The following is a 144,179-nucleotide window of genomic DNA, read 5'->3' on the forward strand; positions in this document are numbered from 1 at the left end:
CATATGTTTCACTCATCTAACCCCCCTCTTTCCCACACACGCCTTCTCACTCTCTCTGAGGACAAGACATTAGCTCACCCCACACATGCCAATGCCAATGAAAGGTGTAAAAGACGTGCTTTCGTACCTATGTAATGTTTTATTAAGTCTATCTGGTACCTTGTGCTTATGCTCCACAAAGACTTTGCCTACATTTAACAGGCCCAAATCTGACATTTTTCCTGCATACCCACCCAAAATTCACTTTTTGACATAATATGAATCTGGCAGTTGATTTTTACATTTACATTTATGGCATTTAGCTGACGCTCTTATCCAGAGCAACTTACAAGGTTACTCGTATTACAAAGGTGGGCCAATGTAGTATTAGGAGTGTTGCCCAAAGACTCTTATTGGTGTAGTGCAGCATAGTGACCATAGTGATTTAGCATAAAATCTTTTTTACATCTATTTCTTACTGGCTGCCATGTTGAGCCTTATTAAGAAAGAAGTCAGGGCTTAAACACTCCTTATATTTTCCATTTTAACTGGTCAAGCTAAGCTTCTGAGGGGGATTTTGTCCTGGTTACATTTTCTTTGTAAATGTCACTGAATCACCTGAATTACATTTGATTTCACAGTGATGTTCTTATTATTTTGATATGTAACAAACATCTAACAAATCCGATTCCTCCGAAATCCGCTATTTTTTATAGTGTCCCAAACTGCTGTTGTAGAATATGAAACACATGGACGGACGTTTGGTTCAAATGTCAGGGGAGCTGTGTCATTACTCTAGTTCATATTTAGAAGAATAATAAGAGCTTACTGATCCAAGCGGTGCTCTGAAACATTCTCTCAGACAGAATCCACACTCATTCGCAGTTATCCTGCTGTGTGTGTTATGTAGAGCTAGAAAACACAGCACTGCTTCAAGTCCACAGATTCATCATGTTGGTCCAATGCTGACAAAGCACTTCATCCATGGCTAACGTAGATGTGAGTGTGATGCAAGCTTGTGGAAGATTTAGGCACATGACTTCCTTTTACGCTTCGGCCTGGTACCGCATCTGTTGGGTGCAGTGGGTCAACTGCTGCTACGCGTTTAAGAGACATCTTAACACTGGTCAACATCTTAACTGGCCAACTCTGGATCCAGTAACATTTATGGAGGGGAGGTTGGGTGTAAGACAAGACAAAAACTTTTAGGTTTGGAAAGTTCATGTTCCAGCATAGACGAGAGCAGTGATTTTCAAAAACGCCACCTTAAGTTTGTTACTTGTCACAAACTACAACTACACACACCAGTAAAGGGGTCTATGGTAGTTAATGAGGTAGCAGTGGGACAAACGCACATACTACCATACTAAACTGTATATGTCAAAAGTAGTACACCATCATTAGCGTATTCATTAATGTAGTTTGTGGTTTTGGACACGAACTACAGCTGCTTTCCATTCCCAGGCCCCCTAAGCTGTACCCTTATATTCCCTACACACTGAGCACAGTGCGTGGGTGAAGGGAACAGCACTGGATTGAATACCTTCATATGGTCAACACATGATCTTCAATAGACATGCAATGACTGATGGGTATACTTTTTAGGAACTTCCCACGCTGTGACACACCACTGTTTTCTACAGTGTGAAGTTCCCTTCTAACAGAACCTTCTCACTCCCTGTGATCTGGATCCTGGAGGTAGCTAACCTGATGCCTCGCTGCCCACGCTGTCTCACAGGTCACTGTTTCAGAAGACAGCGCAGTGATCAAGGTCTCTTTAATGTGTCCTGACGTCGCCAAAGTCTCACCAGCTCACTGCTAGATGTGAGCATTTAGCTGTGTTGTCATTAACCATCAGGATCATTTTTATCATCATTTTCAGCCAGAAGCTAGATTGCTCAACTTTGTTTCAGACTTTGAGTCCAGTCTGAGTAGGCAGGACTTTTACTAGAGGGTTTGGAAAGTATGTACCTTAAGAGTCAAGCTCAACAACTCTTATTGGTGCTGTATATTAAAGAAAAAGAGTGTGATCCTAATGAAGACCTGGAAACGGTTTAATACCTGGAGTGGACGAAGAGAGGTTATTATTATTATTAATTTTTTTTTTTGGGGGGGGGGGGGGGGGTGACTATTGACTTCTAGCATTTGTTAGCAACATTAGCTTCATAGCAACAGCGCTCAAGTAAAGAAGCAAAATCAAGACTTTTATTATTTATATTATAAATACAATTTATATTTTTATACTATTTATTTTTACTATTTTTATATTATTTATACTATTTATATTTTTTATTTAACTTTTGGTTTAAATTTTATATATATATATATATATATGAATGTAAAATTATATTTTAACTGATTTTCTCTCAATTATTCGCCTGTTTGTCTACAAAGCCTTCATTTTGACCGAACTCCACTTAGCACAGCTCAAGTAAGGGAACTGCGATGGGCTACTCCTCCTTAAAACGTGGCCTCGCCTGAGCAGAATAGCGGTTTCTGGCTCCGAATGAGAGAGGAAACCCTCCCAGCTCACTCTGCCGTTATTCTGAAGACATGGCCGCACACCAACAGCACAAAAAATAAAATGCTACCGGACAGCCCAAAACACCAGCACTCCCCGAGAAAACCCACAGCTTATCTTTAAAAAGGAAAAGGAAAGGAAAAGCCCCGGTGTGTATGTGGCCGGCGTGCTGCGGCTAGCATCCTGCCCCACTCCCCCCTTCCCTCAGCTCCAGCTCAGCATCCATGTTTTTCGCATCCGTGTGTGTGAGCGAGCGTATGACTGTGTGTGTGTGTGTGTGTGTGTGTGTGTGCAGGGAGTGGCAGCGGCTGAGGAGCTACACTGCATGCCGGCAGAGCCCGTCGGAACTGCTCTCAAAGGAAAGCACGGAGTTGTGTCCCCGGCGTCTTGTAAGGGATCTAGCTAACACACGGCGGACTTTCTGAGGTAATGGCGGTGTTTTCTGTTTTTGTCAGACTGTGTTTGTTGTATCTGACAGGGCCAGAGTTAACCACGCAGCGCCGGAGCCCCAAGAGCCAAAACAATAGAGCGACATTACGGTGCTGAAAACGCTCGTCTGTGCTGGAGGTTAGAGCCCACACTGACACACATGCTGAGACTGCAGTGGCTTTAGGTTGAATTTCGTCTCCGGTATTAAACCAACAAACCAAAAAAAAAAAAGCCTGTCCTTTAAAATCGGTCGCTAACGGTAGTTGACAGCATGCTCAGTCTGGCGACCTCTTTTCATATGAAAGACTCTAGCTCTGTTTACCTGAGGTCAGTGTAAAAACCATCACACAGGGCCTTGATCGATGTCTTTTCTATGAAAAAAACACACAACCAGCACCGCCAACAGTGGAGGACATCTTCTGGGAGAAGCCTGGGAGACTGGACCTTCTTATTGTTGGACACTATGTTGCCAGTCCACCCCCTCTCGGTCCATTCAGTGCTGTGTAGCTTTATTGTTCACACGTTTTTCAGAGGATATGTAGAAATGCTGAACCGTTTAGACCCCAAAACACGGTGTGAGCTGAGGCTTTAGCCTGCTTTCTGCTGGTAGCCGAGCCAGGCCATTCAGAGAACCCACCAAAGGTTGGGTTTATTCAGTGACGATGCTGTTTCACTGTTTTACTATATCACTATTTTCACTGTTTTCACTATATCTGACACATTGTAGGCTGTGGTGGGGATAAAGACATGCTCTCTTCGGTTTTAATGGCAGTGTGGAGAAGGAACAGCATAATGCTAACTTGGCCCAAACAAATGGCCCTCAGAGTGGTTCAACTCCAGCAATGGCTAAATTATTACTAACCACCTAATGAATTTTGTTAGAGCATCTTAAAGGTGCACTGGGTGGTTTTAGAGCTGCTCATGTATGCTTGAGCCAGGTAAGGGTTTATAAAGATAAAGGATGGAGGCCCTCGAGTAACTTCAGTGTGGCCCTCATATAGATTCTTTGTTTTCAAGGATCAGTAGGCAGGACGCACTGCCTGAAGCTTTGGTTTCTATAATCCACCCAAAAAACCTTTACCCATCGTGAGCCGAGACAGTTGAGGCAACTGGAAGGAGTCGTCTTGAAGAATTCAAATGTGGAATCTTAAATAAATCTTAATGACACATCTCCAAAACATCAGGCAGGCCTTGTGGGGTGTTCATGGTACGCAGTGGTCAGTAGCCACCAAAAGTGGTCCAAGAAAGAACAACCGGTGAACCGGCAACAGTGTTATGGGTACGATTAGTGTTGTTATTAATGCGATCCTTGGAGGCTACACCTCACAACACCTGTCCTTTAAAATCGGTCGCTAACGGTAGTTGACAGCATGCTCAGTCTGGCGACCTCTTTTCATATAAAAGACTCTAGCTCTCTTTACCTGAGGTCAGTGTGAAAACCATCACACAGGGCCTTGATCGATGTCTTTTCTATGAAAAAAACACACAACCAGCACCGCCAACAGTGGAGGACATCTTCTGGGAGAAGCCTGGGAGACTGGACCTTCTTATTGTTGGACACTATGTTGCCAGTCCACCCCCTCTCGGTCCATTCAGTGCTGTGTAGCTTTATTGTTCACACGTTTTTCAGAGGATATGTAGAAATGCTGAACAGGTTAGACCCCAAAACCTTGGACAAAACATGATTCAAACATGTCCAGAACTTAAAAGATCTACTGCTAAAGCCTTGGTGCTAGATGCAATCGGACTGCTTCAGAGGTTTTGTGGAGTCCATGCCTCGAATGGTCAGATCTACTGTGGCGAGGCACAAAAAAAGACCTGCGGTTGAATATCAGATACGTAGGTTTGTTTGATGCACATGGTTCATTCATGACTTTATTGACTTGAACGTGTGCATGCATACTCATATGACTCTGTTTATTATTCAGTTATTACTGTTAACACTTTTAATTACATGGGATTATTAGGTAGTATAAAGCTAATACACTAAGGGTTAGCATCTTTAGCATACCTTAAATCCTGTGAGAACCTAAATCTGAGTTAAGAACCTTTCTGATTAAGTGATTCTGACCCTTCAGGGTCCCCAGTGTAAGTATGTCTAATGAATATCTTTCCAAAGTCTTCCCCTAAATGTCTACTGTATTCAACACTATTGCTCTCCTCTCCTTGTAGAATGTGCCATCCTAAAAGTGGGTCCGGCTTACGTCAGCATAACCCTGACCAAATACAAGGCTTACATGGCTCCGCCCTGAGACTGGGCAACCTGGCGAGCTAAATCTAACTTAGTAAGCATTTTGTAAGCTAGCTAGCTATCCAGCTGTCTGCGTGTTTGGTACGTCAGAGGTTCAGTCACACAGTAATGCCAGCATTACATGTGTACATTGCCTGGATGCCCATCCAACAGGAAAGTGGATAAAGGCCTGACCTTCTTTAAAGCATCATCACAAACACTTATGTTATATATAGGTTTTTTAGTTAGTCATGGACACTGTGGCGTTGTCTACAATTTGACCAGTATATTTAGTGAACATTTCACTGAGGACAGCTTTAGTACCTTCTCTCAGAAGGCAAGTTGTGCAGATTTAGCGCTTCCTGGGGTCTCAAAATGTAAACAGAATTTTGTTGGCCAGGGATAGATGGCTCTCATTCATGCAAGCAGCTTATTAGAGTATTAAGACTACACCCAGCTCATTGGAGGGCAGTGGTGGCTCAGCGGTTAGACCTCCAGGCTATTGATTACAGGGTTGTGGGTTCGATACCTGGGCTCGGCAAGCTGCCACTGTTGGGTCCTTGAGCAAGCCCTTTACCCTCTCTGCTCCCTGGGCGCCACAGCAAAGGCTGCCCACCGCTCCGGGGCAAGTGTGCTCACTGTCCACTGTGTGTGTGTATGTATGTGTGTGTGTGTTTACTGCACGGATGGAAGCCAAATTTCATCTGTGTCACAAATGGTGAATATGGTTGTCTTGTCTCGTCTCATTCTTAGAGAGGTCTGACGAGTGCATTTTGGTGATTTTTGAGGAGTGTTTTATCATATTTCTAGTTTGTGTTTTCTATTTAAACTTTGCTTAGCACTTTACGTCACAAGTGTTTTGTATTATACTAAAAAAATCTGCATATCTAAAACAAATTCTCCTCTTCAGTCCCACAGGTGAAATGGAGTGGGAGACCCACAGTCTTGACCTCTAGTGCCTCGTGGAATAACCCCCCCCCCCCCCCCTGTGGACACCATGAACATGTTGAAGTCGAGCGGCCTGAAGATCCCTGGCAGGGGTCCAAAGCATTCCAGCCCAGTGGGACGAACAGCCACTGGGCCGTCCTCCTGTCCAACAGCCCAGAAAGATAGTAAGTCAGCTTCCTCTTCCATCCCTCACACTACTCTCAGACCGCCCCAGGAAGAAATGATATCCCTTCCCTGTACTATCAGCCATGATTCAGCTAATTCAGCAGAGGAAGAGGCTAGAGCAGCACTGACCATCATAGTTTAAAGCAATATTCTGCCTATAAGTATGGACCTTAGTATGCCGCCACAGGTTTTTAAGCTATATAACTTAAACTATGAATGATATTTTCTTCTGTTTGCTGTATGTCTTCATCTGTCATTCCACATCATTTCCTCATAGCCTACTGGAAACGTATCTACATATCTCAAAGTATTATCTGTATACACTAACTGTCAAAAGTTTGGGGACATCTAGCTTTTCAAAATCTTTCCTGCATAGTTTCTTTTGATGGTTTGCAATAATTTTAACTAGGCTTGTTTTGAGAAAAATACATCGCATCAGTGTAAACATTGTGACAATACTTGCTACATTGAAAATAATAACAGTCCTCACACAGTTATGCCCTTGCTGTGAAGTCATCAGTCATTAGCATTTTATTAAAGTGTAAATTGTACAGCCTCTCTTTTACCTCTAGAATCAAATCACGGTTGATGTTTTTGTTACTGTGGCTTTAAGACTTATCAAAAATGTTGTATTTCCAAAATGACAACTTTATGGAACTGAATGTTCTGTCAGAAAGTAAAGATCAGCTATTTTCTGTTTGTTTTTTTAATGTGACAACAACAGATGACCTTTGTTGTGACTGGTTGCCTTGTATTGAGCCTCATTCAAAAAGCAATCCAGCTTTAAACCTTGCTTATAAGTTCGACATGAAAGAGCAGGGCTAAACTGCTGTAGGCCGAATAGGTGTAAATGTGTTGGTCTTCTTGACATCACATAAACAGTGAACTCATAACAAGGTGCTTTTGCAGCTAAGTGTCCATATATGGACTGCATGGAAAATAATAAAAAAAGATGATTAATTAAAAGACCTCAAATTAAATGGACCTCAGGAGTACAACAGTGTATTACGTAAGAAATGGTGAGCCAACTTTGTCTGACGTTACCCCACATCCAGTGAGCAGCTACTAGTCTTGTTATTTGCATTAGTCTGCATGTCACCCAGAGGGGTGTCAGGGTTCAGCTGGACTGTGGAATGCTTTGAGCAGGAAAACGCAGGAACACAGGAAGTGGAGTCTCGCTAAGCGAAAACCAGGAATATTAGCTGGGTTCTCCAGTTGCTAAGGAGTGTTTTCTGCAATTATGCAATGCATGGCCAGGTGGCTGATTTTTTGCACGACTTATCATCCTACCTATTTGTCTTTAACAATTTAATAAGTTTTCTCACAGTTATAGTAGAAAACTTGTACTTGTCAGTGCTCCTTTAGCAGTTTTTCTCTTACTGTGTCACGCTCCACCATTAGCAGACCACTATTATCAGATCTGTTAGAAAGAAAATGTGGGGTATTATTAATCATATCCCCTCTGGCTGTTCTCAGAGACAGTGTGGCTCATGCCCAGTGTGGGTTTAAAACAAAGCATGATATTTAAGTCTCTGCCAAGGTTGAATAACTTCTGTTTCTAGTAACTACACAAAAGAAATGCCCGATAGGTGGCAAGGGGGACATTCCTTGTTTTTTGTCTGAGGTGTATTCTGTAAATATATTGTCACTATCAATATTGATGGGCATATTATTATTTGGATGATTAATCAAGTTAGCAGTGTTAAAACAACAGGCCAATAAAACAACAAAAATAGGCTTCATAGGGCTCAGAGTGGCTCAGCAGTCTAATGCGCTACCACTGTAGACCGGGGGTTGCAAGTACGCATCCCGTGCCATGCAAGAGACGTGGGTAGATGGAGCTTTCTCCAACCATCACATCTTAAGTAATGCTACGAAGTAAGGCGACTGTTAGCTGGTTTGTCAGTGCTGAATCAGTGGCAGCGGACGTGTAGGTTAACTGGCAGTTCCAATTTCAGACTTTCACTTACTGTATAGAGAGCAGTAGGATGCCAGATATTCACTGCTTATTCATAGACAATGTACATGTTAACTGCTTTACATTCATAGTTTTGGCAATTGGCTGATGCTCCGAGTGACTTACAGTTTGAGTCATGTTACATAGGTGGGCGAATGTAGAGTTAGGAGTCTTGCCCAAGGACTGTTGTTGGTGTAGTGTGGTGGGCTTGCCCAGCCAGGAATTTGAAGCCGGTCATTACAAGAGATGAATACAAAATACAGTTTTGTATTTCAAAACAAAGCTCAAAACTCTAACAGATATTTTCTAACATTTTAAATAGAAACCCAGGGTACACACTTTCAGGCAATGGATAAAAGAGGCTTTTGAAGAGGGCCTTCATATTTTTCAGCTGCATCTCAATGACCATAGCGATTTGGTGAGGCAGATCAGAATATTTCAAATAAATCTTTTCTGTTGCACTTGTACATGCTCTTATGGCTCTGGCACCTTCTATCTTAAAAGCATCTTGATCTGAGACACAAGTCTCCATCATATACACACTAAAGATGCAGTGCAACAGTTCCTATCCAAGTTCCTAGGCTTTTCAAGAGATGATTCAGGAAATTAGTTGAGTCATGCTATCAAGAGGGTGTCCTAGGGTATGCTTCCTGGACTTTCCAGCCCTCTTCTAGCTTCACCCACTCATCAGTAGATATTTATGTTATGGTGCATTTGGGCAGTTCTCATAAAGTCACAAATTTCCAGGTTTATTACAAAGAGATTGCGCTCTAACATAACGATTCTACAAAGGGTTCTTTGAGTGATGCCGTGGTAGAACTATATTTAGATTCATAAAGAACCATCTTTTTCAAAGAGGTGTGGAGCTGAAGAACCGTTAAATTGGTAAAGAAGCTTCACTTTGACTTCTTGAAACATTTAATCTATTATTACCATTGTTTCAGTCGTACTGGGATGCTGCATCTTGGGTGAATGGGTGTGTACTAGACAGACACAGACCCTAAATCTGACACATCAGACACGTCGTAATTTTGAAATTCAGTTCTCATTTTGAGAAAACATCAACGTTTTTAACATTTTTTTATTTAGGCAGAGGATGGTGGTGAAATCTAGGCTTTGCCCCCTGGCTTTCTCTCTTAAATCCTTATGTTCTTTAAGCCCATGCATTTGCAATATCTGGAGTACATTCAATAATTTTGCACTGTTATCAAAATTAATGTTTCCCATTTTGTTTTGTCTGAGGTTTGTCTGCTTAGTTCCATGAAAAACAGAAACCTAAGAGAAAGAAGCTATCTTGTGCTTGTTTGCACAACTTCAAGCTTGAAATCCAATCCAGGGGTTTCTCTAGTTTGGCGTAGCTTCCAACTGTGAATACAGCTGCTGGGAACCCGTCAGCAACTTTCAGGCACTATTTCAGTAAAGACCTATACGACCTCTCTCTAAGTGTAGTCTGTACTTTTTAAATGTTTGTCTGGTTTCTGTGGTTTCCTGGTTTTCTTCTTTCTTCTATTTTGTTGTACCTTTTTGATTTTTGATCTTAGACTGACCTGCCTGTTTGAACCATCACTTTTGGAAAAGCCCAAATTAGCTGTCCCATACTTTAATTTTGAGCCTCTTACAGAGGAAACATTTACAGAGAGAAACCAATTATGTCCAGCTATACTGATATATTTGATCCGTGTATGTAACTCAGACATCTAGTAAGCCGTAATAGACTAGACTGCTTGGATAGCTTTGAGGCCATGTGCATTTTGACATCATAACTAATTACGTACATATTAGAATTCCCTAAAATGAACACAACCCAAACTTCAGTTCTTATTGTTTTAAGGGTTAAAACTGACACTTTTCATTTTGGTTACTGAGATTATTAGTTAATGTTGGGTTTACAGGTCAAAATGAATGAAAAAAGAAAAGAATGATTAACTCATAGGCTGTAAACACATTTTACTAGTTTGACTCAAAACATCCATTGTTTCAACCTGAATCAGTTGGTCTGGTTCAGCTTCCCCCCAGATGAAATTATTGTCTGAATTACTGAATTCTGAAATTTCATTTGTTTGACTGCTTTCCAAGAATTGATACCCCTAGAAACATTTTGCGTGTTTACATCGCAATCGACAATGCTTTTGTCACTGGATTGCTTCTACATTAAGCATATAAATGATTATAATACATATTTAATCATACATGGTTGCGAAGAAGGCAATATATATAATTTAGTTCTGTAAAATGTAAATTTGTGTATTACATAAGATAAGAGACATATGTGTGACCCTGTGCCCTGACAAGGTATAAAAACAACATGTGTCTGTGTTGGCTGTCGGGGGAGGGGGCGTTGAGAGGCTGTGTTGGGGTCATTGTGCCATCCTGCACTGCTGAATGGTGGGATTCAGCTGGTGGGAGGAGGCAAGCAAGGCACAATAGTTTTCTTCTCTTCCTCCAGCCTCTCCCTCTATCTCTTGGTTGTTTGTGTGTGTGTGTGTGTGTGTGTGTGTGTGTGTGTGTGTGTGTGTGTGTGTGAATGTGTATGTGTGTCCTCCCCAATCCACCGTTACCCTGGCAACTCGACCACTTCGGCAAGCAATGCGGCAGGCCTGCAGCTCCCCCTCAATGCAGACCCGGGACTTTCTGAGCCTATTCCAGTGGCCCACTGCCAGTGATACACTGGCTGATATAGGTCACACATAAACCCCAAACATCTATAGGTGCAATGAAACGTGTATGAATTCTCATGACATTATGATGAGTCTCATGATGATTGAGAAATGTAGTTGCAGTTGCTCTTTTTGTTTGTTATTATTAAGATTATTAAGCTTTATATTATTAAGTTGGCAAAATTCTTCCAGATGAAATTTATTCTGTATGTGTATGAAAGGCAACACTGTCATCGCTTAAATGTGTCAAATATTCAATGTATTTTTTTTGTGTGTGTGTGTGTAATCGAGTGTAAACTTTTACATGGTGAAAAGTTCACCTTTTGTTGTAGTTTTACAGCATTGACAGTGTAAACAGTGAGTCATGTTACATAGGTGTTACAGCATTTTAACCACACTGGACAAGCATGCTGCAAAATCTATGACAAAACTAGAGATGGGCTCTTGTGGATCTCCTGAGAGTGGTCTCTGGTTAGTGGTGTTAAAATCTTTACTCTGCTTCCTCCATCAGGCAGAGTTAGTTTTACGCATTCTACATTCTATATGTGAGTTTGAGTCAGATGCAGTAAAAACACACTCGGAGGATTGTAATTAATGGGGTTCTGCAGCCGTGAGTGAGGTCCGTAATGCCATCTAGTGGAACTGCAGAAAATTCAAGGAACTGTAGTGTCCTTTGACCTTGCGCAGAGCTGCGGCAATTTGCTAAAATATGAGTTATATGGTCTGACCAGCTCTTAAGATCGTAGATCGTTGATTGCATATTTAGGCTGAAAATCAGCCGATACTGGTACATAGCTAATCTCTAGAAAGTAATTTATATTACGTCTATTATAAAGCTTTTTCTTACAAGTACTTTGCTTTAGGGAACATGGAGGATTTGTTAGTCACACCTATTTGGTAAACAAGCTGCCAAAGTTAGCTAGTTAACTAGCATAATCTATCCCCCCCCCCAACTGTAAAAAAAATGACACTTTTTGCAACCTTCATTTCAAACGGGTGCAGGTATCTCATAGCCTAATTAAGAACTACTAAAAAAGATTCATTTAAAAAAAGAAAATACTATGTAAAGAAATACTACAAGATTTGATTTCTAGTAATAATTTAAATAGATTTGGTGCAATTGATAATATATATTATGTCACGGTTATATAGAGGTTCAGTACAAGGTAGGAAATTCATTACGGAGGCTCTTTTGCTGACCTCTTGGGCACATTATTTTATTTATTGGCCAATGAGAAAGAGAGAAATGAGTGGTGCAGGCCCCTCTGTTCATTTTCTTTCTGTTTGGCAGAGAGTCAGCATTTGAGTCGTCCTGTGTGACATTTGCTGTATAAGCAATTGTGATCTCCCACAAAGCCACTAGCTGTGGTTCTCCCACCGTAGGAGTCGTGTTTCGATGACATCTGCTACTTTTGTGCCCCTTCCCTACCTGCTATTCTCGCTGTGTCCTTTTCTCCTGGCAGTTTCTCTGTGGATGCTCGGGTTTTCACATCTGCCGCAGCGCACTGTAAACTATTGACCTCAATAACGGCATGAAAGCAGTCCAAAGCTCGCAGCATGACCCGTCTGTCGGCTAATGGTGAAAAGCAGGCCAGTGTACTGCCAGCTACCTTAGCTTTTAGCACTTATGATGGCAAAATGTTGATAGGTCAGTATTATTAAGGGAGTAGAAACAAACTACTATTAGGAACTACTAGAAAAATGTATCAGAAACTATTAGAAAATGTATTCGAAAAAATATTCACAACTACATGCTTGTGTTTGACAAACGTAATATAGGAAAATATATATAATAGTGTACAAGAGGGCTTTTCATAGGCTACATAAAGACATATGTTATTGGGAAAGTTGTTATGGAGAGCTAGATGAAAAAAAATAAAGGTAGGAATGAAGCGATATTACAAAAATGACATGATGAAGACTTATTATATTTGTATTTGTGTTGTGGCACCTTTCTCCCCTAACCTTCTTTAAACATCTCTGTGACTTGAGCTACAGTAGCCCCTCTGTCAGTTTAGTCCCTATGGGATAGCCTTTGTTGCCCTCACACACTTATGAGGCTCCTGGGGTGCAGAACTCCCTGATGCTGATTTGTGGTTTGTCCCTGCTCAGACCTACAACAGGGTGCTGACCAGGAGCACCATGCAAGCCTTTTTATTTTGGAAATTCTCCAACCCAGTCATCTGGCCATAATGATTTGGCCTTGTCAGAGTTGCTCACGTCTTCCTGCCTGCCCATTTCTTCTGCATAATGTAGACAACATGTTGTCGACAGGACTCAACTGTTCAGTTAATGACTAATGTATTCCAGACCTTAACATGTGCTGTTACGAGATAATAAATGTTGTTAACTTCATCTTATAATGTTTTGGCTGATACTGGTTGTTCATAGCCCCTCTATAGGTAGTCTGTGTCTTAATGATGCATGTAATTGTTCAGTATTTTAGAAGTGCTGACTATATCCATGTTTTTATAATGTAATTTATCTCAATGCCAACATACCATATTACATATCAGTACTGAGATTATGGCACCTGGAATCGAGTATTTAGAGATTACCTCTGATTACCTGTGTACACCCCAACCTTGATTTCTGATTGATTGTCTTTTGAGAGAGAGCGAGAGAGAGAGAAAGGATGGATAAAGAAATCCATTATATTTGCTTACATCCGATTCCAACAACTGTGTCTGTCAGTCTAGGAACATATGGGAGCAATTGGGACACAAAAGCAGTTATTATTCCCCTCCCCCAACCAGGGAACATCCTGGCACCAACACTGCAACACACACACATCTCCGTGGCCCAGCAGACCACATGCTAATTAGTCTGTCTTGCTCCCATATCACGGTTACATCCAGCGGTACAGAATCAGCCATAGTACACAGCTGCACGCGTCAAAGGCTGCAGAGGAGAGGCACTGAGGTTGATAATCTGTGTGTTACGGCAAAATCCCACTGACCCAGATTCAGAAAAATTAGGGTGTTGCTCAGCCTGGCATGACGTCTAACCATGATATGGTGCAAATGGTGCAAGCCAACACTTTGGTGCAGTGCAGTGAATGAGCTGTGTTAGAAGTGAGTTTGGCAGGAGGATCTGTGTGAAAATCTTAAATCTGAAATCGTAATCGACTCTTCCCTATGTGTATTATACACTCACCACGCCCCAATATTTATTGGCATTGATTGATCTAGAAAAGAAAACATGCTTATTAGCTTCACACATTGTATTACACACAGTTTAATTTATTAGTTTATTTAAACTTTAAAAATGCACAAATCCCTTTCAGTCAGCAGAATCAATCAGAAGAGGCAAAGAAACAACACAGCTTTTATTCCTAAAATCACCATTTTAATCATTGTGAAAGGTGAAGAAACAATAAAAAAACAAATAAACAAATGTTAATGTTGTGGTTGAGGCTTCATAATTAGTCCAGATGATGTTGGCATAATCATTGAGAGATCATAGGTTGGATCCCCAGTGAAGCTGCTGCTATCCAGGGCCAGGAGTCCCAAAGAACACAGTTGGCCTCACTCTTTCTGGTTGGGTAGGATGGCTCACCCTCTTTCCCATTACTCAGCGCAGGGCTAGTCAGTGTGGTTGTCTATTACCTAGAGGAAAAGAACTGGCAGCCAGGTGTTCTCCTCCAAGTGTGCTGTCCTGTGGTGTTACTTTAGCAACAGTTTGAAAAGATGCCTTGCCTTATGTGACTCAGAAAGAGATAGAGGTTTTCACCCTCCCAGCACTGGTTTCAACGTGTGATTGAGAGTATTCTAACTAATGGAAATAGATATAATAAATATTAGGGTAAAAAAAAAAATCTTGACTTTTTGGATTGTGCACACTAGCCTGCATTCTCTGCTATTTGCATTATGTTTTAATGAAGTATAGTAACATTAGATGGGAAGTGTAGGCATAGCAACGATTTTTATTGATTTATTGTTACCTGTTTAATCAAGTTGTTGTTGCTGTCAAAAGTTGCACTTACTTACTTTATCAATGTGAATTCTTTTACAGATGCCCCACACAAACAGACAACCCCAACCCCCAGCAGCAACGCCTCAGACAAATCCAGCTCTAAAGCATCGGAGGTGGGCGACGAGGTGGTGGGTGACTTTGTGGTGGGCGAGCGCGTGTGGGTGAACGGCGTGAAGCCTGGCTGCATAGCCTACCTGGGAGAGACCCAGTTTGCTCCAGGTCAGTGGGCCGGCGTGGTCCTCAATGAGCTAGTGGGCAAGAATGATGGCTCGGTGGGCGGCGTGCGCTATTTTGAGTGCCAGCCACTGCAGGGCATCTTCACCCGGCCCTCCAAGCTAACCCGCCAGCCTGTGGGCGATGGAACCGACGGTCAGTCGGGTGATTCGAGCGCTACTCAGAACTCCCAGACGCAGGCGGGTGGTGCCAGTACAGGGGCGACTGGTCAGCGTGTGGTCATGCCCCTTCGAGAGGGTGTGCTGAACAGTGCTGTGAAGACTGGCAACGAGTCCGGGTCCAACATGTCTGACAGCGGATCAGTCAAGAAAGGAGGAGAGAAGGACCTGAGAGTGGGGGACCGTGTGCTGGTGAGTTGTGGTGTTTTCAGTCATGTCTGGGGAGTGTTTAATGGCTAATCAGTTTTTGATCTTCGAGCACAGGGTTACTGGACACAATATAACTATCAAAGCCTCAGAATTGTTGTCGCTTCACACTAATACTAATACTAAATGAACTATCGTGGACAAAGAACACACATTCATCTGAAGCAATCTGTGACATAGCATGCCTGACAGGAATGAAGGCAAGAAGGGTCTACTACGAGCCAAACTGGAGCTAAAGAAATTGCACAGAAAGTGGGTAATAGCAAAGCACTTTTGTAAGTTGCTCTGGATAAGAGCGTCTGCTAAATGCCATAAATGCAAATGTAAATGTAAGTGAAGCCAAAATGGAAAAACCATGTGTGAAGAACTAAGTACAGCCCATGAATCAGCAGCTTGTAGAAGCACATTTAGCAGCAATAAATAAAGTAAAAAGATTTTCTGTATCACAGTTTGTTCTTGAGGAATTTTGACCCACTCTTCTTTGTATCATTTCATTGGGGTTTGTAGGCATTCATTAATGCACAGCTCTCTAAAGGTCCCGCCACAGCATTTTAATTGGGTTGAGGTCTGGGTATTTTTTTTATGTTTATGTGATATTATATATATGATACTTTAATGTGTGCCTTTGCAACACCTTGATTCTTTCTTTACAGTCATTCTGGTATAGATTTGCTGGTGTGCTATGGGATCATTGTTCTGTTGCATTATGCAGTTTTGGGCAAGCTTTAGCTGTGGGATTGATGGCCTCACTTTTGACTCAGAGTAGTTTAATATACAGAGGAGTTCATGGTTGAGTCAATTACTGCAAGGTGCCCAGGTCCTGTGGTTCCAAAACATGGCTAAATCATCACCCCTCCACCATCGTGCCTGATAGTTGGTGTGAGGTGTTTGTGCTGATATGCTGTTTGTATTTGTTTTGCTAATACAGTATTACAGGCTGATGTAGCTAGCAAGTAATGGAATAACTCACTAAGTAGCATCATAGAATAGAACATATATATTATATATTTATTTAAATATGGCCTGATAGTGCCCCGTTTATAAGAGCTATCTATCTGTGTCATGACTGACTTCATACAGTACTTGCCATCGATCTGCCTAATCTCTGTCTAGATGGAAAGTTCTACATGTCAGCTTTTCCCTGTTAGGTAATAGACAGCATGCAGTAGCTGCCTGTTGGACTGTGTTCTCCTGATTGGCTTTGGGTCAAATTGCCTTCCATTTAGCATAGCACTGGCTAAAAGCTTTCTAAGCAGTCAATAGCGTTAATCAAATGGGATTACTAAGGGGCCCCCACCCAATGATCAGTCATTGATCTGCAGCTCTAGCTGCCAGACTGCATGTTTTTGCCCTGGCTGACACTGGCTTCATTTCTTTTTTCCATCAATAACAGCTTCACATACACATACACCAGTCAGCACCAGCCCACTGTCTGTCAGGATAGAATTACACAATAGGATGCCTGTCTGTAATGTGTAACTACATAGTGTATATTGGAGACCAGTTTAGGGTTTAGGTGTCAGTTTATTGCTGGAGGTTGCTGTGTATGGATGCATTATGATTGCTAGTGATCAATAACTTTAGCATTAGTGTTGGGCATTTTGAGTAATTTTGTGGTTCAGCACGCTAACGTGACCTCTCAAGATGGATTTTCGCTTTAGTAATTTCTTTGCTGGTGTGGCCAGGAAAGGTGACAGTGGGCAGTCCTGGTGTGACTATTTCAGACACTGGTTTGTGCTTTTAAGGTTTGCAAATCTGCAGGGTCAGCTACATGAACTTGGCACAGGGTGAATTTAGCTAATGCTCCCATGTCCTTTTCCATTCAAGTGAATTGTGTTTTTGCCAGGTAAAACATATTTCTTTTTAGTCTGACTGTGGCTTAAAACTAATAATAATAAAAAACTGTCCATTACTACAAAACTAAAGAAGACGCACTGATTTGATGGATATTTTAGTAGTAGTTTTAGTGTCACAGACTGAAGATGACCTCTTATCATTGGAGATGATTACAAAATGCTGTGTAGTCCCAAACTAAGCTTACTTTCTGGCCAGGGAACTGACCTAGAGGTTGCATGAATATTCTGGTATTTATTAAAAAATATTATTATTATTATTATTATTATTATCTTAAAATAACTTCAGCCCACCTTGTGATGCAAATAACAGTAGTATCCAATTTAAAATATCTAGATACCTAACAATGATAATTTCACTAAAAATATATATTTTTATGAAAAGGCCAGTGCATTGCTAAAGATTGCTACAATACTGACATGGAAACAGATAGCAGTAGTTGCTAGGCAGGAAGTGGGTGTCCTAAAAAATAAAGCAGGGGTTGAGATCATTCTGTCAAACAACAGTCACATGGTTATTTAGCACAGTTAGTGTTCTAAATTATTAGCCGGTAAAACTTCTTTTAATCAGGTCCTCAAAAAGAGCAATATGGACATCAAGGGCCCAGGTGCTAATGTCATAGATCAGAGTGCTGAAGTCACAGATCAAAGGACAATACAACTATTACTCACCCCTTTTTCAAGTTTTCAAGATTCTCTGATAAAACTGATGAAGATCAATGCACACACACACTAGTGAACTAGGGGCGGTGAGCACACACACACCCGCAGCGGTGGGCAGGCAACTCCAGTGCTCGGGGAGCAGAGTGGGTGTAGGGCCTTGCTCAAGGGCCCAAAAGTGGCAGCTCGAACCCACAACCCTATCTCTAAATGATTTCATATTGGCTCTGTTATTTTTTTCCTGCATTTAGTCATGAATATGTCCGGCTACTTTGTATCATAATATGTTCACTCATATAACTTAGAACTCTCATAGAGAAATATTCTGAAATGTGAGGGACGTGTCAGTGGGTTGATCGTAATTGTATTGTCCTTCTGTGGTTTCATTCTCTTGTTCCTAGGTGTTTAGGTACTGTGTGGCTGTAATTGAAATTAGATCTGCTGCTGAGAGGAAAGCCATTCATTCACATTCTTTGTTTAGATTTGTGTACAGATCTGTGCTATGCCGCAGGCGGATTCATTGCCGTGTTGGCCCAGTTCATGACTAATTCCCTCATTTCACACCCGGCACGTCTGTGATGCATAGTGGTAAATGATTAGGGTGTTGACATCTAATATGGGTGTTAGTCATGATAAATGCATGTATGTAATGTAGTGTACGGTATATTTAACGCCACAGGGAACCTAAGCCCTTGTTCGTAATTAGTTTTAATGTTGTTCACACAATGTACTCACACTTTTTGTTCTGGTTCTATGCACTTTCTGGACAAAAGTATTGGGACATCTGCTCATTCATTGTTTCTTCTGAATTCAAGGGTAGTAAAAGAAGTTTACCCTGCTTTTGCTGGATAAACTGTCTCTACTGTTCAGGGAAGACTTTGTACTAGATTTTGGAGCAAAGCAGTGAAGCTTTTATTGTATTCATGACACATGCATTAGTGAGGTCAATATGTTGGATAATCACCACCCCACCCATCCCCAACTCAACCCAGAAGTACTGGATGGAGCACCATCATTCCAGAGAACACAGTTCTACTGCTCCACAGCTCAATGCTTAGGCTGGGCCCTCTAGCCCAGGCCTGGCATGGCATTAAGCAGCATGGTGCCAATAGGTTCATGTGTATCCAGAGAGTCCTATTCTATTGCCAGTACTTCTTTACAGGGACTAGACATTTGGGCATATAGTGTAAAATAGAAATGGTAGCAGCCGAAAGCCAAAAACAATTAAGCCAAAAACGTTCTAATAATAAACCATTAATGTAAGTTAATGTAAACAGATTTTATTTTGAATAACATTCCCTGGTCCATTCATCATAAATGTTAAAGGCAGCTAACTATAAAATGAAAATGGTACACAAACGGTAATAGTACACAAAAGTCACGGTTTGGTTCACACTGCATTTTGAATCTCACAATTCAATACAACAGAAAAAGCAACAGAATCTCCTATTTTTTTTTCATTCGTTTTGAACAGTCATGCAAGATACAGTCTGTTCCACCTAGTGTTGCGTAGTCTCTCCTGTGGTAGTCGGTATAGCCTGCAGTGCGTTACTTAAGTAGTAAATTGTAAATGTTGTTGTAAATGTTTTTTATGCACCAACCCCACAACTGCCCAACAACGCCAGCACACTGTCCTCATCTGATCCACTACTGTTTCATTCATTTGAAATAAAGATGGAAAAGGGCCGTAATATCAGTGATATATATTATTTTCAGTTGTTTCACTGGAAAGCAGAACATCGAGTGATAATGACAATTGAGTGTATGTTCTCTCTATGTGTGGCAGCGTGAGGGAGAGTGGGAGAAGAGGAGAGGGTGCGGGAGCCAGCTTAAGATTGCTGGTTTGCACTTGTGAAATTTGGTACCTCATGACATTCATTAATCTTTGTCCATCATGTGAACCCTTCACCCATAGTTTACGCCTACTGTGCATTTTCTATATTTGTTGTTTTATTATTTAGTATGGTTATTTAAAGACTGTATTCCAGTGCAGGCTGCAGTAGAATTCCAGGAGAAGGATTCCTTACTGCACTGTATTCCCTGTTGTTTATCCCCCTAAAGCCGTATTGTATTACCATGACTGCGTTATTGCATATGAAGGACTCCTCAATGTCATTTTACTCAGTAGAGTCTGCACCCGGACAGCTTGCTTCTTCTTTCATCTGCTTTTTTAACTCCAGCCTCTCTTGGGGGTCCGGGGGTGTATAGAACAGCAAAGCAGTGATTTGTCAATGCCATGCAAACTCTGAGAGCTTGGGGCATCATTAGGTTGTTGCACACTTAACTTTGCGCGAGCAGCATTTTCAGAGCAGATGCCGTGGAGGTGTAATGGTGCACACAGTGAATGACTTCGGTATACAGTGCAATACATGGTTCTGTACGAGTTCGGTTTAAACTTTACCTTTTAATGGCTTTCAGCTCAAGGTTTCCAGGTGGAACTTGGTTCTACATTACATTCATTAATCTTAGTCCAAAACCATGTCCAGTCCCGTACCAAACCATGATGTCTGTATTGTGACAGTTCCACTAGTGCAGTTCCTAATATGCAAGAAGGTTCATGCACAGCAGTACAAGCAGTTGTGTACTATACTAAAACAAAGGACTATTTTAATACAGTGAGTTATACAGACCTTTAAACTTTATCTTTTTCATACAGGGATTATTTTAACTTCTGGCAGTGCCAGCTCTGCCCTTTCATTTAGAAGTACAATTTCCATGAAAGAAAACTCAATGTTTCCCTTACCCAAAATGTCATCATCAGAGCTACAGTTGTGGTCAGAGTGTTCATATACACTCATTACTGACATGATGATGACTTCTGATTATTTCTATGAACTTTGTTTTTTTTCTAAAATTAACAAAATTATTGGTCAAAATTATACATACAGCCTCAAAAATATACATGGTTAAATATACGTGGTTAAATGTCCCTTACATCTTGACCAGATGCTTTTTGTCTGGCAGAATTCTGGTTGGATTTTTGACCATTCTTATTGGCAGAATCGCGTTGTAGAAACACCCCACCATTCTTCAGAAGTGTACCATCTTGGCGAGAAACTGTTGGTTACAGGATGCAAAACGGAACTGACGTACGTGTTGATGTGCAGGAAAGTTAAATCTCATTGGTCAGTCTGGGAATGCGCATAAGGGTGCTTTAACACCTACCTTTTGGTTCAGACTTTACAAATTTTTAGTTTGATCCCAACCAAATTAATAGATAACATGAACCACGGTTCAAATTTTGGTCAGACAAAAAGAGGTGGTCTCGGTTTCGAACGACTGAACCATGGTCCAGTTCATTTGCAGTGTGAAAACACTTTTTTTGGATGGTTCGGACTTTAGTACCAATTACCAGAATAGTGGACCTGCCAAGACTTGCAGGATTGCTTGCCGTCTTTTTTCTCATTATCTGTCGGTTACAATATAATTGCTGCAGAACAAGCACGTTCGTTTGGCGAATTTAAACTAGTTTCAAATACTGTGCCTGAAATCGGTGCTGCTGGTATAAATACCACAATATTAGCAAGAAACTCACAATTCAATGAATCTGTTTGTTCATTGTATCTGTAAAAGCTACCTTTTGAATTGACAACATATCGACATATCCGAAGCACATCCTTCTACAAACCAATCAGTGTATAGGAAGATCCTGCCCACAAAGGTCATAACGCCAGGACGCAGGCATAAGATGCAAAGTTATTAAGTGCACTTTCAAAAATGCAGTGTGAAACCAAAACTAACTAGACCAAATATATACAATGCTACAAAGGGACGAATCTTGGTTCTGACCTTGGTCTGGACTTTCAGGTGTGAAAATGCACTTTAGTGAAAGGTGTAAACAAATTGCAGCCAAAATATAATGCAAGACAAACAACCTCACTGTATGTTGGTGTAGACTCTAAACATAGGGCCCTTGGTTTTTGTGGTCAGTTGATGTGAAATATGTGAGTTCTTTTCTCTCCACGCTGCTGCTCTCTGAACTGAACGTACTGTTTAGTGCCGGTTGAAAACCTGAAGAGGCAGTAAGTGTTTCTGTCACGGTTTCGTTTTCTCCAAAGCCGTGACTCAGGAGTGAAAGTCGTCCCAATGGTTTTGATGAAAACTGCAGTTTCCTATTTAATCACTATGTGATCACAAATGTTTTATTTTCTGCTCCAAAGTCTGCTCTAGCAGGAGTAGTTATACTTAAAAAAAAAACATCTTCAGAGTTGTTTTCTTATTCCTAGCCACTGCTTTAGTGCCAAATCTTCTGCTCAGACACTTTAGACAGGTAGTCTGAGGAGCAGGATCGTGGATTAAGGCAGCACAGAGCTGAGGCTTATGCAGATCATCTGCCTGATGTCAATTCTGCAGTATACTGAAAAGAGGGTGCTGAGGCTCTGTGTGTATGCTTGTGTTTGTTTTTGTACAATTCAGGACGAATAAATGTTGAACACATGCTGAAAACAGGTTTAAATGACCCAGACTTTTATTTGGTAAAATATATATATTTTAAATTAGGTTGCAGATTAGAAAGTTAAATATTAAACATGAGATATTGTTACAAATGAAAAATCTTGGACACTCCTATTTAGAAGGCATATTTTGATGATTTTGGTGAACATATGTTAAAGCAACAATATGTAACAGTGTTAAAATAACAGGTTCAAAATGTTTTACTAACTTGTAATAGGAACGCTGCTAACTGTGCTTTATAACTCTGGTGAAGCAGGCAGGACAATGCTCACGAGTGGGCGTGTCCTGATCCGACTCAATTTCTCATTATATAAAATGTCTTACCTAAGTTGTGGGACTGTGTTATTTATAGAAACACAAAGATCGGGTTGGATTGGTATTGGCAAACAGGCAGCATTAAGGTACTCGGATCGGATCGGGGGGCAAAAAACATCCCTACTCACGGGAGCTGTGTATCCCAAGTCATATTTGTGTAAAATCCTGTACTGTTACAATACCACGTTAATCCACATGATTCTTTCACTTCAGGTTTTGTATCTTTCAGCATGTTATATGCAAATGTGCCGCAGGCAGGGGGAGAGTCATTTGTCTTCATTGCAGTAAGCCCATGAGAGAAAATACAAATTCTCGCAAAATACTGCTTTAAAATAGGATAATTAATAGTAATTGTGCCCCCAAATGTTTGCATTAGCCTGTATGCATAAGACATATGGGACACACACACACATATATATATATATATATATATATATGATCTCATGTCCTGACATGGTACAAAAGCTTCCTCTGCTCTCAGTTTGGTCCTCTAGGTTCAAACAGTACTCCCACTAGGAGACAAAGGAATGCTGCTTTCCCCACATCCTTGGGTCACGCAGTTTTGTCAGATGTTGTGTTACATTTGTTTTTTTTCCTCATCAGTGAGTCATTTATACTTAGACTTTGGGGCTGACTAAGCAGTATTTACACGATAATGACCAGTTTAGACGGGACGTTAAAGTAAACATCTCCAGAGGACGTAGGATGGTAAGAACAGGAGTGAAGGAATGACCTTATCTGTGCTGGAGCTGTTCCTGTCTAAACTGCCACGTCAGTTAGGCACATGGGCCACACTCACACACACACACACACACACACACACACACACACACACACACACACACACAGACTGTGCTTACAGGATCTGATGTGTCAGTCTGGATTTTTTTTTTCGCCAGTCTCCTGTCGTTGCCTCCAGATTTCCAGACAGAAATACTCTATAATAGGAGCAAGATGATGATAAGCGTCTTTGGGTTTATCTTAGGTATTATCAGTACTTCTACAACTCTGAACAACTGAGCATACACTGCATGTCCAAACGTATCCAGACCCCTTTTCTAATTAGTGAATGCAGCGACTTAAACCTTTTCACTTTCACATTTTTTATAATCATAGAAAAGCACTGGCAATTGATTTGGGATGCTCTGGAGCGGCTGCACATGAGCCTGAGGTCACCATGATGCCTAGAGCCAGCTAGAGGGGTGTAAGGCTCCTAAGCACAGTATATTTGGGATGAGCTGGAGCTAATTATTCAACATCAGCACCTCTGATTGATTCTGTAGTGGCTAAAAGCAATAAAATCCTCTTTGCAAATTTCCAACATCTAGTGTAAATACTTCCCAGAAAAATAGAGTCTGTTGCTGTAGCTACCTGATAATGCCATTGTTTTTAAAAGGAATGTGAAATGATCAGGTGAATAGAAACATAAAATATATTTAAACAAAAAAATAGTAGTAGTAAGAGCATTTATAGAGAGCAACATCAGCAATCCGTGTATAGTGCAGAAACTGCATAAACTATACAGTAACAAGCAGATGCCTGGATATCAGCTCGTAACGTAGTTATCTTATTTTATTTATTTAACCCTTTAGCAAGAACGGTCTTAGCAGTGGGATTTGCTTTACCTGGTCCCTGGTTAGTTTGGTCCCACCTGTGGGGTTGAAATGTTGGGTGTAGAACCTTCAGTCCACTAGTTCATCTAACCAGCTTCTCCCGGCTCACAGCCTGAGTTGATTAGAACGAATTTGCCAGTCATACCAATCGCATGCTTGCTCATTTTACGCTCCATGTGCTCGTTTAATTGACCAAGAAGTGTATCTAAGATGCTAGTTAATCGTGTGCTCGTTTGACCTTTGCACTCAATATTACACTCAAGTGATGTGTTGCCCCTTATGATATGCAAAAACAGCATGGAAATGTTTGCTTTGCTTTTGGTAATGTAACCACCTTGTTACCTAACCTCAGTAGAACATTTCAGACATTAAATTCAGAGCAGATTTATGACACTGTAAACAAACACGGCTGTCTTCACAAGGCTGGGGTTGTTCTTTAGTTTCTTACTTACATTTTCCAGCATTTCCAGTTCCAAAACCTACTTTATCTAATCAGTCCTTCATTCATGTAAATTGGTGAACCTGGTGAACAAATCCATAGTGACTGGAGTTCACAGTGAATTCAGCAACCAAATGTGTAACCAACATGTGTCACTCTGATGTTACACATTGTGTCTACTGAATACTGATTGGATGTTTATTTGCATTTAGAAGGCATATTTTGATGATTTTGGTGAACATATGTTAAAGCAACAATATGTAACAGTGTTAAAATAACAGGTTCAAAATGTTGATGCTTCACTGACTTGTAATAGGAAGCACAGCGTCTCTGTTGTTGGCACTCCGGGGTCAGCACGCTGCTTACTGTGCTTTATAACTCTGGTGAAGCAGGCAGGACAATGCTTACGAGTGGGCATGTCCTGACCCAACTCAATTTCTCATTATATAAAATGTCTTACCTAAGTTGTGGGACTGTGTTATTTATAGAAACACAAAGATCGGGTTGGATTGGTATTGTAATTATTCTAATGTCATGTAATGTTTATGCAGGCAGAAACCTAATTACTGCCGAGAAACACATTTTCAGGGCTGCCTGTGGCTTTTGGACAGAACTTTATTTGCACCAAGGAAAAAGGAATTTTCTCTTGAATTAATTGAATCATTATGCTGATAGTTTGTCATGTACAGTACATTTTTAAAATGTGCTCTAGCATCCAGCCTATTCACAAAATGATATTTTGCAATATGTACCATGTATCATTAAAATGCCTTGAACTGATGTTTTTCCATATCTCTCAGCCTTGTTTCTACCTGAAATGGAAAGAGACTTTATTTTTAACGTTCGTCTAAACAGTGTAACCATACTGCCACATGTGGAATGAGGCTGTCTCATCTGCTTCCTGTCTCATAGAAAAATGAGGAGTTGCACAAACTCGCAGAAGCCTAATCCTTTTTCCACCATTTTTTTTAGTTGAAACTCAGGGGCCTTAGAAAGAGGAGGAAAGATAGATATACGGTATATAAATAGAGTTCAGAGCACTTCAGTGTCACATACTGTGTGAAGTTATCTGTTCACACAAAAGCTCTTCTGTCTGAGCCTTTGGCTGGAGGATATGACACTGAAAGCTGTGGAACAGTGGCCCAAGTCCCACTCAGTGCAGACCGGACAAAATGTCTTTGTTTCCCGGGCAAGGCCGTTGCACTGATTCACCACTTTTAAAAAGTAACACATTATCTATTGGCATGCAAGCGTATATCGGATAAACCAGGTTTGTTTTAGAGCAGTGCTTCTAAAGTGTGGAGAATGGGTTTTGTTTGGATTTCACACTCCCATAGCGGTTTTGAGCATTTACCCATGACCACAATTTACAAAAAATAAATAAATACTAAAATTCCTCTAAATACTTTTTTTTTACTTTTTATTCCAAAACAATTCAAAACAGCGTTCGTTTTAATATTTCATGAAAAAATACTTCTGACCTGTTCTAGTTTTTACACTGGAGGGGTGGGATGGATGACTTCATGCTTCAGTTCTCTGGAATCTGTAATTAGCTATTATTCCTGGTTTGCCGGCTGGATGTCTGAGTCTTGGAAGGTGGCAATCAGTCTCTGAAGAGGGTTTTAAAAGTTTATCTTTCTTAAAGGTTTGATAATGCAGTGTTCTTAGAGCTTTGTGATCAGAGGAATATGCATTGCCAGTGAGGATTCGCCCCGTATGTTTGAAAGACCTTTTCAAATTTCTGTGTTGGGCCGTGTTAAACGCACCGGTGTGAGGTGGTCACCCCGGCTCTTGTCAGTCTTTTCAGAAAGTGTAATTTGATGTTGCTTTTTTTTAACAGCCACATCTTTATGGTGCTCCAACTGTAAATCTGATTGTAAACAAAATTCCATGCACCCAAATAGCTAATGGACAAGTAAAGAGGCATGTGAGGGGGTGGGTTTTATCATAAATGTTGCAGTCATACTGTTGTGTTTAGTTGGATTTAGTGCCATTTAACACTAAGAACTTTCCAGGGCTACACAGGAGTAGGAATTGGGTCATCCTGGGTCATCACAGTGGGCACACCAGTTATAAAGGCAAGGACAATAAGAAGCCCCAGAATTGTACTTTGAGTCACTTCCCCAGTTAGCTTGTGCCAAATAGAGAAACTGACCTGGTAGCGAACTCGCTGCCTGTGGCAAGATGCAAACATGGCATGAGGTCAGGTCTGACACCTTGCTTCACAACAACGGACAAATGATCTTTGTCAATGCTTGTCATGAAAGTGCTGATAGTAGATAGATTGTGGGGAGCCTTACATAGGCAATGAAGAATACTCACTAAGGCTTTCAGGCTGGGTAGTAAACTGAGCAGTGCCAGATTTAGAGTTATTTGATTTGCTACAAACTCTTGTGCTATTTTGCTGAACTGAGGGAGCAGATTGTGGTATCAAAAAAGAACTGTAGGGGGCAGAGAGGTATTAAGAGCAATAACATTTGTTTCTTTCTGCTGTTCTTAGAAGAATGTATTTAAGATATCACAAAAGGGACCTGCTGAGTTCACAAGCAAAATTTCTAAGCACTCTCTGAGGTATCCTATCTGGGCCATGGACTCTTTTTTATTTTGATTACTCTCAGTTTAGTTTACACCTCCCATGGGTTGATCAAGGGTAACATTTACAGAGTAGACTAAAATGCCAGCAAGGCTGACACATCAAGCAAGACCAGTGAATGATGGTTTCTTTGCTTTTCGCGCTTTATTTTCCTCACCACAAAGGTGTAATACATTTCAACAATTAATTGACTCCCAAAGAATGACAAGCTTGAATTGGTTTCCATGTAGTTACTGGACCAGTTTTAATAAGTTTTCATGTAGTTGGGATGTAATAAGCTTGAGAATTTAATGGGTTAAGCAGATCAAAAAGGGTTTCAAGTGAATAACCATGTCAAACCTGAAAATATGTAGCACACATTGGTTCATGGAGGCTACAACCTGCACACCTCCAAAATCTTAGCTGCATGTAAATATGTTTGCAGTTTCGTCCAGCCATGAGTGCAGTGCTGGCCAGGGTTGAGCAGTAGATCAAGAATGAATGAAATCAGCATTCATAACCTCTAATCAAAGCAATCTTGCCTATGTAAATTAGTTTAATTAAAAACAAATGTTATACTTTTTTTCTGTGTATAATTGTATACAAAAACACTACTGCGTATGTAGTCACATGACTCCACCTTGTCCAGTCGAGGTAATTGAGGTAAAATGTTTAATTTATTGTGATATTGATTTAATATATCTAATATCGCCAAGCATTAGTGCTAAATAATGCTGGTGTTCACTGATTTTGAAAGCAAGCTTATACACAGGTTGCTTCAGAAGAGGTCACTGTGGCTCTCTTGAATTGTTATCCAGTGCACATTCCCGGGTTTGATGCAATGCATAATTTAGCAGTGAAGCCATTCATGTGATCTACTTGGAACTAGAGCCGTCAAACTGCTTCAAGGTGGCCTTTGTGTGTGTGTGTATGTGTGTGTGTGTGTGTGTGTGTATGTGTGTGATTGAGAGAGCATATCCTAGGCTGAGCTGAATCTGTGAATCTAGTGTGTGACCTGTTTTTCTCTGCGAATGGTGGGTGGATATAGGACAGATCGGGCACTCTAGTCATGCCCAATTAGGCCTCAGCTGTGAGCCTGTGCCAACTCACAGGCTTTCCTCAGACACACTGATGCCACTCTGAATTCCGTCTCTGAGTTTGAAGCGTGCTTACGTTCTCTCTCAGGAGAGGGGCTGCTGCTAGGCCGTCTGTGAATCATTACTCATTGTGCACTTGAATCCACTTGTTCTCATGTCCTTGAAATACTGAATAGAGAAGTAAAATGAGTGGTTCTGCATTTGATTTCTTTATGAATGTGTAATAATTTTGCAGATCTTTCAACTTTTATGGTTCAGAAATGCACAAATAATAATAAATAAAGAGACCTGTATTATTCAGAGATTTTGAAAATCAAGCTGTATAGAGTAAAATATTATACATAAAAAAAATACCTATTAGGTATGGAAGGATCGTTTAATCAATATATAGAATACATTGTTGTGAACTTAAGATAGTCCTTTATTAACTGCTGCAACAGGCTGCCACCTCCGCGGCGCCATCTTGAATGGAATTTATTAATACTTATTGTTAATATTTATTATTAATATTTATTATTATGTTTATTATTTATTATATTATATAATATTAATATGATGCTATGCAGGCCTACTATAGAATATGATTAGTATTGTCTATAATAGTCTATAATAGTATTGTATCTAATGGTATGTTGTAATGTATAGTGCATATACTATTTTAAACATTGAAGGAATGTCTTAATTTTTTATATATACTATTTATTATGTGTTCTATACATTTATGTATTTATATATGTAAATGTATAGAGTATACATTTACATTTAAGGCATTTAGCAGACGCTCTTATCCAGAGTGACTTACGAAAGTGCTTCACTGTTTACTCAAGAATAACCTCAGCTAGTTTGAATAGACAGAAAATTTAAAGAAACCTCTAAGGTTAGACACTACTAAACACAAGTCAATACCCAACACTACACTTCACCCAAGTACTCTCAGAAAAGGTGGGTCTTTAGTCTGCGCTTGAAGACAGCGAGCGACTCTGCTGTTCGGACACCCAGAGGAAGTTCATTCCACCACTTTGGCGAAATGTCTATACATGTATTTTCACTTAGCAAAGTATGAATATAGCATAATGGGGGCAAATAATAATAGGGGCAAGATGTAGGGTTATGACAAATTGTGAAATGTCAATGCATTATTCTGGATATCATGGAGTATCATCAGTGCTTGTAAGGCGAATAAACAATTGCAAAATCGCTAAAACATTTACAATTATAGAGAGCCTGTAAACAAGACTCAGTACATAAACTGCATAATAACAAGTGTGATTAATAATTTGTCATTTTGAATACACCATGTTATATATTGTGGTGCCTTTTTGACTTTTTCGTTATATCACCCACCATTCTAGTTCAATATAGTAGATATTATATTACATATACACATACACACATCTATACATGCATTCTTTTGCTACTTGTTAAAGAGTCTTTTCCTCATACAGTCCCTGACCTTCCATCCTGCTTTGTTCTCTTTTCAGGTGGGCGGCACTAAGACAGGTGTGGTGCGCTATGTAGGCGAGACTGACTTTGCCAAGGGCGAGTGGTGCGGTGTGGAGCTGGACGAACCGCTGGGGAAGAACGATGGAGCTGTGGCCGGAACCAGGTCTTTCACTAACTGCTCTTTCTTTTCACATCCTACACTGCACCACTGCTGCCTCCAGACAGGAGGGGTCTGGTTTAGGAATGTCACTATGATGTCGACTTAACTGAACAATAGCTGACCATATGTGCTGTTTTAAGGATTCAGAGGAAAAATATAAATTACCATGCTTTAAAAAGGACTTTTGTGTATATGCTAATAACTGGGTCTTTCTTACTAAGCAGTAGGAAAATTATTATTAATATGCATTATTTTTTATTCAGATTTCCAACTAATCACTGCTGATTCATCACGATTTGGTTATTGGAGTAATCGTGACAGCCCTAGTATGCATGGTCATTAAAATATACAGATATTTGATCAATAATAAATTGGATAAATATACAAATAAATGAGCACATTTTTCAATTCACTCTGTCGCGGTGAAATTCCAAAATGTTAGATAAAATTGCTTGGGTACCATGACACAACTGTACTTCAGTTTCTGCTTACACATATTTTCTTGAAGAATTCTCAGATACATAGCAGAATGTTTAGTCCCCTTAATGAAAGCAAGGCGTCCAGGTCCTGATGCAGCAAAGCATCCCTAAACCATCACACTCTCACCACCACATTTCACAGTTGTCATGAAATTCCTTCTTTAAAAAGCAAAGTTCTGTTTTCATAAAAACATAATAGGGCCCATGTGGCAAGAAAGTAGGTTTGTCTGCTCATAACACATTGTTCCAAGTCAGGAGGATCAGGCTGTTTATTGGCAAACTTGATATGAGCATTTATATTTTTCCTAGTTGTTATTGGTTTTCTCTGTAGTTTGGTATGAAATGACTTTGGGGAGTTTTCAAGACAGATAGGTGCCCACAACCCTTTTTCTGAGGTCTCTTCTATAATAGTTTATATATATATAGATCTAATTACAACACAATTAAGTGGAGTAGTGAGTTTTCATGCTTATATGAAGTAGTGAAGTAGTCATTATATCAAAAGGGCAGGAAAATGTATAATTATTTTTATAATTATCATTTTATCATATCATATTTTCGCTACTTGTAACACTACAGCATTTTGTAGATTTACAGACACTGCTTGTAGCCCATCTGTTGATACACAGTTTATCAGCCTCTCTCCACCCTATTCATCAGTGTGAAGTTTGTTATTTTATTTATTTATTTATTTAATGTAATTAATTATATGTGTTATTTTATAGGTATATTTTATATTTTATATGAAGATAAATGATTGAATTACATGCTGTGTATGTTTGGTCTCTGATTGAGCTGATACTCAAATGTGTTCATTGTAGTTTGTGCTGTAGCAATAAAATTCAAATCATCATTATTAGCTTGAATTACAAGCCTTCTTACATGTGATTTGGATTCCGTCTCTCCTCAGGTATTTCCAGTGCCCACCTAAGTTCGGCCTGTTTGCCCCCATCCACAAAGTGATTCGCATCGGCTTTCCATCCACCAGCCCTGCCAAGGCCAAGAAGAGCAAGCGCATGGCCATGGGTGTATCTTCACTGGCCCATAGCCCCAGCAGCTCTTCCATCAGTTCAGTCAGCTCCGTGGCCTCCAGTGTTGGGGGCAGACCCAGCCGCACCGGCCTGGTGAGGGGAGAGGGGAGGAAGTTTTCCTACTGATAGGCTGATACTGATTCAATGTTTATGTTTTCATAGTTAATACAGCTATGCAGTTAAACTTAAGTTACCTGTGGAAACTGCGCTTCACTGATGCAGTTGTAAAATGTATCTTTGGATCAGATCAGGACACCCACAAACACCAGCAGTATTATTATCAGGAGGACATTTTCTATTTTCTGACACATATTCAGTATGCAGCTTTCCAGTGTCTTGTCATTGACATTTTTTTCTCTGATCTACACATCTATACACCTCAATAATAATAAATGTTATGATAATAATCTTGCAACTAATATTATGATAAAAATCTACCCCATTCCCTAAAATTAGAAAGTCACCCCTCTAAATATGCTCCAGTTGTGAAGGGAATATAGCGAATATTCTTACAAGTATCAAATTGCTTTGTGCATTAAAAAAACAATATTTTAATTTGGACAGAGGCACCATTTATCATTCTGATAAATTATTTCAGGATGTGATTCAAGGCTTTCCACCTCTTCATAACAAGAATGGCCCTTTGTTTTGTGCAGTTGACCGAGACGTCGTCGCGATACGCACGGAAGATTTCGGGGACCACAGCCCTGCAGGAGGCGCTAAAGGAGAAACAGCAGCACATCGAGCAGCTCCTGGCCGAAAGAGACCTGGAGCGCGCTGAGGTCGCCAAGGCAACCAGCCACATCTGCGAGGTGGAGAAAGAGCTGAATGCACTGAAGGCTCAGCACCTGCAGGTCTGTCTCTGACACACACATACACACAAACAGAGGAGTCTCTGTCCTGCATACCAGTACTGTCTGTTGTCATGTTACATCATAGCCACCATATGCACATGGGGCTTTTAAGCAATGGTACACGTAATTCTACACAGTTGCCTAGCAGCAGCGCTTTTTTTTGCAGTATTCTGGGCTTTATTTGTCTCTTTCACATCTGTTGATGTGCATGATGGCATTTATAACGAAATGAGAACTAAATCCACTTGGATTAGCAGTATAGAGAAATCATTTTTATTCTGTAGGGTTATAACTAAAATAAAAGGAATACGATGTTTAGCAGACTAGCCCAGCATCACCTAAACATTCTTACATTGGTGTGCAACAGAACGTCATGGAATAAAGGTTTGAAATATCGGTCAAATCTTATCTAATCTTTCTGATCATATGATTCATGATATCATAGTGCACCCCAACAAGTTGCAGGTTTTTTATTCTCTTAGAGATAAAGTTAATTTACTATGTGAACCTCAAAAGTTTGTGTCTGTCCTCGTTAGGTAGGTAAATGTGCTCTACTTAGTAAAAGATTGGTCAGTACAGCAGTTTATATGTGAACATCAATGACCATATTCTCAGGACATTTTTGATGTTTCATATATTAATAAAACAGCTTGTAGGACTGTGGCAGTGTGTATATGTTGGGGTGGAAATACCTTTCAAATCATGCAACAACAATATGTTAATGTACATTAATACAAAATCATCATTTACATCAGTTTTATGTACAACATACTTATGCCTACTTCAAAAACCTCATCAACAACATCCTAACTACGATGGATACCTGTGTGCCCCCAGTGTCCTCAAAAATGTGGTCATCCTAGCATTTGGATCAAGTGTTATTAAGATGATGATCAGCACACATTGAACCAGATGTATCCAGACTTTAGACTGGTACTGTATATGTTGTGATAAATACCTCAGTAACAAAAATAGATCAGAAACCTTTCTACCGCCCTATAAATGGTCTTGTATAAAATCAGTCAGGAGGACATGCCCCTAAAATTACAGCAGTGGTGTCAGAATTTAAAGATATCAAGGATTTACAGCTAGTATAAAATGGCAAAATGAAGAACATCACAGAAACCCTGTCTATGTGCAGACTTTTGACTGGTAGTGTATATACAATATATGTGTATTTTGACATATGTATATAGACAAACACTGACTAAAGGTTTTCAGGTATCCAGGACATTGAACTTTCTTTTTCTGCTTTTTCAAAGCTGCTTCAAAATGACTTTTTCTGCATTTTCTAATGATCTGAAAGGGGTTACAGTTCAACAATAGTAGAAAAATTAACAAAACTGAACAGCAGTGCAAGACTTCCTTACAAATGCCCTCTTTCCCCATCTTATTAGTATGCAACAGAGACGGAGAGCAACCTGCAACAAGTTCGAACCTTATTGGCCAATGCACAGAGAGACAAGGTGGAACTGGCCAATCAGCTTGAGGAAGAGAAAAGGTACAGCTAAACCAAATCAGCTGCATTCACAGTCACTATTGCTGTTATTGGGTTGATGTTGCTTTGTTCTCAACTTGAGATGGTTTTTCTGACTCCTAGTGGTTGCTTTGTGTCATGGCAGGAAAGTGGAAGACCTTCAGTTCAGAGTGGAGGAGGAGTCCATCACCAAAGGAGACTTGGAGGTACTTAACTTCAGAACTAATAAGAAAAGCATACAGGTCATTGTTCACTGAAGGATGCTATGGAAACACCTCTGTCATACTAAATTATACTAAATGTACTACTGTACTAATATAACATGTCTGTTTTTCAATAACTAGACGGTGAATCCGAATGAGTTTGTTATTTCACCTCATCAAAGCTGTGCCTACTGAGAAAGTTCCAAGATGGCAAAGTGAACAACAAAAGAGAAGCAATCAGATTTACCAAGAAATTTAGTCCATTAGCCAAGACATGTTTAGAGTCTGAAGGTTGTTTCTTTTAGTTTTGCACTGGAGCTACAAGACTGTAGCAATGTAGTAATGGAAGCTTATTGCCACCAGTCAACATGCTTCACATTCACCACTTGCCTGATTTACTCAATCATGTTGAGTTATTCAGTTTTATATATAACAGTAAATCAAACAGTATCAGAAACCTCATAAAGTACTTACTTAACCACTTTGTTTGTGGCTCAGTGGAGTCAATTCCTGGTTTTGAAGGTCTAGCACCCAACAGTGTTTAGCTCATACCCTAATCTCACACATTCAGGGGCATCTGAAAATAAGAGTCAAACAAAAAACAAATTGATTCCTATCAAGGTTGTAATAATTTTTTGCATGGAACTGTGTATGCACACACATGTGGAGAGTCAATCTGAATGCAACTAGAGAAATGGCAGGGCCAGCTTAAAGGGGTAGTTTGGCGATCTAATTAATAGGATTTTATATGATTGATCACTTACTTCAGATGCAGTCAGTCAGCCAAAACATGTTTGGCATCTGAAGTTTACTGCTTTAGTTTACAGCAGTAACATTCTAGGCTTATGTTGCTAGCAAATGCTGGATCTCCACATGGGCAAGTCTGTAAAAAATAGCACTTTTCCCTCAACACAGTTCACTATGTGCACTTTAAAAGTGAAATAGTACTCCAAAGTGGGGTGGATGATAATCTAGTCTGTTAATGTTTTAATTAGGAACCTTTCAATAGATGTTTGCAGCCAACAAATGAAGATTTAGGGGGAATGTATTTACTGAGATAAGATTGGTGACAGTCTAAATCCAGTGTTTGTTAGCAACCATAGCAGCCTTGCCAAAAATATGAGGTGCACACTTCAGATATCAAACATGTCTGATTAATTGCATCTGGGGTCAGCAAGAAATCATGTTTTGCCAGACTGTCCCTTTAATGTACAATAAATATCCAGATGGAGCTAAGACTAGTGGCCTATAATCCTCCACTTCTTATTATCTTTGCTTCTTATCTAACCTCCAGATAGCTCCAGTGCAAATCTAAAGAGAAAAACATCCATGTCGTCACATTAAAAAAATCGTGTACATTTTTCAACAGACTTCTCAACTACACCTTTTATTCTTTTCTTCCTCTTGGTTTCTTCTCCTTTGAGCTTTGTAAACTTTGAAAACCTATTTTTCCATAGAATTGAAGCGGTATGTGCTTGTATGTGTTTTGCTTTCTATCTATCTTTCTTTCTTTCTTTCTTTCCTGTTTTCTGTCTTTCCTAATTTCCTTTCTCCGTCTTTCTATCTCTGTTTTATCTCCCGTGATCTTTACTTCCTCTTTCTTCTCTTTGTCCCCCTTTCTTTCTCTTTCTCTGTAGACTCAGACAAAGCTGGAGCATGCCCGTATTCGGCAGCTCGAGCGGAATCTGCGTTTGGAAAAGTCCAAAGCAGAGAAGCTTCAGAAAGAGTTAGAGGAGAAGCTGGTAAACGTGTAGTGAGAGTAGACATCCTTTTGCCTGTAGCCATATTTACAACCACCTACCTTACTTCTTTTCTGTGTCTTTGCTTTTTTTCCCCCTATTCTTTTGCTCTCTGTGTCTCTGGGACTGTCTGTCCCGTGCTGTGATGCACCAGCCTTGCTTGAGCTTTCTTCACACTGAGCACGTTAAGGTCTCCATCATTCAATTTCTGACCAGAAGTGTCTGTCTGATGTGTTTATTTGGTACAGGGGTTTCAGTTTCTGACTGCAGTGGTGGAATACTAAACACAGTTAAAATTGCACCTGAAAAAAATACCCCAGTACATTCCCTGAACTTAATATAATTTAAAACACAATGATAAAAGAAGCCAGTGTTGCTAGATTTTTCAGAGATGGGATGACATTTCCAGAGGGGATTTGAAGAATTTGTGGTACTACGTTACCAGTGTACTGATGGGTTCACTGCACCAGTGTGCAGTAAACCCAAAGCTAAAGGCTTCTTTATAGTACTGAAAAATGTTTGTAACAATGATAACTCATAATATGTGGAATAAAAGTTGAACCCCTTTAGGGATATATAGAACTATTTGAAATGGTTCATATAAAACAGTCTACAAAATATTTTGAAGAAACATTTAACTAAAAAAGCCTTTAACCTCTTGAACTCTAGGCACAGTATTGATGTTAATATTAAAATATGATAACAAAGATTAAATCAACAAGTACAAGTGCCTTCTTTGTCGTGGATCTATCTAGAGTCATTGTCTTTAGTAAAGAGACATTTTTTAAAAGAGTTTAAGACCATGATTTAAGACTTGGTGGTTTTTACCATGCAATTATAAACAAAGCATTCAGCAGTTCTGAGTACAGGCAAATGCATTAAAATTGTCTGTGGTAACAGATGTTATGAAACACATGCAGCAGACAGAGATTAGGCTGAAAAATGCTGGAATATTCCTTTAAATTAATCGCCTCTAAATTTAAGCCTGACTTCCTGCCAGTATAAGGCGCTTCTGCTTAAGGCTGTTGAGCTTCTCCAGGCCCCACAAGTCTATTAAATGTGTGAAGATATTAAGTAGCACAAGCCCTGTTTCCAACCTGCAGCAGTAACCTAATTTGGCATTTGAGTCGAGGCATAATTAGATTCTTGCACAGCTGTGCTCAATAATAGCATCAGTTGCAAAGACATGAGTGTTGGAGACCCTTGACCCTTGGCTAACCGTGTCCATTGCAAGGTTCATTGCTGCCTTTCAGGGTTTACTGTCACCCCCTCATTCACTACATGTATTTTTTCTCTTCTTAACTCTTCCTTCTTTCTGAGTGAGGTGAGGCTCTTATGGGGATTTTGGGGAGCATTTGATCCATCATCATGTTTACCATGAGAATCATCGTTTAATTAAACACCAGGTTATTGGTTTCTTAATGGTTCTTAATTTTAACACACTAGTGTTTTCTCACACAGTTTTCAGCCAAGTATTTTTTGTCCTTTTACCACAAGAGTCATTCAGAATAAATCATATTCCCCACTGTGGGACTAATAAAGGATAATTTTATCTTATATACCTTTTAGATTTCTTTATAAATTAACCTTTAAGATTTAAAGCCTTAAGATGGGTTTATTGTGAAATGTGTAATGGTAGACAGACATAGTGACTCGATTTGTTCACATGAAGATACCTCTGAACGTTACCTCACTGAACATAATAAAGGGAATGGTTAAATAATAATGAATTAAGGCAGGCAGACAGGTAGGAAGGCTTTGGCCTAAAACTGTTAGATAGAAAATTTCCTGACACATGTTGAATATTCATGCATAGCAAAGGCATACTTGTATGGTACTGTTGTTGTGAAGTTTTACCATAATCAGCATTATACATAAGTACAGGATTGACAACCGCTGGTTCCGATCATTGCCACTGTAAAGTTAATACATTTCTTTACAGTGCACCATTACACACACACACACACACACACACACACACACACACACACATATATATATATTAGTAAAATGATACTGTTTTAGAAGGCAGAAGAATACTGATGTAAAAGAGACTAGAAGGCCATCAATGACAATACTGATTGCACTGATACTGACTGAACTACTTTATTACTCCTATGCCTTGTCCTGTATGCAGCAGTACAGTTACTGTAAAGTGTTCACGTGAATTGTTTTCCCCCAACTGTTACAGTTACCCAATTAATTATTTCCCTTTGTCACACTCACACATTTCTTTGCAAGTGTAAAAGTTAGTTTAACTGACATATTTCAAGAGCTGTTGTAAAGCTAGGGCAGTGTCAGGTGCTTTGACCCAAATTTCCCATTTAAGCTTTGCTATTTATTAACAGGGCAGAAGGCCACGTCAGCCAACACCCATGAGGTTGGGTAAGAGTATCAAGGTGAAATAAAAACGGAGTCGTCTGCTAATTCTGTGTGTATTCTTTAGTAGTCTGAGCTTTCAAAACATCTTCCTAAATCAACAGTGAACACTAAAAAGAGTGGTGTGATCTCTCTCTTTCTCTCTGTATTTCCTCTTCTGGTTTGGGATTGCATCTGTGAATGCCTCTAGTGCTGTTTAACGACAGCACATAAGGCCGGTGATTTCCTGAGAAATGCAAACGAAGAAATATTATACATCAATGACTTGCTCTTGTGACTAAAACTAACACGTACTTAAAACTTCCTCTGTCAGAACTGGCATCCTTAAATTAACCTATTTATGACCCGCCCACAGATTTGTACTTTTATAGGTGCTGTTGCTAGTTAGAAGAGTCTTTACAGATCCATAGACATCCCATTTGTAACGGAATGCCAAATATCTTCAACCTAATGAGACAAATTAATGTGGATTTTAATTTCAAGTGATATGTATGTTGTATGCACCGTGTAGAATAGGTGTATGTATGTTTTGTTTTGTATAAATCAAGGTATGTAGGGATAAATGCAATTTATAGGCTAAATAAAAAGCAAATTCAGCTGTTAACATTACAAGTTTGCTACGTAAATGAAGTTAAAGCCTACAGTAGAATTTTTTTTTACTGGAAAACAGGTCTGTCGAAAGGTGGCCTGTGATCAGAATATAGAGATTAAATAAGTAACTATTTTACATTATTTTTATAACTATTTTTAGAAATTAAAGTTTTAAGATTTTATTTGTTGTGTTTATATATAGAAAATAGCACATTTCACTATGGACCACCTGTAGCTTGACAACATGACAGTAACAGGCTGCTGACTATCATTCCTAAACATTTAACCTTTACGCAATTACAGAATACAATCAGATGTAGAAATTCAGACAGAAACTTTAGGCTGAATTAGATTTTTGTCAACAATCTGTGAAGCCTATTTAGCTTAGCAACAGTCACTATGAAAAAATGCATTCACGGGTGGGACGTGGATAGGTCAATTGGTTCTTCTTTAACAGTTTGTAGATTCTAATAACCACTGTGTGTTTGTGTGTGTACCTTGACTTTTCCATGGTCTTCTGTCATCTTGCATTTGCTTGGCTGCTTCTATGAACACATTGCAGAGAATGGCTTGCTTGGGTTCATCTCCTTTCCCTCTCATAGGTTTGGCACTTTTTAATGGTAATTGATATAAGGAGCTTGCTTTTGACCCTCGGATAGGGCCAAATAAGCTTTAACTTGGCTGAAAAGTATCGGCAGTCGGGCATCGCACATGCCATTTAATGCAAGGCCCATTGCTCTCTAAAGCATTAGAGATAGCCAGAGGTTCTCCTGCTTTAGTAGGCTACTCTGTAGAACATTTCACATTGTCGATCGATAATAAGCCTATGTAAAACATTTAATCTCACACTGAATGATGGGTGCTATTAGTGATGCCATAAAACTGAATAGGTCATTAAAAAAAAAACACTTTGGGAATTATTCGAGGTCCAGTCTTTTGAAATGGTGTCTAAAAACGTAGTAGGGATTATTAATTGTGCAATGCATGACAATAGAAATTACTTACTTAATTCAAAATTGTTTTATTGTTTCCTCTGATTTGTCATGTGAAAACTCATCATTTGGACAATCTGTATAGACACAACACAGTGTTAAATATCGGTTGTCATAATTAATACAGAAATTACATTTACATTCTGGTGCACCCCTAGTCTTAAATTAAAAATGTTCAGCTTCACTGAATGTAGCCCCTTAAGGAGCAGGAGAACTAAAGGCTTGGGCACATATACTCCAGAGGTTTTTGTACAGGTTTTCAGTTTAAGTAAAAAAAAAAAATCTTTTCTATCTGCCAGCAAACCACAGTGGAGGAGAAGAGCCGGGTGATGCAGCTGGAGGAGGAGCTGACCCTGCGCAAGGCGGAGGTGGAGGAGCTGCAGGCCCGGCTGCAGAGAACCTCATCCTCTGGGCCCGAGGGCGCAGAGACCCTGAGCTCAGAAGCTCTTGCCCTGAGAGAGCAGCTTCTGTCAGCCAGCCGCGAGCACCGTGAGGAGAGCAGCCAGCTGCGGGAGAGGTATGAGGCCATGTTGAGCGCCAGCCGTCAGGAAGCGGAGCGCCTCAGGGCCACCCATGAGCGGCAGACCCAGGAGATATCGGACCTGCGGCAGAGACTCCAGCAGGCCACACGTGAAAACATGGAGATGATGGACAGCTGGAAGACGAAGCTGGATGCTCTGGTGGGAGATCACCAGCGTGCTCTGGAGGAGCTCAAAGCCTCGCTGACCAGTGACCGTGGAGCTTCAGAAGGCGACAAGGGAGAAGTGCCTGAGGTGAGGGGTCGCCATGGAGTATATTCGGTATATTAAAAAGTCATGCACAAATGAAAAAGTTACAGTTTCTTATATATACTTTCCAGAAGCGCAGTTATAAAAACTCACACTAATAACGTTTATCTAAACCTTCAGATACCTTGGCAGAGCTTGAGGATGGAGCGGCAGCTGGAGGTAGAAAACCTGAAGGCCAAGCATGAGATTGAGGTGGCAGTGGTGACCAAGGAACGAGAAGATCTACGGACCAAGCTCCAGGAGCTGCGGGAGCAGCTGGAGGAGAGTGAGGAGAATGCCAGGATCCAGGCAGAGACCAGAAGTGCCCAGCACGCCCTGGAGGTCAAGGATGCTGCCGACAAGCTGCAGAAGGCCGAGCTGAGGGCGGCAGAGCTGGAGCGAGCTCAGGTGGAGCAGGGGAGGGGCACACAGCGTCTCAGAGAGCAGCTGGAACTGGCAGAGAAGAAAATGGCAGACTATGAGGCCCTACAGAGCGCAGAGGCTCAGAGCAGGGTTGAGATCCTCACGCTGAAGGAGAAGCTAAGGGTCAGCGAGAACCGCCTGCAGGCCATAGAGGCTGACCACACCACCCAGGATGCTAACGTGAGTCATAAGTAATTTTCAGTTATGATGTTCATAGTTCATATGCTTTGACAGTGCAGATGAAAAACTGAAAAACCACTGCAATTTATTTTCAGGTAATAGAAAATAATGACAACTCTGAAGAGAAGATTACGTTAAAGCAGAATATGGAAGGTGAGTCAGTAAAATAATGTTTGATTTTATACCGTTAATAAATAATAAGAATGAGAAATGATAAACTGACACATTTTTTAGTTTTAAGTAAAATGTTATAAGGGAGCTTTGTGCTTTTAAATCATTACAGAAACCTTGGAGAAACTAACAAAAAGGGAAAAAGAAGTGACCACTCTTACAACACAAGTAGACGACCTCAAAACACAGATAACAGGTAGTGAAGGATCCTTCATCATGTCATCTTTACAATAAAAGTGCCCGTGATAGACTCATTTCTGCCTTATACTTTTTAAACAATGTACAAAATATTAAATATATGTATTAGTCATCCCATGATGCACAATCCACCTGTCGTGACTGTTTTTCCTGTAGCCTTGGAGGGGAAGGTGCGCTCAGGGGAGAAGAAAGCGGATGCACTCCTCAGGGAAAAGGCGCGTCTGGAGGTGGAGCTGGAGACCATGACCAAAAAATCGCATGATGCATCGGGCCAGCTGGTGCTCATTAGCCAGGAGCTCCTGAAAAAAGAGAGGTATCGGCCAGAGTAAATCTCTCACCTCACAATTTAGTTTTATCATTCAGTGGTTAATGAAATGTCATTGATTCAAATATTGTGATACAATTCAGAATTACTTAAATACACTGAATCCATGCTTATTTCATTCCAGTCCAACTGTTTTTTCAATAGAAAGTGTCTTAGTCAAAATTGTCTCAATTAAACAAATGTGCAGTTGAAATGGTCACAAAGCAACTATGCAGGGATTGGATTAGATCTAGAGTTCAGATGACTTGAAAAAACTATTTACACTATAGTGTAATATACAGTGGCATCCAGAAGTTCTGAGATTACTAGTAAAAGTACTCTCTAGTTTTAAAAAAACCTAATTTAATATAATTTAATACAAAGAACACCAGCAGACCAATTTGAGCCAAAATTACAATAGTTGAAATCTTTACATGAATTTTAGAAAATGTTAGTACTTGGTGGTGTGCCGCCTTTTTGCTTTAATGAGAGTATGCATGTGTGTTGAATATGATTATAAATTATTATAATCAATCCTAACATCCTAAAACTGATGCACTTACATCACCACCTTCAGATTAATTCATAATTATGCAGCCTCTTTGCATGGAGCATAGCATGTACGGCACAGCGGAAGTAATTTACCTTATTTCTGCCTAAAACCTAAATTTAACAGTAAATACCAACACACATATTATAAATAATCACTGATTTTACATAGTGGAAACTTTTGTCATGAAATGGCTTCTCCAACATCTTGTGAAAATTCTTCCCTGTGCACACAGTTCTATCCAAATAATAAACCATGTGCATGCTGCTGTGCGTGTTATACCAATAGCAGTTTCATGATGATCTACAAAGCAACTGGATGGCCAATGGCTATCATTCGGATAGACATTAGAACCACCTGCAAATTTTTTTTACAGTCTTTGTTGAATCTCGCAGCTGTGTTGCTGAATCACTGGACTTGGATTGGTCCAGAGGTCTGACATGCTGGCTACTGTTCAAAATGAAAGTTCCTGCTGTCTGCTTAACTTATTATATATATTTAAAGAGTGAATACTTTTAATACTTAGAAAACTTTTGACTTTTGAAGAGCCCAGATTATTTACCATAGAACACAGCAAATTCACAGCAAATCTCTAAACCAAAGCAAATCAAAGCTATTAAGCAATATAAAAGACATGTTTTTTCTGACTACATAGTGCACTTCCTGTCTGCATTTCAACATTCAAGCTGAAGAGGGCAACATGAACCATCTGGAAGTTGATTTAAGTTGCTTGTTTGTGCTCATTTTATGAAGTACAACTCAGAACAAAGCCCATTGCTTCATTATATTTACACACACTTTCACAGCCGTCCCAATGGGCTGCCCTTTGCTTCATCCCAGTCAACGGAAATATGCTAGGCGTTGCCTCCCTTTTCCCGTAGTACAGACATGAATGGTCTACTTTGTTTAATTCACTTAAAAGCCATTCGAGTTAATGAGGACAATCAGTCTGATTAAAACTCCGCCTTAAGTGTTATTTAACCTCTCAGATCAATGCCATGTCCTGACTCCGAATGCCATCCACACTCTTAGTGATTACTCATGTTGGGAAGATGCATCAAGTTGTTGTGGGTCTTGCTAGCTGCTAAATTCTTCTATCGACTTGCTGGGAAACCTTGATATTGACCTGAAATGAGTGAAGCAAAACAATTCACTATGCAATATTAATGTAATTTCCATGTGTGTGTGTGTGTGTTAGGAGCCTGAATGAGCTGCGGGTTTTGCTGCTGGAGTCACCACGTCACTCTCCAGGCGTCGACCGGGACCTGAGCCGCGAGGTGCATAAGGCTGAGTGGAAGATGAAAGAGCAGAAGCTGCAGGATGACATTAAGACCCTAAGGGAGAAACTGCTGCTGCTGGTAAGTCAGATGGCTTCGACTTCAGTTAGCCTCGGCTGGCAATGAGCTCCCTTACTCCATCACTCCTTCTCGACTGTCTTAACCACTAATCTTACACACTAGCTTCATAGGATTTAAAGGAATAAATATAGTAACTGAATTAAACTGAAAGTCTTAAGAGTAATAACTTAATAATAAACATATAGTTTAAGGGGCTGAAAGAGGCTGAAAGATTTTTAGTCTGTCACCATTCCTCTAAATATGTTTGCTGTTTATTCACATCTGCAGGTTAGGACTCCCTCTGTCACATGAAGGGACACTTTCAATTCGTCTGAGTCTGGAGGGCCGTAGTGTTAATGGGGTTCAAACTTATGATCTCCAGTCTCTGGACAAACAGGCAGTTAGACAGCTATGCCACTCTAGAGCTCAACAGTCTAACTGGCTGCTCATCAAGTGTGAGGATCATAAGTTCAAATACCAACACAGTCTTATTTAGCATTCCTTTGTTAGCTGGCTCCTAGTCTGGGGGCATCATGAGATAGAGGGAGTTTGAACCTGTAAAGGAGGATAAACAGTAAAGAAATTGACAAGGAGGAAAGAGGATAAACACCTTACAAAATAATTAGGCAATTTCAGCCACATACCATTTTCTGATGTTTTTAAGTCGGATCAACGTTAAATGTATTGTTGACCAAACTGAAATGCTTAGGAGTTATGATTTCTGATTAAACTAAATTGAGTTAACTCGAAAAGTGTTCCTTAATCAGTTATTATTATCAATTTAAATTTGCATTTTCTAATGGTTGCGCATCTGGTTTGAAAATGCACTCATCGCTCTGAAAATGATCTTATTACACAATGCTTAGTTTCCTCTGTCCTTTCCGGTCCTCAGGGGCGTGAGAAGTCATCTCCAGACCACCGCCGCTACTCCATGATGGAGCCATCAACCACTGACACTGAGGTTACACGCCTTCGCCAGCGTCTTTTGAGCACTGAGGAGGCCCTGAGGACCGCGCTGGAACACAACCAGCAGGTCGACCAGCTGGTGCAGGCTATGCGCATGCGTCCAGATAAGAGCCAGGTAAAGCCCCATACACCTCAGTAATCCTACTCCTCCATTTGCTGTTTGATATGATTTGACCATTAGATGTCTAGGGGTACACTACAATGTAACAACATTCCATCATTTACATAAATTACATATTTTATTACATGAATACATTTTGACTTAAATTTTCATTTCCATTTTATATTAACACGTTTAAGTTTGTACTTCCAACATTTTCACATTTGTTTGGGTGTCAAGAAATTACTAAAATATGGCAAGAAAAATCCCTAAAACAAGAATAATAGTTTTTATTCTATTTAAATCACAACAAAATAGCTCTTCTTCTACTTACAAACACATTTTTAAGTAGGGGAAATAGGCATCATTTAGAATCTGCATTTCTGGCAAATTCTCATTTCATAGAGAGACGTAATTAGATGTAAAATACCATGAAAGCTTTTGTTTTTGCTGTTATGCTGCTACATTTGCTAAATTATTATCCTACACTTTTACGTAGTACCTTGCTCAGATCCAGACTGATAAGTTGTCTGAATTTTTAATCATTTTAAATAGCTTGTATAGTATACTTTATAAATGGTACACTTTCATTCACTTCATTTTGCTTTTGGCCCTGCAGGCACACAGCGGTGCAAACTCTGCGAATGGAATCCACCAAGACGCTACCTTCACGGAAGAGGTTGATAGTACTAATAAAACTATTCATTCTGTGTCTGTTTATTTCATTGTGGGTGTCTACCATTTAATATTTTCTCTTCAGCATTTTACTTCTGAATATGAACCTGAATATGAGAGACATACATAACTTATGTATTAGTTTCAAAGTAGCTACTAAATAATATATGCTAGTGAATAATTAATATTAAGATTAATAACTGAAAGATACGCCTGAAGTTTATATGTTAAAATGCCTTTACAAGTTTTAACTGGTGCTTTAAGTGGGAGTTGTTATTTGTGCATACTTTAGACCAGATTCACAAATGCTAAATGTGCAGCAAGGTGAAGTCACGGTAGTCCTAAAAGCTAAAAGTTGCAGTGGTGGTTTTCAGCACGCCACTCTCTCTTTACTGGCTTTTCTTTTTTTTTTGGACGTGACCTCAGTAACTGCCAGTCAAACAACATGTAAATGAGCTCATGTATAGTAATGTCCAGTGCCGTTCCCTGAATCAGAGCCACCAGTAAAATAGTAGATAGTAAAATAGAACACAGAACACAAAAATGGTAATAAAATGTAGTGAAATGTAACAATAACTTCCAAGCGTAGTAGGTCTTGCATGTGTGACTATATGTTTATATAAAACATTATATATAAACATTTTAGTTTTTTACCAAGAAATTGAATTGAGTTTCAGATCATTTAAGTGTTTTTTTAGTTGTAGTGTTGAATTATGAATCAGTAATGGCATATGCAAAATGAGTAGCAGCCGGATGTCCCATATATGTTTGAGTATTTTAACTGCCTGTTCATAAGACATCTTCTGTACATAACACCTCTTCGTGACATCTTCTTTTCTAGGAACAGCACTGATGATGGTGGACGCCGAGGCAATGCTTTGATCATTTAGGAAAAACAGGAGGTACGCGGCAAAAAGGAGAAGCCAGATTGATGCTTAGATCTCGGACTAATGCCTCACTGGACATCATTGCTTTCTTTTCACAGTTAACACCAAAACAAACAACTCGATCTCAATAAAAAAGGAAATCAAAAAACAAACAAACAGAACAAAAACACTTAGCAAAGTATATGTACAATGATGCAAGATGTTATTTAAAACAAATAAAGAGATATGACTGAAGCGGTACATTACAATTATGGTTGTAGGCTCGGACCACTGACCCATCCTGTAGACTACCTCCCACATGGACAATATGACATCTGACCCGAGGGAAGTGAGAAAGCTTTGGTCCGAATGCTCAACTCAAGCTAAGGTTGGGGAATGGAAGGGGTGAAATGATCGGTTGAATGTAGCTGATCACAGTTAAACATTGGCCTCGATTTGTACTTGTTTAATTTATTTGCCTTTTATGCTGTTGGGAATAGACTGACCTATCCTTGATTCATGCCTTCAGAGCCTTGGGCTTGATGCTTTTCCCTTAAGACTCTGTGTGGAATTTCAGAGTAAAGGATATGTGATGTTGGATTCTGCTGGGGCTTATTTTTTCCTTATTCCTTTTTACGTACTGTCCACATGCCACAGTGTTCAACCACCTACCAGTATGTCATCCTCGTTAAACCAGTGAAAATGCACCATAACTTTAGGGATGCCAAAATGAATGGAAGTGTTGACTGACTGGTTCTCACCACTCGCTGAAGTGGTTCAGACCTCAGAAAGCTCATGTAGAGGATACAGACATCAAAGCAGAAATCTGAACTCCAGTAGTAGCGTCTTATTATTGCTGAATATTCATCAATTATCAAGTGACAGTACACTGCAACTATTCTCTGCCCAAGTGTGATGTCAGTTTAGCCTTCGAACTTCAAGCTTCATCTAATTCAACAACAACAGCTATAAAACCCAACTAAAGTCTCAGTCCACACTTCTGACCATGTCACATACAAACAAGACACTTCAAGCCCTTGTCGATACATTTGCCGTCTTCCGAATGTCAGCAGCTCAATTTGAATCTGCTCAAAAGATAGATTGAAACCGTACGGTGCCCCGTTACAATTAGGAAATTGTGTCTCTTAAGCAGACTTTCTATCAGTGTGAGAACTATGAAAACCTGAGGAATTTCTTATCAGTGAGAAAAAGATAGGGCTGGCCCCAAGTTTTGCAAATGAAGCTTCAAGTTGTTGTTGGACTCAGATGGTCTTTTATCCGTTAGGAAGCGGTTTACTTTCTTGACTCTAGCTGTAATGGTTCCTGAGACTCAATCATTAAACATGAATAAAACAAAGATCTGCTTGTGCTGTGTTATTTTCCACAGTTTCTACAGTACACCTTTATTTCTGAATGGAGATTTAAATATGCTTGATTCAGATGCTCAGATTCAGATGCCATTTTCAAATAAACTATTATCAACACAATCAGTGACAAAAGCAAATGAAGTAAAAAACCTAAATTAGGGTAAATGTACTGTTTTGTTTTGTTCATTGTAATGCAGTACTTTTTTCAGTACACATTCACATACAGATGCCAGTTCGGGAGAATGGGAGCTATTCAGAAGAAATACTGCACATGTTCAACCATTGCCACTGACATTGTTCACGAACTGTAAGTCTAATTCAGTTATATTTCAGCATGTTAGTTCCATTCCACATTACCTGTGACCTAAGGTAAGTCACAGGGTTGGCAAAAGAAAGTTTTCACCAAGGTTTTTGGTCAATTCTCCACACCACGTTCTCTAATAGAGAACATCTGGCAGCGGCGATACTCATACAGGACAACAGGGGGCGATCTCGCCGCACATTTAGATTTCCCATAATGGAAATAAATCATATAAAGTAATAATGTATATATAAATAGAGGGCACTGTTAAAGTTGACACATACATATGCAATTAGTGGAAGTCCTAAGAGCAGTAACGTTGTGCACAAATGTATATACCCTGTCTATACAGACTGATCATTAACAAAATAGAGTATGCCATATTAAAGTGGGCTAAATGTATATGCATAGGTTCATCATATATATATATATATATATATATATATATATATATATATATATATATATATATATATATATATATAATTATTATTATTATTATTTTTTATGCTGAATGTGAATGTCAAAACTTAATATGAGGTTCTTAAATAGGTAAAAAAAAAAAAAAAAAAAAAAAGAAAGCTCTGGCAACAACAGATGTGTTTACTTTAAATACTCGTGTTGGAGCTTTTGGGAAAGTGGGTTTGCACGGTTTGCGTTAACAAACTACCAGATACTGGGAGTTAAACTGGAGTCCAGTGGGAGACGGTCTAACCGCGACTGTCAACAGTGTTTTTTTTGTTTAAAAAAAAAACCCAAACAAAACAATTTGCTAAATCAGTGCCGGTGTCTCTTCCTCAGCAAGTTTTTTCCCCCAACCTCTGTTCCCCAAAACGCTCCTTTAATCCTGTATGTAAATCCCAGCCAATGGATGCTGTTGTTGAGTTGGGCTGGGATTAGCGGAGGCGAATGAGTTTCAATTTTACTGGATTACAGAACAAAGAAAGGGGAAAGGGGACACTCTGCTCCGTTAAAGAAAAACAGAAAGAAAAAAGGACGCCAAAACAGCAAGACTAAATAATCTCGCCGAAAATATCCCCCTCAAAAAAACGAGCGAGCGAGGAAAGGACCATGGTGCAGATTATGAGATTTCGTAAACTCGCTGTGCTTTTTCTTTAGATGGGAAATTCCGCCCTGCACTATTGGATTAAACGGAGAATAAACCTATTCCGGGATTGACAGCATAAGGTAATTAAAACGGAGATATTTGGTAAGAAACTCGCCCGCTTTCGGCTTTTATTTACTTATAACTAAATAATAGCGTTTATCTTTTTCGAGCACGTGACTTTTTATGGATATTCAAAGGGTGAAATTACAGATTATAATTCTGGGGGGGAGGAGAGGATGGCTAGCTAGCGAGTGTTTGCTGGGTTAGCCAAAGTAGCTAGATAGCTACCGAGCTAGCTAACGTTTTTCCATCAGAATGGACGGCATCCCGTGTAATGTTTTCATCCTCGCAGGGCTATCATTTGAGCCAGACGCGTCTGATGAGCTGTATATTTGGCTGTGAAGTCTTATCTCGGGGTGTTATTGCTGAATGTATCCTCTGTTCCTGCCATGTTTTCCTTGTGGAAAACGCAGCGCGGGTTCACCGCTAGCAAGTTGCAGAAACTGAGCACTTCCATTGTTGCTTTTACTGTGAGCTGGACGCCAGAAACGGCCGAGCTGGCTCACATTTCAGCGGGTTCACAGCTAAGAAATGGTCAGAGTCTTCCGCCGTGCTGAATATAAGCGATTTTAGCTAAACGGACTCGCTGGTCGATGTGAGAAGGTCGTTGTTGACAATGTCAAACCCACAGATATCACTGCTGGCTAATCGGCCACTGTCTCAGTCTCGCAGGCTAGCTAGTAATTGTTGTAAATTAAGCGGAGCTGGACAGGTCACACTAAAACCGAGGACCTTTAGCTACATCTTTACCCTGTTCAGGGACTTTCCTCCTGGTTCATTTTTTTTTAAAGGAGAGAAACTACAATGTGCTGCCCAGCTGTGTCCCGTGTGTATGTCCAGCATTTCTAGCTATCGCTACTTTCCTTGGCTGAGAGTCAGTCCAACAAAGATCTCAACAGCAGAAATGCTGAAGATCCTCGTTTTTTCACAGGACTGTGAATCGCAGACACTAAATAAACAAAAAAACTTTTTTTTTTATTTATTTTTTTGGTGTTTAGGCTAAAAACCTTAGTGTTGTAAGAAAGGACAGTTTGTACTGTCGCTGTATTTGTATCTATGTTTTCTTTACGTACCTGTAGCTCATTAACACTGCCTCTGTGTGCTAACGTGTGGACGCCTTACAAATAAGTTCCTCCACAGAAACACCCTTCTCCTCATCTGAATACACACCTAGATATGTCGTGTTGCATGATTTAACATATTAGGAGAAGAAATAAATCATAAAATGTGGCACCCACAAAGGTTATGGCATGCCAGGACCTAAGTGTCATTTTTAGTGGGGGTACTCTGTAGAGGATTAGTGAAAATCTATCATGGACTCTTAACTATTATTATTACCACCATCAATACTCTCTTTACTCTTACCATCTCTACTATGATTATATTAAGTTATGCTATATTATGATTATTATGATATTATTACATTATTATGATATTATTACATTATTATGATATTATTTTGGATCTTGATTAATAATTTCTAAATAGTTCCAATAGGCCAGGGGAGGATGGGTCCCCCTTGTGAGTCTTGGTTCCTCCCAGGGTTTCTTCCTCCAGCTCCAGCCACTGTCGCCTTCAGCTTGCTCACTAGGAGTCTTAGGTTTTCATGTCTTGTTGGTCTCGTGTCCTCTTGCTGATTACTGATTCTGTAAAGCTGCTGTGTGACAACACCAGTTCTAATAGAGCGCTATAATAATATAATTATACAAATACACTTTATTTGGTTTGAATCTGTTTCCTCTTAGAAAATGAACAAGACGTCATTTAAACAGTGGAGTCCAAACCTTTGCATACAGCCGTTACATGAGGATTTACCTCGTGTACGATTTTTCGTATAGACAAGCCCTTTTCCAGTCGTACCTTCAGGCAAACACGTGTTTTTCCCATTACCTAAAAATATTTACTTGAATGAGTTGATTGATTAAAAAAGAAGAGCTGTAGTTCTGGCCGGCGTTAGGTGATGTGTCTTTTTGCCAGCTTTTCAGTCATAAAGGGCTGGAAGTGTGCTTTGGAAGCGATTACAGGAGAAACAGTTGTAAATTGTGTGTACAGTACTGTGCAAGCATCTTGACGGGAAGTGTTTGGGACTATTCACCTCAGCAGTGAATGTATGGGTGCCTATAAACACAGCGTACAGCAGTAGAATAAACACAAATAAACATAAATCCAGTGGTCAGAATGGGTTGTTGGTCAGTAAAGTGATTGATAGAGACAGAGAGGTCAAAAGAAGCCATGCTAACTTTGGTTGCTGGCTTGAGTTCCACCAGCAGCTCACCTGATTTCTGTTAATAAAGGATTGATTAGATAAACTAGCTGTTGAAAGAAAGCTGGAAATGCTGGCCTTCCTTGAGGAGAGCTTTGGAAATATTTGAAATGGTTAAGGTAACTCTCACCCACATCAAATCACAGTTTGTAACTGTATTTGTATGTGGATTCATGTAATTGTTGTTTAATTAAACATTAACTGTAATCAATAATGAATCAATAAACATTGACTGCCCCAGATATGCAGATATCTAGATTGGGGGAGACTCTAGAGCCATGCAGTGTGATAATATTGTATAATATCGTGATACATTTTGTTATCCCTGTAAGAGGTCTGTGAATCTTGCCCATCCAACTTTATGTTATTCAGTGGTATTACAGAATCAGAAATGTAATCATTAACAGAGTGTTATTAAAGTTTATATATATATGCAGGAATCATAATGTACCAGTACATGATAGATTAAATGTTTCATTTGCCTTGGAATTATCTTTATGGTGTCTTTTGCCAGAATAATTTGAGCCAAAACAAGTTCGGCTCCAAGATGTCTGTATATCACACCCACATTTTTATATGTTCACTATTTCACGCTTTTCATCTCAAAGTACTTTTTTTTCCTTCAATGTATGTTCCATGTTTCCATGTAGGGGGTAAAAGCTGAGTGTGTGGTGGCGAATGCTGATGGGGCCATTTCAGATACGTTAGGGTGTTATAAGTTCCTGGGTTGGAAAACAGGTTAGTTCGGGCCGGAGGAAGGTCGGGATGTGCAGACTTGGAGAGATAAGCTTGGGGAGTTGGGAGTAAGAGCAAAGCTGGGACACTCAGTTTTTACTGGGGTTCTTTATGTCATTTTTCTTATATTTAGCATTATTTCTTGTCTTGATTTATATATTTTTTTTATCACTATCATAAAAATGGTTTGTCCAGCGGTTGCATCCAATAAACTGGCAAAACTACCTTGGGACTCAGCCTCGATTGTTTCCATATAAAACAATTTTCCATTGTTTCAATATCTTCCATTGCATTGCATAATACGCTTTTTTAAGCTTATCGAGGATATAGTCAGTGCTTAAAGAACACAGATCAGCAGCACGTTTCATTACAAACAGTGTAACTAGCCTAATCTAAGCACATTTTGAATAAAGATCACTGTACTGAATATGGGAGAGTATTTGGGTGGTAGTTGTCTGCGATTACGTCTAGCGTGATGCGTATTGTGTATTGTAAAAATGTTTGATATAATATTTTTACAATATTGCCCCGCCCTCGGAGACTGTCATCATTAATGACATTTGACTGGTGCTTTTATACAGAGCGAATTACATTTAAAGTCACATTACACAGATAGGCGATCGTAGTTTTAGTCATACTGGTGTAGTCTGGTGGGCTTGTCCGGACAGGGAATCAAACCCCAGTTTGCCCCTGGGGAAGGCAGTGTTGTTGTCCGCTACGCTACACCAGCCACGGACATGCGTTGTGCGTCTCTGCTGTGCTTATCATTTTCTCAGATTCAAACTTTTGCACAGTACTATGTGTATGTAATAATGTACACATACTGTACAGTGAATGTGTGTGTGTTCATGTAAAAGTCTCAGTTGTTGAGTACCAAGTTTGTAAAGTGGATGTGCATCCACCTAGACTCCCCCATTTCCTGTCTGACTGAAAGACTCGCCCAGTGTTTGCACAATTTTTGGGCCAATGGCAAGTGTGTGCAGCATTAAGGCCAATTAATAGCCGATGATCGGCACTGAGCTGATTGATTTAGATGCAGTTGTATTATTCACGGGATCTGCAACTGGAAGCAGTCGTTAAGGGCATTAGCAAAAGTATTGTGTACCGACGGTGGGGGGGCTGCAAGCCTCTTAGGGCAAACCCACTCAGAAGTCTGCGATATACCCTCTTTGAGGTCGTGATAATATCTCTAAGCACCATACGGGCAGTGATTCAACAAGGAAAGGATCAGCTCCAGTATGTCTCCGCCAGGGCAGAGAGGCTTGAATAGCGTGAATAAAATAGCAGCGCCAGGGCAGAGAGGCTCCTAATGAAACGGAAGTCATTAATCTGAGCGTTTAAGCGTGGCCGTCTGGCTCACTCTCGCAGTGTTTGGAAATGTTCATAAAAGCTGATATTGTTCTTCGTGAGGGATTTGATGTCTTCGATAAAACCAAACACCAAAAAAAGGACACAAGCCGTTTCGACACGTTAAAAAGCGCAGACAGGTGACTAGTGTTGTTTTTTCACATGAAATGGACAAGCAAACGCTGAACACGATAGTTTGGCCCTGAATGATTCTCCCCCCTTGACCCCAGATGTAGTCAATCAGAGAATACATGGTTGGTGTTTGAAGTTTGCTTCTGAAAAGAAAGCTTGTACCTCACCACATCAGCATCAACCAAACTGCTTGCCTGAATCATCACACACATTAAGTAACCTCAAATACACTTTTTACTATGGTTTCTGTTGAACATACTGTCGGGCATACCAAAAAAATAAATAAAAGTATCTTGGATTGCTATTAGCAGTAGCAACAGTCGTCCAGAAGCCTCAGCTTTTGTCAGGTATGTCAGGTATGGTCATCTAGACTTTTCTTTTGGTGCTAATTGGTGTACACATGCTTCCATTTCTTATTAGCTACATTAGCCTTGTAGCGTCCGATGCAAAGCTGAAAAAGGCACAATTCAGACATCAGATTTGTCATAACTGATCTACTACATTTTGGTTAGAGGGAGGGGAGTCCACATAGTTTAATGGTTAAACTGTTCAGAAGGGTTTGGTGTAAAACACACTCACCAAGTGCTCACAGTGCTGGCAAAAGGAGCCAAACGAGTTTAATGCTGCTACATGATACATCACAGACTATCGCTACAGTATTTATAAATATGTTCGCTGATACTTGTAACACTGCTAGTTTTGCTAGTACCGCTGGTCTTTGGTTGTGGGCATCCGGTAACCGCTACTGGAAAGAAATCTGCGTTAGTAAGTTTCTCTAGAATGGCACATTTTACACCAAACCACTCTTAATGACTTTATTTGCACCTTGCTGATTGAATTGTGCGGAAATTTTGACAATTTGGTCGACTTTCCCTCTGACCGACCCCTCAGAAATGAGCTTTTCCGTGTCCACAGTGATCCTGTGGGCAAAGACAAAGTGACAGCAGGCCTCTACCCCGTGCCTGATTGTGTGAACGCACGCAAAGCAGAAAGAAAACTCGCTGGCCTTCGCTTCCTCACGTGCGAATCACGGATTGCGCCTCGAGCGGCGGCAGTCAGACAGAGCGCTCCATCTGCGAGCTGTAATGGGTTTCAGAGGGGGCTCCTCACTCCAGAGAAACCAGCAGTAATAGCAGGAATCGGGCCTGGCTGGGTAGCTAGCATGCCGTTTTTTTGGCTTTTGCCTGGAGGCTAGGATAATGGCTCCCAGTGTCTGGAGAGATTAAAGGCCACAGCCGCATTGTTCACATGCCTCGAGATTAGTTTCCAAGGAGACGGATTGCCGTTGCCATGAGAACGCAGGGCCCGGAATTAGGATTGCGTTTTTTTTTTCACCCCCTACCCCCTCCCAGTCTCTTTTATCTTTATGTGTTCATAGATTTGCATTTTCTGAAAGTGTGTTTGTTGGTTCCAGTCAAGTCCTCATTAGGTATGAATTGGGCTAATGCAGCGAACAAAGGCTGTGGTAAATGTTACTTGCCTTTCTCCCTTTGAAAAGGCAGTGAACGAAGCCCACTCCCCCGAACAACAACAGGACGTTGGGATTGAGGCGTGGGGGGCGTTCCCGCTCCAGTTCAGTTCCTAGGCCTGATGTTCCCAGCCCCTGTGTCGCTTCCAAGGAGAACAAATTAAGGATGAAGGGTTTTAAGGCCATAATCTGAGCCAGCTTTAATTGGTTGACAAAGGCTTATCGTAATTAGCTACTTTCACATGTGTGTGACGGATTTCGGTGCATTAGCATGGAAGAGGGTATTACCATCACTTTTTTTTTTTTTAAAGCTTCTTATGGGGTGTTTATAGCCTCGGACGCATTTCTCAAACACGGAGATGTTTTACAAGAGTTGGTGCGGAAGTCCAAGCAGCCAGATCTTTTCACAAAAACCAAACAGAAACAGGTATGGGAACTTCATGTGCTTTAGCACACTGAGGGGAATTCAGTTACAGGGCAGTTGCCAGCATTGGATTCGATTTGACAGGATAGTGAAATTGTACGTTTCCCCAGTCAGCTCCTGCACTGATAAGAACTAGTTTACACATGGGCTTAACCTGGCTTTGCGAAGACATTCCACAAGCTTTGTATCTCCAAGGAAACCCTCAGACGTGTTGTTTCCTGTGTCTTTGTCATTATTTAGTAACATAATTGTAATTACATTCATATTGTTGCTGTCCTGCAGAAACCTTGTATCTCCATTTTTTGCTCTTTTTTTCACTTCGTGACCTAATTTGAATCTGGCAGTTGCTCTTCACTGTGCCAGAATTTCATGATGAATGGATCAATAGAAATGCTCCAATATGACCTGGAATCAACTTTTACATGTTGACTTCAGTTGAAAGTAAAGGTTTCTTTCTTTCTCCTGTAAAGTTGCCATTAAGCAACGATATACAGTTGACATGCTTGTCTGCACTTCCTAACTTTTTTGCTGTTGCTATGTTCCTATAAATGACAGTACATGTTCTGCAAATCAAAATATTTAATCAAATTCAAATCAAAATGAACTATGAATAAGAAAGACAGTATAAAACGACACCAGTCGTAACATTTCTCTATGTTTTCTTTTCTGTATGTAATTTCCAAACCCTGTTTTCTGACCCTTTAGAGGAATGGCCCAGCTGCGGAAGCTCGGCTGTGACGGGCTGAGGGTGAACTCTCGGGGTGAGCTTCGAGGGCCACAGGTCTCAGCCAGGCAGGAGATCCTCACCAGTTTGGTCTCTGCACTGGACTCTGTGGTATGGCCCACTTACTCTCAGTCACAAGGAGGCTAACTGACATCCAGTTTTTGACATAGTTTATTCACATACACATATACTATAATTTTATATACTTTTATACTTTAGATACTACACTATTGAATGCACTTCTAATGGTGGGGCAGAATTGTGGATTGTGTGGATTACTTAACGCATGGTTGTTGTTTCACTGAAATGTAGTCCACCGGGCAAGACATGTTTAAGTTGCTTCTTTAGGTTTGTACTGGAGCTGCAAGGCTAATATTGCTAACAACTGATCGAAGCTTATTTACACTAATTAGCATTGTCCTAATTTAGTACACACAGCTTTCAGAACTGCAGTTATTAAGTAATGCAGATAGACTTGCTTATGTGGAATCTGACACTGGATGAAATACTGGTACCATGGACAACATAGACAAAAATACTGACACAATAAAGGCCTAGTTAGTGCTGTTGGACTCATCCAGTACACTATTGTCTCTTTTTATGCACATTTGCCCAGTGCTAATATTAGGTTTATACATTTCCATTACTTGTGAGCTAGATTACCAACCAGGCATGTCTTGGTTGATCAACTACATTTGTGAAAGAGTTGCAAAACAATGCATAGGATGCACACTCAGTACCTGCTGTATGATCTTTGCTTTTTCTGCAGTGCTCTGCTATGTCTAAGCTGAACGCCGAGGTGGCATGTGTCACTGTGCACGAGGATAGCGTGATCGCTGTGGGAACAGAAAAGGGAAGAATTTTCCTCAATTCCAGGAAGGAAATACAGACAGACTTTCACAAATTCTGCAGTGAGTACTGACTTTTGATCGTTTGCTGTTCTTTATCTCATTTGCCAGTAAAGGAATAATTTGAAGAAAAATGCCAACATTGCAGATAATGAATGAAAATCAGCTGCTACTAATTAACTTCACCCTAATAAGATCAGCTAGACCTCTGGTTGTCAGTCATTATTAGCCATGTTGTGAGATTTTTGTAGTGAGCGAGAGCTCGCTCCTTTAGCAAGCAAAGACCCTGCAGAGCATGATATGAAAAGTAGTGTTTGGCAGTGGCGTCAAACTGTTTTTCTCTGTATGTTTTTGATTGATGTTCCACAGGGGTGTCCTGTCTGCAAGCATTAAATTCAGTCAACTCCCACGCCAAAGCTCCTGATGCAGAATGCAGCCGGACTGGCAAAGACACTGGACAGCCGGGGAAGCAGCGAGCCTTAACAGACACTCACTCCAATATCTTTGTTCTGAGGAAGATGGTGGAGGAAGTCTTTAGTGTGCTTTATAGTAAGAACACAACAGAATTCTAAAAATCTTTCTTCTATCCACAGCAGAACTCTCCGTTTTACTATCATAATTCCACAATAAATACATTCCTCTGTGCATTTTGAAAATGCTAGCTCCAAGGCTGTCAAGGCACAATAAAAGGCTTAAAATCAGTCACTAGACCTCCAGTTAATATACAGTGTAAACTAGAGTAGTTTATAATAATAAACTAATAATAGAAATTATCACTGGGGGTGGAAGAAAGTATTGATGTATCAAAAAAATTGTGATATTATGTTGTGCAGTGCTGTAACGATCCTCAAAAACACAGTATTGATGTTTAATTGATAGTTTATATGTGGTGGCTGGCAGTGATTTTTGTGTTGTGTTGAAACCTTGACCTCTAGATCACAATATTGTACTCTTGTCTTCGATTCAGACTCCACTGTTTTGATGCATAAAGTACATTTTTCCTTTTCTAATTGTATGCACAAGGGTGTGTTTTTTACTATGACAGTTTTCCTATAATTTGTTTTAAAGTGTATCACATTGCTTACAGTATCGCAATATTCACAGTTTCATTTAATGGAAAACAATGTGAAAATCGCAGTATATTGAATTGTAACATTGGCTAAGTTGCTAATGCCAATTGTATGCTGCACTGTCCCATTTTTTTTTACCTCACTCACTGCTTCTAACTAACTTCCATCATCATCTTGCCATATTTGCATTTTTGAGCAGTATAATGTGTTTTCAGGTGAGGCTGTTGGGAAGAGCAGCCTGGTTCCTGTGCCTTATGAGTGGATTCAGAAGGAGCCTGGTGCTGTGGTTATCCACGGCCTGCCCGACGGGGTGACCTTGAGGAAGCCAGCAGAGTACGACACCAAGACCTTAATGAAGATCCTGGAGCAGAGCAACCGCATCCGCTTCATCGTCAAACGGTGAGTGAAGAACTGGAGTAAGGTACACACACACATAGTGCTAGCATACACAGTCATGATAGCTGCTGTATGTAGTGTTTACTGTATAACATTGTCCGTAAAATGCATACTCTAGTGGCACAATTCATTTACAGTACTACCCTTTACCCAAACGTAGTCAGTCAAGGTTGGGTCTTCAGCAACTAGTACTACTAATAAGTAAAGGTCTGCTGCAGATTTTAGTCCCGCTACCATAGAGTCACGTAGAGGCTAACTGATATCCACTTATTTACATTATATTCTACTGGAGAATTTTGGAATAATAACTATGTATTCCCAATAAACACAAAGCAAGATCACAGAACGTGTATTTCTGGTAGGCTATGCAAAGCTGGTGGTGTGACCTTCTGTCTACCACCTCTGTATCATATGGCTGGCTCTCTAACCACATACTTCTATACTTTAATACTAAATGAAGGAATGAATGCACTTCTAATGGTGGTGGTATTTCTTACACACTTTGTAGTGTAAGGGTGTGTGGTTTGGGATGTGGCTAACGAGAGCACAATTTATTAATTTGTGGGATTTTTCTACACAGATGTATTGTCCCGCTTTCACTCTGAGCTGGTTAACCCAGACCATTAGCCCCACACCACAAGATATTGCCGCAATACAGGCTTCTACTAACAAGCAGTGTAGACCCCCAGTAGACTTACAAGTGTGGTTTTTGACACTGTGTGCTACTCACTACATGAACTAAGTTGCTTGAGGTAAGTGTGTGTGTTGATTTAGTCTTGTACAACGTGCAGGGCTAATTGGGGGGTATTCCCGTCTATTACTTGTTAGCTACATTACCCTTATGGGTCATTAAAAAGCCACTACAAATGACTGTTTATTTATTATGTGTAAGGTAAAATGTTGTTTGATCTGATCTAGTTCTGCTCCTAAACCCAGGTCACCAGACGAACCCCTGCGTGATAGCAAATCCTGTCCGGAAGCCAACCACCACTCCTCATTAGCCGCCAAGGCCGCCAGCAACCATGCTCCCGTCAAACCCCCTGCACAGGAAGTGCCTGCCAGCAGCTCCATGCTCTCGAGCTTCCTGTATGGCATGCCCATGTCCTCCCAGCCCCATCCGGACGGCAAGCTGGAGCTGAAGCCCTCGGCTTTGCACAGCCTGGGCAAGGAGCGAATTCCCATGTGGCCGCCGGGTGACGAGAAGGGGGCGGCAGCCAAAGATGGCTCCGACAGTGGTGAGAGGTTTTCCTATTTCAGCCACAGGGAAAGCCCTGGAACTGGAAAGCTTGTACATGTTTAAACCATCTACTGAGCATGTGCTCTGTGTATGTAACTGCGCTATTACAATGTCATTAGATTCAGCAGGTAAACTAAAGATGCCAGTTCAGACAGGCACAATTCAGGCTGTCGCTACAGCTGTGTCATATACATTTGTCCATTTCTATAGAAAACAGCATGTCAAGCAGTGTTGAAACGTTGAAAATTTTTGACAGATTTTCCTTGTATTCTACATTTTGTTTGCTCTTAATTTCTTTTTTAAGGTTTATGTAGTAAGTATGTGGTAATCCCTGTGGCTTTATGTTCCAAAAGCTGTCATAAATCCAGTTAGTTCTGATTTAGCATATTCGTTTTCTCTAAAGGGATCATCATGTGGTCTGGGGAGTAAATTGTCCATTTCTGATTGTTAAGAATGTGCACATACAGCGACAGGCTGCATCTAGTAACATGAAAATGGACTGTTTAAAGTCTAAAGAACATGTACATTTCCCCTTTCCTGAATACAGCTGAAAGCATTGCAGGTTTTGTATATATATGTATGTATATGTAGTTGGTCATATCTGAGTTTATGGTCCTGTGTGGGTCTGTTGTAGGTGAGCGGATAGCACTGGCAGGAGATCTCACCCAGAGCCCTCCCAGCATCCACGTCTCCAAGCGCCTTCTGTTTTCCATAGTCCATGAAAAATCAGGTGCGCAGCAGACTGCAAACACACACACACACACACACACACACACACACACACACACACACACACACACACACACACACACACTGTCTGACCAAGAAGACTGAAGCCTTCTTTTACTACTGTGCTTAATTTAGGTGGCCATATTAAGGTCCCTGGTGTGCACTAAAACAAGGGCAAAATGCAACGTGTCCTTTGTCTCAGACCTAGACTAAAGCTTTTCGAAGTATTTGCATATATTTTGCATGTGTAATGTAGTGTTTTGTGGTATGGCCATGAATATAGTCTGTTTTAAATGTAAAATCATTAACAGTACACTGTCCAGGGACAAACACTGTGAAATTTATCAGCTATGAATCAGTTCTTAAAAACAAACCTACAGAAAACTGGCCATCTGTGTTACACTGGTTACCATAGCTATCATAGGAGATGTAGCTCAGCCTTTGTAACTGTGACTAGTGGTGGACATATTTTAAAAAAAAAACACTGAGTGGGTGAGTGGAAGGAGACTAAAGCTGGGAGTTTAGCCAGGACACCCGGGCCTTTGACTTCTGTTCACCTCAAAAGAGCGACAGGAGCCCCTCAGACACTGCCGGGAGTCAGGACCTGCGTTAATTGTCTCCTCTGACTAGCACAAACAAACCCAGAAGACAAAACAAACCTCTGGCGCTCGCCAGATCACTGTTACTGGGTTTAGTACTAGCATGTTTTGATCTGTGTAATTCTGTTGGAGACCTAAATTCTTGTGTTCTTCTCTTGTACAGAAAAATGGGATGCGTTCATCAGGGAAACAGAGGACATTAACACACTTCGAGAATGCGTACAGATCCTCTTTAACAGCCGCTATGGTGAGCCAGGGCGCTGTCGACTATATAAGTAACTCACGCAAGCAATAGCTACTTCCAGTAGTATACCTCTGTTTGTTCTCATGTTTACGTGTTTTGCTAAGGCTTTCAAAGTTTCTAAAGCAAAGATGCCACATGTGGTAGTTCCAGGTTGAAGCTGATGTATGTTGTTATTCTAGAATTTGAAATTATAGCCCTCTCATTCACAGATGTGACTTCTAAGGATTGAAGGATGCTATTATTTTCAGTCGTAGCTGCTGTGTTGAGTTTACTGTCTTTAAGTCAATGATCCAGTTATTATTATAAGTCATAATTATAAATATTTGTTGTTATAGTAACTTCTATAGTTATAAATAGCTCTCCAGTGTAAGTAACCCATGTGTTTTTGCTTATCAGCTGAAGCTTTGGGCTTGGATCATATGGTTCCTGTGCCGTACCGTAAGATTGCCTGTGATCCTGAAGCGGTGGAAATCATTGGAATTCCAGACAAGATTCCCTTCAAGAGGCCGTGCACCTACGGAGTGCCTAAACTCAAGCGAATCTTGGAGGAGCGACACAGTGTTCGCTTTGTAGTCAGGAGGTGAGGAACTCTATTGTGACCATGTTTCCTTTAAAAAAATTCTCCACTGATGCACAAACCTGAAAGCACAGTTAATAGTGTGTGAAGTGCCCTACTCTCTCTAATGCAGTTTGAGGGTGGTCTGTACAAAATATAGGAGGATTGTGCAGAAAATGGGTGGAGAGATCAGAAGTGTGACTGATATATTTGCCACTTTATTTACAGGCATCTGGTTTTGCATGGACAAACATGTTTATTTAAATAAAACATGACTTAAACGTCCCAATAAATGCTTTAAATGATTATTTAAAGTTGTTTTTTTTTTTTTAATAAAAAAGAACCAACCTATTAACAACCCTGTTATCTCGCCACACAATAAAACAACTTCATGGTAGGGATGTGGGGCCAACATGAGCTCTGCTTTTATTGGTTGGTTTAGGTCATGTAACTGATCACAGAAGACACACAGCATAGTTTTCAACATAGTAACCCAAATAATATAGTTGTAATTACATTTTGGAATATTTTTGGATAGTTATTGTTGTCCTCTTGGCACAGTGTGCAGTTAGTTAGCTGAAGAAACTATAGCCGTGTTAGCTTTTAGCCTTGCCTCCACTTGCTTTCCCAAGTTTGTGTTTTCTTTTATAGGTAAAAAAGATTAAGCCGGTGTTTTTATTTCTGGGATGAGTTTAACTCCAGGTCAGTTGAAGCGATCCAGTGTGTTTTTGAGGGAGCGGACGGTGGAGAGAAGAAATTATCAATTGAATTTGGCTATTGTTTAATCATGTAAAGAGTCTGATGAGTTTGATGAAGCCATGGTGACGAGGTCTGGTTCACTAGCTGAATCTGGAGGTGCTGTGCTACTCCATACTCTGTGTTCCAAGTCTAAACAACTCAATTTTCTCTTCACATTTTATTGCATCGCTAGCTTTGACTAGGGCTTTCAGTAGGGCACTGAGTGTATGTCAGATTTTACACACCTGAAGAACATACATGAAGGAGGACACGTCAGTGTTTTGGGTTCATAATATATCACTACCACGTACCAAACTCTCATTATTCAGCTGTGCTGAGGTTAATTCAGTTTTCGATTCTTGGAAAAGCCAGATTTTATTATAATAAACATTGGAACTGTTTCTAGGATTCCTCTTAGTGAGCTTTATGAAAAGCAAGCCTCTTTTTGAGAAAAAAAAAGATAAAGATGTTGCTGTTGTATTTTTGTCACATCGCTCATCCTTACAGTGCAGTGATTCAGTTCCAGCTGGTTTTTGCTGTTAATTCGTTTAGCAGTCAGTGACTGAATATGAACATTCAGCCATTTGTGGTGACCACACTAAATTCTGAAATTCGACTTGTGAAGAAGGCACCGGGACTCTTTGTGCCATCTGGCAGACCGGTACTGGCCAGCCAAGGCACTACACCCCGCTGGGTGTGGTAACCACTGCCATCCACAAGCCAGCATGCACCCGACGATTTGGCTTAATGAAGAAATCTCCCGCTGCTAGTCACCAGCCCTGTGCATGCAGATTAAGCAGCTCAATATGTTTGGGCACAAGCCCTCTTTTTCGCTGTGTTTATTGACAAACTTTTTTTTTTTCATTTCCTTTCAGAATGTTTGACGAGCGGATCTTCACAGGTCAGTGAGAGCTTTTGTTGAATCTCTTCTCACACTACCCATCTTGTTTACTTGGATTTCTACTGTTTTGTTGCTCAAGGTTTTAATGACTTCAGTCCTGGAGCCCCCCCTGGAGCTCCACAACCCCCCCCCCCAAACTACACCTTTCAGGGTTGTAATTGTGTGTGACAGCTCTGTATAGGTGTAAAAATACTGCTTTCAGGCTGTGTTCACACAGTGATTTAGTATAGACAATAAGTGCTACAATAGCTTTTCTATGGGATCAGACCAGACTTGGATTATCCTTGCCCCCAGTGCATCAACGATTCTTGGGCGTGCAATGACCATGAACCAGTTGTCCTTCCTTGGACCACTTTTGGCAGGGAATACATAACAGGAACAATCCACAAGACCTGCCGTGTTAGAGATGCTCTGATTCCTGATGAATCATCTAGATGTCACAATTTGGCCCTTATCAGAGTCTCTCAGCTTGTTGACTAATATGTCCCACCTCTTGATTGAACCAGATTTTAATTATTTCACCTTTTAGTTACTTTCATGTTAAAAACCATAACATTTTTACCACTTAAGGTCTAATACTGAGGTCCCACAACAGATCTGAACATTTGATTAGCTGCAGATCAAGTCCTGCAAGTTGTGGGAGGTGGGACTGTTATTATGGTATGGTATCTGCATTGTGATTAGTTCTGTTGTTCTTTTTTTAGCTGCTGGGAAACTTGCTAAGGAGGAGGGCAAGCAGGACGGTTCCGCCCTCGAAGACGGTTTCCCAGAAGGCCTTAGGGTACCAAGCTCGACGCTGGAACTGGTCAGCAACCCCCACAGCAGCAGGTACGCATCCGTCCCCCTGGCGTCAAGACTGGCAGCCAGGCTAATTGGTTTTAAACATGCCCGAGTTTGTGTGCTCAGCCAAAGTAAACAGCCAATTGTTGATGCACGTATGAGAAACTCCAGTCCGGTGGCGCTGTCTAATTGGATTTACAGAGGCTGAAACCTTTCACTAATGCTAACCGCTTTAGGAAATCTCTCATAGAAATATTTCCCTGCCAGTCAGGGTTAGCAGTGTTTACCCAGCTCTTTTGCACAAATTGCTCTAGCTCATCTTTTTCTTTTTCTTTTTTTATGCTCTGTTTGGATGTCTCTCTGTCTCAAAGATCCACCAGCTCCTGTGTTAGTCCCTTGGCAGAGTGTGAGGCAGGTGAGGCTCTATTATCGCACGCTCTGGTAATCTTCAGAATGGTTTAACAATTTTATAATATGCACTGTAAGTAACGGCCCACAGTATTTTTGTACCTTTGTCTTTTTCCTGTGTGACACGTTTTGCTTTGCAAAAACAGAAAATATGCAGGATTTCTTTTCTTTTTTTCAGGGCCTTCGGGAGACTGTGTACCTTTGAAAAAGATCAAAACAGAACCACCAGACGGTGAAATTATTCAGGTGACTGTGCCAGGTATGCGCTTCCTTTCCCCCATGCTGGGTAATACCAGTGGTGACAGATGTGACCTCTTAGTTAAATAAGTCAATAAGCAGGATTTCTGTAGGTTTGCTGTACATAGTGTGTACATGTTGTGTTTTAACCATAACGTTGATGTATTTCCATAATATTTTATATAATATAGAAAGTATACTATTTGTTTCTATTTAAATAAATTGCACGTTTTTATAGATGAATAATTAGTTACATTTACATTCTTAATCTGTATGTACCTGTGCATCTCAGAAAATGAGAATATTGTGAAAAAGTTCATTCATTATCATAATTTCTATGTGATATTTTACATTCATTCATAAAAGAAGTGACCTATTTCAAGCTTTTGTGTTTTAGTTTTAAAATAAATGTTTGTACAATATTGTAATTTTTTAAGATGCACTGCAATTTTATTTTCCTTGTGTTTGTCAGAGAATCACAAAAAATGTGATTTTCTTAATGCTGAACAAAGTGCACAGACAACAATATTGTACATTAAAATCGTTGCAAAATATAATTCAGGTTATGATACTCTTCTACTTACGAACATGAATAAGGGGTTGAATTCTCAATTTCTACAGAATTCAGTCATCTATCAGCGATCTCTGGAAACCACTGTAACGTCTGTGAGTTAAATCAGTCTCTCCTTCTCACTCTTTCAGAGTCCACTGCATCTTCAGAGGAGCCAAGTGAACCTCCAGCTGATCTAGTGACCCCTGACCTCCGCCGCCCCCTGGAGCCACTTGCAGGTAACTGCAGCCTCACCTCCTCCCAGCAGGAGCTTGGACACAGCACCCTCTGGCTTCGGAACTCTCTCACCATCAGTTAGGGAGGTAGATTACCCCAAACCAACAAAAAACACATATGAAACCTTTCCTAGAGAATTACCTCCAAACTTCTCTACCCAATTAGTAGCACTGTGTTCCCTTCTTCTCACCTACCTAGACCATGTTGGCCCTCAACCAGGTTTTTCACTCCCTGTTTCATGGCACTAATCTAACAAATAGCTCATTAAATAGTTTCATATAGATAATCCTTAGTACAGTTTATAAATAATGTCTGATTTGTATCTGATCTAGCTTGATCTAGCGCCCTATTGATGTTTATGTAATAGGGGTGTACTTCTCCAAACAGTTACAATATGACAAGTTACACCTGCTAGTTTGGTCTTTTTTCTATCACTCATTATAAATGATTCTAACCTTCCAAAGTCAAAGCAGTTGAATCACAACCATCAGATTGATAATTCAGTGCATTTTTACACCCCTATTATTAAATGCTAGAATGCAGACATAGAAATAGAGGGGAAGGCCTGGTAAAAGCCATAACTTGGCCATTATGAAAAGGCAGTATCCAGAAACAGTCCATGGCAAGAAGACAATTGAAATCTTGGAATACTTCAGTCTAAGGGGGATTTGTGACACTACTACTATCTTTTTCATGTGGTTTGGTTTTGTTTCATACTGCACATGATACAAGTGCTCTATCACTTTCACTTTTTGTATTTCAATGTTCACAGAACTCATGATAGTAGAAAATCCAGAGCTTTCCATCACATACATTATATCCTTGATTAAAAGTGTAATTCTACACTGTGTTTTGTGAAAATAAAGACAGTTGTCTACATGTGTCACAATCATAGTAGGAAAAATAATCCACCAGCAGTGAATTAAACCAGGGTTTGGGTGATTCCCTGGGATGGGTGAAGTGTTCGTACTTGTCAAAACTAACCCAAGTAAAGAAAAAGTAAGTAGGTGTGAAAGCGCTCTTATCTGTATTATCCTAAGATGGTAACATTGTGTCTCGAATTAAGAATTGTGCTGGCTGTAGTCCAGCGGAATAAGGTTAGAATCCCAGTCATGCTGCAGCCGAGGCCCAGAGAGAGCACAGTTGGCCTTGCTCTCTCCAGGGTGGGTAGGTGGCACTTTCTCCCCACATCACTGCAGTGCAATACTGGCCAGCACTGGTGTCTGCAGGCCCCTGGCGTTGCATCGGCGGCAGTTCAGAAAAAAGAGGCGTGTGTCAGTCTTTACCCTCCTAGTGTCGAGAGCATTGTGATAGATTGGGTAATTGTCAGTGCAAATTGTGGAGGAAATGGGTAACAATCTAAAAAAAGAACTGTTCTGGACAGCTTGCCTTTTCAAAACCTCATGCTCAGAAATTAGCCTGTGTATAATGTTTGTTGTCTACAATAACATAATTACCAAAACAACGGGAGCAAAATGAGCAACCCGTTTACCACACAAATATTATCCTCAGTCGTTCTCCAGTACTCTAGTAGACTGTCCCTCATTGTGTGGTCTTTTTTCCCCTTAAAGTTGTAGATTCCCAATTCAGCATCCCAAACCTAACAGTAGAACTTTCCTACCTTAGCTGCCCCCTCCTGGACCCCAATACACAGAACTGCAATGCGAGCTAATAAGACTACTCAACTCAGTCATGTTGTGCATTCTTTAAAGATTTTTAAAATAGCTGTATACGTAGCAAAGCTCATGATAATAATAGATAATAAGAATAATATTATACAGTACAAGAATAAGTAATCTGAGACCGCACACCTGCAGTTGAAGTGTTCATATTAACTCGCAAATCATTTAATTTCTTTGATTCATTTAATTCAATATGTTATTTTGAAGTCTGCTTTACACACATGGTCATTGGAGTGAGCAACAGGTGAGTGGAAACCATCAAACGCTAAAGTCTGTTAGATTGTTGAGAATAGCACTGTATTTGTTCAAGTCATCCACATGCTGAATTACCAGTTTGCATAACTAATATAATCTTTGTCTTTTAGCTGAAGCGTTGGCACAAAAGTCTACACCCCAGGGGCTCAAGAGAGTTGTTGAAGGTAAGCCACATTTTGAAAAGTCCATTTGGACCCTTGTCTCAAATGTCGCAGCCAGTCCGTGTGATTGTCTCTCCTTCCTTCTAGAAGACATTGGAGAGATGATTCTTCAGCTGCGAAAGCAAGTAGAAAGTCTCTTCAGCACGAAATATGGTGAGGAACCATTGACCATGGTGCTCAAGAACATCTTTTCTCTCCAATTTAGTAGTTTAGTTATTTCCAATTCCCACACACTAGCTTGAACTTTTCTATCACACTATGCTACAAGCACTGGGAGACTCAAAGGGTAGCGTGTGCTTCCACCGATTCACATGAAGCCAGTCAACCACATTTTTTGTACTGCCATTAAAGCAATGCCAGCTAACCACGCTTGGAAGGGAAAACACTAACTGCCAAGTCTGTTATGTTAGCTACCTAAAGCCCCTGTGGCATTAGAGGGAACTCAAGATGTAAGACTGTCCCCTGGCTGAACCATTGTGAAACTGCATGTTGATTTAATGGTAGAAATGTGTATGTTCAGATATCTATTTGAAATAAAATGTCAACGGAAGTCACAAGCTGACAGAAACAGAGCAAATGTGTGTAATATTACAGATTGACTACTATTACAAATCTACAGCTTAGGCGACTAAATTGCATTATTATCTTTAGTAATTATTCATAATATGTCCTTCTCTAGCTGAGGCTCTTGGCCTGCCTGAGCCAGTTAAAGTGCCCTACTCCAAGTTCCAGATGTATCCAGAGGACTTATACATCACAGGACTACCGGAAGGGATTACATTTCGGAGGCCAAACTGCTTCGGGGCAGCCAAACTTCGGAAGATACTTAGTGCCAGTAGCCAGATCCAGTTTGTTATCAAAAGGTGGGCAAAAGACCATCAAACATAGTGACATAGTACAGCTTTAATTAAAGAGAGAATTACATTTTTGAGTGTGTGTGTATTGCAGGCCAGACTTGTTAACAGACACCCAACTGAAGCATGAGCTTCCCCCTCAACCTGCTTGTGACACAGGTACATGTAGAACAGTATCATACTTGCTGATGTTTTTGCTCAAACCAAGCTAATTGAGCATTGATAATTTTTATTCTTAATTTCAGTAGAGTCAGACTCCAAAGACAACCTGGCAGAAGACCCTGGACCTGCGTCCAAAAGGCCTGGATTTTCAGGTAGCTAATGCAATGCACAATATGAACAAACTGCTAATATTGCCTCCTATTGTAATTGCAATATGCATTGATATTTGTATTGCAGTGTGGTTACAGTCTGCATTATTATGGTACAGAATAATTCACTTTTGTTGGATTACATAAGCAACGTGATTCATCAAAACATCCATAGGAACACCCATCTGGAGCTGCAATTAGACAATATGTTCATAGACACACAGTAAAAACATTGACGTACATATTGTAGCTTCTGTGAAATCAGTATGGCAAAGGCCAATATCGCAATAAACATAAACAAATAAGATATTACGCAGAAATGAAGAGTAATCTGTCTGCTGTTGTTCTGTCCACAGATAGCTTAGAAGCTAAGCTTTCTCGAATCGACTTGGCAAACACCTTGAGAGAGCAGGTCCAGGATCTGTTCAACAGGAAGTATGGTGAGGCACTGGGCATTAAGTATCCTGTGCAAGTGCCTTACAAGAGGATCAAGAGTAACCCTGGCTCAGTGATAATCGAGGGCTTACCCCCTGGCATTCCCTTTCGGAAACCCTGTACTTTTGGCTCACAGAACCTAGAGAGGATACTGGCAGTGGCTGATAAAATCTCCTTCACCATAACGAGGTAAAGCACTGGGCAAAGCTGTATACATGTGACAAGAAGAAATTAAGAAAATTAAGAAAACAGGTATATTATATAGTCTTTTTAACCTACATTATCCTGATTTTCCAATGCTGTTGTCACATTTCTTTTTTGATCATTTTGAGCAAGACAAAAATGCAAAGTATTATTCCTTATAAATAATGTGGCTTTTATTGTTGTTTCTATGCTAAATACATCTATAAAAGCATTTTGAAAGAACACTTCATTCTGATTGTATGCTTACACCCACTCAGAAACTTGGCACAGTGCAGCCAACAGTAAAGGCAGGCTGGAGCTTCTTTTATGTAGTTTATATGATGATAGGAAGTATGGTAACATGCAGAAAGCTCCGCTTCCAAATGCTGATCCATTGTACTAGAGCCATCATGGACATGCATGCTGTCCAGCTACTCTGGGGGCAGTTTTTATACGTTAATGTAGATATAATTATTCTAATGTTTCCCAGTTATTGGGCAGAGTCTTGCTTTATGCAAGAGCTAAGACACATTCTTCTCAAAGACATTGGAGAGATAGTTTTTCTGCTACAAAAGCAAGTAGAGAGTGTCTTCAGCATAAAATACGTGACCATATTAAAGTTGTGGCATAACCAGCTCAAACAACTCTTAATGTCGCACATTAAAAATCTTGACCAAGATATGATGAACATCACCTGCTGAGGCAATTGTGTACAAACACACAGAATCAGTATAGCTTCATTGCCTTTTTTGTCTTCACAGGCCTTTCCAAGGACTTATCCCCAAACCAGGTATGTGCCCTGTGATCTCTTTTCCATCCATGTGTTGAAACGGCTCACAGTTAAGAATATTCTGCATATGACTTCATATATTTTTTCTCTTTGCTAGCACCACGAAGAATCACCTTACTAAAGAAGGCATATGCCTCGATAACTGGTGAGATTTTAATCCTTTCCCTAATTAATTCTGTTTTCATGCTGTGTAGAAATAATTGTGCTCAGCATTGTGAAAGCCAAATTTGTGAGAAATTACATTTAGCAATAGTATTGACAACAGTTTTGTTCCAACAGATGATGAAGAGGTCAGCCGTATGGGAGAAAAAGTCATCTTGCGGGAACAAGTAAAAGAATTGTTTAATAAAAAATATGGTGAGTGGGGATGCCATTTTTCTTGCATTCTATTGCTTTGTTGTAGGGGTGGGAAATTTGATACATTATTGTTATCATGTTGGAATGGGGTAGGAATTCCTTGCATTCATTTTTCACCAGTGTTGTTGCGGTGTGACACTGCTGTTTTCCTGGTGGAATTTCTTGCAGAGAGTATTGTGAAGTTGTATCTTTCACACATTTAACCACTACTTTGTTCTTCAACATTTTATATGTAGGAGAAGCTCTAGGCCTGGATCGATCTGTTGTTGTCCCATACAAGTTGATTCGGGCCAGCCCGGACTCGTTGGAGGTTTGTGGACTTCCAGATGATATCCCCTTCAGGAACCCTAACACGTATGACATAGTTCGATTAGAGAAGATCCTTCAGGCTCGAGATGACATCGCCATCAATATCAAAACCCCGTTACAGTAAGTATTGCTTCAGTAAGAGGACCCTTTTAGCACTCAGTACAGGGGTGGCCAATAGCAAAATTATATCACAGTACATTTTCACGATGCACAAATTATTTTTGTTTAAAATCTGCTGCATTATATCCAGTAAAACAGAACTTATGATATTTGTAACGAAGCATGCAGTTTTTTTGTTTGTTTTTCATAAAGTGTTGGTGTCCACTATACACCTTGAAAAGCATATTGTTTATCACAATGACAAACAATAATTTATCATGATATAAATATCATGTTATGCATCTGTTTGCCTTGGTCAGATAGATTATTATTATTTTTATTTTTAGTGAGTCATTTGTCATAAGAAAAAATGTAAACGTTTTCACTTTTGTCAACAAGGTTTTATTATTATTCATATTTATGAATTGTATTTATTAAAAAAGGTCCAAGAATCCTTTTTTGGGTCTAAATTGGAATATCTTTGGACGCATGAGAGTAATATATTTGATTTAGTGTATTTAAACAAAATAATTTTTTCTGTTTAGGCCTTTTGTACAGCTTTGTCCTCAGACCTGTAATACAGGTAGGTTCATCTAAATTCAATTTCAATAATAATGACCCCTTCATATACAGGTTTGGATGCACCTGGCAAATGACATGTAATTCTTGACTTTCTAAAAACTAGTAACTAACATATCCTCTACAAAGAGCACATTTCTCCCACAGTTTAAAACACAGTTACTGAAACAGTTACAGAAACCTGTAGCATGTACTAAATTCATGACATGTTTAAAAACATTAATATGACCATTTTCACAAATAAAGGAAAGCTGTGTTCTAAACCGTGCATAGTGTCAAAGTCTGTTTTTACTTACAAAGTTTGGTTTCAGTCAACAAAACATGTCAGTTCACCTGTGGTGCCCAAACCTTTGCACAAGACATTAAATTATACAATGTGATTTTTTTTTCCTATTTGCTTGCAGAAGGGAAGGAAGTTTCAGTCAATAGGCGCAAGCGCAAAAGGGTCCTGGACAGCAGTCAAGCGACCGCTCCCTCAGGAGCTGACCCTGCTGCTTCGGCCAACCAGATTCCAGTGATGGTATGGAAAACGGACATGAAACAGTTGCACTGTTCAGTTCCTCAGGGCGCCACACAGGATTATTACATTCAATTAAAACTGAAATGATACCACAAAAATCAACAGTACATTACTTGTGCATTGAAACTTTTCACTTGGAATAGGCTAGCTCTGTACAGCTTATTGACGTCATGTCTTGCTTGCAAGAAACTCCCTTGTGGTTAATGGATAAGGAGGAGCTGATTGGCAAAGTGGGAACTGAATGCCACTAGTCACAGATTTGTTTTTAAAGAGAACCACAAACCATCTTGAGCTTAAACTGAAGCTCGCACACAGAATGTTTGTTGCCGCTTCAGTATGTAGGCATTAAGTGAGATGGCATTAAAGCTGACTAGTCCACCTCGTTCCTCCAAAGAGATATCACACACACCATAGCACAAAGCTCCAGTCAAGGTGAACATCATGACCCACAAAGTGCCATTCATTATTATTACTGTAGTGTTGCAGGTTTTTGTCCCACACAATCTGTTACATACCTTTTGTAAGCTACATCCAAGGAAGCAACATTTACAGCTACTTCTGTATTAGCTAGAGATACCTAATAGGCCTGACTGGAGCATGATGGAACAGGTAACATTAATGTGCTAGCTAGTTTTTTGCTTAGCACCTAGTTGATTCACTAGATTCCTAGATTCACTAGTAAGTCCAATGTAATTGTAATTTATTCATCATTTCTGTAAAAAGTAGAGACAAAAAGATTTAGACATTATAGCAGAACATCAGTAATAACAAGATTTGAGATTCATTTTTCAAGGTATTCTGATATTCAAGGTGATATTTTGCTCATTCTCATCCTATAGCAATGGCCCATGTACATGGTGGACTACAGCGGAGTGAATGTCCAAGTTCCAGGGAAGGTAAAATACTAGTGGACCACCTGACACCACCTCTGAGGAGGAAGAGCAATCTTGTGGGAGGACGTGGTCCGACTGATATCCGTTTTAAAATCTGCTGTTTTTGGAGTGCCGTGGTTGACTTTGCGGTATAACAGGAGACCTGTGTGGATGCTGGCAATCACAAACTCCTCGAGCGTGACGACAAGCAGAACAAGGAGTTTCTCATCACAGTATCAGGACGGTGCTGAGTGCTGAGACGTGAATTTGCTGTGCAGTAACTTGGACCGTTACTTCTCAGTTTGTCAGTGCTTTATTTTTTCTGGTAAGGCTGTTTGTAAAAGGAGTGTTTTTCTTTTTTTTCCTTTTTTTATGTTTTTATTTTTGGTGAGTAATGCAATTGCTTTGCATTATACACTGGCACTCAAAAACAAATGCTCAGATACTAGAGCTTGAAAATACTAGAGCTTGTCACGACAAACGTTTTGTCAAATTTAATATATGAAACAAAATGTGACAGGATAAAAACAATTCTACATATTGGGGGAGGGGGGGGGGGGTGTTTTAACACTTGGATGGGTTGCTGACAGGGAGCTGCCAAAACATATTAGCTAATAAATCTTTCCATTGTATGTGCTACATATGGATGGAAAAATGTTTTACTTGGACATTTTTTTACATATATATTTTATTAGGACACCCAGCTAATTCATACTGTCTCCTTAATTAATCAACCTTAATGAAGCCCCAGACGATGTTTGAGTGGGTTAAGAGAAATGTATGAGCGTGTATTTACAGAAAAGATTTGGGTGACTGTTGATCTCCGTTTGTTGATGCCGTCTGTTTGCAATCTTAGCATCGTAGTTCCACTTCCAACAAAAAAAAAAAAGCATAATATGGCCACCAAACATGTCTTGGTTTATTGACTATATTTGGGTTAAGATTAAATTAGTGTATAGTACATTTTTTAAATTAACCCTTCAAATAAGCAGTGAAGATCCTCTGAAAATCTCAAAAACAGTTAACTAGTGCATCTGAGCAATTCTTTATGACTGTCAGTGTAAATGTGCTCTCGTTTTATAGGCCTTGAAAACAATCATGGTTGACTAACACCCTCATTGAGGACATGGAGAGATGGATTCCGTTGGGATGCATTTATTCCCAGATTCATTATCCATAGGATGCAAAACCTTGACTGGTGCTGAGGACGTACACATGTGTACTGCGTACTACTCCTGTAGTAACTGGGTCTTACGCCTAGCTAAATGTTTGTATTATTATTTATTTATTTATTTAAATAAAAGTAAAGAAACATGTATATGCAGGGAATGTAAACAATTCGGCACAAAGCATCGAGTGCTGAACGCCATGACTGATAACACTAAAACAGTTAGCTACTGATATATTCAGAGAGGGTTTTTTTTTCCTTCTTTTTTGTTTTTCGCTTCAGGGGTTTATGGTCCTACAGTGGAGCATCCTAACACAATAGCACTAACTTATATTCCAATGAAAGACTTTATTATCATTATTGTAGCGTTGTACGTCGCTCTAACGTTCATAGAATGTGGAGGACAAGTAAGATAAAAATTGATGGAGAAAACATCATGAATGTATTGTATGTAAAGGAAAGAATGGTATAATGTTATTCTGTAAGGACTGTCTCTGGAACTACCAGTATTTATATGCTGTACCTTAATGCCATTTAGGCCTTTCAAATAAAATGTGTTGCCTTGCGTTCATTGCTTTTAAGTGTTGCTGTGCTTGATTGGTTTCATACAGGCAATTTTTTAGTAAATAGATTTTCCCTCTTAATACTTAGCTAACATATTTAAATTCATTTTAGGTCATTTTAGGATTAGTGTAAGCTGCAGACACACTGATGCATTTTCACCCAGTGCATTAAAACCATTAGTCTGTCTACATCTCCACCTGCTGGTCCAACTATAGAAACACATGGCCGAACAGTCTGTAAGCAGAACTGACATTTAGAAAAAACAAAAACACTTTGCACCTTTTCCTTTACTTCGTCTTTTTAAGGAAATAGATTTAAAGAGCAAACACTCAATTCTGCCTTACCTCTGATCTAAACATAAAGTGTATATACATACATTATATATATATATATTTTTTTTTTAATGTGTAGTTAATAGAAGGTTTAGAACTAGATATTTGTTTTGGATAATAAATTGGTTTACTCAGCTATTTTAAATAAAATAAATATTTAAACATTTGGAAATTTGTTTTCGAAGTTAACTAGCACTACGAAACTGATGAAACACTTTACAAAATAAAAGTCCCAAGACTTGCTTTGAGAAGCAGAACATGTAAAATCGTAAAGTGCACTTATTGCTTAACAGTTATTTTTAATTATTTTGTAGGTCGTATCATCTTATGATTTATCTTATGATTTATTTAACAGTAATGCGAGGGGTGTTATGGACATATGTGCCCTTAAATGAACATATTACGTCAAGCTGTCTCTGACTACGACAGATCTGCAGTAACGCAATAACGTTAACTACTGTGCTTCAGTTGTTAAAAATAAACAAATGGTAACTTGTTTGGTCCATATAGCGCTAACAGTATTTACTGTAGGTTCAACTGAATTAATGAGGTTAAATCAAAAAGGTTTGGACCTTTTTCTTCGCCTTCGAGTTGTAGAGGGGACCCTGCGCTTGGCTGGTGGTTTCGGTTTCCGTCGGTTTGTTGTGTTTGTTCACTGAAGTCCACTCAGAAGCGACAGGGCGAGCAGCCGGATGGATGAGAGGGGTGTTTAGTGGAATAATTAAGACATTTTATAGAAATAGATCTTCGCAAAAACGTAATTTATCTTTATGCGTCCCGACAACGTTTGATTTGAACCGTTTATTAGCTGTTCGGCCTCCTGGAGCTTACAAAATAGCCTCCTCCGCCGCTCGCCGTAGTAACGAGACGTAAGCTAGTGCTAGCTAACTGGCTAACTGGCTAGCTACCTGCTCATCTATCAGCTGGCGGGCGGCGGAGGAGGAAGAAGAAGAAGATGCAGACTCGCTGCTTCGGCCTGACGACCAGTTTCTGTCTACATAGGTAACTGGACAAAACTGTAGCACACTTATCTTACCCCAGCTGTCTGTTTTAGTCAGCAGCCGAACGAACAAGCTCGGTTTTTAGCCGTTCAGTTCGTCGAACTTGCTGCCCAGTCAGCCCCATGGAGAGCGAATGAGTCTGGTGGACGAGTGTTAGCTAGCGCTAGCTAACCTAGCAGCTCCCATAGCAGCAGTTAATGTAGCTAGCTTGCTCCCGCTGGGATAAGCAACTGACACCGATCTGTGCGTTTTAAATACGTTGAGATACCGGCAGGATGGCCACAGCTTCTGGCTTTTCCTCTGGCGTGAACGGCTCCAGGAACGGACCGTCCTTCTCCTCTTCATCCACGTCCTCTGGTATACCCGGCCAGGCGCAGCCCATGGTGGTGGTGTGGGAATGGCAGGACGACCTGGGCTACTGGCGGCCTTACAGCGGTCAGGTGAGCTGCTACATCGAGCAATGCCTTCAGCAGCAGCGGGGAGCCAGAGCAGGTGGGCCCGCTGCCACTAGCATCTCCCTGGGTCAGTCTGACCCCAGCCTGGCCGCCTACATCATCGACATCCCCAGCTTGAAGCAGTTTCGACAAGACACTGGTAAGCCAAAAGTAAAGACAGGTTGAATATGTAGACTAATATTGTCATGTTTATTTAAACAGTACCTTTCAAACCTAGTACTGGAGACCCAATACTCCTAAACCTAAAGCATGATCCGAAGGCACCCTTAAATCATTGACTAACATTTACTTGGATTGGTATCATCCATCGCAGCGGAGTGTGAAGACTGATCTCAGGTAGGGTTAAAGGGTTTAATACACACCGACATTTAGAGCTCCAGGGTCTGGTTTAGCTCATTACTTAGCTACTTCTTTATTTTCTGCTACCCAGTGTGAGAGGACAGTTGTCAGCAGTCTTTCAAACAAGTTTGGCACTTGGGTGACCACACCGGAGAAAACTGCTCGACAAGTTGCATTCATTATAAGAAGACTGAGACTGAAACTGTCAGGTTTTATAGAGCTTTTCCCATGACCAGCAGAGATTTGCTGACTAACCCTGTTTACATATCTCTATTAGCTCTTTTCGTTTCCTGTGTGCTGTTGGCTTTCCAACTAAGATCAGTCATTTCACAAGAATGCACTTCATAAGACTCTTAAGATGGCAAGAGTGAGTTGCAAGTTTGTATTGTTTTGGGCACAGGCAGTATTAAGGCCGTAGGTGTAATTTAAATTGCTGATAAAAGTGGGCCCCCATGAACACTGAGGCTTTTTGCATTTGTGATAGACCTCTGACTACAGCTGGGTAATATGGCAGCAAATTTAATCACAATATGATCAAATATTATCATGATAACAGTATACTTTTCTAAGCATATTGAGGGTAGTGTTAGTGCTTAATGAACACTGATCAGCTACAGGTTTCATTACTAACAGTGTAATTAGACTGGTTTAATTAGATAAAGAGCAGCAGATGTTGAATAAAGATCACTGTGTTCAGTACAGGAGAGTATCTGAATAGTAGTTTTTAAGAATCTGTTGCTACTGATGTTTTTGGTCTGTGATCACATGTATCTTTAAGTATTTTTATCATATCGCCCAGCTCTACTTCTACTACAATTTCATATCATCTAGAGCCTTTATTTATAGATATGGTAGCCAACACATTCACAAAGGTACATTTAGTGGTATGTTCCTGAGATTCCTAACAATAATTAAAGAATTGTGATTGTTAACCAACATCACAGTAAGCTTTATTTACTTCATTAACCAAAATTTTTTAGTCTTTATTGAATTCAAGAATGTTAATTAATGCATTTTGTAATGTTAAACATTTAATGCACTAATAACAAAAAAAAAACTATTACCTGGCTGGTTTGCTGGTCACCTGATAAAATAACACTTCATACTTCAAAATAACAAATCATTGTACATGATCAGCCTCAACATCTGTCACGAAACTGAATATCATTACTAACCTATCACCAAGGCATTATTCGACTTTAGCTGTGACCTGACCTCTCTGCCTGCCTTACTTCTGTCTGAGCTACTACATGGGGGTTGTTTCGGTCACCTGACAAAATAACACACTGATGCTTTCAAATGAACAGTGAATGAAAACATATATGGCTTTGTTGAGTATTATTATTATTATTATTATTACTATAATTGTTGACTCTACACATTAGCAAGACTAAGATTTTCTTCATTGACTTACACTTTGTTTTGTTGTAAAGTAGCTCCTAATGCCCACCTTTATTTCTGGCTATCATCCTGACCGAGCACATCACCAAATTAGACTATTTGCCACACACACACACACACACACACACACACACACAATTTGTCACTAGTTCTGTATAATAGCTTATGAAATCATTCCTTGTCTCTTACTGAATCAGTTTGAGATGGGATTTTTGAGCACAGAGCTGTTGGATGGTGTATCTCACTCAGCCAACGTGCATATCTGGTTGATTGCTTTGGTGCGTCTTTCAACCACAGTCTCTCGCATGTTAGCTAAAACGGCAAAGCCAATCCTGTTAGAAATGTGGGTTAGGGAGGCTGGATGAGATCTGTTAACCGTTTGTCTACCAAATATGTTGCCTAAACACAGACAGACCGCTGTATTTTAGCTAACTTCGTACCTTTTTCAGTATTTTCAAATGATGCCTTTACTTCTACTCAGTTAAGCAAAGATTTGCAAAGAAACTGATCTGCGTTTAGTCAGATATTCAGTTTAGGTATTTACATGTAGTTACTACTCCTTTTAATATGTTAGTTACCCAGTCATCGGGATTGAATAGACCTTGTCAGTTTCCTTTCCGTTAAATGGGTGGGACTGGTTATTTAGTGCACCAGTGCAGTTCTCGTTTTACAGTTGTGTTTTTAGGGGGATTTGACACCTGCACACTCTGCAGACTAAACATGATAAGAGAGAGGAAAAATAATACCAGGAAATAGGTTTCAGATTCAGACAGGAAGTCTAGTGTATGTAGCAGATGTCATACATACTGTCATCTTTATCTAAGCAAACAAAAGGTTGGGTCACAAGTTTTAGTCTCTAGTCCGATCCTGGATTCCCACTGTTCTGCATACATGAATGTATGTAACACTCACATTCAATGTTATTTTAGCAGCCACATAGTTCAATTATCGATCTATCTTTCTGTCTAGTTCTTTGTGTAATGTTATTTGTTTTTGTTTGTACTGTGCGGGTCGACCTAGGGCAGATGGGTCCCTCGGACTGAGTCTTGGTTTCTCCCAAGGTTTCTTCCTCTTAGTAGGAGGAAGTTTTTCCTTGCCACTGTCGCTACCACCTCCATTGTGGTGCTTGCACATAAAAGGTGTGGACCTAGATCTCTGTAAAGAGCTTTGTGACATTTGTTGTGAAAGGTACTATTGATCAATAGTTGATTGATTTTTTTTTATTGAATTGAATTTGAATTGAATGTAGAAATCCTAAACTGATCAATACTACAAACATCAAATGTTTCATCTTTTTCTTTTTTGCCGGCTCAATAAGGTCAAGCATTAGATCACTGCGTAACAAATTTTAAACTTTATTTCGACAGGAAAGATACGCTCAGTGCGCCGAAGCCTATTCCCCCAGTCCTCGGCTCTGGGCAGTGGCGTCTTCTGGGAGTGGGCTAATGATGAGGGCAGCTGGACAGCTTACGAGACACGCACCTCCATCCTGCTGGAGCATAGCTACCAGGCTGGACAGGCCACAGCTGACTTGGGCCCGCACGGCTACAACTACATTGTGGACCTCACGGCCCTAGAGCAGGTCAACAAGACCTCCAGCTTCCGCCGGCACGTCCGCAGACAGGGCGGTGCCCCCTATCCACTTGCCTCGGGCTCGGTCATCCATACGGGTCCGGCCTGCACCTGTCAGCAGTGTCTAAGCCACAGTAGTACGGCCGGCCCCATGCCCAGCCGCTCCCGACACTCTTTCTCTGCCGGCCAGGTCAGCCGGCCCAGCCTTCAGACCCAGCATGGCAGAGCAGTTGGAGCCAGCCCATCCTCCGTATACTCACCCTATCCCAGGAGGCCTTTATCCATGGGGAACATGTCATGGGGAGGTCCCTGGAGCCCAGCTGCTACGTCCATGGCACAGCCGCCAGGACCACCACCATCCTTCTCATCTGCTGCAAATGGCTTGAGGTGAGGATTTAGTCAACTCTGACACTACGTCAGTTACTGTGTACATTCTGTGTTTCCACAGTGGCATTGGTCCGGACAGATAATGGTTTGAACATTATCTATGATGTTTAGATTTGACTGATATTTCAAACTGATATTTGGTTATATGTTTATTGCACTTCAGGCAGAAAAAAACTTTTTATTAACATCTTGGACCTAGTCTATTATGATAATAGTCAAACCCCAAAAAGGGGAACTCCTGCCAAGCAGAAGTACATGTGATCAGTTGTTTGAATGCTGACCAATTGATTAAACAAGTAGAATAAGGCGTCCTGATGGTTGTTTAGAATAAAAAAAAAATACATCTAAACCACCCCTTTACGGAAATGGTTTGACACCCTTGGACTATATGAAACCTTTTTTATTATTTTATTTATTTTTTATTCCAATCTGGACATGACCTAGTCCATGCTACTCTCAGCCTAGACTTCAAAGAGCTCTTTTTTAGTACATTTCTCAGTGACCAGTGCTTATTTGTGTTGTTTTGTATTTTTAAACAGGTAATTGGCATTCTACAGCATTTTAATTGTCTGGCCGAGGTGTGATTGGAGCTGGAACAGAATAAAAATGAGCAGTGGCTGAGGACTGGATTAAAAAGTCTTACTTTAGCCAGGCTATTCTTTTGTTCTCTTCCAGCTTCCAGCACTTGAACCAGGTACTTCAGTTATTTATGACATGGGTTTAGTTATGCTGGAGTGCTGGAATTGATCTAAAGTATGGGAAACACTAACATGTAGTATTCAGTAATGTAGAAAGCTTATTGACTGCACAGGGCAGTATCATTTGCTTTGGTTTTGGTCTGGAAAGCCTACACTTCTTGTTGTTTCAGATCAGTTGGATTTGAGTCCATGTGACAATGACGTTTGATGTGCTGAATTCTCTTTGTTCAACTTCTTGCTTTTAACTTGTTTGTCAGAGGACATGTGTCCGTGGATTTTTGTTGCTCCTAAGTGTAATTGTGGAAGTTCCCCTGTGGAGAACAGTTAAAATGCACATGATGAGGAAACTAGCTTTTTGTGACTGACATGTCCATGCTTTTAGGTTTTAGCACATCCTGCATTCATTTCCTCTTGTTTTACCCCACTGAAATGTGTTTGAGTTGTAATTTTGTAGTAATCATATCTAGTTGTAAGAGAAAAAAGGAGAAAAAGGGGAAATTGCACTGTGCCTTGCAACAGTGTAATCCATCATTGATGAAATGAAAGCAAAATGAACTAATGTGTGGTATTACAAAGGATAAATAAGAAATCCCGTACTCTGGCATTGTATAGACTCATGCCCATGCTCTAACAGGAGTAAATCAATGAAACTGGTTCTTTGCTTCCTCCCACTGTTACAGTTATCCACTTCGTTCTCCACCAGACCATGTGATATGTGTAGTAGAGCTGATGATTTCTGTTCAGTTCCTGCCAGTAACAGAGGTCTGGAACAGAGGCCAGGTTCAGGAAACGTGGAGGAAAGCAGGGCAGCATCCATTGTTTTGGTGGGGAAAGGGAAACCCCTGATTTGCGCAGCCATTGTTTGTCTTCCTTGAAGCAGGTTAAGCTGATAACCAGGGAGAATCTGTTTTTAGAACTAGCTATTTCAGACCATCACAAAATCATCACTCAGCCTAGAGGAAGCCCCCTTGTCTTTTAGAGGCTCACAAACTAAAAACATCAAGCTTTCAAAATACAGACACAAATAAACACTGGGCTGTCACATTTTTCTTAAGGGTCTAGATCAGACAAAAGACACACACCCTGAGTTTTAGTACTGAGTTTTATCATGCACTTGTCCACTTACCCTCTCCATTTGCCCTCTGAGCAGTGTCCAACATGAGCTTACTTTAATTCTATTGTTGAAGAGAGGTTAAAGTGGTATAAACACTTGTGCCGTAGCTCAGCAGTTACTCTGCAGTGGCTGGGCTGGGCTGGGCTGTCTGATACTTGGTGGAGCTGTGGCTGAGCTAGCAGCAAAGACTAGCTTAACAAGTGGGCTACAGATCCAAAATCATTGAGAAGCTTTCATTTCAGCTTTCTGTGTATTCAACAGGTCGCTCTGCTAACAAAGCTAATTCTTCTAAAAAAAAAAACAACTACTCGTGGTTTAACATTTACAGTTGTTGTCATTTGATTTAACATTTTTATTGAAGGAAATTGTGCTTGTCAACTTAGTGTTTCACCCTGTGAGCAAACTGAACTTTGTATTTGATTATTTTTCTGTTTTATTATAACAGGTTGAGGTGATACAGAAGGCACGTAAATGTAGAACCAATTGCGCTACTTGTGCAACTTACAGCACCCTCCACCCCCTGTAATACTGTGTACCACGGAAATATTTTGAGATGGTATTACAGTATGAAAAAAGTGAATACTGCCCTTCTTGAAGGACAGCTTTTTCTTCTAGCTTTATACTTTTTCGTAGACAATAGTATGTTGGGTTGTCAGAAGCCACATAAACAGTGCTTATATAACATAAGATGTGTTTATATAACATCTTAATAATCTTATAATCCTAATAATAAGATGTTAATTGAACAGTTCCCTTACTTGTTTGCTACATTTATCTTAAATACATAACTAGGCAAATGTCAGACGCCATGTGTCTTGCTTGTTTGTCTGCATTTGGGATAAGGTGTACATTGTACAACTTGCATTTTTTGCTTCGCCATTCTTTAAAAAAAAATGACGATGACTATAGATGACGGACGTCTCGTGCTAGATCTGAAAGATGGTGCTGTTGGTATAAGTGTGTTGCCTACTCTTTATTCACCTCCCTCTGTAACATGATTAAATTATGATTACCCTATGGTTAACAGAGCATCTGCCAAGAGGCTTACATGTAAATTCATCCGAGACTCAAATAGCATTAAAACCTTTTGAAGAATTTCCATAGATATACCTGGACATAGTCTAACTTAGTTTTGTTGATATGAATTTAACACTGGCTTATGTTGACCTATGATTTTTCTTTTCACAGCATTCCAGCTATTCCGTTACAGTTGAACGGCTCCAGCAGCGTCAGCACAGCTTTGGCAGGTACGATACACCCACCGTTTCAAAACAGCTTTTCCGTGAATGCCTTTGATTTTAGATCCTCTATCTGTGTACTTTGATGTATCATTTAAAAATGTATCAACCTCTAGCAGTGGAAAGGTTTCTTGTGAGTGTCAGTCAGTCAGTGAACCAGGCTAACCAGAATGATAGTACATTGTTCTGTGTACTAGGTTTGTTTCAGATATTGTGATTAAAAAGAAAAGAAAAGTCAATTGAGTTCCCTTCATCTTGAATGGCTGTTACACTACATAATCATAAATTCTCAACCCATATCTTTTAACTCATATGTAGCATGTGTCTTTGGGTTCTAGGTAACATTGTGATGACATACTAAGACAGTAGTGTGGCTGTCCTCATCATCTGAGCCTTTTACTGTGTATGTACAGGTGATTTCAGATACATGTGTACATAGCTGTGTGTATGTTTTGGCCAGTGTGATTTCACCACCAGGTTGATTCTAATATCAACGGTCTTGACAAAGCGGTTGTGGGATGGAGCCTATGGGATGTTAAGATATCTGCAGCTCATCTAGCAGAAAGCTGAAGCTGCATCTTCACCAGGAAGGCAGGAGTGCGGTGATAGACAGATTTAGGACAATGAGCCATTTGCAACGCTCTGTGACAAACTAGGAGGGAGACTTAGACTCTTCAGTTGAGAACTCAAAAAGTGAAGTCAGGCTTGCTAAAGCGTCTTTCACACATGCATTTTTAGCCTTTAGTTGAGTGCGAAAAGGGTTGAGTGTGAATGCAGCTTAGAGATTAAATTAGAGATGAACGTGACACAAATTTACAGTACCTTCATGAGGCCTAGTACAATTTTTGGGAAATTACAGGGAGGATGTTACAGCTTTTGTTCTCACAGTTTTATTTGTCTTTGTTTTTGTGCATTATTTGGTCAAAATCTGTCCTGCGTACATGTATGGCTGCTTCTGGGCAAAGGCAGCAGTAGCAACGCATAAATATTCTGCAATATTGGCATGTAGGAACATGTGAATCCCGGTAAAGTACCCTTAACGCAAAGTACCCAGCAATGAAAGGGGCTTACGTGTCATCAGTGAGGGTGAAGTTTGGTTAATTATGGAGATTATGCAATAATGTTAATGTGGATTTTTCTGGTCAAGGATTTGTGCACTTTACTGAAAATATTTTTGCAAGATTCTTGCAGACCGATTGCAGTGCACTAACAATGCCAAATTCTGGGGAAAATATGGATTCTGTTTTTGTTGCACCATAAAAGGAGAAATTACTTGTTGCACAGAAGACGGCAAGACCCAAAATATATGGGGGTTTCTCATCTAGAAGTAGCAAAATGCAGCATAATAAGAGATGTATTTCAACATAAATATCATTTCAACTCATGGTGATAGTGGGCAATGGAGCAAGTCCAAATATGGAAACTAACCTGCAATAGCATTCCCTTTTGAATTCACATCCAGACACATGTATTTACTTGTTGTTTTTCAACAAAAGCTGCCACTTTTAAAAACCACTACAGTCTTAGAATGATTCTACCCCTTCATGAGAAGCGTCTTTAGTACTTAATACCTTTTTGCTGTTATGACCTGACACCAGCTTCTGGCAGCGGTCCTGAGGAATCTTAGCCAATTCCTCATGGACAGTGGCCTCCAGTTAAATAATACTCATGGATTTGTGAGCTGGAATGCCACCTTCAATCCCACCAAAGATTTTCCACTGTGGTTGAGTGTGACGACCACTCAAGAATCCTCCAGGACGACTTCTGAAACCTAACCTTGGTGAACATTGGGGTATGCTTGGGATCATTGACCTGTTGGAAAGTTAAATGATTCTCAAGCTTCAGGTTCCTCACAGAAGGCCTGACTTAGGACCTAGGATTCACTGATCTTTGATTGAATCCATTTTGCTCTGCACACACTGCAGGTTTCCAGTGCCAGAGGAAGCTAATCAGTGCCACAGCATCACCGAGCCACCACCATGCTTCACTGTAGACAGGATGTTCTTTTCAGTGTATGCTTCATTTTTCCTCCTCCAGACATACTGCTAACAGTAGGCCTGAAAAGGTCCCGTTTTGTTTTAACGCTTCACAGAACAGAATCCCAACTTCTGTGGCTTATTTATATGTTTATATTGGTGCAGATTGGACCAATTGACTGTTCTTCAACTTTTGGGTCAGTAGAGGTGTATGGGCATGGGTACCTTCAGCACTAAATACTTTGAAAATTTTACTTTGAACTTTCAAACTATGCTTCCAGCTGTATCCATAGGATAATTCACTGCCTGTGCTCTCATTTTGTATCCATTTCCTTGTTTGTTCAAGGCAGTCATCACCTCTCTGAACTTTTTGGACAACATAATTTTGTGATGCATAGCCAGATACTAGCTTATGGCAGCGTTCCTAGAGAATTATAGCACAATTCTCATGGACAGTGGACGCCAGTGCAATAATATTCAAGGGGTTGCATGCTGGAATGCCTTTTTCAATCCCACCAAAGATTTTCTTTTGGGTTCGAGTGTGACGACCACTCCAGAATACTTCAGGACTTCTTCTGAAAACAAGCCTCGGTTGACTTTGAGTTATGCTTGGGATTATTGTCCTTTTGGAAACTCCAGTGACACCCAGGCTTCTGCTTCCTCACAGAAGGCCTGACGTGTCCTTCTAGGATTCTACTGAACAGCCTGTTTAATTCTGTAAGGTACAAAGAGGCCTTGTGAGAGGTTTGGAAAGTGGTTTTGTAAAAAAAATATTTTGGTTTATTTTGGTCAATAAACCCCCACAAATATTTAGTGGATCTCAAATAAAGGGAAAACAATACCTCATATAACAGTATCATGTTGCTAGCATTTGCAATACTGAGATATGTAATAACACTGGCTAACCTGTAACCAAACCAAGGGCAATCAAATGTGTTTTAATATATCACAATCAGGGTGTGCTTTTAACTAGCAACCAACTAGTTGTAAGAAACACGAGGACAAGTCTTCTGAGACTGGCACTAGATTGAAGCCCCGCCTCCAACTCGCGCTTTCATCAGAGCATGCCCCCCTCACTTGTGGTTGGCACTTTTTTGGCTCATCACTCTTCCTCTCCTCCACTCCTCCTCTTCCTCCCCTCCCTTCCCTTTACCTTCCCTCCTTCCCCGCATGTCGTCTGCCTGGGCCTCCGGGGCTGGCTGTCCAGGCATGGCTTCCATTTTGATGTCAGCAGCAGGACTGGGAGTTCGCTTCATGACCGCCCCTTCCTCTCCCCAACGCGCCTCCGGCAGGCCCAGCAAAGCCCAAGCCAGCTCCGTTAGGAGGGCAAAGAGACAGCCCAGGACAGGTAGCTAAAGCCGTGCCAAAACCCAACTCAAACCCACTCCCCCCACGCCAACTGTCCCTGCTGCCCTCCCCTCTCCCTCCCTCCTCAAAACAATTCTGCTACTTGCTCTAAATGCTGCTTTCGTTTTTTGCACATTTCAGAGTTTATTGGTTGCAGGATTTGTGCAAGTTTTATTTACCTTCAAATTTGCAACTTTTTTTTATGTGCTATTTTGTTTTGTTTGTGCGTTGGGTTGCTGGCTTGTACCATCACGATCACTTCACTTCAGTTTCATTGCACATTATGCTTGCATCATCGCTGTTACCCCATCCTTTGCTTGCGTCATTGTGAATTCTTGTCTGTCTGTGCTTTCCACGCGTGGTCACACGTATGTCGCTTAAATGTCTTATTTGTGGGACTAAACATGTTGGAATGTGCCTTCGTTTTTATTTATAAACGCTATTCTAGCACACTTGACTTATTGACTAAAGCCGTTTAGCAAAGGGGCCGAGCTGATGAGGTTCAGACAAGACTGACACTTACAAGCAATCCTAACCTGCTACTTTTAATGTAAGCTAACCCAAATAATCTGTCAAACACATTTCAGTCTCTTAACACAGTCTCTGTGGTGGTTGTTGACAGTATTCCAACTGACCCCAGAAATTGTGTTGGCGATAGTGAAGCCGATTAGGGCCCCAAGGGTCCTGAATCAGAGCTTATTATGTATCAAGTCCTTGCTATAGCTTGACTAATACTCTGGGAAAGTGATACCAGACAATTGTCAGTAGTAATCACATTTTCTTTGGAGCCAGTTATGTGTGCAGAAACCAGAGCTGGCGCAATTAGAAACCCAGCAACAATTGGCAGTGAGCAGGCGAAGCACTTTCCCAGCGTACAGCTTGCTGAACTGCTTTACTGTCTCCACTAATTTTGCCTAGTCAGTGGCATAGCTCTGTTTTTTACACAGGGAACTAGTGCTGTTCATGCACGATAAGGTTTTTGTTTTTCTTTACTTTTTAGCTCTCTTGTATAAACGTTATTGCTTACTTCCGTATTCTTGTTTTGTCTTAACATCTCAAAGGAATAATGATTAGATATAAAGATGACCTGACCCAGATATAGGGCAGTGTCTTGAGAGTATTCTTTGGCCTGGTGTGGGCATATTTGGGTTTTGGTGGAGGCCTCAAGATATTTTCGTTGTGTCCTCAGCCGCCGTGCAGAAACCTGAAGAGGTCATTAAGAAATACATGGAGGAAGTGCCTGTTGTCCCCGATGAGGTATGCAATACGGCCCTTATCTGACTAATGACCATTTCATTTACACTCACGTTTTATAGCATCTGGTCAAGTATTAATAGAAAAGTTTTCTCTGCCAGCAAGATTGACTTTTCCCCATCACTGTTATTGTGCAGTTCTTTGATTTCTCTAAAATTATCGCGTGAACTTGATCTTCCTGTCAAGCGCTTGTATAAGGAAAAATATGACAAAACCTATCCTAAACTGTCATTTCAGGACTGCATCATTTGTATGGAGCGCCTGTCGTGTCCCTCTGGCTATGACAGCCCAGCAGAGGGCAGCCAGTCCCTGCAGCCCAGCACAGTGGGCAAGTTCACCAAATGTGGACACACGTTGCACATGCTCTGCATGCTCGCCATGTACAACAACGGCAACAAGGTACTGTCCTTTTAGGGCAAAATCTGGGATTGTGCCTCTACAATCTCTTTTGTAGTGTTAGCAGGACATTTAGGAAGACTGATGTGTTTTAATGTCATTTATAAATATAAATTACAATAAGTCAGATTTTTTTTGGATATGTTTGTCATTGTTTTAGAAGTACAGCACCTTTTCTGTCTGGATCACCCCTCTTAAGTGACAAGTATTCACACAGTTGGCAGAATTGTGGCCGTAACGTGATTGTTGCTGCCTGGTTTGAGCATTTCAGTAACTGCTGATCATCTGGAATTTTCAGAATGACAGTATCTAGAGTTTACTCAGAAATAAATAAAAAGCGCCCAGTGAGTGGCAGTTCTGTGGACAGAAACACCTTGTTGATGAGAGAGGTCGATAGAGAATAGCCAGACTAGTTCAAGCTGAAAGAAAAGTTATGGTAACTCATAACCATGCTGTACAATTGTGGTGAGCGAAAAAAACCAAAACAGCTTAGAATGCACAAACGTCAAACCTTGAGGTAGATGTACTACGGTGCCTTGTAAAAGTATGCACATGTATGGATTTTTTCCCTATTTTGTTGCATTACAACCTGGAATTAAAATGGATTTTTATTTTAGAAAAATATCCCAAAATCCATTTTAATTCAGGGTTGTAAAGGCATGGAAAGAATGACACTTTTGCAAGGCACTGCACAACAGCAGAAGACCACTACAGGTTTCTCTTTGTCAGCCAAGAACAAAATTTGAATATTGTGGTTGAACGTTCGCTCGTTCGTGTCCACAATTTACTCTTCTTCTAGCAACTACTTCCAGCATGATAATGCACCATGTCACAAAGCAATAGTCATCTCAAACTGGTTTCATAAACATTAAAAATTAGTTCAGTATTCTTCAGTAGTATTCTTAAGTGTCCTTCCCATTTACCGGATATGATGCCAATAGAACACCTCTGGGATGTGGTAGAGCGAACAGTTGAAGTAAAAACTGTCTGTGGTGCCTAGAAATCACGCAACAAGTACTTGGAAGGGCTCACGAGTAATAAGAGCAAATCCCAGTTTAATAAATGTTCCTATATGTTTGTCAGTTGTTCTAAAGCTTATGAATTCTCAGTGAAGTGTGTTATTATGGTATGTCAAGATATTAATTAATTCCACATGCCATCTCTTGCATCTTTCAAATCAAAGGACGGCAGCCTTCAGTGCCCCTCTTGCAAGACAATCTACGGAGAAAAGACTGGAACGCAACCAAAGGGCAAGATGGAAATCTATAGCATCCCCCAGTCCCTCCCTGGCCACCCTGACTGTGGCACCATACAGATCATCTACAGTATCCCACCTGGAATACAGGTTTGAAGATAATCTAATAACTGTTTGTTCAGTTGATTAGGTTGTCTGCAGTATGGCAGTACAGTACATTGTAGATGTGATGCTGCCATTGGAACTATACGGCTAATTTCCTGAGAGACCCATCACTGACAGACATTTTATAGGTTGCTTATTTTTTCATTTATTGATTGATTGATTGGTTAATTGACATTATGGAATTAAGCATTGTCCATAAATCTTTTTCTTTCTTTTTTTTTTCTTCCGTATCTTCCATATCCGTATATGACTCATCCATGTAGTGAAAATCATGGCCTCAGATAGAGCGTATGTTCAAAAATGTCTGGTTTCTTTGTTCTCTTCTCAGGGTCCCGAGCACCCGAACCCTGGCCAGCCATACACCTGTCGAGGCTTTCCTCGCTTTGGCTTCCTACCTGACAACGACAAGGGCAGAAAGGTATGAGCTAGAGGAAAGATACTGTTAAAGTTTATTCCCTTTTGTGGGCCTACACTTCAGCTTTTCACGGTCATAACTATAAGACCATAACTATGAGGCACTGATTGAAATGCTGGATCAGAACAGTGTATTAGATTAAGCTTTTATTTGCTCAGGTCCAGTCAGCTAAAAGATGTGAATAAAGCTATATCTTCCACTCAAATCAAGACTCTCCTCCAAGGTCTACTGAGTTAATTAGCTAATCAGTTTCTTTCTTTAGCAAATTGCATTTGGAATTACAATGATTACAGGGGTGCAAGTTACCAGTACAGCGCAGCCTTTGAGAAATGATATAACGGACCAAAACCTTAGGCTAACGAAGATCCCCACTCTCTGTACATTCTTGCTGTTGTGAGAATTCGTGAGAGAAACTTGTATTTCTAAATCAGAACCGTACAGGAGAAGAAATAAACATTTGTAACCAAGTCATTCTAGACCATTTCTGTTGTTTCATTCATTATGAAATGTTTTTTGCACAGTGTGTTTTACAAAAAATGTCATAAGACAGCAGGGAGACCGTATTGTGCTGCTGTTTGTGCATTTGCTCTAGATTGTGCTCCTGGCTTGCCAATAAGGCGAGCGGGCACTGACCGTTTCCATGGTTACCGTCTGCAGGTGCTGGAGCTGCTGAAGGTGGCGTGGACGCGGCGGCTGATCTTCACTGTGGGCACGTCCAGCACCACGGGGGAGCCGGACACAGTGGTGTGGAATGAGATCCACCACAAGACGGAGATGATGTCCAATGTGTCAGGCCATGGTTACCCTGACCCCAACTACCTGGACAATGTGCTCTCCGAGCTAGCTGCACAAGGCGTGACCGAGGACTGCCTGAGGCGAGATACTGCAAGCCAGGCACCACCTGGTTCGGCCATGTGAGCTGGTCTAAGTGGCTGGACAATGCGGCAACAACCGTGAAATCTACGCAATCATTAACCAGACTTGACTTTAAAGTTATACTATGTAAGGCTAGAATAAGATTTTGAGCACTCAGAATGAGATTCTCTCTGACAGAACTGTATCTGTACTATCTGTGCAATGATTTAACATCAGTTTCTATAGAGTTTAGAAGTGTCTGTGTAGGTTGGATGTGTATAATATACAGAAACAGGGTTGTCATAGTGGTGCTCTTTCGTCAGTTGATGTGTAGAGTTCTTTTGGCAAAATGTGCATTATTGAATTAAGGTATTAAATCATTTTGTTTGAAATGTCCAATTAGAGAGGATAGATCATAGTCTTTGTTGTGTAATAGCACAAATGTTAGCATGCTGGAAATGTCATTGTTTTTCCCCAACCTACCAAGGTTACTGAATGGGATCTGACGTGCGTCTGTAGTTCATGCGCTTCATAGAACAGGAGATGCTATGCCAAAAATATGCCAAACTTTCGCTTAACCAGCTTAAAACACATACAAATCCTCGTTTGGCTGAGACAAATCAGAGTAGTTTAGAACACAGTATAACTTGCTTTATAAAAACTGACACTTTGCATAGCTGATTGATGGGAGCACCCATTTTGAGTAACCAGAACTACAATATATGGTATCATTCATTCAACTTTGCAAGAATTTCAATGAAAGAATGCATTTGTAAGCAGAGCATAGACAAACCAACTACCCTCCATTTATTCTGGTAACCTGAACATTTCTAAGTGCTCAAAATCTTAACTATGTCTTACTTGGTACATCTCTTTAGGGTGACAAAAAAAGGACCTTTCCTAATGTGGTATACAGTACGAAGTTGTAGTCTTTGTGAAAGTGTGAGTGTGGGTGATGTGCTGAAGGGGGGAATTTATCCAACTTCCATCCAACTTCCACGTTTTTTCCAACTCCAATACGGAAGAGATCTCCTTTTGGGAAAGGATGTGTTGCATTCCTCGTATCATTTACTGTTGTGAGAGGCAGCTATGGTTTGGGCTTCGACCATGCAATTTTTCGGTAGCACTTTAGCATTTGCGGTTCAGTTAATCGAAAAAGGGATTTTTGGATGTCACGTTCACCGGCAGAAATGGGACAAGAAGTATTTGGTCAGCAAAGTTGCCTCAATGAAGGATAGAATGACCTCTCTCTCTCTGTCCAATCCAGGCATGGCATGCGTTTTAATACACAAGTTACAATACATTCTGAAATTACTGCTTCCAATTCAAGTTAAGGATCTCTCTGCAATGGATCTTTCCAACGTGGCACCGATGTCAAGTGCCAACCTCCAGTACTAGGATTAATGATTCCTTCTAGAAGCCACATGGCATCACGAGAAAAAGATAATACAGTATACTCTGTAATTATTGCACATCAATGCAAATAGTTTTTACTAGGACTATATGAATTGTATTACAAATTAAAGGCACTGTTAAAAAATTGCAGCTATTTTAATTTATGAATTCTAAACTGCTTTTTACAGTTTATTATTTCTAGTGGTTTTCAGGTCGGTTTTTACTTGCTGCTAAAAAGTATTATAATTAAAAGCACAAGGGAAAGGTTTCTTTTGTTAGAACATCTGTGATATTTTATATTGCTCAACTGGTAGCTGTTTTTTTTGTTGTTGTTGTTTTGTTTTGTTTGATTTGTTTTGCCCTGGCAAAAGACTTAGAAAATCCATCAATACTCAATTGCGTATTGGTAAAGTGCAAACGTGTAATTCTTATCTATACAGAGCCTTCCATTTAAGCTGTACTGGAAAGTTTGAGACTCTTCGTCGGTCTTAAAATGTCATGTCGCTGCTGTCCAACAAGGTGCCACAGTGACAATCAGCATTGCTGGAGAGTCACAGCACATGCAGTCATACACAATTCTCACCTTGGCTTTCAATTCATCCATCTTACTGTCCATCTGTGACGTTTGGTTGGGTAATCAAATGTGTGTCTGTGTGTGTGTGTGTCTGTGTGTGTTTGTGTGTATGTACATATATATATGTACATACACACATACATAACATATCAGCAATAAACATGAAGTCCTGCAATATAAGGTAATCTGTTTTTGCTGTAGCTATACAGTGCCTACCTAACGAAGACTTGCTGTGCTCTCTTGGAGGGTTTTTGAAGGTCTGGATCAGGAAAGGCCCATTTGGTTTTTTTTATAGCCACCCCCTGGACACCAGCAGTAAAGAAAGTTGATAAGAGCTGCTCCAGCAAATGGGATGAGACGATGGTTTTGAGTGGTAAGTTGGCACACACACTGAATCCCCTGTGGGAAAGAAGGGCTGACTAAATGGATTAAAAAATGCCGTAAGATATACATACGATGTACAACTCAATCCACACCTCTGCAATTTGCCGTGCCTATTTTTTTCCTAATCATTCTGAATACATAATATTTTCTAATTCCTGATGATGTCTTATAGTTTGCATCTAATAAGTAAACAATAACCAGACCATTAAGCACTGTTACTGTGGAGGGCTAGTTCCTTTAATCCAGTAATATGGAGCCAGGTGGAACAGGCACTACGTCATTCGGTGTGTAGACACTGTAGCCCTAAAACGAATGTGGTGGCATCTTGTAGCACATGTCTTGTGGTTCATAAGATGTTTGTGTCTTTGCAGAGCATGTCTACCCACTCTGAACTCCAGCTGAGCGTTCTCACTGTGACTGCGGTGGGTTTTGGCTGCTTCAGTACAGGCAGTACAGGCACTTTTGTGTTTTAAGGGTGAGCTGCTTTCTCTAGTTCAGTGGTCCTCGTCTCCAGGCCTGGAACCACATCTCTGCAAAGCTTCAAAGATCCCCTGCTCCAACACTCCTAATTTAGCTTTTAAAGAGCTAGAGCTCATTTGCAGATGAGATAGTCAAAGAGTGTAGAACCATGTCTCTACAGCTGTGTTTCCCAGCCCAGTCTTCAGGGTCCCCCGGATGATCTATGTATTTGCTGTTGCTCAGCTTCCAGCACACCAGAGTTAGATGTGCTGGAAGCTGAGACAGAGGAAAGCTCTGGAGTGTTTGGAGGTTCCCCAGGGGGTTGGGTTGGGAAAATCTTGTTCTAGAGATTGCATCTTGTCCAGTAGCTTTCAGTCCTAGATGTGCAAACCCCCAGACACTCCTCAGACATCAGTCATGAGATAGGTTAGATGTGTTAGAGTAGAAAACCACTACAGTGAGGACCATTTCTAGCTAAGCGGTATAGGTAGTCACTTGGGAGCAAGAGGTCTATTTTAGTAATAAATCAAAAAAGTGTATATATATATATATATCCTTATGAATACAGTGAGCCAGACAAATCTAGAATATGGATTTAAAAAAAAAAAAGAATTGAAACATGCTTTGTAGTTTTATTTTTATTATTATTTTATATTTTATTATTATTGTTTTTATTTGTGTTTTAAATATTGTATTAAAAGATAAATTAACTCTTTCCATTCTCTCTTATAAAATAAGATTGAGATGGGTGGAGGCCACCAATTAGAATGCTGCTTAGGTCTCCAAATTACTCGGCCCAAGGTTTTGGGTTTGTTTTTAAAAACATTTCAGTAAAGAGGAGCTGCTTGGAGTAATTTTTGTGACCACTTTCACCATAAATATAGGAAGAATCTGGTCTTAGATCTGTCCTATTACTCCAAGCTGGTTTGTGTAAGCCAGTGCATAGCCCTATGTTACAGATGTGCTTAGTGTTAGAAGAAAGAAAAACACTCTCAAACACACTCTCAATTTCTTTATACATACAGACATAAAGGAGTCAGGTCCATTGGTGCTGCTTTTTCACTTGAGAATAGGATGCAGTTTGCTATCTCCTATCAAATACTCATTTGTCAGTTTCCACCATCTTCCTGCAGAGGGCAGTGGTGTCCTGCAAAATTTGCACTGGAAATTGTGGAGGAAACACTCTGAAATGGTATTGTAGAATGTAATTTTTTTTTCTCTTTCTCTCCAGGTGAGAAAACGCATGTTTTCTCAGCTGTAAACGCTGTCACAATCGTGATGATGTCTTGCAGCTAGTCGTTGCACTTACCTGTCTACATAAGCAGCATCCATGACAATTACAGAAAACGAGTGCACTTCATTTGCTTAGGCCTGTGTAATGATGTTTTACTCATGGAAGGATGTTTCTTTGGAGACACATGGTCTATCCTGCAGGAGCTGCACACCTTACAGTCTAGTTAGGTTTTCATTACAGGACAGTGAGGTCAAAGGCGTGTGAGCCATGTGTACTTTGGTCGTGATCATCCTCTGTTATTTAAAATAATAATAATAAAAAAATCAGACGTGGCCACTTTTGTTAGGTTCTAGAGCACATAGGGGTGCATAGCCTTCATAAGCACCTGCCCACCTGTTTTATGAGATATGGGTCCTGCTTTTCTATGAACAGGTTGGTGGGGAAACTATTGTTCAGATCTGTATAAGATGAATAACATTAACCATTAAATTGACTTGCAAGTTCTACATTTTAGTTGAGTTCTGTTTACAGGCCCCTTGTGTGGAAGTGATTTTTGGTATCTAGTCTGCAATGTGAGTCATTTTTACAGACTGCATCAGAAAAGATTCCAGTGTAAATGTAAGCTGTTGGCAAGGCCTGGTCAAAGTTGAAATGAAACCCTTTGGAAATGTTGTGGCAGGACCTGAAATGTGCAGTTCGTGTTTGAAGGCCTGCACATGTCACTGAGCATGGAGGAGTGGACAAAAAAAGTCCTCTACAATGTTGAGACTTTAATTAACTACAAAAAAGAGTTTTGTTGCTGTTAGTGCTGCTAAGGGACTGAATGAAAGGCGGGTGCAATCTATTTCTACACAGGAGGATTGGGTAATAAATATACCTTCTTGAAAAACGCATAAAATGTCTATGTGCAGGGTCCCTTATTACTGTAGGTTTTGGTGACCGATGAAATGACATTCAGTGTTTGGAACAAACACAAATAGGAACTTTTTCACAGCTCTGTATTTCCTGAGAGTGCAGAGAACAAAAGGGGCTTGGGCTAAACTCCATATCCTACACACAATGCAAACTGATTGTGGGATGTACTTAAAGCATTTGTTTATTAGGAACTCTACGCTAATACTAGACAAAACCTTCCTTTGCTTGTAAAGCAGACTTGATTCTTCTTTGCAAGATATATTTCTGAAAGATTCTGATCTATACTGACATGATTGCATCACAATTCCTGCAGATATGTTTTAGTAGCACTTGCTGAGAATCATGCTGAGAATCTTGAGAGGTTTCCTTTTGTAGTCAGATTTATTGACCAGGAATGCCAATGTAAAGTACCGAATTCCTTGTCATGTTCATGAAACCAGTCAAGACGATTTTTGCTAATAGTAACAATTCCCTACACCATTGCACCACTTTCGCCAGCCTGGACTGTTGATACAAGGCAGAGGCCAGGTCCATGGATTCATGTTGTTCCAAATTCTGACCCCACCATCTGTGTTCCTCAGCAGAAATCAAGGTCATGAGTCTGTGCCCACTGCAGCCTCAGCTTTCTGTTCTTGGCTGAAAAGTGGAACCCGATGTGGTCTTCTGCTGTTTTTGCGCATCCACCTGAATGCATTATTCTTCAGAGGTGCTCTTCTGCTCACCACAGTTGTACAGAGTGGTTAGTGAGTTACTGTAGCCATTCTTTCAGCTTGAACCAGTCTGGCAATTCTCTGTTGACCTCTCATCAACAAGATGTTCCGTTCTGAAAATCTCAGGAGATCACAAATGTTCAGCCTGTCTTGGATAAACAATCATACTATGCTCAAGATCACACTTCAACACGTTTGGATGTTTCGTATGGGCAGAACCTTATGCTGCTGGCTTGTATCTGCATGATTTTTTTGCATTGCACTTGTTAGATTGGCTGATTAGATAATTGCATGATTGTGTGTACAGGCCTTCCTATTAAAGTGCTCAGCCGGTGTATATCATAATAAATAACATACAGATTATTCAACAGATTATGACAGAACGTTTACCAACGTTAACCCGTAATTATTTCTGTGATTTGTAGTAGGTAAAAGCCACTGAAATGTTTTCTGTTTGAGAGCATGCAGGCAGTAAAAACTACTGACCTGGTGGGCATGGAACGGGACCAAAAACGTCTCTGGTAATAATTACATAACTAATCCCATCTGAGTAATGCTTTAGTCTGACAAAACTTTCCAAATAAATAAATAAATTCTGTGCTGGACAGCTGGCTGCAAAACACGAGCATAAGAGTGACCTTGTGATTATATTGCTCATTGATAACATGCCAACAGTGATTCTCTGAGTATCTGACAACAATTAAGTAGGAATGTTGTGATGAACTGAAGAGAGTCAGGATGAAGGCCATCCAGTAATCAATTTTCGTCACGTCGCCTAAAACAGTTTAGCCTTACAGAAAATGAAGCCAGGTCAGCTTTTTGAGCCAGACACTCAATACATGCAAAAATAATCCTGTCAAATCCCATCACCACTAAAATGGATATATGCCTATACTTTTGAAGCAATGTGTGGATGGGATGACATGGAATGTTAAAGAAAAAAGCTTCCATTTACCCTTATGATTTGGGGTCCTGTAGACAAAAGAAAAAAAAAGACTGTTGTTTTACCAACTTAATATTGAGTGAACTTTCCACATTTTCTTGGTGGCATGTCTCAGAGGTTCTCTACAGAAAATTGTACACATGTTCTGTATAGGGTCTTGATGACCCCAGCCGTAAAACACAGTGTAACGTGTTTCCATATGTTCCTTGAAGGGTGTTGAGGGCTCAGAACTACAACTCCCAAAAATGATCTGTTTACAACTGCCCATGTAAACATACCAGGTTTTGCACAGTTGTATGCAAAGGTAGGGGTACCCCTAATCTCTGTGATTTCAGTAATAGCATGGCTGTTGCTATCAGACTGTGTGGATTGAGTATTTCTACAACAGCAAATTTCCTGGGATTTTCTGCATCCCAGTTTTCAGAGTTTGCTCACCTCTGTTGTTTCAGATTACACATTTTGTTGAGGTTGTAAGTGAAACCATGAATGGATGCTAAAATAATATTTATTCTAATGTTTGGGTTACGGTTGTTTACAAATTGACCTTTTCTTGAATGGATAATGCCAATTTTGATGCAAACAATGAGACTTCAGTGATGTTGAAGTTCCAATATTCTCTCTTCATTTTTTAAAAAACTGTGCAGCTCATTGAAACAACCGATCAAAACTGGATATTGTAAACTGTCAATTAGTGTTCAGGAGTAGAAGAGGTGTTAAGAGAAGAATTTGATTAGTTTAGTTTAATGAAGGCAAATTGCGTAGGTGTGTTTATGTTGTGAAGTCATTTTTTTCACGTGGAAATGATGTGTGAAGTGCAGAATCTGTCGTTAAAGAAGAAAAAATACAAGCTACAAATTCCCTTTGCCTTCCATTCCCCCCTTTCATATCTACACAACTTGTGTATGAGTTTAATAGTGTTTACTGAACAATTCACAAGTTACTGAATGTCTTAAGATTAATAACTGAATAATAAGCCTACTGTTTAAGGGATTAGTTTAATCGGCACGTAACGCTCTCTGCAGCACTTCCTCTTACTTCATGAAGCACATTCTGCTGGTGAAAGCTATCTCTCAGCCCTCCATCTTCATAAGCATAATGAGACCCTCTCTGACTCCATCTTATTAGGAAACATCTATGCTGTTTGTTGTCGGTAATTAAAATGAGGGTAGAGTGGGGCTATGATGAATGCACTCCAGTGAAATGCAGCCCCTTCCTCGCCCGATTGCTCATTTCCCTCCTAAAACGAGCTCTCGGTGGAGCTTCCTTCTTTTAATGAATGAATGTGATGTTTGTATATTCATTTTTTCAGCACTGACGACTTTTTAATCCTGAATTATACACTGATGTAAAGGAGCCTGTGCTTTCAAGGGGAATATTGTTAGAAAATGGTTTGAAGTGTGTGTCTTGAGCTGGACTTCGCAGGCTGAGATGCTGAAGTATCATTAGGCTTGGTCTGACATCTTCACTGTTAGGCAGGGATAGAAATGTGACTCTGCAGTCAAGTCCATCCAGACATTTTCTGTAACCAGCTGAATTTGATCTAATGAACAGCTGAACTATGATGTCAGAGAGTCAAAAGATTAGGCGAATCCAGAGTTGGTCAGAATTGCTTTTAAAAAGTAGTAATCCTAAATACGCTGTGCTAAATGTATTCAGTATTATATTCAGAATACGTTTAAATTACATCTTTATAAGGTACCTGGGGAAAATCTATCCCTCCCTGTTACTGAGTGGCAGTTGAGTCAAGTTCTGAAATTCTCAACATTTTCTTTGCTCTCATCACCTGTTTTAGCTCACTTCTGCTCACAGAGAAGAACTACCTGCGTCTCATGAACTATGACAAAAATTAAATCTTCCTATTTTGATTATATTGGGTTGTCTATGGGTGTTCAGTTATGTAAATTATGTATCTCCGTAAAGCACACGGATGATTCCAGTAGAGCACAGATGCTAAGCTTATTACTGGTGATTATAAGCACAGTGATTTATCAGTCTACTCATGCTTTAGTGGAGCTTAGTATCACTGAGATAAATAACTGATCAGCACAGTGGTTTATCAGTCTACTCAGGCTTTAGTAGAGCTCAGTAACACTGAGATAAATAACTGATCAGCACAGTGATTCATCAGTCTCATGGTTTAGAAACACCTTCAGTGTTTACAAAATAGCCGTATGTTGAGTCTGTCTAATGGTGGGCAATGGTGGGCAGTGGTGGCTCAACGGTTAGAGTGCCAGGCTATTGATAACAAGGTTGTGGGTTTGATTCTCGGGCTTGGCAAGCTGCCACTGTTGGGCCCTCTCTGCTCCCCGGGCGCTGGAGTTGGCTGCCCACCGCTCTGGGTGTGTGTGTACTCACTGCCCCTAGTTCACTAGTGTGTTCACTACTACAGATGGGTCAAATGCGGAGGACACATTTCGCTGTACAGTGTACACAGTACAGTGACAAATACGTGCACCTTTACCTTTTTTACCATTTTAACTACACTCTGTGCTGACTTGAAGGGACATAATAATCAAGCATTCTGTTTCTTTTAAAGATTATATTTTATATTTAATAAAACGTATATCAGTATTCTCCTAAATGTATAAAAAGCTAATATTTTGGAATATGCAAAATGACGTAATCCATGCTCCACCTACCAATACGTTCTTGCATAGCCGCAAGAGTGCAAAAGCTTTCTTTTCCATTTTTGCTGCTACCTTAATGTAGCCAATCAAAACATCACGACAACAAATACTTTCCCACCAAACTAATGTTCTCTTACTTATCTTACTGTCAAAATGAAAAATAAACTTGTCCAGCTTGTCCAATCTCACAACGGTTTTTAGAAAAGAAAATATTTGTGGGTGGACTATGGAAAGGGCAATTAAGACCCGACAGAATTGAATGCATTTAATGAGACAGGATCCTGTAATGTATGTGCTTGTTTGTGCTAAATTGTAGCTGTAGACCAGGCTTCATTAACAAAGAGCAACATTCATCAGCCAACAAAGTCGACCTCCAGTAGTTCATCATTTAAAGACTCATGTTTTAAGATTGTATTCCACCTAATGCATCACCCCTCACTGTTGTGGAGAGAAGCGATGGCTGCAGTAGTCCAGCTATGTAATACTTTGATTCTTATGGATTTTCATTTAAAGTGAAAGTAAATGATTACTTAAGAAAAGAAAAATAAGTAAGTAAAGGCCTACCTGAGTAAAATGCATTAATATGTGCATTGTAATGAATCGTTCTGAAGCTGATGATTCATCTGTATTGATTTTGGAATGATATCGCTTTTATTAAATTACAATGATAATCAGTAAAGTGCACTCATTTTAACACTCATCAGAAATGAAACAAAATATATATATATTTTTCATTTTATCCTGTCTGTTTTCAAACATAAAAATCCCCCAGAACATGTGATTTGTTTTCATTTGTCTATATTTCACCACAGTAAGAAGTAGCTCTGAATACAAAATGGATTCATTGAACCTCTGAGATTTCATGATTGATAATTGTATTTCAATTCAGTTGATACCTTTGTTAGTTAACATGCATCACTGGAGCATAAACATGAACTAGTACAGTGTTCTGTGAATGCAGTGGGCCTTATAAAAAAATGCATTATATGAATTGCACTATATTATATGAATTATATATTGTAACACATTTGGATAAAATGGGGTTTTAAGATTTATACAGGTGATTTATCATGTAAATAATTGTAACACTTGTATGTAATGTAACACTGAATGTAACGCTTCTTCATATAGTTGGTATTAATCATAAGGTAGCCTTGATATTTATTGTATTTGGAAAGCCCACTCTCAAAAAATGTGTCATAATTGTCATAATATACACATATACAAAATGTAATGTGTATTTAGAAAGAAACCAGATTATTGACTCATGTAGACCTGGATTTTCCCATAATCACATTTACCTAGGGGCACATAGTAAACTCACTGGGTAAATATACAGCATTTATTTACAGTTTACCATTATATTTGGAAAAGGGACTCTGTGACTGGCTGATCTGGAAGTTATTTCCAACTGCCCAATCTATCTTGTGGGCTCTGCAGTGGCTGCTGCCCCATTAATCACGCTGCCACGTCTCATCAGCAAGCGTTGATGTAACACTCGGCCGAAAGTCCTGATCACACGGTGTGAGTTCCTGGCTCCTTTGGGCTAATTGCGCCTTTCGCAGCTGCCTTTCCCCCTCGCAAGTCCTCCAAAACCCTGCTCCTCACCTCTGTCACTCCGCTTTCAGTTCATTACCAGCGACTGATGAAGCCAGCCTCCATTGTATTTCCATGCATGATGCCACGGCACGTAATTAACAGTGAAAATGAACTAGAATCTCCAGCTCGAAAGGGGGTCTGGAGCATCTAGGATTGTGGCCTTTTTTTTTACCAAGATGTATCATTTCTAACTGACATTTTCACTCCCAATGTGTGAGAAAGCGTGCATTAGGCTCTACCTGACCTGATTTAGTCTTTGTCAGCAGTTCAGAAAGTGCCAAGATGATGGACTTAATAAAAAAATAAATAAATAAAGAACTTGCTCAGAAGCTCTGTAAGCTAAACCGCTAAATTAGCTCCAACCTGTGACCTTGGACTTGACTCTCCGGAGCATATCCGAAACCTCATTAAAAAGATATGCTTTTTGGTTTCGAGCAAATAGGAGTTATTGGTATTTGCTTTAGCTGTTGTTAGGATAATACGTCAGGTAATGAGTCAAATTTCAGCTAGCGTGTCAGCGCTTTACATACAAGGTCCAATAATGGCCTCATAATGCAGTAACAGGTATTAGGTAATACTGTCAGTTTTGCCATTATTGTGTTATTGCCTCAGTTCAGGCCAGTGCTTGGCTTATTTAGAGACAGTCTTCTTATGGCTGTGGTAACGTTTCTCGCAAGTAATAAGCTAGACCTTCCTTTTCATGATACCATCCATCAAATTATCTATCGATCCCCAGCATCTGAAAATTGGGCAGGAACCTCTATCCCAGACTGAGGCATAACCCGTCTTTCTGCTTTAATGGACAAAGTGAGACGATGGGGAGGGTTTCAAGGGGTCAAAAGAAAGAGAGATGAACAGTAGCAATGAGCGCCACAGTTCAGAACGACTGTTCTGTGGGTCATACCAAGGAGCAGAAAGAACTAAAAAAAAAAAAATCCTAGGCTTGTACTCGTATTTACTTTATAGGCGTCATTGCCTGTCTACTATGCCTACTATATTTATAATTAAGGCTGCTTTATCTGTGTGAATTTTGCAAATGGGTATACATCCGATATGCACTATACAACAAAACATAGAACTACCCAAGCTGAATGTGAGCATGGTAGGTAAGTAATTGCCTGTCTACTATGCCTGCAGTTCTGTTCTCCTAGTGTCACATATAGCCCTTCTCTTTGCATGAAAGTGACATAATCCCACTGACAGTCCTAAATTTGCTCCTTCAGCTTGTGATGATTTAATGAGTTGCATTGCCGTTTACGACAGAGACCGTAAAGATCTGGGTATAGCATTTCCTTCGTTAAATCTATGACAGAAAACAAGACTTCGCCGGAAGTCCTTGTCGGCCTTCAAGAATCCCTGTCCCCAAATAATATTCATAGTTGATGACTCTTTTGGAGCAATTAGCAACCGTGATGGAAAATATTGTATCTGGAACTGACAGCGTCATAGACCAGACTGCCAGAAATGCTGATTATGGCACGCTGAACAATAATTAAGATGCCATCCTGGGTGTGATGCAGTTTCGCATTACCCAGCCATGGACCGAGCTTGCTTAGTGGTTCATCTTCATGGCGAGGTGGAGAACAAGCGAAGACGTCTTTGACAGGTACACCACTAATCAAGTCAGCACGATATCCTTCAGAGGAGTAACGAGACAGAAATAGTCTGCTTTTGGCCCTGTCCATTTAACGTGTAAGACTGACTTGCTCACTACTTTTGTAGCAAAAGCTACTTTTCCAAAAGCTGATCCACTGTGAAAAGCCAGCAGCATTAGCTGTTGTGTTCCAGACGTTGCACTTCTCAGAAGTCCATGGCATTGTCTCTAGGGAACACTATGGGAACGTGCTTCAGAGAAATGCTGAGCTTCAGCGAGTACGGACAAAAAATTGCAGTCCCTCTATACGTAGGCTATTCTATAGTGAATGGATCACTAATGGGTTCTAGTAAATGACCCTCTAGACTGCACTCGGCTGAATCGTCCGTCCAGCGTGCGGCGGCGGCTCCTGATTTAAGTCACTGTGCCCTCTCTTCAAAAATGCAGTCCCGCATGTCTTGCTCTGAAAAGGCATGAATAATACCTTAAGTGGTTCCAAACCGGGCCTCTTCTGCTGTCCTCTCCATATGACATCTGCCTACTCTGCTCTGTGCTGTTATGGATGTCCCCTGTCTATAAATAGGAAATAATGTCCATGTGTTCGCTGTTGCAAGCAAATGAGAATAACTTTGTGTGCCTCTTCTATTTTGGCTCAAACGTGGCTGTGACCTTTTCTCCCGGTCGCCTTCTTCTTCTTTCTTCGACCATAAGAAGAGGCATGCTCACACACACACATACACCCAGCAAAAATACATACTGACTCAGTGCCAGCAGACAGTGCCGCTGCCAAGAGATGGCAAATCAGCAGCGGACAGTCGAGTGGGCATCGTGCGTCTTCAAGCAAACAACCGCCACTGTTTTTTCTCCACTCGGAGTGCTAAAAACAAGGTCAAAGCGGGACGCAAAGTCCAAGCCTTGGTCGCCCTCTTCTGTTTTGGCTTTTCAAGCTCTGACAAAGTTTTTTCTTCCTCCCTCTTCTGAGTTCCACTCATGGAAAGGAAATGGATTTAATAATACATCAGTCATTAATCAAACATGTGGGCTTCTTTGGTAGTCCGGCCATGGTTGTAGGGTTTGAAGGCAAAGCCGCTCGCTTGTACCCACACCTTGCTCTGTTTTCTTGGAATCGAGATGGCCATGTCCTACATCTTCTTTTGTTCATGTTTCATTTTTGTCATGTTTGGGTGCATCTATGTACCTAAAAATAGTCATGGTTCCTTTTTACATTACTGTTTTCCAGCCCCTTTATCTCTTAGAATTTACCTGTTTTTGTAAATGTATATTTTTATCTATCTATCTATTTATCTATCTATCTTAATATGTTAATAATAAATATATATTTTTTCAACAACAGGATTTTTCTACCACGCTTTTGCTATGCATTATCATTAGCTGAAACGCTGTGCTTTTTCCAGTTGTTTTCCGTTTGCTTACTATTTTGTGCACAGAGCCCCTCATGTTTTATGCGCCTTTGGCGTCAGCGTCTTGTGTGCCATGCTGAGCTGAAAAAGTGCAACTCAAACCAGTCAAGTAAAATCTGTTCTGACTGAGAGTTATGTTTTTTGTTTTTGTTTGTTTTTATTTTATTTATTTATTTTTTTGCTGATGAATGTGAATGTGGTGGGCCTTTAGTGACAGTGTGTAAACAAGTAGTAAGAGACCAGTGGCTACAGGCTCTTTGATTGTGTGGATCAGCATTGCCACCACATGTCCAACAGATCGTTAGCTAGCTGTGATGGACAACATTGACCAGCAATGTTTCTTAGCATCCTGAAAGCAAGTACAGTTGCAGCACTGTTGCTACATTGCATCAGCGAGAACGGCGGCCAGCAGCCTTCAAAACACACAGTGTGAACCCACAAGAAAAACAACACCTCTTGCCTGCTGTTGTCACTGTAATGCTTATAAAGTACAAACAAAAAAAGTATACTGTATACTTGTGTTATTTACTGTTATTTAGAGCATTCCTGTCCCATTCTTTATTTATTTCATTAGATTTTTTTCATCATCACCCCCATCCCGACGAGCCAAGACAAGACAAGACAACTACATTCACTATATGTGTTGGACACAGATGGAATTTGGCCTCCACCTTTAACCCATCCGTGCAGTGAAAACACACATACACACATGTGACCGGGAGCACACATGTAGGTAGCCATTGCTCAGGCGCCCGTGGAGCAGACAGGGTTAAGGACCTTGTTCAAGGGCCCAACAGTGGCTGCTTGCCGAGCCCGGGTATCCAACCTACAACCATGTCAATAGCCTGGGGTTCTAACCACTGAGCCTCCAAACAGTTACAAATACAGTCATAATTCATAATGGGCTGTTTTTGCTGAGTAGTTTCCATTTATGGATATTTTCCATATATTTATATAATCTGGGGAGTGAATGATATGCTTTCAAATGTTTTAACATTTGTTCAGTGTTGTAACAGTGTTGAAAGTTTTCCATTTCCAAAAAAGTCAGAAGTCGGTTTTCTGTAATATGGGCCTTTTTAAAAGATTTTTTGCAAATTTCAGCTAAGTAATTGACTTATGATCCCTCGCTGGCGTGGTGCATTAATGGATCCTTTGGACAGCCTCTGAGCATGCAGGGGAAAAATGCATTAGCCAGTTACAGCTCACAGTCTATCCGCACGCGCCTCCGTGTCGGAGTGATGCGTGATTTATGTTTGCTCGCGAACCGGAACAGGTAGAGTAGGCCACGGTGGCGCCGTACTTAATTCATTCAGGAGTGAGTGGGAGGAGACGACAGTCCCTCATCCCTCATCCGCCCGCCTTTGTTTACTGCCGCTTACCGCCCCGCAAAGCTACCTTCACCGGTTTGGGCGGTTCATTAAGAACGCGCCAGTGACGAATGAGTTTCACAACAGTTTTTGCTCATTTGGAGGTTAGGGGCTTATTGATTTCGGAAACCTCACTGCACAGTTCTCGCACTATGCATGAACGATGAATCAGCGCGTGCAATGATGCTATCCAGTTTATCACTGCAAATCAAAGTCCTGCCTCAGATGCCTACAGTGTACCAACACATTCTTCCTAAAATGTCAGAGGTAGACCGAAGGCAAGTGTTTTATTTTATTGCCTTTCGTGTCGTAAATTTTGTAGACACTTAAAGGCATATTTATGGTTTCGGTTGCTAATTAACAGCGATCACATATGAGAGCAGACGTAGGCCTCCTAGCTTTGCACACTACAGCCTGTAATACATCATTTATGCTTCTTCCACATCTTATAGCTTGCATAACGTTAGAGAGCTCTATTTTTTTCTTTGATAATTATAGAAAATATGAAAAACCCTAGTTTGAGAGAAAGCACTGAGAGTAATCCCAAATAGGGGACTGCTTACAGTGCTACACTGTGTCAAAACTTCTGCCATAATGAAGTATATTTCCCTATTCTCTATTCTTCAAAGCACTCTTGAGGCTCTCTCTGAGGCAAAATATTATTTCTCATCAGAAATTTCTAATGAAACTACTGCCTTGGGGCTTTACTGTTGATTGGTTATGGAGCAGTCTTTCACCGCACACCTCAAAATAAATAGAGCAATGCTATTACACACAGTTAAATTTTCGAATTTACTCATTTTGCATTGCTTGGAATTATGCTGTCATGTTAAATTAATTGAATATGCATGTGTTTATTATGCATTTATTTATTTCATTTGCAATAAAATCATGGAAAACAATTAAAATAATTAAAATAAGTTGAGGGAAAACCAAGCCTTACATGTTCTGTACAACAATCACATAGATCTAAATATAATATAAATATAATATATATATCTAAATCTTGTTAAGACGCTCAGGAGGTTTTCCAAAATAAAGTTTCAAGATTTTTAAACCTTCTGTTTTCTGCAGTTAAGTAAAAACATAGCAAAAACACTCAATAAAAATTACTAATGTCATTGTAAATTCCCAAATGTCTTTAGGCCATTAGGCTTAGAAAATAAGGGTTCTTCTAGGGTTTCTTAATGAAGGCAATAGTTCTATTTATACAACAGTGGGAATCTGAGTTTAATGTGTTGGTCTGTGTGGGGAGTTGGAGAAGGAACTGCAGGCTGTTCAGTGAGTAAGTGGAGTTCATTACTGTTACAAACTGCAACAAGCTGCTTGTTGTGGAACTCTTGCATGAGATTCTATAAAAGACTTTTTATAGCATCAAAAGAAGTGCAGAAAGCCTTAAAGACTGCCCCCCATTGTGATGCCTTCTTTGATTTAATTTGATAAAGCAAGGTGTGTGTGTGTGTGTGTGTGTGTGTTTAATCTGATCTACATTTGTAGTTTACAGGTATGTTTGATATATGGGTTACTAGCAGCTGTGTGTGTGTGTGTGTGTGTGTGTGTGTGTGTGCGCGTGTGGAATAAAATAAAAGAAGTAAGCAGGAAAAGAGTGTGAGGAATATCTGTTCTATCTATGCCCAGACAGAAGCACTTTAGATATGTTTGCCAGGTCCAGACTATCATGAACTGGATACTTCACTAAAACAACTAAACAGCATCTTATTTAAAAACGGCCGTCAGAATTCCTTGTCCAATTTTATGTGATTCAAAAATTATGGCGCCATCAGCAAACAAAATGTACAACAAATTCTAGGCTCTGCACATTCAGTAAAAACAGTACTGACCCAGGTACTGAGCTTTGCTGTAGCCCACTCGAAAAGAGCGATGCTCTATGATACACATTTGTAACAGGAAACATTTTAAATCATTTCTATTTTAATTTGACAAATTATGTCAATTAACTGAACCAAATCTGTCATGGTGGAATGTTCCTGTAAGGCACTTACCGTGACATGCAAAAGTTTGGGCACCTCTGATCAAAATTTCTGTTACTGTGAATAGTTGTGAGAAAAAGAGGACCGGATTAAATGAAGCATTTACATCATTGTTATTACTTTAAGGCTTTTACTACTTTTAATATTTTAACATACTTTTTCTCAAAAACATACAGTTGCTCAATAGGGCCAAAAAAAGATTTCAGCTAAATATAAAAACAACACAAATCATTATGACTCTGATTATGTAAATAATAAGGACCACTAACATTAGCATTGTTGGTGAGAATGTAGAAGTGGTGGATAGCTTTTTCCCTGCCTAACAACAAAGGACCTAGCAGTCAAGAAAAAAAATGACACAGATTGGCACTTGGTAGAGCAACGATGAATAAGCTTGAAAAGCTCTTCTAATAAATTGTCTCTGAAACAAGTTCAGTATTGTGCAGGCTGTGTTTTTTCTGTAGATGCAAAAGCTGGACAATGAAAAGGCAGGACAGGGAAAATATTAATGCCTTGGAACTTGGCAAAGGCTTTTAAGTGTACCTTGGACAGCGAATAAAACAAACAAATGGATTCTCGACCAAATCAACTCTCACCTCTTACTCAGAGCCCAGATAACCACACTGAGGCCATGCTGAAGTTATTTTGGACATACTAAGAGTCTGTCAAGAGTTTGTCAAAAAAAGTACCTGATTAACTGAACTAGGAAAAGGCATCAGTTATTTTGTTGACTATTGACTATGGAGCAATAGGTTATCAAGTAAAGAAATAAAGGGCAAATACTTATAAAATGTAACAATCATTAAACTATTGCAAGAGAAGTTTTTAGAGTGCAATGATGCAATACTTTCATACTTTCATGAACAGGGACTGCCAACCTTAATCATCTACCGGTTTTGAGTAACTTGAGTGCTACAGTCAGAACACACTGTAGCACTTTGGCTACTGATTCAAGTGCTTTTGGACTAGATTATTATGTTTACTTATTATTATATTACTTGAATGGGACCCAGTGCCCTGGCTCTTCTAAATAATTATGTAATCTCAAGTTTAATAAAAAAAAAAAGGTAAACCCATTTAGGTCACGAAGGCTGATTAAGCTACTCCCACACATTATCTGATGTGATTTTGTGATTTGTTCACCACACAGTTCTGTTGACCAGGTACTACAAACCATATTTTTATAGTTGTTTGTCAGGACATGGAATAAATTACTTAAATGATAATGAAAAGCATTGTAGTCAGTGTAGATTGACATGTTTTTGCTGCAGGGCAGGTAGGCTACAGCCTTTTATAGAAGAATACTATTTCACATGATCTCTTCCTGCCCCCTCTTTTCATCTAGAGGTGACCCTGAAATGAAAAGCAGAGTTTAGCCCATCGGTTCGATGCACACCTGATCCTGTGTGGCTCCTGAGCGATAAGTACAAATGTGTGAACCATGCCGGACCACTGGTGCCCGTCTCTGTGATTACTGTGGTAACACGCAGAGCGGATCAAATAGCTATCTGTAGGCAACCCAGGCCACAGAGCATATATGACAGATGCGTATGCTGGATTAGGCAAGGCAGGGGAGCGCTGTAAGTTTTTGGTACTTATACTACTGATCGGTCCATCTTTGGGTAGTTTTTAGCTCTCTGTAATGTGTTAAAAATGTAGTACTTACAGGTTAAGTGTTGAGTATGTGGATACTCAATACAATATGTCTCCTTTGTACAGACACGCTGATTCTGCTGTTTAGTCTACATATTGCATTTGCTTGATAATTGTGACGAATGTGATCTACCAAATGCCCACATGTATAGATTCTTATTTTGTTAGTATCAGAATAAGAAAACACATGAAAGCTAATTGCTGCTATCCCCATCAATTGTTATCCCCATCATCACCAGTTTCAATCCGTGGTGATGCCACAGCAGAAGCAGTCCTCACTCTCTCTGGGTGGGTAGGGTGACCCAATGCCAGCCAGTGTGGGACTCTTTTAGCTGATGTATCAGAATTGGCAGTTAGTGTTCTTCTTTAAGCATGTTCAGCTGTCCAATGACATTACATTAGAAGATTTAAAAAGATGTGGCTGGCTTCATGTGAGGAAGCACAATCTAACCCTCACTCTTCCAGCACTGGTAGCAAAAAGAATAGCTCTTAGTGATCCAAACTTGTCTCTGAATGCGGTCACACTCTCAAAGAAAAAAGCCAAGTCAAGAATGAACATCTGATTCATCTTATACACAGTAATAAAAAAAAAAAAAAAAAAAAAGTAGCTCATAAAAAGCAGTAATTGCACATGCTGATCTATTTTACTATGTGTAGCATGAACAGGCATGTGCTGTAGCTCCTCTGTTGGGAGATTAAACCACTAAAAACGAAATATCCAAACAGTTGTTTTATATATAAGAAGCTGTTATTAATACTGTTTCTGAAATTAGTATATAGTATAATATAGTACAGTACAGTATTGGCATATATTAGTTCATCAGCATAAAGTATTTCTTTATATTATACTTTAGATATACAGAGCTGCTGTCTTTGAGTTGGCAAACATCTAACACCAAAACTGACAAAATAAAAAGTACATGTATTTCAACTGAAACAATGTTAAAAATCATATTTTGAAAAAGGTTACCCTGGGCTTTCAGTTTTAGATTTCTATATCTCTTTCTGTTTAAGTAAACAACAGCTTGTTTGAATATATTCTTTTATTTTTGCTGTAACTGTCAAACGTAATTAAAATCCTCTTCAGAATTTTAGTTTGAATGTCAAACAGTGAAAATGTAAATTATAGGGTTTCTTTCTGCTAAATAAGGCAAACACTGCACATAACTGTGGTGTTGATTGAAGGTTTAGAATCCAGTTTCAACAAACTCTCAGTTCGTTATAATGAGTTCAGAGTGATGAATAATTAATATTGTGTTATACCTTATTTTTGTTACTGCTAGATGGTGCAGTAGGTTACAGTCCTTTGGAATACATATTCGGAATAGAAAATATCTGCATCTGCATTCAGTCCATGCCACATTTTGAAAAAGGATGTGTTCAGAATAGTTACACCTTCATTTCTTTGGAAAATACTTTTAGGATAATTACCCACTAAAGGAATAAATACTATGTTTAAAATAAACATCATGTGCTGGTTTGTGGACTATTTTAAAATCTAAATGTGGAGAGAACAGAATTAAAGGTTGTATGGTAGGTTTTAGAGAGCAGATAGAGTCAGAGAGGAGGCCTCAGATGCTTTTGCTGGTCAAGCTGTCAAGCAGTAACAGTCCCATTTTTAGTGTTTGTGTTATTGACTGGAATGATTCTTGTATTTAAAGTCTACCATTTCAGTGTCATTGTTATTTCATTACTAAGTTTTGAGTTTAAATTGGCCACAAAAGGGTTTAGATTCTGAACCATGTCAAAATGTTCAATCAGAACTTCACATGGTATCTAGGGAAAATACTGAAATATTGATTAGGCCCTCAGGAGCACAACTGAAGGCATAAACTCATCAGACATTTAGGAAGTGAGAAGAGAAATTAACCACATTTAGAGTTAATGTTAGTGGCACCAATTTTGTGAGGCACAAAAGTCACTTCATGCCTTTGCATGTCACTGACTCTGAATGCTTCAGTCAGTTGTTAGAAACGGAGAACAACAGCAGCTGAATTCAGTATTCAGTCATCATTACTTTTTTAAACAATTCTCCTCAGCTATATTTGTTCATTACACCCACCTGTGCTAATTCATGCCTGCATTTTGGTAGAGGCAGTAAAAGCCTGTATTTAGATTGGGCTTGGTTGCTTTTTTCCTCCCGTCCTCAACATTTTAATCAGTGCTCAGCTCAAATAACTTCTCTGTACATAAGGATAAACACTGTCTCGTAGCAAGACAGACAGTGCTTCTCTGTGGTTTGGGGGCACAGTTAAACAGCCGTGACAAGAGAGAACAAGCTGCCGAAGCCCCACTCTGGCTCACCGGTGGTGTGTGTGTGTGTGTGTGTACAGCAAAGCAGAGTAGAGGAGGACTTTGTTACTTTGTGATAGGTGCTAGTAGGTACAACTGAAATGAGTCTAGTGGCCTCATAATGGCCTCCTTCTTCTTGAATCTTTCATGTTGCATTTCCAATGCTGTAATACAAACTGACACTCGTACACACACATGCAACTTTACAATGCCCTTCGTAACTCAATTGAGGTCTCAATCCTCTAAATGGCTTCTTCCCTGCTTTGGCATCTGCCCATATTTACTACTTGCCTGTCTAAAGTGCCTTTGATCTGTAGAATCAAATAAATACAGTATAGCTATGAAGCGAGAATCATGAAATCTATATTTGATAGGTGGGGCCCAGGGTTGGAGGGTTACTTGAAAAAATGTATACCGTTACATTTCTTTCAGATACTGAGATGTAATCTGTAGACAATCTCTTTAAGATTCTGAGATGTAATTTGTGGTGGACCCTTTCAGATGCTATAAAATGTCATTTGTAAGTCATTTGTAGACTGATTTTTCCAGAAGCTATGAGATGTATTTTGTAGACAATCTTCTTCAAAAGCTTTAAGATGTCATTTGTAGACAGACCCTTTCAGAAGCTATAAAATGTAATTTGTAGACGAACTCTTTCAGGAGCTATGAGATGTAATTTGTAGACAAACTCTTTCAGAAGCTATGAGATGTAATTTGTAGACTGACCCTTTCAGAAGCTATAAAATGTAATTTGTAGATGGTCCCTTTCAGAAGCTATGGGATGTAATTTGTAGACGGACCCTTTCAGAAGCTATGAGATGTAATTTGTAGACGGACCCTTTCAGAAGCTATGAGATGTAATTTGTAGACGGACCCTTTTAGAAGCTCTAAAATGTAATTTGTAGACGGTCCCTTTCAGAAGCTATGGGATGTAATTTGTAGACGGACCCTTTCAGAAGCTATGAGATGTCATTTGTAGACGGACCCTTTCAGAAGCTATGAGATGTAATTTGTAGACGGACCCTTTCAGAACCTATGGGATGTAATTTGTAGACAAACTCTTTCAGAAGCTATAAAATGTCATTTGAAGATGGTCCCTTTCAGAAGCTATAAAATGTCATTTGTAGATGGTCCCTTTCAGAAGCTATAAAATGTCATTTGTAAACGGACCTCTCCAGAAGCTATAAAATGTCATTTGTAGACGGTCCCTTTCAGAAGCTATAAAATGTCATTTGTAGATGGTCCCTTTCAGAAGCTATAAAATGTCATTTGTAGATGGTCTCTTTTAGAAGCTATAAAATGTCATTTGTAGATGGTCTCTTTTAGAAGCTATGGGATGTAATTTGTAGATGGACCCTTTCAGAATCTATGGGATGTAATTTGTTGACAGACTCTTTCAGAAGCTCTGGGATGTAATTTGTAGATGGTTCCTTTCAGAAGCTATCAAAATGTATTTTGTAGACGGATCCTTCAGAAGCTATGATATGTAATTTGTGGACAGACCCTTTCAGGAGCTATGAGATGTAATTTGTAGACGGACTCTTTCAGGAGCTATGAAATGTAATTTGCAGATGGTCCCTTTCAGAAACTATGGGATGTAATTTGTAGACGGTCCCTTTGAGAAATTATGCCATATTTATGAACCTAAATGGAGAAAAGAATGAATAAATGCAGTTTAAAAACATCCTGCAAGTAATGACCTACATAATTGTATATGTATCTCTTGTCTGCTCTCTGCAGATGAGGTTCTGGGTGAGCTATAATAACCCTATAGATGGTTTTCTGTGGCACGTCATCACAGAGATGTGTGCGCAACGAATGATAAGGAGTTGTGCGGTAAACTACACCAACTGCAGAGAAGATGGAAAATATTTAATATTCCTAGAAGATCACATCCCTGTGCCAAAAATCATAGAAGAGGGAAAACTAAACAAACAGAAAAAACAAACAAACAGATTCAACTCTGAAATTTATGTTACAATCTAGTGACCTGCTTCTTTTTTAAAATAGCCTTTGCGCCTCTGCGTGTGCACCTAGTAATGTTTGTAAAGAGGAAACCTGTCTATATATATATATGGTGACAAATGCATGAAATACGCCTTTTATGCATTTAAACACTGTTCTGCCTTCTCTCTGCCACTATTAGTCTACATGTACCTGCATCTATATCAACCACTGCTCATTGCTTCAGGGAGAGCGAGAGAAAGAGATGGTGATTGACTACAGCCTAAAAATGCCTAAATGGCAAGGTAAATACTGCAATGTGCTAGTGCTACAACCAAGTCTACCAAACCAACATGAAACTTATAGGACTTTCTGCATTGTATACCTGAAGGTTTTGCGCTAATGATCTGGGCTGCTGTTAGCAAATCAAAACTATGCAGTATTATGAGCATAGGATTTGCCGCCATGCTAATGTCAGCTCAATTACAGGACTAATTGCATGAAAAGCACAATGATTTTCATATTTTGTGCATGAATACTGAAACCAGTTTGACTCTGTAGCCATGTGAGAATATAGTGTGGCATGTCCCCAGTGCCGGAGACATGGCCACGCAGGCTGGATTACATATTTATTTACATATTTACTTTATTTATATTGCCCCATCCCCAACCTAAATAAAATTCAATTAACACCCACAGCTCAGCAGGGGTTCAACAGGGGGGGCCAATAAACACATGCAATGCCAAACATGGTAGTGTTTTCTTGGCTCCGCCTCTTCTCTCTCTACATCTCCCCCCATGTGGACCAACCAAGCCCCTGGAGCACGCTCTCGTGCATCAGCTCCATGTGGGGCTCATTATGAAGGAGCTCAGCAGCCCACCTGAGGGCTGAGCGGATGTCCTTGCCTCCCCCAGAGCTTTTCATGTAACACATGAAAGTGATTTGATATGTTTTGATTAACTAGATTATCATTCATTTGTTCTGTAGCAGTCACATGGCAGACTATACAAACAGCCTGACCAAATCTGACCAGCTCAAGCGGTCAAAGAACTAAAACCACAGATATTATGTTGATGTTTTCATGTTCCACTATAAAATAGTTCCACACTGCAGACTCTGTGCTGTCCTGTTACCCTTTGAGAATGCTCTTCACTGCTGCGAGCTGTGAATAATGTCCATTCATGGCACCTAGAGGAGGCCAGAGGACGCTTTTCCAGAACAAAGTAGATATGGATCAAAACTGGATTGAGCTTAAAATAGCTGATACACGATCCACTAAAATATGCCTGGATTGGACAGGGACATCCCAATCATTAAGGTTAGAGCTAATTGTTGTTTAAGTTGGACTGGACATCATCGTTTTCATGCAGCATGTGACAGACTAATACCATTAGGTGTGAACAGGCTTTGGTCTACATATAAAATTAAGTAGGTCTTGTCACAAAATCAAGCATGATCAGTCCACATCCACACAAAATCTTCTTACACAAGGAGCCATACAAGAAAACTAAACATTGACATTTGACCAAATCATTCTAATATGAATTCTCTTGTACCTGTACACAGCGACTTGGGGACTGGTGACTCTATTATACTTCTACAGGGGGACCTAATCTGCAATTAGTCTGCATGTGCGTTTATGTTCTTTAGAATCTTTTTGGTAGTAAAAAAATATACAATAGGGTTTGCCTGCATTTAAAGAACAGTTTAATCAGGCAAAGAAACCCTTTATGTATTCAAATGGTCCTTTGAGTAGAGCCACTACCCTTTCTGCATAACCTTTTTTTAGGATTGTAGTGCCTAGCATAACTCACGGAATCACTAAATGATATGTAAAATAAGTCATGCAGCCTTTGACTGAATATTAAACAAATGATGCCTTAATTTGTTGTAGAAACCATTAATTCATGACCATGTGCACTTGGTTTTGAGTGCGCAGGTTTAATGCTGATGCAGTGGCCACTGATAAAGCAGAATGTTTCCATGAGGATTTCACTTTTAATTAGTTGTGACTTGTGAGTCCAAAATGCTGCAGGTGTAAAATGTCTGCATAGTTTTGACGGCATGTCACTAGTGGGAAGCTTAGTGGCCCACACTCATGTTTACATGCTCATGTTTAGAGGGAGGACAGGTGGTTCAAACACAGAAGTTACAGATACAGTGCCCTCCATAATTATTGGCACCCCTGGTTAAGATGTGTTCTTTAGCTTTTAATAAATTGAGTTTTTTTCTAAATAATATAGGACGACGATATACCACGATGGAAAAAAGAGTAAAATCCAACCTTTAACTCAAGTGAATTTATTCAGTAGGAAAAAAATCCCACATTAAGAAATAATTGTTTAACATCAAATCATGTGTGTTACAATTATTGGCACCCCTGATGTTAATACTTTGTACAACCCCCTTTTGCCAACAAAACAGCACCTAATCTTCTCTTATAATGTTTCACAAGATGGGAGAATACAGATAGAGGGATCTTTGACCATTCCTCTTTTCACAATCTCTCTAAATCATCCAGCAACCTGGGTCCTCTCCTCTGCACTCTCCTCTTTAGCTCACCTCACAGGTTTTCAATGGGGTTGAGGTCTGGGGACTGAGATGGCCATGGGAGGAGCTTGATTCTGTGTGTGGTGAACTAGTTCTGTGTAGATTTGGCCATATGTTTTGGGTCATTATCTTGCTGAAAGACCCAGTGACTAGCCATCTTCAGCTTTTGGGCAGAAGCCACCAGATTTTGTTTTAAAATGTCCTGGTATTTCAAAGCATTCATGATGCCATGCACCCTAACAAGGTTCCCAGGGCCTTTGGAAGAGAAACAGGCCCACAGCATCACTGATCCTCCCCCATATTTCACAGTGGGCATGAGGTGCTTTTCTGCATACTCAGCTCTTGTGTTACGCCAGACCCACTTAGAGCATTTGTTGCCAAAAAGCTCTATCTTAGTTTCATCTGACCAAAGCACACAGTCCCAGTTGAAGTTCCAGTACTGCTTAGCAAACTCCAAACGTTTGTGTTTATGATTGTGAGTGAGAAAAGTTTTTTTCCGTGCATGCCTCCCAAACAGCTTGTTGGCATGCAGATAGCGCCTAATGGTTGTTTTGGAGACTTTGTGACCCCAAGAAGCTACCATTTGTTGCAATTCTGTAACAGTGAGCTTTGGAGACCTTTTTATTTCTCTTATCATCCTCCTCACTGTGCGTGGTGGCAAAATAAACTTGCGTCCTCGTCCAGGCTTGTTTACCTCTGTTCCAGTTGTTTTAAACTTCTTAATAATTCCTCTGACAGTAGATATGGACAGGTGTAGGTGAGTGGCTATTTTCTTGTAGCCATTGCCTGACTTGTGGAGGTCAACACACATCTGCCTTACTTGAATGGTATGTTCCTTTGTCTTTCCCATGTTGAAGAGAAATGGCCTCTGTGTCATGTCATATTTATACCCCAGGGTAACAGGAAGTTGTGAATTACTAATTAAATGTTCCTACATACTCTGATCAACTTCGTAAACTACTGTAGAATTGACAGAAATACTTTAATTATGTTTATTTCCTAAGAAATATTAGGGGTGCCAATAATTGTGGAACAGGTGATTTTATGAAGAATAATTATTTCTTAGTCAGGGATTTTTTTTCCCCCTTAAAATTCACTTGAGTTAAAGGTTGGATTTTACTCTTTTTTCCATCGTGGTCCTATATTATTTAGAAAAAAACTCAATTTATTAGAAGCTAAAGAACACATCTTAATCAGGGGTGCCAATAATTATGGAGGGCACTGTATGATAGATTTAATTTCCCACTGTAAAACAGTTCCACACTACAGACCTGTAGGCCGCTTTCTTGACTATTAACACGGGCCTCACTTCTGCAGGTTGAACATGTGTTTGTGCGCGTTTGTCACAGTGATCTGCTCTGTTGTCAGTTGGTGCTGAACCAGTCTAAAAGCAGGTTTTCAACTTATTTTTTTGAATAGCTGGTTTCATTTTATGAAATTGTTCAAAAATGACTCTTCTGTTGGACATATTTTTCCGTTGTGAAATATGCATTAATACGATCATATGAGCATAGTATCTGTTCATTCCACAGTTAATGAGAGGCTTATGGTTTAAAGGGAGGAACAGGGTTCAACATGAAAGCAACATTTCCAGCTTGTGCTTTTCAGATGCTGCCTTTCATTTGTGTAAATAAGCCGTCGTTTGTGATGAAACATCTGTCTCAATTTTAAATTGGACGTCTGTTTCGGTGCTTGTGTTGTCCGACTGGACTCTTCTATTTACTGAAGTACAGAAGTATCTCTATGTTTGTACCACACATGTACAGAGGGAGGCTATGGGCGTCCATTGCATGCCCTTTTTGATGTGCTATTAATTAATTACTTTATTTATGGGAAGGGCTTGCTTGTTGAGGCATTCATCAAGAGACGCTTCAGTTAGTAATGAATTGCACTGAAACGATGCTCATGAGAGCATCTGAGAGTCTGGCAAAAGGAAGGATGTTGTTGTCTACCCATTTCCACAGACAAAAACAAATAAAAAAAATATTTGAGCCAATCAAATATTTATTTATTTGAAAAGGGTTTTAATGCTGGTTTTAATGCTGTGAGTTGTCTTTACAGTAACTTTGCAGTTACTTTATTAAGTAGCTACTTTCCCTGAAACTGAAACCTTGTCCCTCCCAAGCAGGGAATTTCATGATCCCCAAAAATGATAATCTTGAGATTTAGCTCCGTTGACTCATGTGTATGTTGTGCATGTTGGCTTGTTTGAGGCTTATTTTTAAGTTTGAAGACTTTTGTTAGTAGATACTCTACCGTCTATAAATTATGTAGTACCTGCTATAAAATATTCAGTAATATTTAGTAACTGAACAATGTTAGTTTTACTTTGCCACAAATTATTCTGAAAGGAGTTGCCAACAACAGACATACTGAGTGGCAGTGGGTGCATAATCATTGCATTATGCCTTGTTTATTTGTCTTAGCGATGACTAAGATGAGGGCCCTGACAGAAGCTGTTCGGCATTCATCCCTCAGTCTGATATTGATGTTCTCAAAATGTGCCCGGTTTGTATTTAATAAGTAACAAAATGGGAAACTGCAAAAGAAACATAATTACTTTGAAAAGCAAGGCGTCCTTATTTTTGATGAGCAGTGTGCCTCTCTTTCAGTATCCAGTAGTTATAAGAGTAGCTGGTTGATGATTATAAAGTCTAACATTTTGTTTCAGTCAGTGATTTCAGAATATCAGTCAGTGATTGCTTTCAGTGTGTATAAGCATGTGAACTGTACAGACGTGTGTGTATGAAAGACCTTTTAGTTCCATTTAAGGTGAAAAAGTGTTCTACTAAAATACCTACTCTTTCACTGTACAAATAGTTTATCCTTTGATCTCTGTAGTACCGTATACCTCCCTGTAACTTTGTTGCTTACTTTTGGAGTTGTTGTGCCCATCGCTTTGAGAAGTTGCAAAGTGGCCAGATTCTTTTGGAAAAGCGCAGTGGATGCAATATTGATGCTAAAATATGTTACCATGGTTTATGGTCCCAGTGCACTAAAAGCTGGCCAGAGAGCATGGGCTGGACCCCGCAATGATGAATTTATGAGAGGAGACAAATTGATATCAATTAAGAGGCTCTGCCTGTGCATCTCCCATTGGTAATAAAGAGTCTGCAGCTTTGGAGCACTTTTCTTTGGCCAGCAAAGTAAATAAAGACACATTGCGCAACCTGGGAAGTCTGGTAAGAAATGGAAACATACCAAGGGGTCTTATATGTGCAGTAGAAAATGAAAACATAAAAAAGCAATGCTTGTGCATGACATACATGGCACACAGGTGATGAAATATTAATTATTTAAAATAGTATTGCCTTATTAATAATTACGTGACGTCTTTATTAATAAAGACGTCACTTGACATGAAATATAAAAACCTTTGACTTACTGGAATAATTGAATTACCTTCCACCCCTTAAACACAAAAAACCTCTCTGTTAAAGAAAATGTGTTCCATTAATGCAAAGGAAATTGATTAGATAAGACATGTTTGGTTTTTTGCTTATTTAGTTTTGTACTGAAACTATGAAGCTAATGTGGCTCCACTATATGTGAAAATGTCTAGACACCCCTTATAATGAGTAAATCCGCCTGCTTTAATCTACTTCGATCCAGAAATAATCATATGACATCAGTACCGGACCTCGCAAATCATTTTGAATGCAATTAGGTCCTTACAGCAATGCTCCATAGTGTACAACCTTCCAAGAAGAGTAGAGGTAGAAACTGCAGCATATGCGGACAGACACCCTGTTAATACTCTGGAAGAACCATTAGATGAGCAGATGCCTACAAACTTGGCAATGGGTGCTTATACCCACCAATGATCTCTGCCTAGATCTTAGATCATAGAACTGTCAAGTTGTTGAGTACCTCAAATAATTTTTTTGGCAGGTTTCTGTATGGCATATAACAAAAAATAACAAAAAAAAAGGCATCAACATAGTTTTGTTTATTTTTTAAAGATTAAAGCAGGGCTTGATTCAAGGGGTGATTCAAGGGCATCATATACCCCTGACAAAAGAAAACTAGAGTTAGATATTTCTTTTAATATTTACAGGAAAAAAAAAATCTTTAAAAAACTGCTGCTCTAGAATGAGAACCACTAAGCTGGCTTAGTCACATATTGCTGCCAGCAATGTTTGAAAGAGGAGACAGCTGACCCTGACCCTAACTGATGACAGCACAGCTAATGAGATTCTCTGTGGTTCCTCAAACACTTAAGACCACAATAAATTTTGTTCTATAAAAATGAAAGGTTTAATGAATGTGGAACGCCTACTTGAATTTACACAAAAGACAAATGGCATGCTAATTAAGATATTTGACATTATCTGGACAGGGTTTTGTCCTCTACAACCCAACACCTAAAGGATTACTTCAGTAATTACATGGTAAACAATGAAATGGGGAAGTTATTTAAGTTATTAGGGTGAGAAAGTCTGCACAAGCAACAAGATCTTGTAACTGTGAACTGTGAAATTCGGAACATTTGCTTTACATATTTGTGCATATTTTACAATTCACAAGGAACTCCAGTCCGATATCGCTTCCATATTTAAGCTCCAATCCAATCTTCTGTATATATTTCATTAATTCACAAGGAGCTCCCGTCCGATACTTTGTACGTATTATACAATTTACAAGGAGTTCCCATTCACAGGTGGCACCGTTTCAGTAAATGCACACAACCCAGTTGGTCATAGTGATGCCAACTTTTCTGTCACTAGATTTAACGACTTTTCAGACATCGCTACAAAGATCGCTCCAAAAAAGAGAATCATCAAAAGTGTGCGTGAGTGAGAGGCACAGCTCTCTCTATCTGCCTATGTGCAAAGGACCAATCACTAATCTGATGTTTGTTCCTTCTTTACGTTAAGTTCATTACTTTTCTACACTTCTGAACTGTACATATTTGTGCCACTCGTGTCTGATACGTTATTGCATGTAAATGCATAAAGCTCATGAAATCCATTCTGTTCAAAAATATTATAGTATTTGGAGTATTTGGAGTTTTTGTGCGTTTGTGAATTTCAGTGCGTTAATCAATATATACAGTGAGTCCAAGAAGTATTTGATCCCTTGCTGATTTTCTTCGTTGGCCCACTAATAAAGACATGATCATTCTATACTTTTAATGGTAGATGTATTCTTACATGGAGAGACAGAATATTAAAAAGAAAATCCAGAAAATAAATCTAAGGAATATATATTAATTGATTTGTATTTCATGGAGTGAAATAAGTATTTGATCCCTTAGTATTCATTAGCAGTTCTGGCTTTTACAGACCAGTTAGACACTCCCAATCAACTTGTTACCTGACCTGAAGCCACCTGTTCTCACTAATCACTTGTGTGAAAAACACCTGTCCACAGAATCAGACAGATCACACAGATTTCAAGTCTCCAACATGGGTAAAACCAAAGAGCTGTCACAGGACCTCAGAGTCAGAATTGTTGACCTTCACAAAGCTGGAATGGGCTACAAAAAGATTAGTAAGGTGTTGGATGTGAAAGTAACAACTATTGGTGCAATTATCAGAAAGTTTAAAGAGTATAACATGACAATCAACAGACCTCGGCCCGGTGCTCCAAAGAAGATTTCGCCTCGTGGGGTGGCAATGATGCTGAGAACAGTCAGAAATCGTCCTGCAACCACTCGGCAGGAGTTAGCAAATGACCTGAAGGCAGCTGGGACCACAGTTTGCAAGGAAACAATTGGCAACACTTTGCGCAACAATGGATTCACATCCTGCAGTGCCCGAAAGGTACCCCTGCTGAAGAGAGCACATGTGGAGGCGCGCCTCAAGTATGCCAATGATCATTTGAAAGATGAACCAAGTTATTGGGAGAAGGTTTTGTGGTCAGACGAGACCAAAATTGAACTTTTTGGCCTCAACTCCACCCGCCATGTGTGGAGGAAGAAAAATGCTGCCTATGACCCCAAGAACACTGTGCCCACCGTCAAGCATGGAGGTGGAAGCATAATGTTTTGGGGGTGTTTCTCTGCCAAGGGTACAGGGCTACTTCACCGCATCACTGGGAAGATGGATGGAGCCATGTACCGCACAATCCTGAGGGACAACCTCCTCCCCTCTGCCAGGGATCTGAAAATGGGCCGTGGTTGGGTCTTCCAACATGATAACGACCCTAAACATACAGCAAAGGCAACAAAGGATTGGCTCAAGAAAAATCACATTAAGGTCATGGAGTGGCCCAGCCAGTCGCCAGACCTCAATCCGATCGAAAATCTATGGAGGGAGCTGAAGGTCAGAGTTGCCAAGCGACAGCCCACCAACCTTCATGATTTAGAGAGGATCTGCAAAGAAGAGTGGGCCAAAATTCCCCCTGGTGTGTGTGCTAAACTTGTGGTTAACTACAACAAACGTCTCACCGCTGTGCTTGCAAACAAAGGCTTTGCCACTAAGTATTGAGTGTGTTTGGCAAGAGGGATCAAATACTTATTTTCCTCATTGAAATACAAATTAATTAAAATATATTCTTTAAAATTATATTCTGGATTTTTGTCTTGATATTCTGTCTCTCCATGTTAGAATATATCTACCATTAAAAGTGCAGAAGGATAGTGTCTTTATTAGTGGGCAAACAAAGAAAATCAGCAAGGGATCAAATACTTCTTGGACTCACTGTACATGCTGTTATTCTTTTCAAATCTGCACGTCAGGTTTTTTGGACTGATACCATCTGACACTAATATGCAAATTATCACATGTCACTGGTTGCTTTTTATCATTCTCTGTTCAAATGATTTGATTTCTGCATATCTGGGTTGCATCAGTCATTTGTGCATATACATGATGGTCGAAAAATATTTAGTACACATTGCACAAAACCTGAAATGGTCTTGTAGCTGCATATGTACGAATTCCTCTTCACACCAGGCTGTAGCATAACTCACTTAGATAAGCATGTCAAAAACCACAAACGCTACACTCTTAAACATTCAGAACCATTTTTGTATCAGATGTGTGAGAGTGTGAAGATCATTTAAATCTTTAAAGAATCTTTACATTAATAAAAAAAGTCTTTAAAAGGATTTTAAAATCTTCTTCACACTGACTTCTCTCTATTACAACCATGCTTCTTTATGAATCCAAAAGAGGTTCTTCTATAGCATCGCTCAAGCACATTGAAGCACATTTATTTTATAAGAGTGTATATGAGCTTGCTATGCAGGTACATACCTGTCTGTAGCTGAAGTGTAAAAACCCTTAAACTGTTGTATCAGCTGATGAAATATTCCATGTCTCATGGGAAAGTAAAAAAAAGCTCTACACTTCATGCCTGCCTTTAATGCGTATTTCATCATGTTCCACAGGAACAGTGAAACCGCTGTTCTTTTATCAGGTCCTGTGGAGTTCATCTTGAATGGCATTTAACTTACTGGCAAAACTGTTGAAAGTAGCAAATGAGGGGTGGAGGTAGGGCGGGACTTTAATAATGCTAAGGGTTGCTAAATTGGAAAGACAATGAGCTAACTCACCTTTCATCGGTGTAATGAATCGAAGCAGACTGGGGTTGTAATTCAGCTGGGCCTGGCGGTGCAGAAACCATGGGCACTTTGAACTTGACGGCTAGCTGCGGTTCAGTGCTCCTCGTAATTGTGGCTTAAGCCTTCAAGTAGCCACGGTTCACATGAAAGTTATCTCTCTCATGCTTTTTACTTTTTTAACCTCCGCGAGAGCATCATATTGAAGAATATCAGAGACGAGATGGCCGTTTGTGCCCAGCATTAGCATGTGGCATGGGAGCTTCTTGTGGAACAGGGACATGTTCACTAAATTACTTATCCATCCTCTGACAAACTTCAAAAAAAGATTGCAAATATTTGATGTCATTTATGAAGCCATCTGTGCCACTGCTGTACTGTTTATGCCGAGGTCCTGTTCGTTGCCATTTATTCTCTTAAAATAAATAGAATTTAATCTAATGAACTCATTTTCCCTCAGCAGATTGGTCTGAGCCTCTACCTTTTTTGATCTGACCATCTGCCTTATGAGTTTTGCGAAACTCTGGGCCGCCCTCTGCTGCTTGATTGATGCTTTAATGACAATTCAATTAAAAGCGATGAAATTATGATAACGATGTTCATCGGTTACGACGTCGCCACTGCCTTGAAAGTTTTTTTTTCAGGTTATTTTCTCAGCCTCGCCTGTTCCACTTGTAAACATGCGACGAGGCCTGGGCTTCGCCTCGCTGCATCAATCCTTGTATGACGAGTTGTCTGACTGATGACCGATGGGCCGCTATGCAAATGTACCTGCTGCTAATACGACGCCGCTAGCAGATTGAGAGCGGCCTGATAAATCACCTGGAGGAATAAACATGCGGAAGGTTATGGAGTCTGTCAGCCCGCCTTCTGCTGCGTTCTCGCCACGCTTTCTGGAAAACTCGCAAAGGAGTCACCTGCAATCTTCTCACCTGCTCCTTACTGTACCCGTCCTTTTCCATTGGAAACCTGCACGAGGAAAGTCACCAAATCTCTGGTGGTGGCCGACACATCTGTTTCTGTCCAAACACATTAAGGTTTAACATTTTTTATGGAAGGGGGTGTCATATTTTCACAGTCTCAGCACTGGCAGCTTAAAGGCCGTGGCCCAAAACGTTTATAATATCCTGACCTGTTTGCCCCTCAACCCTCGTTCTCCAGCTCTCTTGGTGTAGTGTCAAGTGTCTGGGCAGGTCAAAGGTGATGGATGTTTCCATTACAAGCTTGCACACTGTCTCTCTCTTCGTCTCTCTTTGGCTCTCTCTTTTTCTTTCTCTCCCTGTCTCTCTCTTCCTCTATCTCTAACAACACACAGCTGTCTTCAGGAAGCTACTGCCAGTGCTGGGAACACTCAATTCCAAGGGTGTAAATCTGTGCCATCAGGGCAGTTCAATTACAAATGATTGAGTCATGCAGTTTCAGATTTCATCACAATTCAATTGAGTACCTTAGTAATTCTAAATTATTAAAGTATTTTAATTTATGTGTTCCTAGTACTGAGCCATATTGTTTCGGAGTAACTAAAATGTTTCTTGCTCTTATTAGTGGAAGTCAAGTACCATTAGTACCAGCTGACTTTTCGTGATGACTGTTTGTGTTCCAGAAACGTATATTTCTTACTCAAATAACTGAAGAACAACTCAGCCAGTTTGCATTGTTTTTCAACCGGTAAATTACAAATAATTTATTTACAGTCACATTTACATGTAAGGCAGAGCGACTTACAAAAGTGCTTCACTGTTTACTCAGTTTTGCTTTCCTAGTTTGTATAGACTAAAATCACAAAGATACCTCTTAAATGCTTTAATGCTACTAAATACAGTAGTCAGTATGGAGACCACAATACTCAGGACTACTCTCCCCCCAAGTACTCTCGGAAGAGGTGGATCTTCAGTCTGAGTTTGAAGACAGAGAGCAACTCTGCTGTTCGGACACCCAGGGGAAATTTGCTTTTACCACTTCGGTGCCAGGACCTTCCGTGGTCTTCTGTGGAAAAGTCTTCTGTGGATGTGATGGTGGTCAGGCCGAGCTATACTTGAAACTCGAAGAGTTCTTGGTACTGATCAGCTTTTGACCATTGCCCTATAGGATGTAATTAAAGTCACCAAATATGAGGTTAGAATAAAAAAAGTTACTCCACACATTACTGCATTACTGAAATTACTGCATTTCTGCCACTGCTGGTAGACCCTTAAAACCGTACACTTCAATTTACCTGCAAACTCAGCTACTCTCTTAACACTATGGCCTTTGGTGCGCCCAAATGTAGTCACTCCTTTTTGTCAATCGTTAATATCTGCTTTGCGACCCATTTCCCACATATCGAACAAGACAGTCACTGCACTGTACCACCTGAATTCCCTTAAACATCCTGCAAGTATTTATAGCCTGATCATCCTCATGTAAGGACATCCGCAGGAGCCTGAAGTTAATATCCTTAAACATATACTTAAACATGTAAGGAGACTATTTTTTGTGCTGGTAAATTATCATCATACCATTGTACTTTATATTTTAGATTAAATTATTTTAAATTAAATTTAATTTAAAATAATTGACCATGTTTTTGACTTCTAGAACTGAGACAGATTAGTAAAACTGATCAGTTTAATATTCATGTTCTTTTTTAAGTTGAAACAAACCTTTTAAGCATGTTAAATAGTCCTTTTTTTACAGTATGTTCTACCCTTTTGTCTCAGATATCGTCCTTCTTTCAGAATCCACAAACAAAAGACTTGGTGGTTGGCTAATAATAATTTATTTTGTGTTATTAGAGACTTATCAGAGAATCTTTATGAGAACACTGTAGAGCTAAAATTAGTCATTAGTCATAACAACACCCTGCCCTGTCAATAAACAGAACCATGCCATAGTTATGTTTAAGATTTGGCACATAGCCAGACACTGTGTTGATTATTATAACTGAATATAATTTATTTTAGCATTCCATAGTTGATACAGTGGAATCCCCTCTGTCAGATCAACAGATGCATTTTTGCACCCTAACTTAGGTCCAGGTTTTAATTTTGTTATACTGGTAATAGGGGGTATGCTCTATCCTACTCCTCCACCGCTTAGGCCACACTTAGTAGAGGTAGATTAAGGGTTAAAAGGAATTAGTGCAAAAATCTGGAGGATTAGCATAACTCAAAGCTGGTAATGGAACAACCAGAACAGGAGTGCTGAAGAGCATGCTGTCAGTCAGACGTGAACATCAAGACAAGCAGGAGGGGGGATTATGAAGAGACTGGATCCAATTTTGAGTGATCATCTCAGCAAACAGGTTTTAAAAAAATAAAGACGAGAGAAGCAGACAATTGGTCGCCCACCAAATATAGGTCTGCTTGATCTGGTTATCTCAGATATGCACCTCTAGAACATTGGAGCGAATTACATTAGAGTGATGTGACCCCGGGACAGGGGCCGGTCAAATCCATTTGCAAACTCTCGTTATCTGATTAGCTTCTGCTCAGAAAAATTAACAGAAACTTACCAAACCCCACTGATTGAGGGTATCAAAAAATCCCACTCAGATAAAAATGCTTCTTGTCTGAATCGATTCATGTCAATCAGTAAACCTGACTTGCATTCAAAAGTGGAAATATTTGCTGGAGAGTTGGTTACCTGAACTCAGCATGGTGAATTTGTTCTCTTGCATTGTGTTGTAAACTCAGTGTGAAAACAAAGCCTGTAATAGCTAGTTTGCTGCACTGTTCTCACAGTGGCCCCAATTTGGCCTTTTCTTTCGGAGTGGTCTTTGTCAGTGGTCCACACAATATTTTTACAACGCTAACACACTCACTCAGCCCAGCTGGCTGAATATATATAATCCTTTGCCTCACGTTTAGACTCAGTGTACTAAAAGGCATCTGCACTAGCAGTGTTTCATATTGATTAAAACTGCCAGTCGGTTCCACCAGTTCAATAAAGTTAAATTGGTTAGTGATGTAAGGTAGGAAGGCCGGGTTGTCAGTGGTCGGAGACACAGGTTTCCAAATGTGACAGCATAGATAGAGATGAACATTTTACCAGTTTTCTGGCTAAACTATATATTTACTACCTCACAACTCACTCAAAACCTATAATAGCTGGTATTATTGTAGGTTTTATAACTGGTAACAGAGCTCACAGGTACAGTGGTTTTATTTTGCTCAATAAACAGTGACTTTGTTTTGATATAATTGTGATGCCAAAGGGGACAAAGAAATACTAAAAATAAAATACTTGAATTCAATTGTTCAAATAAAATGTAAAGACAGAGAAGGCCTAAATTACTACATTTACCATTTGTGAACTAAATATGGAACTCTGCTAGCAAACTGATTTTGCTATCAAAAAGACATTTTTAGGAGTGTGTCCTTTAATTGTAAAAAATGCAAAAACATTTACCAAAGTATTTTTAGATAGCCCTTCGACACATGCCTCCTCAGACAAAAGCGCAACCAGCCACTGCTTTTTTTGAAGAGCGTCTCTGGGCAATGTTCCTGGCCAGCCAGTGTGCTCGAAGGAAAGCGCTGGGTGTCCAGCTCTGATGCATCATCAGATGCCAGTGCCATACTGGAGTGCCAGTTGTGCTCTACTGGGCTCTGTTTGTTGATGGCAGGCAGCATGACTGCATGACTGGTCTGGCGCCTTTATCATCTTTGTATTTTTTTGGGATACAAAACAAAGTTACAAAATAAAACTGCATCACTATGACTGGCCTAATGGCATAACACAAATCGAAATGCTCATATTCACATACTTTCAGGTCTGTGGTTGCTGGAATTGACTTCATGTCTGTCTAGACTGTGTGGATAATATAACTTTGCTAGCGTCTGCGGGTCGCCTCATGGGCAGGTGTGGGGCATGTTCTGTGTGGAAATCAGAAAAGCTAATGGGCATTGTGGGGCGGCATATTGTGGCTTGACCCCCTCACCACAGCAGTGCACAGTGGTGCATGTGCATGTGTATGTGTGTCAGGGTGGAGGGGGTGTTCTCCCTGAAACAGCTGCTGTGCCTATCAGTCCGGATGCACCATTAACACTTCAAGCTGTGAGTGGGGAATGAAATTAACTTATTGATCCTCACTTTAATGAAGCTATTAGGCATAAAGCAGAGAAATGGAAAGAGGGAGAGAGGGTGAGTGAGTTAGAGAGGAAGGGAGGAGGTGGGGAAAGGAGCGTGTCTCTGCGATCTGCCCACTTAGGAGCGGAAGGCTTAAGTGGCCGGGCATTAAATGCGTCATGGCTTTTAGAAATGGAACTTTGCTCTGTCTCGCTGACTGGCTCATGCTCTGAGAGAGAGAGAGAGAAGAAAAGTATGCCCGTGTGAATGTCTCTCTATCTTTCTTTTTTCTCCCATGGGCTGTAGGGTTGAGAGGTTCTTGATGATTTCTCCACCCGCATTAAAATGTTGCTGGCCTTTCTCTCCCAGCAGCGCATCTATCACTTAATCTCCCTCCGAGGGTGACGCCGTCCGCCGCCAACACACTGCGGCACCCCTGGTAATCCACCTGATTTCAAATAAATAGGATTTTGGACTGAAGTTGAGATTCTCCTTATTACCTCTCAGCCTCCTTGTCCCACTCCATTATGGTCATGCTTAAGGATCTCCCATAGCGTGGCAACCCTGCGCAATCACACAAAGCATCACACACAATAAAAGGAACAGGGAATAGAAAAAGAGCCAATATTTGAGCTTGAGTAGTACTTAGGTACTAACAGTCTCTCTCTCTCTCCCTATTTCTCTCACTCTCACTGTCCTTTCTGTGATGGTTTCCCCCTCTAGGCACACCTTTTGGGTAATAGCTTGGATTAAAAAACTAAGGCACAGTAAACGTAACCAGCTGCCAGTGTTTATTCTCCACTCAACAGAGACTTTCTGCAAATGGCAGATGATATATATATGTATATGCTCAACATGATCACGGAAACCGGTTACAAATTAACATACTTTTGTAAGGTAAGCAATACTTATTATGATTTAATGGAATCCAAAACATAATTGGATTTTTCAAGACTGGATTTTTACTTTAGAGTGTTCTTAAAAACCTTCATCTTATTGTTGTCAGGGAATCTGGTTTGTTTTGTCCCTCAATTTAAGCAAGAACCTCCTATTTTGATTATTTGAGGCTTTGTAATGGACATGCAAAATGACCAGCCACAGACAACACATGCTTTTTTCTGCATGACATGAAGGGCAAGCCATTGCCACAATGGTTCTGCAACAAAAATAGACCCATATGAAACAGAACTGTATGTTTGTAGGTAAACACAAAATATATTCCATTTAATAGCTACTGTTCAAAATTATGACCTTCAAAAACTTTTGAATACTGGATACTGTAAATGTGTAATCCAGAAATAATAACTTGCTGGAGCAACAAGCCAACTGTGTGTTACTGATGACTAGCCACCATTTAACTTGACAAAGAAAAGATCCATTCTTATGGGACTGTTGGTCTCACTTGACAATGTGGATAGAGTGTAATTGACAAAGTACTAGCCAAACAAAACACAGCCAACAAAATACATTAGATAGTCTGTACATCTTTACATGGAGAACATGAGACTACAGCAGTCTTATCTGACAGTTGAGTGCAAATTGCTAAAATTAGTGTACACTCTAAAATCATCATTATCAAGATAATGTCTAAAAATGCTTCACAAATACCTGTGCAGACCATTACACACATCTAAAATCTACCTTAAATGAATTGTTAAGTAAAAAAAAGATTTCCAGCCTCATAGCTCCGGCACTAAACTAAAGAAGCAAAATTTGGACACCAAACATGTCTTGTCTAAAATGTGATTCTTCTCTGAACCATGCCTTATACCTGTCATCATCTGCCAGAATCTTGGAGACTTTTTTCAGATGCCAGTAGACTTCACAGCCAGACCAGAACATGAAGCAGTTATACATAGAGCACCTGTACTGTATCTAATCAGAAGTATTGGTCCACTTTGCCTTTGGCTACCTACCTCCAATCTCCTGTAATCACTGCCACGGGTAAACATAAAATCTGTCACTGCATGGCCAATTCATTTGCAATGGCCTTGGGAGTGTTTCACACCCATTAATAAAGCAATTGTAAACCACGGTTAGCAGCGCGATGCAATTAGGTTGCATTACTGTTGTGCTGTTGTTCGGCTGGCTGTTCGCTTTTTTCCTTTGGCCATGGACATGGTTATACAGAGAAATTAAATAGTAGCATGTTTGGTGTTCACTACAAATAGATTAGTTGATTCTCTGTCTCTGGGGATAGACTCAAGTGTAGTCATTTAATTTTTAATAACTTTTTTTGCTGCAAGTCTACCACAGACTATATACAGTCTCATTCATACCTGTCCAAACCTGGCTTGTTGTTATGCATTGTGACCAAGACATTACTGCCATTGCAGTTGCTATCTCTGGCATGACAGCTGTATTCTAAGCATGATTTCCAATGATAAACGAGAAGGTGACTCTGGGCCCGTCATTCTGGTACGATTCCGCTGCACTGCCCTTTGGACATTAATAAACCCCAGTGCTCCGGCAGAGGCTATGGGCCTCAGCCACCAGCTCATGAATTTGGCACAGCTCAAAACAAAAAGTCAATTATATACTATGACTCTGTAGAGGAGGGGTTATGAATTGCACCTTTATAATGGTGGTGCTCATTCAGGGAGCTGGTGCTTTTGACTGTGCCTCGCTCTGAATAGCAATAACAGTTCTCAACCTAGAGGTGCAAGAGCAAGCACATTATGCATTGCAAATGGTGGCCTACTAAAGAGAATCTGCATCGCTCTCCAATACAAATGGTCATTTCGATAATACGATAATCCACGCTTAAACATTCAATCTGTTCTTCCGATTAATTGAATATTTAAGCATGGATAATTACAGGCTCATTAGGAAGGAGAAGAAAAACACAGCAGTCATGCATGGAAATAATTAAAAAGATAAATTCACAGTTTCATTCCCCTTTACAATATTATGTCATCACCAATGGAAGAAAAACTTGTATTATAAAACATTAACTGTCTGTTGTCTACAGGCATTTTCTTCTTAATTCCTCTTAAATTCACCTTTAAAAGCACTTGCATATACCCATGTGTTCTATATCAAAATGTTCAGAACAACCCCAAATTAGTAAGACCCTGTGTGACTTCGAGCACTGTGTAAAAAGATACTTAAACCTAAACCTGAAAAATCAGTCCAAGTTCTTCATAAAACATGGAAACATAGCTTATCATACTCCTGTGGATTAATTGTTTTGGTGCTTGAAAAGGGTCTAAAGGGTCTAAGAGTCTTAACTTCATAAATGTAGTGGAATTTATGAAAAAAATCATGTACAAATGGTGAGAGACACAAAACAAGTTTCTGGGTGCCCACTGGTCAGTCTCACAGAAAACCATAGACCGGATGAATCCAACAATTACAGATGAAAGGCAGTCAGAGACGGCAAAAAAAAAAAAAATCCACCAGTTAGAGACGGCAAAAGGCAGAGACCAATATCTCGACCCGTCTTCATAGCCTCGTAACTCAGAATGTGAGTCCCATGCAATCTGGCATTGAGACGTAATTGAAAGGACGGGCTCTTCAGCAAATGTTTGAACTGTATTTCTGTGCTGCATTATCACAAATATACTAATATATAGTGCCAGGCCCTCATTATCTCACTCTCCCCCTGGGCAATCCCAGGAAGGGGATTCCGGGGGTCGGCTGCAGTGTGCATGCCCTTGTTAGACTCATTCATAACACCTGTGACTGTGGCTTCATAAGCCCTTGTACCACACTCAGTCAGCGCTGTTATTTAGCTCTGTTACAGCCTCTGTATCACTGCGGTCCATGGTCTCATGGTCCCGCGGTCTAAAAGCTCTCTAGTCTTGGCGCTTCCTGTCCAGTCTCGTTTGCGGTAACCTTGGTCTTGTTTTGTACCCCTGGTTAGCCAAAGCCCTGCTTCGTGTTTCAGTTTGTTACCCAGTCTGAGGCTCTGTTTCGTGTTTTGTTTTCTGCCCCTTCCAAAGCTCTGCTTCGTGTTTTGGTTTTCCCCTCTGTTATCTCCTGAGCTAGGCTCTGTCGACTTAGTTGGTTTCCCCCTTCCTTTTTATGTTGTTTATGTAGTTTTCCCCTTTGCCCCACTCAGCTTTCTCCCAGTCCCAGGTGTGTTATTTTGCCCAGTTGCTTTGCCACGTTGTGTTTCGCATTCCCCTAGTTTGCTGCACTTCTGTTTATCTTCTGTTTGGTTGTTTCTTTGTACCGTTTGTTATATATAAAACTTTGCATCGTCCATCCCTGCAAGTGTTTCCTTGTTTTCACTGCCACACCTGACCCGGCATGACATTGAGAAACATTAAATTTGGCATCCTGCTGAAGTTCGCTGTGTGGACCATTCTATTGGCCCATTTGTCATGATATGTAAAGTGTGGAAAATGCTAAATATAAGGACAGCTGACAGTTTTAAACACTGCCCTAAAATAACAGCAATGGTATGCTTAATTTATGACTAAACTATATATCGTCACTGAGAATAAGAAGTATGTATCTCAGTATTGGTGACTTTACAGGTGAAGGCAAAAATGTTCTGAGCTTTGAATGGAAGTCAATGTAAAGTAGAGTTTATTCCAAGCAATTCTGTTTGTCCATTCATCCGAAGTTATTTACACAGTGTTCAGATCAGCTATAGGGTTCAAATCATTATCAACAGTATTATTAACAGATTATATGTTGGAAAACCCAACCCAGTTAACCTCTTGCTCATCAAACATACATGGAGCAAAACTATATTTTGGAGCTTTTTCTTTAAGCAATTTACCCTCAAGCAAGCTCAATTGTTGTTGTTTGGTCTGTTCAGACCTATGTTTTGACTGCAGTTTTGACCAGTTCACCCAAAACAAGCCCTAAACTTGTGAAGAGATGCATTAGACTTCCCTTAACTGACACTCTGGGAAAGTCCTCAACACTGATTGCAGGGAGAAGTAAATCAATGTGTCATCTTTGCTGTGCAACTAAAGGTCAGGGCCTCGTTCTGAGAAATGTCAACTCTTGTAGCAGCATCCGCATGATCTGATTAAGCTGAAGAACAAGGCATAATCCACCTGTTGAACTGACAGGCTTTATCCTGATCGGGCAGCGTTGAATGAACGTGGTCAGACATTGTGCTATCTATTCAGGGCTGTTGTTGTGGACAATGATGAGCTAGTGCTCAATTGTTGATTGAAAAGTAGGTTCCAGCAATCATTTTGCACTGACATTACAAATGAAACTGCATATTACACAATGTCAAATAAAGGAGAGCACAAGGAGGCGACATCCTGTTTAATCTTGACAAAAAGCACTAAATGTTCCATTAAATGATATACATTGCTGAAAATAAATGGTTTATAATTTTGCAATCAGATACCACAAAAAATGTTGTTTGCAAATAGAATAGGTAATTGCAAGCCAGCAGATTTATTTTTACTGTACTTGGCCACAATCAATTGCCACCTGTAGCTTAGCTGTTGGCCCGGCATACTATACACTTTCTTTTGAAGAATTTGCTGGCAGCTATAGTACAACTCAAGCTTCTGTGTTGTGGATTAACATCAGGTAGTGTCACAGCATGAACTCTTTTTGTATTGGAAAGTTGGTGCAAACCTAAGAAACTAAGTCTGGCCAATTACTGAAACAAGACATTTCATCGATCCAAGAACAAAGAGAGGTCTTGTCAAGAAAACACGTTTTTTTTTTTTTTTTGACCTTTTGCTGCTGAGAGCATCTTAATGTGTTGTGCAAGTCTAAAGAAGAGGGTCTTTATGTCTGAGACGTAAGTTCTCTTCTTTACTACCTTTGCTGAAGGTAGTAAAGGACCCAAAATGTTGTTCATTTCTATACTCTTAGAAATTGCAGAGACAGTTATAAGCATGGCATAAGCAAAAGCATGGTATAATCTATTATCTCTCACTAATTAAAACAAGAGAAATTCAGTGCAAACCACAGTTGTGCAAAACAAGAGATTTTTTATTTGATTTGAATTTAATGAAACATTGTTGTGTTTTCAGTTTTTTTGAATTTACAAAACTTCATGTCACTCTTTTCACTGACATCCAGACAAACAGAAAACAACTGAAGTGCAGAATTGAACCTGAAATGTAAATTCAGAATTAAAATGGAACAGATATGACAGATATGGCTGCTTTCCATGCCTGTCACCTTTCTGTGATGTATGTAATTTCACGTTAGACGCATGTGTGTCACATCACACAAGCAGTTTCTATTTTGTGATGGAAATGCCTTTATTGTCTGTCTATTGCTAAAATGAACTTTTTGTTGACTAACTCTGAACACAGCTTTTTCAATTAGCTGTTTACAGACCACATTGCTGCCTGCATGTTTAGACTTTTTTAGCAGCTATTTAGTTTATAATTTTAGGCAGTAAATAGCTTATTGTTACGGATTAAAAAAACAACAACTTACTTTCGACTTCAAAGCAGCTTTTTGGTTTCGCCTACATTGCACATTTATCAACAATACTGCAGATTTAATACTGCAAATATGCTACATTGAATGATATAGGATAGAAAATTGCTTGAGCGGGGTGATAATCTGTGAATTTACTGCATCTGGTGTGAAATGTGCTTTGCACATTCTGTTAGACCTGTTAACATCAGACAGAAAATGTTGTGCACTGTTAATTATCGTTATTGGTAATAACCATTAATGCATTTTCATTGCATTGTCACAGAGTGGATGCATTCTGAACTTAAGAAGCCAGCATACTTTAAATAATTGTTTAAAAAAATGTTGTCGGTTGTTTTGGTTGCAGGTGAGAGTCACGTAGCGCCTCTTGTCTAATGCAGTTAGTTTCCTGCTGTGTCTGACAGGCTTTAATGCTGTGTGTAACACTAATTTGATTACTCAATGCTTACTCAAGGCTTATTACACACTAAGGTGTATTACTCATTAACTACAGGCACCTTTGTACTGGTGGGGCTATTCTTTGTTAATAAAGGTTTGTTTACTTTTATCCTAGTCAAAAATCTTTAAAATGCTGTTTGGACCAGCCCTAAAAATGTACGTAAATATGATTTGTTCTGTACATTTATATAATATGTTAATATCCTAACTTGATTTCATCTGTTGACTCTGAAGGGTATTCTATACCAGAGCACTAGTGAACATGTTGATTGGACATATGTTTAATTTTCTCTCTACTGTACTGGAGAGAGTTTCTTCAAGCTTAAAGGATATGAGCAAACAAGACAAATCTGTCTGCTCTTCAATCATGTGTGCTACGCTTAACTGATGTACCTTAACAAATGAATGTAGAAATCATTCTTTGGAAGAAGTCCCTCAGTACATTTCAGATGCAGATGTGTGTCTCTGTTCCATAGAAGCAGATATTAGCCTCCTTTGAGTCAGTGATAACACCTCAGATTTGTTTCTCCTAATGATAAACCCAGCCTCCAATATGTGCCCACAGATGAAATATGGAGCTCTCAGAGGAACTAAACAAACAGTGCTGAAGTCTGCTATGATAAATGAGGGGTAAGGAACATTACCCCTGCAAAACAAATTGCATTTAGATCAAGACCTGCCACATGATGAATTAATTCTGACCAAAGGAGAGCACTAGTTCCCAAGGAAGAACCTCCATACATTACCTATATCTCTGCGCTTTGGTGACTAGCTAAACAGAAACGGGTCTGAGGCATGCAAATGTTTCTTGTGTGTCTTAAGCCTTCGAGAGTTTATAGTTATTGCTGTTGGTTTGCTATACTTTGCAAATGTAATAAATGTCTAATTAATTAGGTTGCACAGTCACTAGTGGTGTAACACATTTTCTTGCATATACACCGATCAGCCATAACTGGTGAAGTGAAAAAAACAACAACACAGCTACAGGGGTGGAATATCTAATCCTCAGTTGATGGGTGGAATATGTTAGGCAGTTACTTTTTGAAGGTGATGTGTTAAAAGCAGGAGTAATGGGCAAGCAGAAAGATCTGTGCCACTTTGTCAATGGTCAAATTCTAATGGCTTGACAACGGTCAGAATGTCTCCAAAACATCAGGCAGGTCTTTTGAGGTGTTCCTGGTCTGCAGTGGATGGTGCCTACCGAAGGTGGTTCATGAAATGTACCACTTGTGAACTGGCAACAGGGTCATGGGCACCTAGGGCTCATTGATGCAGTCAATCACCATGAGCTGCTCTTATTGAACTCCTGCTCTCTCTCTCTCGCTCTCTCTCACTCTTACTCTCTGTTAGCAGCAGTTTGACTAATGCTTGTCTTTAGATGCAGGTACATATAGACCAGTTGTGGCAGTGAGAAGGTGGGACCCAAAGAGATGTGCTTAAAGCTGTTCAAATCTGTACAAAGAATGTAGAAGCAAACACTGCCACAAAGTCAGAGCAAAACCTGACATTTAGAAAATCTGGCCTAACATTTTTTTTTAGATCCCACAACAGAGAAATGTTTGGGGAGAAGAGGACTTAAGGTCATCCTACCAGTATACTAAGTATAGTTTTTACTGTGGTGCCAAATGAATAAGTGCTGCCACCTTTCTTACTTGAGATGTGAACTAGCAAACCTAGCTATCTGAGATGACCCAGTGAACCCTGCAGGCTTAAAACACACAACACTAAAAGTGTTTATTGAAAAGCATGTTATTATATTACATTTGATGTTATACTCATTTTTTTGGCGTCTTGTCTGAACTTTATCAGTTTTCAAATGAAAATCTTTGTTGTTCAGTGTACATGCTTAATGTGTTTAACACAAACAATTTGGGCATACAGAAAGAGTCAGAAAGATGGGTTTCATTCATTCCATTTATCCCCTTCTTCCTCTTTTTCTCATTGGCATGCAGAATGTAGAAATATGAAAGGAGTTATGTGGTCATTTCAGTGCTTGAGAAAATGTAGTAACATACAAAATGAGGTAACCAAATAGAGACTGTTCTTGTGAGTCTGGATTCCGAGCTTGGATTTTATTGGCTTGCAAATTACTCCTGGGTGAACGGCGAGGGTTGCTAGGTTCATTTTCTTCACGGAAAAGGCTCCTATATATCTCGCTGAGAGATAAGGCACACGAGATCAGGACTGGACAAGGTTGAATGATGGAGCCTATCCTTTGGATATGTGCTTTTCATAGAACTAATGTCAGCGTGCATGCAGTAAAGAAAAACAAATGGTCGCTGGGGAAGGAAAAAGCTTGGCACGACATCACCATCCACCAGCTGGAGAGAGACAGTCATGTGTGCTTAATCTCACATTACGCATTCCCTGAGCTTCCCCATGTGATAAATTCATTTGATTAAACCACCCTATCCCATGCACTGGAGATTAAAACGTAACTGCTCTGATTACGAATTATTTTAATGTCAACACGTATTAAAATCTCTCAGTGTGCTTCCTTTTCTCCCTAATATGGCATATTTCATCCCCAGTCTTATTTTCAAATGTCTATCAGTCATACCCCTTCAATTAATCTAAATGCTAAAATGGCATTTTAGTTGTTTTCTTGGTAAAGTCACAGCTAAATGAGGCAATGTTCGCATGGTGCAGTGCATTGGGCTTCATGCATTACAGTTGTTTGTTTCTTGCTGTTTCCTAATGACTGGTATAGGCCCTATTGCAGTAATCAAGGGAAGTTCTCCAGGGAGCACATTCACATTAAGTCAGTAATTACACACAACTAATTCTCGAAGTGACGTAGAAAGCTTTTTCCTATGAGGCCCTTTGTTTCCTCTGCTAATAGAAATGGCTGCCTATGGATCAACAAAATGAATTTTGTCCATTATTTTTGAACACAATATAGACCTAACTTATGCATATCCAGTTTGTGAAACCTGGAGGACTGTTCTGACCACAAAACATGGAGCCTTATTACACTTAATTAATGCATTTATATTCCAAAAGTGTTAAATGGTAGATTTCTTCAGAAATGACTGGAATGTATTGGAGCTTCAGGCTAACATGGCTAAAAAAGTACTGATAATCTGTGCTAATGAATCTGTGTATCCAAAGCAGAAACAGTTTTTTAATATTTCCACTCTTGCATTCCAACCCCAACTAAATGGAAAACCAGTTAGAAGGAATTTCCAAAAACAATAAACAGAAATTCAGACTTGTGAAATGTGCGGAGTATAGAAATGCATTGCAAATGCCACTGACTGTTAATGACAACATTGACTCATATATGCATAAACTGGATTGTTTGCATTCATAATTGGTTTAAACTATCTGGCTATATATTGTTCACATCCTTTCCTTGTTTATGAGAAGTTATTATTCACAGTGATAACAGAGTGTATTGGGTTTATTGGGTTACATTTAGTATGTTAAGAATAAATAGACTGATATATTAAGTTTTTCTATTCAAAACTAATAACCTTCAAAAATTTAGCTGCAGTCTGCGTATGCATGGGTATTTGATTTCTGAAATCTAGATTGTCTACAGGTCTTTTGCTATCCAACATGTGACCATACATTGTGCTAATTGTGCTGTCAAGTTGAAATGAGGCCACGCTAGCAAGTTTGCAGCTGATGTTGTTTTGGCGGTCATGTCAGGCAGTGCTGACAGGATTTCTCTGGCCGATCTGCTAATTCCGATGTGGAGCCATTAGGCATTTTGTGTCAAGTTTTAATTAACGCAAGGTATGGAGGAGAGAATGAGAGAAGACAGGAAATCCAGCGGCAGACCTGAATAATTAGACACGCTATTAATATGCATGCTACCAGACTTTTCGGTAACGGGCAACGGGTGTAATGACGTGTAATGATGTTGCACAGCCGCCACGCCGCTTGACAAATGCTCGTTAACAGACAATGATGTTGTTTGCACCCAAAGGGAGGGTTTTTATCCGGCTCCTAATGAACTTCTCACTAATGACCTGACGGTAAATAACAGTTTATAGGGCCTGTCAGTTGTCGTAAAAAGGAATGCTCCATCATTTGTGAAAGTCTCCCATCATCAATAAAACTTAGGAGTGCCAACCGACTAGGCCTGTTGGATTGCATCTGGTTGAACTGGGATTTACTGCCATAAATACGCTCCTCATCTTCTCAGTACTGCCTCTGACTCCTCAGAAAACAAAATAAATGGAAAAGGCTTAGGATGAAGAGAATTTATTTCCCAAACTTCCATATCTCTGTTCTGGCCGGCTTTTAGTCTGACGCTAAGCGAAACTTTTATTTATTTAGCTAATTGATAAGATCTTCAAGCTGATCTGTCACATTTTATTAATAGCACTTTAGCCTGCGCTCACAAATAAGCAGCGGTGTGTGATGAATCACTTGTATGGAAGGAAAGTATTTTTTGTTCCTTGTTTATCAGTTTTTGCAGTATTAATGACTAAGGAATGCTATACATCGTCTGAGAGCATAAAAGCAATACATTTCCAAGAACAAAGAGAAATGCAGTTATGTGAAGTGCCTTAAAATTTGTGACTTTGATGCTACATTTGCTACTGAGCAATAAAACTGAAAACAGGGCTTAGAGCTGGACTCCAAAATGAAATGAGCTAATACTAATCTTCAAATAAAGCATACTGGAAAAATTTACTCTTTCTTTTGAGAAACCATATGGTGTTGAGCTAAGCATCTTAGTTAAGCCACATAAATATCTACAGAACTGTAGCGAGCACACTTAATTTATTTATTTCCAGTCAAACTGGCTATTAAGTTCACATTATTCATTTCAAATATAGCATCATAAAAAAACATATACTTCACAGAAAACACAGAAGCTTTAGCAACTATTGTAATTGAAGACGTTTTAGTTTTTAGTGTGTTCTCTCTTTACTTTCATTCCAGCTTCCATTCTTTTCTGGAGACTTCAGTTTATGCAGAGGGTTGATTTCTCCACACCTTCAAAGTTCAGTCTTATAGGTTGGAGCGTTTTCTGCTTCTCACCATCCAAGTCATCCCAAACCCATTCAGTGATGTTTAGGTCCAACAATATTTTTTGCAATTCCAGTTTTGGTCTACGCATTTTTGTTTTGACTTTCTTCTTACTTATGCAATTATAGATGATGGTTTATATGATTTATTTATATATAGTTAATGTTTTATTTATATATATAGTTAATGGTCATTCTAAATGGAAAGGGAGTTTGCTGAATCTCAAAAGTATGATTTTCAGATTTTTCCTGATATCCTTATTTGGCATTGGACTGTCTTTTATCATCACTTTCTTTACTGTATTTACTGTAAATGGTCTAAACTGGCTCATATCAGGGCACTGTCCCTTGAGTCTTGTATTGATTCTCCTTGCCTTAGAACCACTGGCACAAGTTGTTTGGCAATTCCTTAATGTAAAAACCCAACAGTAGTTAAGAGTATTAGTATAAGACATCTGTTTCACTTCTGATGTATTTAATCACATTTCTAATTGCACTAACATTGGTAAAGGATATAGCCAATCATCAGACTACCCTGCAAACTGCAATAAATCTGTCCTCATGAAACTGGATAATGGCGTTTCAGTAATTTTACCTGTGGGCATTCCTGTCCCCCTTACTAGAGAACATTTCACATAGCTGCTGTCACACAGTAAATTTAGCTCACTGTTTACTGAGAATAGGAAGACAAATTGCTGCAGAAAATGTGATTTAATTGGATCTGAGAAAATGATCATTTTCATGTTCATTTATGGTTTGTTTATGGTATGATTGTCTATTAAATGAATCACTATCATTTCCTATATAATTCCTGCAGGCCACTCTAACTTCCACTGTAGCCTGGTGAGAAAAACAAGTGACTGTAAGCTTGGACCCAGGTAGCATATAGCAGTTGCCCTAAAACTGTACATTCATGTAACAGAACAACTCCAACACCTACAGTCTCATGAAAAAGTCTCTTCAAACCTTGTGCAGACATGTAGCACCCATGAGTTCCTCAAAGCTGTCTGAAGAGACACAAACCCCGAGCCCTGACCTAAACATTGTAGAAGAATGAAAGAAAAAGAGGACAAAATCTATAGTTTTAAGACTAAATGTGTCATTTGGCCAAGGGTGCCCAAACATTTGCATAAGACTTCATTATTCAGATTCTAATAGATTCTAGCCCTAAATTTCTCTAAAACCTATCCAGTACTAGCAAATTAGCATAATGTCTGTATTATCTCAGTGTAACTGCCCTGAAGGCACAACTAAGTGAAAGTAGGGCAAAGGAGAGGTTGCCCCCCTTCTTCAGAAACTGCATAGCCTGGGCTCCTATCCCAGGTGTCACATATAGAGTCATCACTCCACAGAATGTGGAGCTAAGTTGCATTTTGGAAACCAAGCTGGCAGGTGTATGCTAGGAAACTGTCTCCAAGAATCTGAATCTGCAGTCCTAGTTTTACTACATGGAGACTTTGACACTTCTCTGAGATACAATGTTCGCAAAATCATTTTTAGCAGCTCTTTCATAAAACAAAATAAAACAAATAGTTCTAGTTCTGAAATCATATTTTCTGGACTACGTCCAATGCCACTATACTGCACATGTGAACTAAATTCTGCATTTATTCACAATGTTACTAAAAACATTCTGCTGCTCATGAATATGGTGGTTGGTGTGGCGCAACAGATAAAACCACTAGCTGCCGGTGCGCTATTACAACATGTTGGAGACCAGGGTTTGATTCCCAGTCTGGGTGCGCTACTCCAATAAGAGTCCTTGGGCAAGACTCCTAACACTGCATTGGCCCACTTATGTAAAATGAGTAACCATGTAAGTTGCTCTGGATAAGAGCGTCAGCTAAATGCCATAAATGTAAGTGTATTGGGACACCGGCTCATTTATTGTTTCTTCTAAAATCAAGGGTGTAAAAAAGAGTTTATCCTGCTTTTGTTGGAGTGACTGTCTCTACTCTCCAGGGACTTTTGGATCATTGCTGTGAGAATTTCATTTGCATTCTGTGACAAAAGTGTCAAAAGTGAGTTAGTGAGATCAGGATGTTTAAATGATCACCACCCCACCTCATCCCCAACTCCTCCAACTCATCTCAAAAGTATTGGTCAGAGCGTCATAATTCCAAAGAACACAGTTCCACTGCTCCACAGTTCAATGCTGCCATTAGACATGGTGCCAGTAGGTTCATGCTTATCTGCTCCTAAGAATCCTATTCTATTGGAAATATTACTCTACAGGGACTAGACAAGCTGTGTGTGTGCATTTGTACATCTGTGTCAGCAATTGGCACAAGTTAAAATAGATAAATGCATTGATTAGAAGATGTGTCCACAAACATTTTGTTATATATTGTATATCAAATATATAACGGTTGAGCCTTTTCTATCCCAGTTAAAGAGAAACCTGTCAATGCAGAATGGGTTATTATAATTCTCAGATCATTTAGATTTTAGGTTTATCTAAATGAACTACTCCCACAGATTCTTCAGCTGTCCACACACCTCCTATAGGTGCTGGATTTGTATTCTCCACACATACAAACAAGATGCCACAAGTTCTCAGTGGAGTTTAAATCTAGAAACTGTGTTGAACTTCCTCACTTCTCAACTCCTCAACCCGCTTACATCTTAAGCAGGTTGTCTTCTTAGCATAGACAGAACCCTCGAAGAGATATGACACAAACATCTGAGCAGTTTTTTTGACTGCCAGTGTATAAGCATATCAACAGAATAGAAGAGAAAATCATAGCACAATTTCAACCAAACTGAATTGTGAACATCCTTATCAGATCCTATATAGAAATAATTCAACAAATATAATATATGAACATCATCTCTCAATCTGTAGTGCAATCTGAAGCGGTGGCAAAAAGTTACAGTAGTGAATGTAGATGTAAATGTAAGCCTTTATAAATAAGACCTGTATTATACCTTGACATTATACCTTGATTTGTATACCTTGAGGCTATTAACTACAGCAGCTGCCACTGCGTTGTAATGGAACATCAATGTTATATTTATTTTGTCACTAAACATCAAGTTGATGTTTAGTTGTCTAGTTAGTTATGTACTTTGTCATTTTTTAAAT

General features: G+C 39.8%; 3 protein-coding genes across 11 annotated transcripts; all 3 read left to right on the plus strand.

Annotated features, from left to right (window-relative positions):
• Window positions 1-2,766: 2,766 nt before the first annotated feature.
• Window positions 2,767-47,706, plus strand: clip2 (CAP-GLY domain containing linker protein 2). 3 transcript variants are annotated; one of them, XM_072674505.1, is made up of 18 exons: window positions 2,767-2,926; window positions 6,070-6,271; window positions 14,901-15,445; window positions 29,946-30,070; window positions 31,457-31,670; window positions 32,234-32,431; window positions 33,829-33,932; window positions 34,054-34,114; window positions 35,749-35,853; window positions 40,112-40,585; window positions 40,721-41,182; window positions 41,278-41,335; window positions 41,466-41,549; window positions 41,708-41,864; window positions 43,604-43,763; window positions 44,635-44,823; window positions 45,428-45,487; window positions 46,325-47,706. In XM_072674505.1, the coding sequence occupies exons 2-18, from the start codon at window positions 6,157-6,159 to the stop codon at window positions 46,334-46,336; spliced, it is 3,123 nt and encodes a 1,040-aa protein (XP_072530606.1). In that variant the 5' UTR covers window positions 2,767-2,926; window positions 6,070-6,156; the 3' UTR covers window positions 46,337-47,706. The 3 variants fall into 3 exon arrangements, with proteins under 3 accessions (XP_072530606.1, XP_072530613.1, XP_072530622.1); XM_072674512.1 differs by lacking the exon at window positions 35,749-35,853 and adding an exon at window positions 38,199-38,249; XM_072674521.1 differs by lacking the exon at window positions 35,749-35,853.
• A 1,201-nt stretch (window positions 47,707-48,907) lies between these two features.
• Window positions 48,908-74,940, plus strand: gtf2ird1 (GTF2I repeat domain containing 1). 5 transcript variants are annotated; one of them, XM_072674456.1, is made up of 27 exons: window positions 48,908-49,227; window positions 56,260-56,389; window positions 57,048-57,189; window positions 57,496-57,675; window positions 58,412-58,595; window positions 59,529-59,827; window positions 60,464-60,559; window positions 61,321-61,404; window positions 61,798-61,981; window positions 63,571-63,596; window positions 64,301-64,424; window positions 64,748-64,791; window positions 64,963-65,043; window positions 65,724-65,810; window positions 67,856-67,909; window positions 67,994-68,059; window positions 68,586-68,769; window positions 68,855-68,919; window positions 69,006-69,074; window positions 69,428-69,695; window positions 70,451-70,479; window positions 70,577-70,624; window positions 70,759-70,836; window positions 71,073-71,265; window positions 71,790-71,827; window positions 72,228-72,343; window positions 73,183-74,940. In XM_072674456.1, exons 2-27 carry the CDS (start codon window positions 56,264-56,266, stop codon window positions 73,249-73,251), a joined length of 2,934 nt encoding a protein of 977 aa, XP_072530557.1. In that variant the 5' UTR covers window positions 48,908-49,227; window positions 56,260-56,263; the 3' UTR covers window positions 73,252-74,940. The 5 variants fall into 5 exon arrangements, with proteins under 5 accessions (XP_072530557.1, XP_072530549.1, XP_072530575.1 ...); XM_072674448.1 differs by having other exon boundaries at window positions 48,908-49,205; XM_072674474.1 differs by having other exon boundaries at window positions 48,908-49,205; window positions 72,231-72,343.
• A 784-nt stretch (window positions 74,941-75,724) lies between these two features.
• On the plus strand, window positions 75,725-93,827 carry dtx2 (deltex 2, E3 ubiquitin ligase). Of its 3 annotated transcripts, XR_011979234.1 has the most exons (10): window positions 75,725-76,874; window positions 79,843-80,434; window positions 83,435-83,493; window positions 86,668-86,808; window positions 87,997-88,064; window positions 88,299-88,460; window positions 89,641-89,802; window positions 90,146-90,235; window positions 90,890-93,429; window positions 93,812-93,827. XR_011979234.1 is itself a non-coding variant. In XM_072674483.1 (9 exons), exons 1-9 carry the CDS (start codon window positions 76,556-76,558, stop codon window positions 91,148-91,150), a joined length of 1,854 nt encoding a protein of 617 aa, XP_072530584.1. In that variant the 5' UTR covers window positions 75,725-76,555; the 3' UTR covers window positions 91,151-93,573. The 3 variants fall into 3 exon arrangements, 2 of the variants coding, with proteins under 2 accessions (XP_072530584.1, XP_072530594.1); XM_072674483.1 differs by lacking the exon at window positions 93,812-93,827 and having other exon boundaries at window positions 90,890-93,573; XM_072674493.1 differs by lacking the exons at window positions 86,668-86,808; window positions 93,812-93,827 and having other exon boundaries at window positions 90,890-93,573.
• The last annotated feature ends 50,352 nt before the right edge of the window (window positions 93,828-144,179 follow it).

This window comes from Salminus brasiliensis, chromosome 1 (assembly GCF_030463535.1).
Source record: "Salminus brasiliensis chromosome 1, fSalBra1.hap2, whole genome shotgun sequence".
Taxonomy (NCBI): domain Eukaryota; kingdom Metazoa; phylum Chordata; class Actinopteri; order Characiformes; family Bryconidae; genus Salminus; species Salminus brasiliensis.

What these genes read in the sequence shown, in the direction of transcription:
- clip2 (XM_072674505.1), top strand. Translation starts at nt 6,157, where the DNA reads ATGAACATGTTGAAGTCGAGCGGCCTGAAGATCCCTGGCAGGGGTCCA. An exon ending in TCACCAAAGGAGACTTGGAG is followed by an intron (nt 34,115 to 35,748) that starts GTACTTAACTTC and finishes CTTTCTCTGTAG; the next exon opens with ACTCAGACAAAGCTGGAGCA. An exon ending in AAGAGTTAGAGGAGAAGCTG is followed by an intron (nt 35,854 to 40,111) that starts GTAAACGTGTAG and finishes TCTATCTGCCAG; the next exon opens with CAAACCACAGTGGAGGAGAA.
- dtx2 (XM_072674483.1), top strand. Translation starts at nt 76,556, where the DNA reads ATGGCCACAGCTTCTGGCTTTTCCTCTGGCGTGAACGGCTCCAGGAAC. An exon ending in TGCCTGTTGTCCCCGATGAG is followed by an intron (nt 88,065 to 88,298) that starts GTATGCAATACG and finishes CTGTCATTTCAG; the next exon opens with GACTGCATCATTTGTATGGA. An exon ending in ACAACGACAAGGGCAGAAAG is followed by an intron (nt 90,236 to 90,889) that starts GTATGAGCTAGA and finishes TACCGTCTGCAG; the next exon opens with GTGCTGGAGCTGCTGAAGGT.
- gtf2ird1 (XM_072674456.1), top strand. Translation starts at nt 56,264, where the DNA reads ATGGCCCAGCTGCGGAAGCTCGGCTGTGACGGGCTGAGGGTGAACTCT. An exon ending in CATAGTCCATGAAAAATCAG is followed by an intron (nt 60,560 to 61,320) that starts GTGCGCAGCAGA and finishes TCTCTTGTACAG; the next exon opens with AAAAATGGGATGCGTTCATC. An exon ending in ATCTCCTTCACCATAACGAG is followed by an intron (nt 69,696 to 70,450) that starts GTAAAGCACTGG and finishes TTGTCTTCACAG; the next exon opens with GCCTTTCCAAGGACTTATCC.